The 144,179-nt window shown below is 34.8% G+C and overlaps 2 protein-coding genes across 2 annotated transcripts; one reads left to right on the top strand and one right to left on the bottom strand.

The window, feature by feature from the left end:
* Positions 1-45,164: 45,164 nt before the first annotated feature.
* Positions 45,165-97,988, bottom strand: LOC149538184 (uncharacterized). The gene is made up of 2 exons (XM_089799568.1): positions 97,548-97,988; positions 45,165-46,793 (listed from the first exon to the last, which is right to left on the bottom strand). The coding sequence occupies exons 1-2, from the start codon at positions 97,835-97,837 to the stop codon at positions 45,239-45,241; spliced, it is 1,845 nt and encodes a 614-aa protein (XP_089655694.1). The 5' UTR covers positions 97,838-97,988; the 3' UTR covers positions 45,165-45,238.
* LOC149538185 (uncharacterized) lies at positions 62,800-65,377 on the top strand. Its single transcript, XM_089800193.1, has 5 exons — positions 62,800-63,486; positions 63,602-63,999; positions 64,118-64,341; positions 64,467-64,654; positions 64,761-65,377. The coding sequence occupies exons 1-5, from the start codon at positions 63,402-63,404 to the stop codon at positions 65,375-65,377; spliced, it is 1,512 nt and encodes a 503-aa protein (XP_089656319.1). The 5' UTR covers positions 62,800-63,401.
* Positions 97,989-144,179: the final 46,191 nt, after the last annotated feature.

Here is a 144,179-nt window from a genome sequence, read left to right as displayed (position 1 = left end):
CTCTCCATAATCAATACCTTCTTCTTGAGCACAACCTTTGCTTACTAATCTTGTCTTGTTTCTTGAAACTTCTCCATTTTCATTCAACTTATTTCTGAGTACCCATTTTGTGCCAATTACATTTTTGTCCTTGGCTCTAGGAACACGAGTCCAAGTTTTGTTTTTTACAATTTAATAAATCTCTTCATTCATTGCCTCAATCCATCTTTCATTTTCTAATGCATCTTTAACAGTTCCAGGTTCAAACTCAGTAAGAAAACATGTACCTTTGAATTTGTTCCTTATCATTGTGCCTTTTGACTAATTTCTAATGATTTGCCGCAGGTGCATGATGCCTTCTGACATATCTAGCAAGTACAATACCTTCTCTTTGGATTTTGCTCTAAATCATGCTTAGGTCCCATTGTCTGTAACTTGTTCTGTTAGTCTGCGACTTAGTTTGAACTTGAAGAAAATTGAGTCCTTCTAATTGACACTCGGGTCCTTCATACTTTGACTCGAGTTGCACTGATTGCAACTCGAGTTGAACTAGAGATTTAGGGGACTCGGGTGGTGAAGACTGCTGATTTCCAATTGCATTTTCTTGAATCTCAAGTATAGAATCAAGTTCAAAGTAGACAAAGTTTCTATAGTTTTCAGGTTCTTTTATGCTTTGTTCTTCACTTTTTTCTACAAACTCATCAATTTTCACATGTGCACTTTCTATGACTTTGTGAATAGAAAGATTCAGACATTTATATGCTTTACTCTCATCGGAGTATACCAAGAATATTCCTTCATTACTTTTCACATCAAATTTTCTTTCCTAGATTCTTTCAAGATATAAAATTTCCTTCTAAATACTATAAAATAAAGGTTGATAGCCATACCATAATTCATAAGGCTTTTGATCTGAGTCCTTCTTTAACTGAACTCAGTTTAAGGTATGAACTATGTTGGAAAATGAAGATGGGATAACTGAGAGGGGAGGGGTGAATCAGTTACCCCAAAAACATTTTCAACAGTCCCAAAGATGCCTTAAACTTAGTTGTTGCTGCTACTTGGTAAACACATAAATTGCTGCTTAAAACTGGATAGATGTTTAGTTAATTTATTAAGCATTTACTGAAATAAGCAACCATGCAAAAGAAAGCAATTATGAACACAGTAGACACCAGATTTACGTGGAAACCCAATATGGGAAAAACCACCAGCAACTAGTCACCAATTTTCACTCTTCTGAAGTGAGCCCTGTTAGGAGCCAACCCTGTTAAAGGTTACAAAACACACTGTTAGGTGTGACCCTGTTAGAGGATTTAATCACCCTATTAGGAGTGGCCTTGTAAGAGGTCTTTAGAACAATTCAACTGAATTGCCACCCTGTTAAAGGATTTATGGAATGGCTGTTAAACCAACTCTGTTAGGAGATTTTGGAATCACTGTTACAATGGTTAGAAAGCAACAATGAATGATCTGAAAATACATGCAACTTATCTTGCTGAATACAGATCTCAGTTTAGCTCCACAAGATCCTTACTGATTAAATATATCTTTGCAGCTCCAAGATTTCTTTCTGCTCAACTCTGCTTAGGCACACACAAGTCTCTTCATTGCATTTCCTTGCACTATTCGTATCCACACTTTTCCACATCTTGAGCCTCTCTTTATATACTATACATGATACCAGGTCGACCCAACCAACTTGACAAAACATATTCCAAAAGTCGGCTTGAACTAATAATCAAAACAAAATTCTTCACTGGCCGACTCAAAAAAAATTGCTTCCTGTGTTAACCGGCAGAACTCGGTAAAAACTACAGTTACCGAGGAATTCGGTAAACCTGCCACTTCCTTTGAAAACCGACTGGACTCGGTAAAAGCTGTCTTCGATTACCGAGTGAGCTCGGTGAAAACTAAGCTTTCCTTAGCTTACCGTGCGAACTCGGTTAATAGTAACCGTTCGCTACAAAATCCTTTGATACCTGAGTGATCTCGGTAAGAACTAAACTTTTCTTAGCTTACCAAGTGTCGCTAGGGTTTTCATCAAATCTTCTGTTGTCTTTTCTTTTGTTTAAATGCCACCAATGGTGCCAAGCATAACTGAATGCTTTCGAGTGCCTTTCTGTCCAAGAGATTCCATTCAGCCTCTGACATAGTTCCCTGATTCTTGGCTTTGCCTTCCAATGGCTTCCATAAATCCTTCTGATATAGATAGTCTTCCATTTGCATCTTCCATAATTGGAAGTTCTTCCCATTAAACCTGTCAACCCTCAGCTTACCCTCATCTGCCATTGCTCCCACTCAACTGTGAGACTCCCACTTAACCGTGAGACTTTGCTGCAGAGGATAACGGAAAGACAACCTTGCTCTGATACCACTTGTTAGGATAAACCACGGACAAAAATAAAAACTACATGCAAATATAACCAATAACAGAAAATAATAGAACACACAGAAATGAACACAAGGCACCAAGATTTAACGTGGTTCACCCAATCCCTAGGCTACGTCCACCAAACAGCAAGTCTGATCTTATTACAATCCAGTGATTACAACCTGATTACAATCTGTAATCCCTTACAACTCAATACCGTCGCAAGAACCAATTTCGGATCACAACATAATGAAAAATACCCAAAAATACCCAACCCTAAGCCTTTTTATAAAAGTATTAAACCACTTTAGGGTTATAACATGTCGGCCATAATATGTCGGCTACTATTTATGAAGTATGTACAATACTTTCCTGATCAGTCACCACAATCTAACACTAGGTTATCAAAATTCACATGACACAACCTTTTATGCCATAACCAACTTTCCTCTACTTGAGCTAGGAAACATGAAATTTCAGTTAGATCTAGATAGAATAGATTACCTTTTGTTTGATTGCTAGTCCCAACTAGATTTCCTTCCCCATCCAATAACTTGGCCTTGCAATTCATGAATTCTACCTTGAATCCAATGTTGTTCAACTGTGCTGCACTAAGTAGATTGTGTTTCAATCCTTCAAACCAATAAGAATTATCACACCTGAGTTCATCAGTTAATGTAATGCAACCTTTTTCCTTTTACATAACAAGGTTCATCATTTCCAAATTTGACACTCCCACCATCATAGTGTTCCAAGAGCTCAAATTTAGATTTATCACCAGTAATTTGGTGAGAACAACCACTATCAATAATCCATGTGTCATTTTTGCTAATATGAGAAACGAGGGCCATCTTATCATTTTCATCATCTGATTCATCTTTTACAATAATGTAAACCATTTCATCTTCATCACTACTATCAGAGTCTTTAGCCACACAACAAGATTTCTTACCTATATCCTTGTAGTCTTTGTAGCTTTTGAAATCTTTCTTTCCTTTGCACTTGTCATTCTTCTTTTCTTATTTGCCTTCTTTGTTTGGACACCTTGTAGCAATGTGATCAACTTCTTCACAAGAAAAATAGATTAGAGATATTTTACCTTTGTACATTCCTTTTGCTTTAGGGAATCTTCTTGCAAGTAGGGCTTCAATGATTTCAAGGTTATCATCAAAATTGTCTTCATTTTCACTGCCAAACTTTTTGCTTTTAGATTTTTCACCTTTCTTCTTCATTGATAGTTTAGCTTGAAATGTAGACTCAATGCTACCAGAGTTAGGAACATAGTTATCAAAGTTATCTAACTCAAAGGTTGTCAACCTTCCCACTAGTGCATCCAAAGTTATATCATTTTTAGGATCACATCTCATCTCTTGAATAGTTGACACTATAATAGCATAAATAGGAAGAAGAGTTCTGAGTACCTTGCTAACTACTACCACATCATCTATATTCCCTCCTAAGGCTCTAATTGCACTTACACTTGCTTTGATTCTTTCACTTTATTGTGCAATGTTTTCATCTTCGCTCATCTTCATTTGATCAAACTAACCTCTTAGACTTTCTGCTTTAGCTCTCCTCACATTGTCATCTCCTCCATAGATATCTTTCAGCTTGTTCTACATTTTATGACCAATAGGACAATCTTTGACTTCATTAAATTCAACATAATTGAGAGTAGAGGCAATGTCAATCATCATTATGTTATGATTCTTCTTTTCCACAATTTTATCCACAGACAAAGGTTCAGTAGGTGCCACATACTTGTTCTCTAGGCATTTGAGGCATGTGTCTCCAATGGTTTCCAAAAGTGGCTTCGTGAGTTCTTGCCATGCTTGGAAGTTATCTCTATTGGACTTAGGAATTTCCCTTTTGTAAGACATCTTGATCTTTAGCTTAGGTCCTTGAAACCTTATCTGCAAGCACCAATAGCTATGATACCAATTGTTGGAAATCTGAAGGAGTAATTGAGAGGGGAGGGGTGAATTAGTTATCACAAAACAAATCCAAGTCCCTTAAGATATCAACACAACTTCAAAAAAAACCTTGCTGAAACTCAGTTGAGACATAATATATTGTTGTCACTTAATTAACATTTAACATGTAGATCTTAAGATATTTAAATATGATTAACCTTAATTAACTTAATTGCAAAAATATAAAGAAAATAACATGAAAACATGAGACACTAAGATTTAATGTGGAAACCCAATTTGGAGAAACCACCAATTGCAACTACTTACTATTTTTCACTCTTCTGAAGTGAGCCCTATTAGGAGTCAACCCTAGTAAAGATTACAAAATACACTGTTAGTTGTGACCCTATTAAAGGATTTAATTCATCTTGCTAGGAGTGGCCTTGTTAGAGCTCTTTAGACACTTTGATCTAGAAATGCTACCTTGTTAGAGGATTTACCAAATACTTGTTAGGCTAACTCTGTTAGGAGATTTGATTCACTACTACAATTATTAGAGAGTAACAATGACTTGATCTAATTATTGATGCAACTATCTTTGTTGATTTTAGATCTCTATTCTGGCTTGATTACTTGATCCTCTTTGATCATAATGTTCTTTGCAGCTTGGTCAACTTGGATACTCAGTCCTCTTGCAAATTTCCTTCTAATTCTCATCCTTAATTCATCTTCTTCAATCCTCAACTTGACTTTATAGTTATATGAATAATCTTTTCAAATTGGCTTGAATATACTTTTCATCAAACAATTTTCATCCCTTAAGTCGGCTAGCATTAGTCAATAAATCTATCAAAATCAATATGTTATCTGTTAGCTAATATAGAATTGAGTACTTGGTCAACTCAGAGAAACTCTTTGCTAACTGACCAAACTTTGTCAACAAAAGATCCATGCTAACTTTCCTTTGGTAATTGAGTTAACTTAGTCAATCAACATAGGATCCATATTGAGTTTCCTTTGGTAACTGAGTAAACTCGGTTAGCACAAAATTTGCCTTTGATGCCTGAGTGAGCTTGGCAAGAACTAACTTTGAACTTGGTTATAACTAGAACACTTGTCATATATAGGAAACTATCTTCAATTTTTGAGTGAGCTCAGTAATCAGTGACTTGCTCGATAAGGCTTGACATTTTGTGTAATATTAAAGACAATATACAATTGAATAATTATTTTCAACAGAATCCTAGAAGATGTTCTTCCAGCTATTGAGAACATCTTTTTCACACCTAGGGTATCTAATGCAAGAGCATCCTAGGGTAGTTTGCAATCCTGCATGTTGGAGTGTTTTGACCTTGGAGTTAGGGGACTCAGTCAAAGAAAGATGTGTGACTCAGCCATTGCTAAGTAGTTTGGATGCAGTGTTAACCAAGGTGCTCAGTTGGAGTAGCATTACTCGATTATTTTCTAGTGGCACTCGGTTGTTGATGATACTAGGAAGTATTTCTTCTGATGCTTGGTCATGTCTTGGTCCTATTTTAATTGAGTTATCTATGTTCGATTTCTAGTGTGAGTCAACCTTGGAATTTACTTTAGTTGTGTTATTTAATTTTTGTTGTGATCTGACTTGTGGCGTAAACATGTATTTAATGTAAGGGTTAATTTAATTTTTAACTTGTGGCTTAGTTGGGTATAAGTACAGGGTCTTCTAGAGTCTTTAGTCATAATCATCAAGCTTGGAGAAGAGGATGTGGCAGAGGAGCAAACTTTGAAGAGCTAGTAGCGCGGGCTTGGGAAACAAGGAGATTGCTTAGTGGGCTTGCAAGCACAAATTTACATCTTCCTTGGAGGTTTCTACTAGAGTGTGGATTAGGACTAGCTAGGATTTGGTATGGATTTTGAGGGATCTTGCAAAATTATTACTTGCTTGTATTTGGTTGTAGTCAAGAAGACCTTAAAACCTGACACATTGCATATAATCAGTTATTTCATGAATAAAGTTTTGTGAATTGGTATCAGATCTTGTATCTTGTGTTGTGTTTCCATTGTGTGGTTATTTTCTAGGGGCTAGGACGTCTCCTTTGGGGATACTCCTACTTTGTACTGAATCAATATGATAACAATTCCACATAAGTTGTTACACTTAAATATTGTTATATTGCTATGATATTTTTCAACTTTGTTGTAAGTCTATTGTAGAAAATAATATTTTTGTCCCCTTTAGCATATTGCTAGAAATTTGGGAATTAATGTTACTAGCAACTTAATATCTGAATTTCAACATTATTTCAAAGGTGTTGTCAATGTTGTGAAGAAGATTATTGTAGATAATTGGAGGTTGGCAATTTAATTCACAAAACAATTAATTCAATATTTCATCCAAACTCCTCTATATAATCTAAAGATTATATTCTTACTTATTTCTATTATGAATGTTGTTAATATGGAATTCAAGTCAAATCTTTGCTTCCCCATGGGTAACACCCCTCACAGTTAGGGCTCTCTAATGTGTTCTGGAAGAACTTGCCCTTGAGGATCTTGTTTTAAGCATATTGCCTTCTTATAGGGATTGAATGATAAATCCCCCTTTGGAAGTAGCAGAAAACTGTAAAGTTTTGGTTTAGATTGTGGTTTGCTTAAAGTTACATTGGATTTGATTGGATAGAAGACAACATTACTACTTTGTATGGATCGATGCAATGATAGTGCCTGCTACTTGAATCAACAAGTTTGGATGTTGCAGGAGGTAAGCTCAAACATGCTTTGAATTGTATCGATGCTTATTTTCCCTTTGTGTTGTTACACACTCGAAACATTATCAGCCTGGCTTTGAAATACAAGCCTCTGTTTGAGTAGAAATATAGTACATTTTGATGAATATCCATGTAGCTAAGAATTTTGAGAGTATAAAATTGTACCATTTAGGGGCCTTGGAATCAAGAGGAACCCGAGCATGATGCATTTCATTATTCTACATGCAAGTATAGGTATGTGAAATGCTACAATAAGGAAAAGTAATAGATCACCTCTATGATAAAGCATAGAGGTCCTGAGCCAATCAAATCTTCTTCTATTGAATTTATGAGGCATTGTGAATACCATGGCATGTACAAGGAGTATCCAAGATTAAGAAGATTAAAGGATCTTCCAGTGATGGGGCTCAATAGATGAAAAGAATAGTATATGTTCTATGTTCTTGGATGCACACAAAGTTATGCATTGTGGATTAAATACTATGAAGAGTTGAAAGGAAGCCACAAGCTTGAGGATAGAATCTCCTTATCGACTTCATGCAAACACTCTGGAATGTCAATTAGCTAGTTCGAGGATAACATATGTGATTCTAGTTTAAAATGAAACATAGAGACTTCAAAAAAAATCTTGATTCCTAAAACAAAATTATTTTCATTACAGGAGAATATTGGATGTAAAAGGAATAAATGCTTTATATTGTTTCAAGGAACCAAGTGCACTCAAAGTTTTTTTTAAGGTGCGTCATTTTTTGATGCTAAGTGAATGAATCAACAAGTTATCAGGGTATACTTAATATCTCAAATGATTGGGTGTGTAATAAAATTCCAACGTGCCTTCATGCACTTTATTACATTGTCCTAGGACACCTTGAAAGATATAAAGTTTATACACAAGCTTGGTAAGACAATATAAATAGTGTTTCCATGGTCTAACTAAGTGTTGGTGATTATAACACAGTAAAACATTAGTGAGATCAATCTGATGTAATGAGAGATGTCCCTTTAAATGTGAGTAATTCCAATGTTTCATATTCACCCTATATAATCAAGTTTTGGTTATGTTTTTTGCAACAAACATAACTTTGGATGGACACGATGCAACTTCAACAAGCATTGCCACCAATTAATCATGAGATAGAGTAAAAAATCCAAATGGAATTCTATCTGAATCTCTTAAGTTGTTATAGATAAGAAATGAAGACCATTGATAGGAATGTTAAAAGTTAGTTATCGTGTATCATCAACCATAGGAGAAAGACGACACTCAAAAAAATGAGCAGTTGATATGATAAGATAATAATTTGTAGAGATGATGATATTCAGATACGAACCAGCTTCACGCCACAATTGTAAAGCTATGTTTTGTTGAGAGTGTTGAGATTAAGTACTTGATTGTGCAGAATTGGTATAGATGAGCATGGAATAGTGGAATTTACAATCTTAAGAGGTATTTATGTGATGGAAAAAAATCCAAAATACTTGGATCCAAGTAAAGACAAGGAAAAGAAGAATATTGCTCCAAGTATATTACCGAGGCATTTATGCAAGACTCGATCTTATGGAACTAGCATCTTTAGCCACATGTGAATCATGTCACTCTCGAAGCAAGATGTCTTTGATGATTGGGACTGTGTGAGAATAGTATCCTTCTATGATAGAGGGAGCAACTAGAGGATTGTCTTAAATTAACTATCGAGGATCTTGATCATACTAGTTCAAATGAGGAAAACCATGTCGAGTTGGTTTCTTGAGTGATTGGGAAACTATAGTGATTAGAAGACCATGATTCACGGGATGAAGTTCCATGTATGTAGGTTGAAGGCCTTTTTTGTGAATATCCAGACCATAACATTCCAAATAGATGGATACTTGTTAAACCCAAAGGAGCATGACACAACTTTATTTAAGGAGGTCAAAAGTTTGATATCTGATTTAGAGGGAGTCTAACAATTCATCAGAAATAACCTTGTACTAAGATATCAAAAAAGTTGGTATTAGACTAAGAGGGAGTTTTGACACTTTATTAGTAACCTTGAGAAGGTCAAAAGGTTAGTGTTTCTTTGTGAAGGAGAATCTCCAAGTGCAATCCCTTGTAATACACTCTTGTCTATCAGAGATAAGATTGAGGTCAAAACCTTATTCTCGGATGGATGTCATGGTGACATCACATGACAATATCCATGATGACTTCATGTGTATGAGAAACCATCCTGTGTATATCATGAGGAAGTGATGACTTCCAAATGATTATCACTTGTACTTGAAAAAGTTATTGGGAGGTGACAATCTTACAATAACTTATATCATGATATTCATTTTGAGTAAATGTTGAAATAGATCGTGAAAGGATTTATCTTGTAAATCAACAACTAAGTGTTAGATGCCATTAAATTGATTGTCTATAAATTATTTGTATAGATATATGATAGGTATTTGGTGAATATCTTACCTTGATATTCTAATAGGCCATTACCACATTGAGTACTTGGTGAATATCATTTAGTTGATGTTCTAATAGGTCATTACTCAAAGTACTTGGTGAATATCATTTGATTGATGTTTCGATAGACCAATACTCATGTTACCTAATGTGATATTAAAAGAGTATTTGGTGAATATCTTGTGTTGATATTCTGATAGGCCAATACCCATCTGATATTATATAATGGAAGTCTTTTGATCAAATATTTCTTTAATGTGATTTCTTAATATTACCAATGGTGTAATATTTATCATATGTTTATCCTTACTAGCTAAGAGGGAGTGTTAATATATAGTTGCATAAACCTATGAATATATATATGTTATTATATTAATTATATAATTAATGAATCTAGATGTGTCCCTTGAAGGGACATGTCTCTTCATAGGTGTACTCTCTATATAAATGGAGAGAGATTGTTGTAGTTGAAATATATAGAAATCACAAACTTTGTTACTTCAATAGCAACAAACATTTAAACTTTATCAATTTGTTGTTATGTTTCCACATGTTCTTACTTTACATTACTCATCCTCACAATTATAATGATCTTGTAATAGTTCTCCATATTTTAAATATATTTTTGATAACATATAACTTTTTATTAAAGTTGTTGGTAGAGAAGTGTGTACTCTATCTAGAAGAATAACGTAGATGACCCATAAAATGATTTTAAGCTAATAAATTGGTTATTTCCATTTGAGGTTTGACATACTAGTCCTTGACAAAGGACTATAATGTGATAAACAAGTTAAAAAGAAATTTCTTGGTTTTCTATTCTCATAAATTTACATTCTTAAATATCTATTTTGTAGTAGGTATGAAACTTTCTAGCCTTGTATTTTTCTGCTCTACATATCTCCTAATTAAACAATTTTTGTCAAAACCAACTACACGACACTTGTATGCTTTCACTATTTCTAGTGGACTTCCATAAAAAAGAAAGGACAAATATTTCCTTTTTCTTGTTAGTTAAAAGATCATGACTTTGATTTTGGTTGATTACTTACATGTCTCCTTTTCTCTAAAGAGATTTAAGGCCCACATTTTAGCTATTGTACCATGATATATTTTCACAATTGGGATGATATCTATGACATATAAGAGAAATTGCATCACATGTCCAACAAGTTTGATTTCCCTCTTCTCCACCACTACTACAAATAACTTTTTCAACAATTATCCAAGTTTATCATTGTATAACTCAAATCAAACAAGAAATAGGTAGCCATGTTCAACACTAATGTTGCTTCCAAGACATTTTATCATTTCATCTCCTTTTATGATTTTGGATCTTATATTCACATGCACCTTGTGGACCACCAATCTATGTATTTAGAATTATGTATTACTTTACATTATTCTTAAGTTTTTCCCTAAGCAATCTTCAGAATAGGGAGGCTTTGTGCCTGGTAAAGAAACTTTGAAAGGGGCTATTGTGGCACATGAAACTCTTCATCATATCATTGAGAATCACATACCTTCTTTTGTAATCAAATTAGATATGAGAAAGGCTTTTGATAGGCTTAAGTGGTCTTTGCTTATCAAGGTTTTGAAGAAATTTGGCTTTAGTATTTCATGGTGTAATTGGATTAAAGCATGTGTTACAGGTGCTCAATTTTCAGTTCTAATTAATGGATCCCTGGAAGGCTACTTTAAATCTTTGCAAGGAATTAGATAGGGTGATTCATTATCACCAGCTTTATTCATTTTGATAGCCGAAGCTTTTATTAGGGCTATAATTCAATCCCAACAATTGGAGCTTTGGCAAGGTATTCATTTTGGGGGTAAGGACTTGGTAGTAACACATTTGTTGTTTGCAGATGATACCTTGTTGTTTGGAGTAGCTAGTGTGAAAGAAGCCAAGAATATTAAAACCATTCTTGATCAATATACAAGGTTATTAGGATAGAAGATTAGTATAGACAAATAAAAAAAATTCATGTTCTTCACTTCTACTGTTATTGTCAAAAAGATTTGTAAGATTTTGGAATTTGATCAGGACTACCTTCCTTCTACATAGTTGGGTGTCTCGTTCTTTATGGATAGTAATAAAGTTTCCTATTGGAAAAATATTATTGGTAGGATTAAAGCTTGAACTACATCCTGGAAGGTGAGATGGCTTTTATTGTCTCGTTGAGTTCTTCTAATCAAGTCTGTCCTTATTGCAATCCCCAACTATTATTTTTCCATGTTATCAACACCTAACAGTATTATTAAGTAGTTAGAAGCTATAATTTGAGGTTTCTTATGGACAGATAATATGTCTAGGGAACAAAAAATTCCATTAATATCATTAAAAGAAATGTCATATAAGAAATCTAAAGGTGGGATAAATTTGCCAATCTGACTTTAAGAAATAAAGCTTTTGGTGATAAGTTGATTTGGTTTATGTATGAAAAAGCTACAAAATGGTGTAAAACAATGAAAAGGAAGTATTTAGATACCTCAGAACCATCTAGAGTTTTTGCTCTGGAAAAGTTACCAACAAGTTCAACGATTTTTAAATTTATGGTTGCTTCATGAGACTTAGTTACTATATATTTATCTTGGAAAATCAATAATGGGGAAAGGGCACTTTTTTGGGAGGATTTGTGGAATGGCTATCCCGCATTAAGTGAGGCTGAATCTTTAGGGGCCTGGAGTCAAATCTTTTGTGATCAGTGGGGTAAGTGTGTTGCAGATTATATAGAGTTTGTAGACCCAGTTTAAGGTCTAGTTAGCTGGAAAAGCCCAGATATATTTCCTATTCTAGAGGAGATCAAGAGGGATTTCAGTAGTATGTAAGACAACAATTGTCTTGATGTCAAATCAGGACGATGAGGTGTTATGGGTTCCCCATCAGGAGGGGAGGTATTCTAAAAAGTTGGGATATATGGTTGCTAGAAGTTTAGAAGTAGGCAAAAGGATGTCAAGGGTTTATAAATTTTGTTGGAATCTAGTTGTCCTACCAAAGGTTGGATGTTTTTCTTGGTTAGCACTAAAGAAAAGGATTCTTACTGGTGATAAACAATAAAAATTGAATATTGTGCAGAAATTACACTGTGTGATGTGTTTGGAAGAAGTTGAGACAGTTGATCATCTTTTCATTCAATGCAAAGTGGCTCTGAAATGTTGGCTTTTCATATTGTAGAGATTAAGTTTCACAATGCCATTACCAAAAACATTATAAGATATGTTTCAGGATTGGCCATACCTAGAAAATCATTCTTTCTACTCTTGCATTTGGAAATGTATTCTGACATTAATAATTTGGGCAATATGGTGGGAAAGAAACAAGCAAATTTTTAGGAATCAACATTCAAAAATTGAAGGTGTGTTAACTACATTACAATCCTCAGTGGTAGAAGTAGTTTTGGCCTATGTCAGAAAAACTACAGAATATCTAGTTGTTACAAAGCAGGATATTGTGTTGGCAAATGGATGGAATAACTTACCTTCCCCAAATTATAATTTTATTACTTCAATCCCATTTGTAAAAGCAAATAGACGTGATGTGAGATGGATTCCTCCAAGTATGGGAGTCTTAAAGTTGAATTTTGATGGATGCTCCAGAGGTAATCCTGGGGCCTTAGGGGTTGAAGTGTGTATAAGAGATTACAACAGAAATGTGGTGGAAATGTTGGCTAATAAGATTATGTTAGGAAAAAATAATGTTGCAGAGGCTTTGGCACTTTTATTTGGGGTAAAATTGGCTAGAAGTTTACAGATTGAAAGTTTACATATTGAGGGAGATTCTACTTTGGTAATTAATGCATGTTTATAGAAAATTAGGGAATTAGAAGTTTGGATACATCTTGAAGAAAGCTTGGAATATAATAGATTTGTTTAAAGTTAAAATATTTTCTCAGACCTTAAGAGAAAGGAATAATGTAGCAGACATGTTATCTAATCTGGGTTGTTATTTATAGGGAGAAGAAACAAGTATACAAAGTTTTGATATGGGCAGATTTCCTAATTTATTTAGGAAAATTGAATAGGATAAACAGAGTATCCAACCTATTGAGGATACTTAGGAAAGGAAATGGTGATGTTAAGTAATGAGCCGAAGTTCGATTGGCAGTTGTAGATATATGATATGTGTATGATCTTGGGTGATCAATAATTTGGATTGTGATTTCATATTTCCATACACTAAATATGTACCAAAAATTTTGTGTGCTACACCAATTAGTCAATCTATTATTACAACATGCCAACATGTGGGTCACTTTATATTCAGGTTAGTTATTATTTTGAGAAAGTACACAAGTGGCATTTGTGAGAAATGATGTCTTGATTTGTTAGTAGAAATGGGATTAATGATGACTTAGTAAGGAAGCTACAGAAGTACAATATGTGTGATGAGATGGAGGTTTACAATATCTTTAGGGTAGATGAAAGGATTTCATACACTATGGTACTGGATCATGCCAGGGATAGGTGGTAGTATCATGTGAATTGGAATAAATTTCACATGTGTGTATGCATCATGTAAACTTGTGATTTTGGGTTTAAATAAAATTCTTAGCTAAGTGTTTAGGGTATTCAGAGTGTTGGGAGAGTGATAGAAATTAGGCTGAATATAAAGAGTGCGAATAGTGAATTCAAAGTTTATATTTCGGTAAAAGCTAGGGAAATTCTGGTGCAAGGATGGTTGACAGAGCAAGACCTACAAGAGATTTTTATAATGGATTGTGATACTTGTCAATGAAGTATTGTGTGTATTTTGGGGTCAGAGGTGCTTTTTCCATTTGTGTAGCGAGCCATCTTTCCTTATCAAGTTTTATCCTATTTTCTGATGATCATAGTGGACCTTCTTTAGGATATGGAAAAATTTGAGAGCATTGTAGATAAGGAAATTTGGGCAAGTATTACTTTGAAGATAGAAATTAAGACAACCATTCGCAAGTACGACCCTGCTATGGGTAATGTCCTAACTGGGGGAGTTTTTGTTAGTCAAGAGGAGTGGAGGGATGTGAACTTTGGTCAATTTCTATTGATGATTAGGAAAGTGTTGAGTGAGGGCAACGTAGGTTTGGTTGAAGAAATTTTATGGAGTCATAGAGCTATTATCCCTTCTCAAGTTGCAAGTACTTTGAGAGAGTGCAGACTATACTTGAGGTTTTTAATCATCTTCATGGGGACTTAGTGAGTAGGGTTGATGCTATTGAAGATAGAGAGTCTCCAAGTGTTTCAGAGAGAAGCTGTATCAGTATAATGCAAAATGATAACCTATTGGAGTGCTTGAAGCTATCGGAAGGAGGAGGTCCTTCACCAATGGAGTGGGAGAGAGTTTAAAGAGTGATCTAAGGAAATCAGATTTGTGTTTCGATAGGTTTTGGCAAGTGTAATGGTAGGTTGGCAACGAAGTTTTTTCAATCATATTTTTGAGTAGGGTGCTACATTCAATAATTTTTGAGGCTGGCTTCAGGTAATATTTTCCATCACAGGTCGTTATTTGCTAAGGTTTCTGTGTAGTGGATACAAGTTTGTGTGGGCAAGCAAGATAGGCCAATTTATAGTAACTGATGAATATGGTGGCTACTTGATTTTTGTGGGCGTTAGAGTCGGCAGAATGACTTTAATTTTTTAACAAAGGGCATTGGTCATAGAGAGTATGTTGTAATATTAGGCCTTTTATAGGGTTCTATATGTATTAGGAGTGGTTAGGAGTTTTTGAGCTGATTAAATTGTAAACCCATGTTTATAAGGGTTATTGGAGCTCTCTTGTTCGGTTATGCACATGTTAGCTATATCAATTGACTAATTTTCTCCTTTGTATTGGGTAATGACCGAAGGGTTTCTTGTTGTGTTCTTTCCTTTACAAGCCCTTGAACCAACTTTTTTTATAATATAAATATATCCAGTGGCTTGCCACTTTCAACAAAAAAATAAAAATGTCTAAAGGTTTTCTTAATCAACAAAGTAACCAAAATCTTCCTCTCCTTGAATGATCCTTATTTTTTTCAGTCAAGTTTCCAAAGATGGTATAGTGATCAATAGTTGAGTGCCTAAACTAAAACAACCCCACCTTTTTCTCTTTTTCCCTTATTATTACCAATTGGTAATTTTGCACTTTTTCATTATCAAGAAATTGTTTCCTAAATAGAAGGCTAACCATATCAAAGTGTGATATTTGGACCGACTATTAATATCTCTACTTTTATGAGGATAAATGACACTAGTCATATTCTCTATTTAGAAATCATATTGGGTAATGCCATTGAATGTTATTTTGATGTATGACACAAGGATCTCTATATCCACTTAAAAACTAGCTTACAACTCATCTATATATTATGCTTTACCACTTTCTAGACTTTGAATGTCTTGTTTATCCTCCACAACTTTGAATGTCTTGTTTATCCTCCACAAGGAAGAGTTTGGTTGTTGTGCTAATTAAAAGGCATTTGTCTTTTTCCCATATCCACTCCTAAAGAAATATTGCATGTTTTGACCATCATACATGGTTTATGTTATTTTATTTTTCCTTTTTATAATTCCCTCCCAAAGTCTTTGCAATTTTGTTCTCTAATATATAATATGTACTTCCTTCTTATATTCACATAGCCTCTTTCTTGGAACTATATAATTTTTATAAATAATAATTATTGCCTGCTTATATTTAGATCATCTTCTTTCTTAGAACTAGATCAATATATCATAAGCCTTCAAACTTAATTTATTCATACAAAATCTTTCAAAGATTCTTTTGTGTCCTTGTATTGTTTGTCATGCCTTGGATTTTCTAGGAAAGTACTTGCATTTCTTCTCCCAGGCCTAGATCTTTTGAAATCTCTTAAGCCTTTAAGAATTGATAAGTGTAGAAGTTTTTAAGTCAAATTTATGAATTCAAGGTCACTTGTATGCAAAAATAACCTATCACCATGAATAATGGAATAATAAAGCAAGGGTTTAGACTTTGAAAATGTGAAAGATTATATTATTAGATCAAATGAGTAATTGTTTTGTTATTCCATTCATTCCATTGGCAAGTTATCTTTGCATGCAGGCAATCTTTCTTCATGAAACTGGATTGAAACTTTGACATGGTATCAAAGCGTTGACTTACTACAACTTGTTCTAGTTTTTGAAGATTTTGGATAATGAGGGTTCTCTCAAATAGATCATACTTTTCATTGGTCTTTTATAAAATAGGGGGTCACTTTTTTTTTGGTGCACTTTGAGCCCAAGTGGACCTCATTGTTGGGTTTGTAGTGCCCAAAAACTCTTATTTTCATATAAAGATTGTCAAGTTTGGCTAACATTGACATCGAAGGCAAAAAAGTTATGCCCCAACGTCATACAACCTTGGATACAAAAATTGAGATGATGATAGTAAAATAAAAATAAATATAACGTCATATTTTTGAAAAATCACATGCTTTTTCATTTAAAAGGGGGCACAATTTTTTTGAAAAAAGTTGGCATTTCTTAAGAAAAGGCTGATTTAATTGGGTCCCGCAAGACCCTAGTGACGCCTATGAGTCCTCTATCACCATCAACCTTCCATGGACAAGTGACCCAGCCCGTTGACTCACTTGATAGCACCTCAGGATAAGGTACATGTCATCCAACCATAGAAACCTTTTCTCTACCATGTGCGACTCTTCCTTTGCCACCCTCAGCGCCATATGGTGCCAACTCAATTGCACCCACCATGCCAAGTGGCACTAGTGAACCCTTACAACCCCACCTTTCATGTCATTTTCCTTTTCCAATGAGCCCTTTTTTGGCCATTTCTAGTTTTCTGACAACCAAGTTTAAAGTTTTATAGTATTTTTTTGGTTTTTTGATCGATTATTTTTTCCCACCAACTGATTTATTTTTTCTGGCAAGTGATTTTTTTCTAACAAACTGCTAAGTTTTCTCGACAACTTTTTCCTATAAGGGTGTTTTTTTAGTGATGACCATATGGCCATCAAATTTAACCCAATGACTTATTAGTTCATCATCACTTGCATTAGCAACTTTGAAATCCCTTATAGCCCTTAAGGAGCACATTGTCATTTTTTGGCCATATCTTGCTCATATGAACTCTTTTTTTCACAAATGAGATATCGTTTGAAAGATGGTTCCAAGTTCATCACAATAGTGTAGGTATTTTTTTTACTTTTGTTGTTGTTTGTTTTCCTTTTGACACTATTAAAGCCATAAGTTCTATTTTGTACTCTAGGAGACATATCTTGACATTCAGACTCCATTTTTCTAAAACTTTATAACATTTGAAAGATTGATTTGTGCCTTTTTCAATAATTTGGGTATTTTTCCAAATTCTACCGCAGCTATGTTTTATTCATTTTTTGCACTCTGATGAGTATCTTAGATATTTCAGGTTTGGGGATTATTTTTGTTACATGGGATGACTCGTCTTGGGTTGTTCTTGGTTCCTTGACATGCAATTCTTGTTGGCCATCCTTTTCATTTTTCTATCACCTCTCCCCTATCAGCATTATGGGAGGGTTTCTCTTGTTAGTTATAATGCTTCCTTAGTTTGTTGGAGTGAGCTATACATACAGTACGTATTCATATGTACTAAGCAGATGGAGTGGTTAGATACCTATGCATTTTAGTGAGATGGATCATTTACCATATGGAAACTCTTTCATTCCTATTTTGGAGTCAGTAACCTTTCATGTTTGATTGATAATCTCTTTAGGATTTGGTGTTTCATGTCATTTGTATCTTCAAGTTCATTTGTTTTCCTTTATTTACCTCTTGATTCAAGTAGTTTCATTTGATGACGCTCATGTAGATTATAATCTTCTCTACCTAGCCATGCTCAATTTCAATGGAGGTTCTTCAGATCTATAGTTATTTTTTGATAGTGTTTGCAACTTCTTCATGCTTCAATGGCATTCTTCATGATCATTATTTTATTCCTATTTTCTGGTGCATTCTCTAGTTTGGAGGCTTCTTTACTCCTTCACCAACTTTTCTTAACATTCTTTCCATCTCTTTTTGGAGTAGAGTTTTTCCAATGTGATTTTCTCTATCTCTTTTCTTTAGAGAGATTTGGTTGTGATTAGGTGCCTTATTAAACCATGTTGTTGGGACCCAAGTTTTCTTTCGTCATTGTAGTTCCCTTTCTTTTTATGCATTGTTTGTAGCTACATTATTGCCCATCTTAAGGGCCTAGTGTTAGAATAAAGCAATAACTTAATTATTAAGTTACCTTTACTGTTCTCTTAAGATTTCACTTTATGCTAGTGAAATTTAATAATTATATTAAATATTAAAAGTCTTTCTTTTTTAGAGTTTTTTATTTAGACTCTTGATCTCCTCTATAATTTTTTTATCATTGTATACTTTAAAGATTCATTTGATTTGATGGTACAATATTTCATATTTTTAGAGGTTGAATCCTTTCTTTTTTATTCCATTATTCTTGGTGACAACTTATCTTTGCATGTAGGTGACCTTGACTTCATGAAGTTGGATTGACAACTTCTACAATAATTCAATAAAAAAATTCTTAATCAATGATATTTCTTATTGATTGACTATATCTTATATGACTCTTTTCTTCTTGAAGGTGTTAGACATGAGTTATTTTTAAGAGTTAGTAATTATCTTGATTCATGGTGATTTACCTTGAGGATTTTTAGAACCTGTCATTATCCAAAGTCTACCTAGGGCATAATACCTATAAATTAAACATAGAAATAGGAATATTAAAAAAAAAAGTCTTTATTAAAAAAATAGAAAACTTTCAAACAATAAAGCTAGCAAGAGAGAGAGTGTGTAGATGAAAATTATGTGTGTATGGTGTAGGAGCACCTAAGGGTTATGTGTTTTCAACCCTCAATTTTTTTGTGTAAGATCCAATAAGGATCAATGTGAGAATAAGGACTATCAAAGAGTGTAATAGGTGATTTTGTGAAGGTTTTAAAGTGGTTGTGTGGCATTTCCAAAGTTGGGGCAAAGTTTGTCAATGTATTGGCCAAGAGTTTCTATGTTAGGCAAAAGCATAGTATGGAAATGACTCCAAATTACACAGTAGGCTAGATTTTGCATGTAGATATGTTTCATGGGCGCTAGGAAACCATTATGCACCATTGGAATGTCAATATGTGGAAAGAAATAAAAAGTCGCACTATGTGCAAAAAGTTGTCAATGATAACTTTGTAACTTGTTATGTGTGTATGGTGCAAGAGCACCTAAGGGTTATGTGTTTTCAACCCTCAATTTTTTTTTTGTTTAAGATCCAATAAGGATCAAAGTGAGAATAAGGACTATCAAAGAGTCTAATAGGTGATTTTTTGAAGGTTTTAAAGTGTTTGTGTGGCATTTCCAAAGTTGGGGCAAAGTTTGTCAATGTATTGGCCAATAGTTTCCATGTTAGCCAAAGGCATAATATGGAAATGACTCCAAATTACATAGTAGGTCATATTTTGCATGTAGATATGTTTCATAGGTGATAGAACACCATTATGCACCATTGGCATGTCAATATGTGGAAAGAAATGAAAAGTCACACTATGTGCAAAAAGTTGCCAGTGATAACTTTGTAACTTGTCAGTGCTTTGTTAAAAACTAGGAGTAATAAGATAGGAGATTTCCCCAACACACAAAGGCATGAAACAAGGTGATCTTAAGAGAAACAAGGCTAGGGACTATTGTTTACCTTCAACATCATCTAGGAAAGGTATCAAAGCTGGAGATGTTGGTCTATCTCCTACTTCTACAGGAAGACCCTCCAATGCGCAGAGAAGAATAGTGGAGACTAATAGGAGTATAGCAGATGGTAGTCAGAGGACTATCTTAGATTCAAAATATTTTTATAAGAAATGAAATTTATATCATGGAATATCAGAGGATTAAATAATCCTCATAGGCAAGATATAGTGAAAAATATGATTAGGGATAATAAACTAGAGATTGTTCTTATTCAAGAAACAAAAATGTTAAAGGATAAAGTTGAAGGTCTTTTGATTTTTAGGTGAGGTGAGATTATTGGGAGTGATTCTAATGGGGCCTTAGGTGGTATGGCGGTTTACTGGAATGAAAAATGTATTAATGGGGAACTTATCTCTTAGAATAGAGATATGATGATCATTAGATTTACCAATGCTAAGGATGGCTCTGCATGGATGCTCACTAATGTGTACGCTCCCAATTCCAAATGGGGTAGAAAGGCACTTTGGCAAGCCCTTACAAATTAGAGAAAAAAATTTGCAGATGAAAACTGGGTCATTATGGGGGATTTTAATACTCCATTGAAAGAAAATGAGAAGATGGGAGGAAGTCAGACTAACTTGGATAACAGATTGGAGTTGATGGATTTTATTGATAATCATTTCTTGCGTGATATGGATTTGCATGGGGTGGATTATACTTGGACCAATAGAAGATCTAGGAAGGACCTCATCCAAGTCAGATTGGATAGAGCCCTTATTAGTACTGACTAGTTTTTGAAATATAAATGTTCTCTTTCTGCTCAGGTTCAAGTTGGATCAAATCACTACCCCATTTTCCTTGTGGTTGTTCCTTTAACTTTAAAGAAGAATTATGCCTTTAGGTTTGGAAAAATGTGGACCCTTCATCTAGGATTGGAAAACCTTGTTAAGGAATGGTGGAGCATTCAAGTGGAGGGTACTACCATATTCAAAGTTGCTAATAAGTTGAAAAAACTTAAAAGGAATATCAAAAGATGGAATACGTTTATCTTTGGGAACATTTTTGACAATAAAAGGAAGGTTATTGAGGAACTTAAAGATATTTAGGATAGTATTCAGGTAGAAGGGTATGGGATAGTCTCCGGGGAAGAGGAGAGCTTGAAATTGACCGAATTGCATGATATTATCACTAAGAAGGAGATGTATTGGAGACAACGGTCTAGAAAACTTTTTTTGAAGGAAGGAGATCAGAATATTAAGTACTTTCACACGACTACCATGAAGCATAGAATAGCTAATAGAATGTCCAGACTTACTGCTAATGGGGTTCTTACTAAGTATGAGGAGATTATAAAAGGGAAGCCATTGATTTTTTTAGTAATTTACTGAAAGGTGATCCCAATCTGGATAAGGATAAGCAAAAAATGTTTCTTGATTGTATCCCAAAATGTATTTTAGAGGATTAGAATAAATTCTTCACTGCTATTCTATCTAATGATGGAATTACCAAGGTTGTCTTATTCTTTGATGGAGACAAGGCACTAGGGCCAGATCGGTTCCTTTTCCTTTTTTCCCACAAGTATTGGTGTATCATCTAAGAAGATTTTTGTAATGGGGTTAAGGAGTTCTTTGGATCGAGGAAAATTCCCAATGAGCTGAATGGTACTTTCCTTGCTTTGATTCCTAAAAAACTTGGTGCTAATTGCATGGATTAGTTTAGACCAATCAGTCTTTGTAACTCTTTTTGTAAAGTTATATGTAAAGTGCTAATGCTCAGAATTTTATTTATTATTCCTAATCTAATTTCTAGACCACAAAATGGGTTTGTTCTTGGCAGACAGATTTTGGATTCTATCATCTCGGTGCATGAGAATATTCATTCCCTTACCATGTCCAAGAGAGAGGGTTTCCTTCTTAAACTTGATTTATCTAAAGCTTATGATAGGGAGGATTGAGTTTTTTTACAAAGAGGGCTGGAAGCTTTTGGTTTTACTAAGAGATTTAGGGAGTTGGTCCTTATGCTAGTTTCTTTTGCCACCTTCTTTGTTCTTGTTAATGGCTCTCCAACTCCTATTTTCTGAGCTTCTTGTCGTTTGAGGCAAGGGGATCTGCTTTCACCTATCCTCTTCATTCTCATGGCTAAATGCCTAGGTAGATTTGTGGAGAAAATGGTGTTTGTGGGAGATTTTGTTGGGCTCAAACCCTCATCTAAAGATCTGACTTGTTCTCATCAGCAATTTGTGGATGACTCTATTGTGATGGGAGAAGCTTATGTTAGGAATGCAAGAAATATCAAGAAAGCTCTTGAGGATTATGGGAAAGCTTCTGGAAAATTTATTAATTGGAGCAAACGTGTGATATATTTCATCAATGTTAATGATAATAGGCAAAATAAAATTAAAAGAATTATTGGTTGTGAGATTGGTATCTTACTAGGTTCTTATCTTGGTTTACCCCTTTGTCTAGACCCACTTGAGATTTTTTGGAGTTCATTGATTGATAAAATTCATTCAAAGTTAGCTGGGTGGAAAGGGTCCCTCCTTAGCCAAGCTGGTAAGGTTATTCTTCTCAAGTCCACCTTACAAAATGTATGCTTTAAGTTTTTTCAGGATCCCTAGAAAGTTTTCTTTGGCTATTGAGAAAATACAGAAACCTTTCTTATGGACAAGTATGGACAAAAAGAAAAGATTGATTTTGATTGCATGGGAGAAATTTTACATGCCCTTCAATAAAGGTGGCCTTGGTCTTAGAAGAGTTGCTTCTATGAATGATTCTTTTCTTGTCAAGCTGATATGGAGATGGCATAAAGAGGAAGGAGAATGGTGAGAAATTTGGAATGATAAATATAATAGGGAGAATCAAGATCTTAAACTCTTCCTTAACAATAAGACTTTACAAGGGGGTTCAATGATTTGGAAACATGCACAAAAAAAAAAGTAGATTATAAATAAAGGGGTTAGATGGAAGGTGGGAAATGGGAGGACTGTTCTTTTTAGGGATTATACATGGATTCTTGATCACTCCCTCAGTTTTGGTCAAAGATGGAATGGCTTTATGGAGTAGTGTAAGAATCTTTTTGGGATTTTTGTTGAAGACTATTGGGAGGAGAATAATTGGGTTAACCTCAATAGAGTGGATAAAAATCTTAATAATCTCAACAAGATTATGAATGTTGCCTTTTTAAGCCAAGAGGAGGATGCTCTGATATGGAAATATAACCCTAATGGGTTATTTTTTGTGTCTTCGGTGTATGTTAATGCTTTTGAAGAGCATCAAGAGCCTTGTTGGGCCAAAGCTTGGTTTAAAAGTATGACTCCCAAAGTTAACATATTTTTTTGGATTCTTTTGCAAGATAAATTTTTGACAATGAACAATTTGTTGAAGAGATGGTTTAAAATTGTCAACAGACATTATCTTTGTAAGGAAGTTGATGAATCGGTTAACCATATGACTATTCATTGTTCTTATACTAGAAGATTACGAGAAAAGGTTTTTGGTTTGTTGAATATTACTTGGGTTTTCCCCCTTACTATTCAAGATATTTTCAATGGTTGGAAGTCTCCCTCTACTAATACTTTGGGTATGAGGTTGTGGGATTTTATCCTCTTGTTCCTTTGTTGGGGCATTTGGAAGGAACAAAATGATAGGGTGTTTATGGGTAATGAAACTAATCTAGGTTAGTTGTTCTACAAGATCAAGAATATGTGTTTGAGAATATTAGATCTTGTGGAAAAGGGCACCAACCTCAGAATGCTTGGGAAGAATTAGTGTTTCAAAATTGGAATTTGGATGGTCTTTGTCTAGTGCAAAATGGTCCTAACCTCAGGGATTTGGCCAGATGGGATTGTCCTCCGAAGGATTGGTACAAGATTAACCTTGATGGGGCTTCAAAGGGAAACCCAGGAACAACAGGCTATGGTATCATCATTAGGAATATGAATGGGGATAGATTGGGTGGAAAAGTCATTCCTATTGGGGTTCAAACTAACCATGTGGCAGAAGCAAGTGCGACTCTCTATGGTCTTAGCTATGCTAAAAGCTTGAATTTGAATAAGATCTGGCTTGAGGGGGAATCCCTTAATATAGTTAATTGTCTTAATAAAGTTAATAATCCTTCTTAGACTATTAATAATATTATAGGCAAGGCCATTGATCTTATCAATTCCTTTAAAAATTGTGTTGTCACTCACAACTATAGAGAAACTAATCAAGTTGCTGATTGGACGGCTAATGTGGCATGCAAGAGTGATGAAAAGACAATTTGGAATCAAAGTGATACTATTCTTATCAAGGGACTTTTATTGATTAAGCATGACAAAGCTAGAAGTAAACAAAAATGTTTCATTAATGATGAATATTCCATTAATGATTAATAATGATATGGACAAGATTAAGAAGCAGTGGGTTATTATGAGAAGGATAGTGTATTGTCATTCAATACCACATGGATTGTGGATCTTTTTTCCCATTAAAATCCTTGGCTGTGATTTCAGCTTTGGTATTTTTTTGCAGTAGGTTTTTTTTGAGAAGTGAGAGCCATCATTTTAGTGTGAAGAAGATGGGAGGAAGGAGAAAGAGAGTTGAGCCAACGAGCTACATAGAGTGGAAGAAGAGTGAGATTTGGGACATACTGAAGAAAGGGATTTTACAACATATATGGAGAAATTGAAAGGCAATAACCCTGCCATTACTCGACAATTCGTCAAAACATGGAAAGATGGAAGCATATTGGTGGGTAATTAGAGGATGGAGGTTTATGAAGATATTATTGCTGAAGCAACGAGATTTGACACGAAGGATATTAACTTCTATCGAGACATGAAGCTTTCAGATCGAGTACTTAAAGAGTTTGTGGATTTGGCTAAGGAACACAACAACCTGGTAAAAATTGATAATTCATACTTTAGCCTAGGCTCCATTTCTCGCCCTTGGAGATTTGTTATGTTTGTGGTGATTGAGTATCTTACTTTAGATGGCCATTTTACTAAGATTTATGGTCACCATTTCATGTTGGTTAACCATTTTAGGCATAGGGTCAAAATAAATTTACCCTTTTACCTTAGACAATCTTTGAGTAATTTATTTTAGCCATTCAAAATGATCCTGACAGTGATCATGCTTGTCATGAAGGGTTAATGGTTTTAGTAATGAACCTCCTGAAATCCAAAAAAGTTGATAGGCCCCGACAGAGTAGGAAATCTTTAGATTGTGAGACAGAGGGAAGTGAACTAGAGGAGGAATTTGATGAGGATATAGAGGATGAAATTGTTGAGGTTGAAATGAAGAAGAGTAAGAAAGGTGATACTGGGAGCTCATCTAGTAAGAAAAGGAAGGAAAAGGAGATTGAATCAGAACAAGATAGTGATTCTGATGAGGAGTAGGAAGAGGGTATTGAGAAGAGAGGAACATCAAGTAAAGTTTTGAGAAATAAGGGAAAGAATGTTAAAAGATATTTTGTCCCCTCTGATGATGAATTCATAACTAAGAGGGTGGAAAGAAAAAGGAAAAAAGTGCTTGCTTAGGATGTGGATGTTGAGAAAGATCTTAAGGAGATGGAGCTGGATAGGAACAAACAGGGGGAGCATGAGGACTTCTTTAAGCAATACAGGGATGAGGATGACCAGGGTTTTCTGAAGGGAATCTTTGGTAACCCAGGTATAATGATGAAGGAAATTGGCATCCTAAAGTAGAAAATGTAGGACATCTCAAGGGATTTTGATAAGCTCAGCAAGACAGCAAGTGGGGAGAGAACACTGGGTCAACACATTAACAAATTATCAGAGGTTATAGGCAATGCAGAAGAGGTAAAGAATTTGATGAAATGTGTGCTACCACTTGAAGCCAAGAATAAAAATTTAGATCAGCTGAGCAGAGATCTTCAAAATAGGATGGATGGTTTGGATACTAGAGCGGATAACTTGGAGAAAACTTTTAAGAAATTGGCAGATCAGAATTGCACTATATTGAAGATCGTGGTTGACAACTTTAACACCCTATTGAACAAGCTTGAATAGGGTAAAGGCCAAGACTCTAATGCTATGAAAGAGGAACAGGGCCTAAGCAAGCACACAAGGGGAAATTCCAAGAAAAATGAGGGTGTGAAAGCAAAAAAGTTGGATAACATGAAAGCATCTGTAGAAAATATGAACATCCTGGCAGACCAAGCAGTAGACCTTCTGAAGACTCTTTAGTTGTCCTGGGGCTGTCTTTTTGCTTTCCTTTTGTTGTCTTTTCATGCATAGTTGTATTTTGGCCTCTTGTATGTTCCTTTTTGGCCATGAGGCCTTCTATTGTTTGAGCTTCTCTACTCTTATTTCTTTGATACTTTGTACAAGGTTTTGGATCCTTTAAAACCTATTTTTACGTAATCAAAACTTGTCAATGTTGCATGAAAACATTTTGGGTATAATTATCCAAATCACCCAAAATCAATTATGGGTTAGAAATAATTGGTGAAACATGATAGGATGAAATATTTAATGCCTTCCTTAACATTATAAAGAGGTTGATGAACATTTGGCATGATTTTCAATAGAAAATGTATGATAATTTAATGGTAAACTCACTATAAACCAGTTGCAACTGGTACAACTCATCCTTAATGGATTGAACTTGTAAATTTTCCACTATAGATTGTTAGGAGAGCCTATTTCCTTACATTGTGTTCTTTGGTCTTTTCTTTTGTTTAGTTTTTTTTGGTGTAACTAAAATTTCAATCTCTGGTTACTATTCACTAGACTAGACATATTTGGGTAAAATAAAATGGCTTTACAGTGAATCTCCAAAATGGGGATTTCATGGCCCTTGGAGGTTAACAAGTAGAGTCTATGAGCTTTCTTTTTCCTTTTTTTGGAAGCCAAGAGATGAATGGTTTTTTTTTAACCTATTGCCCTAGGTGATCTCTATTGTAGCCCGACTAGGAGTAAAGAGTAATAGTGGATTAAAACTTGCAGGAGAATATTTGTTTGATCAATCCAATGACTTAAAGATGTGTAAGAGGTTCATATAGAACCTTGGTAAAGAAATGAGGAGCGATTGAATCCATTTGAGTGGATTTCCAATTGAAATATTGCAAACAAGTTTGTTTCCTTTGTAAAATAACTTAGGCTTGTGTATTGTACGTGTAGACTAGACTTTGAAAAATCCAAAATATCAAAGTACAAACAAATGGGTATTTACAATGGTGATTTATTTGTAGGGTTATTCAACACTTTTTCAAACTAGAACAAAAAAACCTAACATGGAGGCTCAATTGTGATCTATTAGGGCTAGTCAGCCGAAAGATAAGAATCTTGGAATTGGTAGGAAGAAGGCACTACAACATTTGGGGTCAAATTACAATGAAAATTTGCGACGATGGTGTAATTTGTGGTGATTTTAATGTTTTATTTTTGCAATTGTCCTTGACATCGTCGCAATATCGATGTTGGCGTCATGATTATGACACCCGTGTGAGTATAAACCAAAAACAAAAAAAACATGACATAAATCATTCCCCATTTGTTTTGATTGTGGAGAGCTTCATGAAAAAGAGGGTGGAGAGCTTTGAACATTGTCATACCCGTGTGATCTCTTCATTTCGTTGTCATGCCCTTACTGATTTTGTTATTATGCCCTTGTGATCTCTGCATTTCATTGTCATGCCCTTGCTCTATGATTTCATTGTCATGCCCTTGCTTTGTGATTTCATTGTCATGTCATGCCCTTGTGATCTTCATTCCCTTTCTTTGTGATTTTGTCTCTGTGTTGTGCCCTTGCTCTACGATTTTTTTGTGGTGCCCTAACCTTGCTTTGTGATTTTGTTGTTGTTCCCTTGCACTACGATTTTCTTCAAGGGCTATGTAAATTTTCTTTTCTTTTCCTTCTAAAAAGGTATCTCTGTATATTTCCTTCTAAACATGTATATCTTAGAGATATTTTTAAAGGTGCTTATTACATCTTAGCACAATAGAAAAATTGATCCAGGTGCATACATATTCCAGAATCCAAATAATAAAACTATAAAACCCACTCAACCTGTGCTAAGTGACTTACCTCAAGATCTTACATAAAAATAATGCAGACCAAGAAAAATGGGTAGAGTTGGCAAGAAATTTTACAAAAACATATCATAGCAAATATTTTTAGAAAGAAACTAGTCATAACCTAGTTAAATGAGTCTAGTTGTTGATTAACTGGGTTGATTACAAATTCCTGTAGAACTGTCATCAAATTAGGTACAATAAAATGAACAATCAGTTGTTCTCAACTAGCAAGATAAAATATAGTTTTCCAAGGTGATAAAATTGCATATGTAGATGCATCGCGTGCATGCTAGGCATGAAGCACATTCCCTAATTTATAACAAATGGTTGGATATAAAGGCTCCATATGCTAGCCCAACAATGGAAGCCAAGGATGTAATCATGCATGTATTGGCACACTCTCCCTGCGAGGATCCCAAGTATCTACTACTGCTGTTAATTTGGGCATCACAATATGATCCAAAATGTTATGAAGTATTGAATCTAATAGTAACTTATCCCATGTCTCTAGAAAACATAGCATAAGTTTAGGGTCCCTTGGCTGCAACGAATTTGTAGTAGCTATTTTCACTGCTAGAAGAATAACTTCAGTGAAGAGTTGAGTGTAAGGAGTTGAAAAAGTAAGTTCTACTTTTGTGTAAATGCCATAATCATGAGGCTCATTCCCTTGCAGAAGCCTCTGCCACAATGACATTACCTATAAACCATGCAAAGGATGTTGAAGTCGTTCGCAACCTTGAAACACTCTTATAAGCAATTGATACTTGGGATCATTGCTGGGAGACTATGCCAATACTTGAAACACTCTTATAAGAAAATTCAAATGTAATACATGAAAAATTGCAAAAATTGTAGTCCTTTAGATATTTGGACTATAAATTCTCAAAGACACTTGCATGTGATTCCAATGTCATAGTAACTACTGCAACACTTTCTTGGATTCTATCCAGTGGCTCCCATAATATCCTCTCTGTTTCTAGTTGTTGTTTATGTCGTGCAATCTCTTTCTAAAGTTGCTCCTTTTCTTTCTAAAGTCACTCCTTCTCCTTCTCTCTTACGTCTTAAATTTTGATTATCAAACTTCTGAATATCTACATCTACCATATCTAAAATCAACTTCACATAGTGTTGTAACTCTGGCATAGTGTTTGATCATCAATAGCTTTCATTTCAACATTCAAGTTTTCAAGATTGGTCAACACCCTCACTTTCAAATCTCTCATGTCAAACACTTTTTGTACTGTTTCAACACTGTGTTCTTGCTTCTAAGCTAACAATTCTTCAGGTGCATTTTCTTGTAAAACATTAATTTTGTTGAACAATTGTAAACTCTTAGAAAGTGCATTGTTGTTTTCATGTATGTATGTATGTATATATATATATATATATGTATATGTATATGTATATGTATATGTATATGTATATGTATATGTATATGTATATGTATATGTATATGTATATGTATATGTATATGTATATGTATGTATGTATGTATGTATGTATGTATGTATGTATGTATATACATATGTGTGTGTGTGTGTGTGTATACATACATAGACACACATATCTTAGTGTCTATATATGTATGCATGTATGTATATATATAGAGAGAGATCTTGTGGATTGTGGACTATGGATTATAAACTAAACAAAAAACACAACATTAATCATTCCCCATTTTTTTTGATCGATTGTGGAGAGTTGTGTGCGAAAGAGGGTGGAGAACTCCAAAAAAGGGTGGATGGCTCTAAACATTGGTGGAGATCAATAGAGAGCTAGGATTTTGTTGTCATTCCCTTGTGATCATTGCATTTCGTTGTCATATCATGCCCTTGTGATCTTCGTGGCCTTGATCTAAAATTTTCTTCAAGGGGAGAAGAGGTATCTACGTAAATGTTCTTTTTTTTTTCCTTCTAAACATGTATCTCTTGTTGATATATAATAGCTTTGGTCATATTTAAGGATACTTGATTATGATGATTGTATGCATATAATCATGTATGTATGTATATCAGTTCACTATGCAAATTTCTTTACATGCATACTTACACACTTGCATAGTACTTGTGCTAAATCAAATTAATCATTCATGTCTTGAATTCATACAAGCAATTATCCTTGGATACAATCGAAACTATTCATACCAAACTAAGTATGTAGAAATCTGTACTTACAACTTATATTATCTCTTGGTGATTGAGTAAAGATCTCATGCATAATATCATCCATGTAATGATTGGATGCATTCACATTAAGTCATAATAGGATCGATCAGGTGATCCATTTATGTTTATACAGATCAATGAATTAATATAAATCATGTTTGGTTAAGCATTATCTAAACTAATTAGTATAAGGTTAATAATTGTTTATATCAATAGTCATGTCATGAGTTGTGGTGCACTAATCAAGCTAGGATAAATATGTCTTTGATGAAAAATCCATGGTTGTAATGAAAAGAAACCTTCATGTATGCCTAGGTCACTTTGGGCAAGTTTTAAGCCGAAGATGCTAGTTGGGAAAAATTGGGTCTTTTTGAGTTTTTGGTTAAGATAGAATAGAACTAGGTGTTTTTAGTTATTTTTGAATAAGTTGGAACCTTTTCCAAGTCTTAGAATTGAAAATTTGTGAAAATTGCAAAAGTTGCACTTTTTGTGCAAAATCACTAATTTGCAAAATTGTAAAAGTTGCTCAAAAATGCAACTTAGTTGAAAAGGAGTTGTAACTATTCAAAAAATAGTGGTTTTTGGTTTGGATGGATGTAGGAAGGATATATACCTCATTTGTGAGGTCACAGAGGGTAGATTGTACAGATTGGGAGAAGTTGCAATAAGAGATTTTTTAGTTTTGAAGTAATTTTAATGGTTTCTTGTAGTTTGTCCATACTGTACGGATTGGAAGGCAAGATTAGATGATGTTTTGAAGAATATTTTTGTCTTAACTTTCCATTTCTTTTGGTTTCATCATTTTGCGTGGATTTTTTTTCAAGTTATTCCATTTTTTTGTGCAGGAGAGCTTGTAGGACAACAATTTTGTGCAAGCTTCAAAGATGGGCCCATAGTTGTGACTCCCACAGTTGGTTTTTAATGGCCTCTTGGGTAATGACTATTAGATGGGTCCTCTCAATTATTCAAGGGTTTCAAGTTTGGGCAATGTGTTTTGCTATTTTTCCTAACTAGCCCTAAGTCAAGTGCCTATGAGGATTTGACCTTATGAGCGTGTTGTTTGGAGTATAACAAGAGAAGGAGACCTGTTTGAGGGCTGAGTGTTTGGAAGGAAGTTGGAGGAAGGTGAATATGCATTCCTGAGTGTTGGATGTGTTTCCATGACCCCACTTTCCCATAGTTTCTTTGTAAACCAATCCTAATTGGGCCAATTAGGATTGTGTTGCTTAGTGAAGGAAAGGGAGTGTTGAAGTGGAACTGAGTCCTAGAGCTTTGGGGTTGGATATAACTCTAGAAAGAGTATCTAGAACCCTAATTTTTTTAAGGCTTGTTTGGGGCTTTTGGAAGTTAGACACCAAAAACCTCTTAAGGAGGCCTAATAGGGCTATTAGGTGAATTTGGGTTTGATACATTGTGAAAGTGTGGGGATCAAACCAATGATGTATTTTTGTGTCATGTGGATGCCCTAAGTCCATTTCACACCTTGGAACCATTGGAGCAAACCATTTTTGTGTTTTCCTCATGTTGGCCTAGTTGTGGGGATTAGGTCCTAAAGCCATAATTTGGGTGAATTTCATCCTTAGACGATGGGTGCTTGAAGAAGTTGGTAGTCTTGTTTTCTTTAGCATTTGGAGGATTTGAACTAGTTATGACCTTGTGAGAAGGTTTGGGATTTTGTAGCTTGTTGATTTGGTGTTAGAGTGGGAAAACTTATTTACACCTTTCTAGTTGTGCACTCTGCATCAAGTGGACACGAGACATGTCCTCTTGTGACATGCTTTTTGGCTTTGTGTCTTTTGAAATAATACTTATACCCAAATCAAAAACCAAACGAGGTATCCAAATCAATAAATGCCTTGCCCTTTGGTGTTTAGTAACTTCAAATATGAAGACCAGAGATTACTAATAATTATGTTATGAAAATAGAAAAGACATTCATAGTCAAATCTAATCAATTTCAACACGTCTTTATATTTCCCTCAACAGGAAAATAGAGAATCTTCTCTTTATGTATATGTATGTGTCTATATGCATGCATACACACACATATAAAACAATAAAACTCACTCAACCTGTGCTAAGTGACTTACCTCAAAATCTTGCATACAAATAATGTAGAGCGAGAAAAATGGACAGAGTTCACAAGAAATTCTACAAAAACATATCATAGCAGATATTTTTAGAAAGAAACAAGCCATGACCCAGTTAAGTGGGTCTAGTTGTTGATTAGCTGGGTTGATTACAAATTCCTGTAGAACTGTCATCAAATTAGGTACAATAAAATGAACAATCAGTTGTTCCTAGCCAGCAGGATCAAATATAGTTTTGCAAGGTGATAAAATTGCATATGCATATGCAAATGTATGTATGTATGCATGCATGTGTATATGTATGTATGTATGTATGTATGTATGTATGTATGTATATGTATGTATGTAGGTATATATGTATGTATGTATCTATGTATACATATGTATATGTGTCTATACACACGCACACATATACATATGTATAGATATATACATACACACATATAGTTGTGTGCCTATGTGTCATGCCCAGTTTTTAAGGCAAAAACACATGATTTTTTAAAAATAAAGACTATATTTAATCCACTGTGTTAATACATGCTACATTGAATAGGTTATGGAAACTTGACCAAGGATTAAAATTGAGTTTCGGTTACATTTCATTGAGATGAAGAGTTGTCATTTCAACCATACTGCACGGATTTAGAGCACTTAAGTCAAGGTGCTATAGTAACACCGAGTTTGGGTTGACTAAAGGTTGGTCGATTAAATCATAATAAAGGTATGACAAACAAGTTTGAGAATCATTTATGGTTTTCAAAATCTTAAGTTGAATTCGAGTTAAATAGATTTAGTTTCAATATAGTTGGGATCACAAGTTTCACCTTTCGTTATGAAGGTGGAAACACACCTGATCACTGTTGCATTCGAGTGTTATCCACAATTAATGTTTGATAGCCCTTACTTAACCATACAAAATTGCACATCATTTGATTGGATCACTCACATGAGTTACAACAGTTTTTATTCAATACCTTACCCTCATTACATTATACTAGTTCAATCTAGTAGAGGAACTAATTCTACACTTAAAAGGTTACTCTATCTCTTGATAATACTCAATTCCAATTATGAGTATAACCTATTAGAACTAACTAGACAATTAGATGTTTACCATTAAATTAAGTATGAAAACAAATTTATCTTCTAATAAAACCCAAACCATTCGATCAAGCTATCTATACAACTTTAAATCCATCACACCTTCAAACCTTGATATAGTCATTCAAACTAATTAATACCTATAATTAAATACATAATATTACTTATAAAGAATTTATAGAATACTCAAAAATAGAACAATAGATATTTCAAACAATAATATTCTACCGTAAAAAGATATTTTAACTATACACCTACTAATCTAACCACTAAACATTGTCAACAAATACAATTTATTTCAAATGTGAAATCTCAATCTTATAATAAATAATTTAATTAAACACTAACATTCTTTCTTTATTCAAAGAAAACTATCTACTAACTATAATGCTAACTACTAACTATAATACTAACTTGATTAATGATAACTAAACTTACTTATTAGTAAACTAACTTTAATTACTAATAACTATACATGATTTTCTACTTTTATTAAACTACTATCAATGAACTAAATACTATCAGCAATAACCTATTTTACTACTTCTTATCCTGATTAACCAACCTAATTATCCTAACTTAGCTATCCCTATTCACAATCTCCACTTGGCAAGTGAGCCTCCCATCCCTCAAAACACCACCCAAGGTGGATAGTGTGTGCCCCTATGTTTGCAACACATCGTACTATGCATTGGATCATGCAGGGAACCTACAAATATGCAAGGTGGGTGGAAAGGAGTTGGGAAAGGGAATTGGTGGCCCCACCAACTAAATGAACCTTCTAAGTTTAATAACATAAAACAAACCATGCCAAGTCAAGCCGCCAACATGGTCAGCATGACAATTCATAAGGGCTACTCTAGGGGAAATGGAGGGGAGTTGCATTGAGTGGACCCACATGCCCAGACTTCCATGTCAAAGTTTCCCATTACAATTTTTTTTGCAATAATTTTTTTTGTTGCAGGTCGTGTTAGACATGGGGATGCATAAAGAGATGTGGTGAAGGCCAAATAAAGGCCAAGTTAGCCTGATAGGATATGGTGATAAGGAGAGTAGTTAGGTGGGGCAGGGGCACCCAAACCAATGGGTGTCCCTGAACATTACATGGCTCCAATTTAATTTAAATTTGAGCATAAGTAGACATAGGCCCAAACTTGGGTGAGACTAAATTTGAGGTGGGGGTGGGGTCCACGGGGTGTCCCATCGTCCTTCTCCAATTTGCTCAGAAGATATTTAATCAAAGATGAGTGATAGGTCAATAAATACAACAAGACTTTTGTGTTTACTTTTGTTTTATTTATTAATAGATTTCTATTTAAATTTGAAAGAGGATATTCTTTGTGATTTTACTTTTGAAGCCAATAATTGTTTGCCCATACATTTTCCAAAGAGCTTTTTGGCTCTTTCAATTTCAACTTTCATCTCTTTTTTTTTTTAATATATACATTTTTCTTTTCTTCGCACTTGAGTTTTCTCATGGATTTATTTACATTGTATATGTTTATTTTCTTATAATTGAGGGGTGATTTAATGTAGTTTTACAAATGTTTTCAATTAGGGCTATAGTCCGTCATTTTAAGCATTGAATTTTCTAGGTAAGTAAAGTGCAATATAGTTGGACATGTCAATTTGAAAATTGAATATTTAATAAGAACTTATAGGGAAGTCTATATATACATTTCACTTTGATTCCTTTATCCAATACCACGACTTATCAATATCAATTCTATTTGCATTCATGATTGAATCCAAGAATTGCAATAGGTTGAATTATGAAACAATTTAGCATTTTGACACTATACCATTCCAATACATCTAAAGCATAAATAGAAGTGTATTGAAATCTTATCACCATTTTATACAATTGCTCATAAATAATCACCTTCTTCTCATTCAAAATGAGATCAACATCATAGAATAAATTTTGATAGATTAAAATGAAGATATGAATTTTTTCTCTCAACACATCAATACAATGATACAACAAGAAAGATGAGGCAAGGGAGGAGCCTCCAACACATGACATCAAGAGCACCATTCATCCAATCCAAGATTGCTCCCCTATTCAAATCCATCAAAAAATTTCAAACACCCACACACAAGGTACCATGGAGAGCTCACCTCCCAACCAAGGCCTCAATGTGAGGCCACACCCTGAGCTAGAGGAGAATCAGTAATTGATCAGGTGACATTCAGAAAATAGTCATAATAACACACTCAACATATAGTTCACATCCAAGATATGCACAATAGGTTTCGTAATGAACCTATGACTAGGGAGAAGGTGGATTTTTCCAGGCAAGAGATGTCAATCATGAACACAAATCATATGCCTCTTCCCAAGGCTATCATATCACATAACTTTCATTTCTTTCTCTCCTTATTTCCCCAAAACAAAATCAGTTTTTATTGACAAGAAAGAGCCCATAACACCTTACTTTCTCCCTCTCCTCATCATGAGAAGAGACTTTGCACTGACCTGGAGTCCAACTAAAGCCCTTCTACTGTACATGGTCACTTCTGCCATATCCAAAGGTGAGTAATGCCAACACACCCTTCATAGTTTTCTCAACAAAACCAAAAGGAAAACATGAAAGAAAAGAAAATAGAAAACCCACAAATACCCATCTCTCACATGTTACAATACAAAAATGAAATACACACATACAAGAGATTTACATAAGCAAGCAATGAACAATGAATGAAGAACATGACAACCTTTTAGGAGAAGTGTAAACTTGACTAGCCACATGGAAATAGTTCATTTTCGTACAAAGGGAAAATTGAGATATTTTAGGGGTCATAAATGCTATTAGGAAGTTCTAGAATGGTGAAAAAGGTTCGCAACCCATATACATACCACTTGGGCACTTGGATTACATTAAATTTGGCCTCTAGGATCATTTTAGGACTCATACAAGTGGCTTGAAATGTTTGATCTTTAAAAAAATCCTAAAGATGTAACCTTTCCACTTAACCCTAATTGAGGAAATGAATCTAGGTTACTAACTAATCAGTCTCATATTAATGAGTTACTCTACTAACCCTAAATTGACATGTCGGCACACATATGCATAACATGAGTGTCAAGTGACATCATAAGATTTACTTTTACATAACGTTTGACATGTCACAAAATATAGAATGATATGCACACATTCAAATTATGATACAAATTAAACACTTGAGAATGAGGCTCAAATCACTTTATTGGATTCAACCTTAGTCTTATAGTTTGCACATAGGGTCAATTATCGATTCTCTGATAAATTTCATGGTTAATTATCCTACACACTCAATTCGAATATCAATAGTTTGATAACATCACATCCATATATTTAAACCAAATTTGCATAATCACGTTGATCAAAATATTAAAACTTTCATTTAAATAATCTTTCTCATTGCTGCACACATATATAATCATCACTAATCTCATAATTAAATCATCATAACATATTCATCAATTTGAATTAAAATACTGAAATAATCATCGTAATGCATACGTATACCCAAAACATCATAAACCTCATCAATAAAGCATATTGAACTATCTAAATGTATATATCCTAATCATCAAGGTACCATAATTAACATTGTCATCATAAGATGAAACACCTCATATCATCCTTAGTACAAATCGATGTTTAAATAGTCAAACAATGTAGTAAGTCTCGAATCACGGAGTATCAAAACATGAACATATAAACTAATCTCAATTTCCATTAGGACACCTAAACCATAAAACGTTAATTCATATCCATCATCATAATTATTATATATAAGATAGTCATAATTTATCATGATGTCCTCTACATGGTTTCTAGCAAGAACAACAAGATTTACCCATACCATTGCCTTGCCGTACATATGAGGAGGGGTCTTACACTATGTATGTATGTTTCTGTGTGTGTGTGTACACACACACACACACACACAGATCTTGTGGATTGTGGAGATCAATAGAGATCTAGGATTTTCTTGCCGTACCCTTGTGATCGCTGCATTTCATTATCGTGTCCTTGTGATCTCTGCATCTCCTTGATGTGCCCGTATGATCTCTGTATATGCATGCATGTATGTCTGTATACACACACACACACACACACACACACACACACACACACACACACATATATATACATGTGTATATGTAAATATGTGTATATATAAATACACACACACATGTGTGTGTCTATGTATGTACATGTATGTATGTATGTATGTATAGACACACAAATGTGTGAGTGTGTATATACACATACATATACATTAAGAGAAGCTTCTATAATCACTTGTTGGGGGGAATATAAAGTGATACATGTTTAGAAGGAAAAGAAAAGAACATTTACATAGGTACCTCTTCTCCCCTTGAAGAAATTTCAAAAGTAGGGCACAAAGATCACAAGGGCACGACATGGAAACAAAATCATAGAGCAAGTGCAAGGAGATCACAAGGGCATGACAACGAAATGTAGAGATCACAAGGGCACATCAATGAAATGCAATGATCACAAGGGCACGACAATGAAATCCTAAATCTCCACTGATCTCCACCAAGGGCACGACAATGAAATGCAAAGATCATAAGGGCACACCAATGAAATGTAGCAATCACAAGGGCATGACAATGAAATCTCCACCAACATTCAGACCTCTCCACCCTCTTTCACGTGCAGCTCTCCACAATCCATCAAAACAAATGGGGAATGATTTATGTTGTGTTTTATTTATTTATTTTGTTTACACTCACGCAACTGTCACAATTGCGATGCAAATGTCAATATTGTGAAGACATCGAGGGTAATTGCAAAAAAAAAACATGAAAATCCAAAAATTACCCTGTCATCACAATTTGACCCCAAATGTTGTAGTGTTAAGTGTTTTTAAGACATCCAATTTGAAGATAGAAAAACATGTGGTTGAGGTTCCCACTATTAAAAGGCAGTTATCTGATCTTGTGATTAAATGTAGAGGAAGAAGAAAGAAATTTTCTAATAAGATGAAGGCTTGCAACAAGCTAGTATGATTCATTTGATCCTGGTAGATGCAATAACAAGAGAATAGATGAAATTTTTGATGATATAGTTGGTTGTAGCAATAAGTATCTACTACTGTTGTTAATTTGTGCATCACTATATGATCCAGAATGTTATGAAGTATTGAAGCCGGTAGTAACTTCTCTCATGTTTCTAGAAAATGTAGCATAGGTTCAAGGTCCCTCGACTACTAGGAATTTGTAGCATCTATTCTCACTGCTAGAAGAATAACTTTAGTGAAGAGTTGAGTGTAAGGAGTTGAAGAAGCAAGTGTTGCTTCTGTGCAAATGCCATAATCATGAGGCTCATTCCCTTGTAGAAGTCTTTGCCACAATGACATTACCTCTACACCACGCAAAGGATGCAGATGTGTGTATGTATGTATATATACAAACCAAAAAAAATGGATAGAGTTAATGTCATTGTTAATAGGCATTATATTTCCCCTATATATGTATATGTATATGTGTGTGTGTGTGTGTGTGTGTGTGTATATATATATATTGCCCATTAACTCTACATTATATGTGCGCAGGATTTTGAAGTAAGTCATTTAGCAAGGCTTCTGTGAGTTTTATTGTTTTATTATTTAGATTTTGGAATATGTATGCAGCTGGATCAACTGTATTTGATCCTACTAGCTGGGAACAACTAATTATTCATTTTATTGTATCTAACCTAATGACAGTTCTACAGGAATTTGTAATCAACCCAGCTAATTAGCAACTAGACCCATTTAACTAGGTTATGGCTTGTTTCTTTCTAAAAATATCTACTATGATATGTCTCTGTAAAATTTCTTGCGAACTCTACCTATTTTTCCTTATCTACATTATTTGTGTGTAGGATTTTGAGGTAAGTCACTTAGCACCTTAAAAAAGATCTCTATGTATATATACATACATACATACATACATGTATGTATGTATATATGTATGTATGTATATATATGTATATGTATATGTATGTATGTATATACATACATACATACACACACGTGTGTGGCTATGTATGTATGTATGTATATAAACAGAGAGATCTTGGCACAACAGAAAAATAATAAAACTCACTAAACAAATAGCAATGGCCACATATGCGATGGCAACACCTATTAGTAAGTAGATTCCTCTTTTTCTCTCTCATTTTTCATGTGTTTATTTCACTTGAACTATTCATTCATTTTATGCAGGATGTGATGAGGACATTCTTGGATGTACTTGTGTTAGATGTACGAGAATCACTAAAGAATTGTGATGAATTGCTCATGAGCAATGAAGATAGACTTCCCCTAAGAGTATCAAGAGGCGACAAGGACATTGTAGGTATTTTAAAGATTGAACCTTTCTTAAAGATTTTAGATGAATTGTGATGAATTTCTTGTGAGCAATGAAGACAGACTTACCCTGAGAGTAGCAGGAGGTGACAAGGACATTCTAGATACTTAAAAGATTTTAGATGTTAGCGGGGTGGGGTGGGGCCAAATGAGATTCCACCTTCATGTGGTTGGCCCTAATTAGTAGAGAATATTAAACTATTCTCAACACCAAGTGAAGCTCAACATTATCCTATGATTGCATGACAACTAAATGTGTGAATCTCTTGGTTTCGGGCAATGCAAACGGACACCATAGTTCAATATGCAATCTCAAATCATATGCATACAACATGAAGTGGACCTGAAAAAACCCAACGGGTTTGCATTTTTCTTAGAGGTTTGCATAGATGTATTAAATAAATGTAAACATGGTGGGTTTTTTCAGCTTCGCCTATTGTCCATGCATATAGAACGCAGTTGCATGTGCATTCTCGATTCAGAGTGGCATTCACAAGTTTATCAAATCAATGGTATGATGTTAAAAGGGAATTTATTTATGGAATGAATGATTTTTATTAATGAATGCATGAATTTTAGATGTTAACGGGGAATTTAGATGTTAGGGGGTAGGTGGGGCCAAATGAGCTTCCACCTTCACGTGGTTGGCCCTAATTGGTAGATAATATTAAACTATTCTCGAAACCAAGTGAAGGTCAATATTAACCTATGATTACATGACAACTAACCGTGTGAATCTCTTAGTTTTAGGCAATGCAAAAGGATGCCATAAATCAATATGCAATCTCAATTCATATGCATACGACATCAGGTGGAGCTGAAAAACCCAACAGGTTTGTACTTTTGTTAGAGGTTTGCATTGACCTATTAAATAAATGTAAACGTGGTGGGTTTTTTTAGCTTCACCTATTGTCCATGCATATATAACGTAGTTGCACATGCATTCTCGACTTAGAGTGGCATCCACAAGTTTATCAAATCAATAGTATGATGTTAATGCAGAATCTATTAATGGATTGAATGAATTCTATTAATGAGTGAATGAATTTTAGATGTTAACGGGGGGTGGGGCAAATGAGCTCCCACCTTCATGTGGTTGGTCTTGATTAGTAGAGAATATTAAACTATTCTCGAAACCAAGTGAAGCTCAACATTAACCTATGATTGCATGACAATTAACTGTGTGAATCTATTGTTATTCCTCAGATGTGTATTGCTTCCTAAATTATCAAATTAAAAATAAGAAATATTTTAGAGTTCATTATAACTGGAGAAGTTGGGTGCCCTATCCATGATTATTAAAGCCATATAAAGGAGGCATTGACTTCAAAAGTTGAGGAAGAATATCTCGAGAGATATAAGAAGGCATTGACTTCACCTCAATAACCTACTTTGGAGACCAAAGGCGATATGGCGGATGTCCATTTGCAATGTCCCTTATGTGATCATGCATTTTTATCCAAACATCTTCATCCTCCTCAACAAGACATCTGTTGAAAAGAGTTCCCCAACCAAGTGTTCCATAAAACTCAGCATCCCATGGTGCAATGGCCGCACTTCTTCTTTCTCCAATGAAGAAACATGCTACATCCAAGAACATCTCCTTCTCTTTCTTCCCTAGAGCATCATAGTTGACTTTGAGCCTCTTTGTGATGTCCTCGTGGGGAATCTGGGAATACTTATTCAACGTTTGTCGCCAATTTTTTTTAATAATAATTCAGCATGTTGTCGCAATTGCGATGGCTTATTCCAATGGATAGTCGTTGCTCCTACAACATTATTGTCACAAATCCGTCGCAATTTGGATGAACTGTTTCGATGGATAGTCGGTGTGGCACTCCCACAACACTGTTGTTGCACAAACGTCACAATTGGGATAACATACTGAAAGCCTAAGCCAACGTATTTGCGACAATTTATTGTTGCAATTGTGTTGGCGTAAAGATGAACTCTCACAATTGTGACGGACGCTCTTAACAAAAGTTCAACAGGAGCCTATTGGTGGTACTATCGCTTGGGCGATGGCCAATCATCGCAATTTGAGCCCAAATGTAGTAGTGAGGGTATAGATAAAACAAAATGGGGTTTTTAATGATTGAACTAGTTGGTTTTGAAGTCATGGGCTTGTGCAAGGTGATTTTGGAAGGGCTAAGGAGTTGGTAGTGAACTTGCCTTTATGAGTTCAAGGTAGAAAAGTGTGCACATTAACTTGATAGAGAAACTCTAAGTGAGTAGGAGGGAAAGTGAGTTGAATCCTCCTAAGGTGCTAGGGTTTGTAGATAAAAGAAGCCCTAAGAGGTACTAAAGTTGACCTAGAGAAGAGCTTAGAGTAGTTCTTTGGAGAGTCCCCTATCAGTGTATGCTCTCAAAAATGTAGGTTGTGACTCGCATGAACAAATAAGAAGGTTAGAACTAATATAGCATATTTTAATGAAGTGAGATAGAATAAAGGTACATAAATTAAAATATGAACAGATAACCACTCATCGCATTTATTTAATAGTCAAAATTAACCCTCATTTACTGTACTAAAATAACATCAATATCTTAGTACATTTTTATCTCTTATTTATATCCTTCTTAAATACAATCTGGCTCACTTATTTTTATTTCTTTGGCATCTCTTGTTTGTACATATTTGTTTTTCTCTCTTAATTATTCATGTTTATTCATCTTCTCTCTCTCATATATATATATATATATATATAAGTTGTAGGGACATTTCCCTTTCTTTCATATGGCTCTTAGGTTTTCGAACAACTTAGCTTGATTGTATGTATGCAATGTCCCCATTTTCATGAGCGTCAAATTTTAGAAAATCAACTTATTTCCTAACCCTTATAAGCGAATATAATTGTTCAAAGGGTCTAGTTGGCAAAGCTAGAGACCAATTCCCACTCCAGGGGTTCGAGATACTCAAGTATGTTCTTCATTTGGATTACTTTGGTACAATTACTATTTGTATGGCATGCCTATTTTGGGAAAGTCAAGGTTTCTATGCTTAGTAGAGCACCTGAACAACTTGGAGGTAATGTTGAGATTTAGTATAGTTGGCCTAAGTAATTATTTAGAGTAACTCATTGTTGACGGGTTGTTATATCTAGAAGGGATAACTGGACTCATGGTACATAGACAATGATTTAAATCATTTGTTAATTGGCTCAATTCAAAGGTTTGCTATTTATGGTAAGTTGGTGGATGTTAGAAAGGGAACCTTTCCATTTTTAGTTAGGTAGTTGGATGCATAATGGATACAATGGTTAACTCCCAAGTTTAGTTGGAATCAAGAAATAATGAGTATCATGGAGTTATGAGTGTTTAATTATTATTAATAAAGTAATACTTTATTGCTAATTAATTAAAAGTGTGCATCATTAACAATTGTTTGACTTTATTTTTAAAATTAAATATTTAATGATTATAAAGTGCATATGAAGAATAAACCAAGTTACCAATTTGAAGGGAGATGTAAGTGATTATTAAAATAGATTTTATATTATTTTGGTGTGCATCTAATGTAGGCAAATAAAACAAAGTATTATATTTTAAACTTGCAATAAAAGCCCATATGAGAAGTTATATGGAGTGTAACCTTAAAGTTTTACACTCAATTTGTATTTGGGATTTATAAATACCTTCCAAGACTAGATTTATTCATGACTTGTGTGCTTTCTTTTGTTGGTATGGAGAAGGAATTGAAATAAGGGTAGATTATCTACTTGGGGAATTGTAAATTCTACAATGTTATAGCACATTAAATTGGTTGCAAGAAACCTACTAATTGAGTAAATGCTTTGGCTTGGTTCAAAGGTCAAGATCACTTTAATTGATTCTTGAAAAATGATTATTAATGAGCCTAAATAACCTCAAAATAGTTTAAAGGGTAGAGGATTTGATATTATTGTGGATTGTAGCTATTATATAGGTTGTGTTTGGTATTTTCAAATAGTTGCAAGCCCTTTAGAAGCAACAACATTCATTTAGAGGGTATTAGTTTAATGTATCGTATAGATCACATTTTTTTACTAGGTAGTGCCCTAATCTATGTTAGCAAACATTGGCGTCGTTTTTAGAATTGACATATTCATTTTGGGATATCTAGTAATACATGCATTTTGATTTGTTTACTTTGTATAGTTGTCTTGGATCTCATGCATTGGTGCATGTTTGAAATTAAGAGATTATTTAAATACAAACAAAGAAAACTATACACATTAAAAAAATCTAAAATTAGTCATAGAATTATAATTGTTTGATGAAAGGTCAAAAGGCCAGAACTAAGTCATCAAAGTTAGAACTCACTAGGGTTTTTAGAAAGTAGAACATTTTATGTTGTGGTGGCTTTATTTGTACGAAAAGTTGTATTAGTGTACACCTTACATAAGGTCATAATATAATTCAATATTATTTTTGGTGCAGCTAAGTGATCTACATGTGTACACAACCCATTGGGTTAACATTCTTTAGAAATCTTTGTGTTGTATGCAACATTAGGTTATATATCTAATGTGGGGTTGCACATAGGGAAAATATTTAATATTGGAAAATTTGAGTGCCAAAAATTAAATAATGGGGAAAGATTTTGTAAGCTCATGATATTGGTCACATGATTTTGTGTACTATCACTTAGTGGTTTCATGAAAGCTTACATTTATAAAGATAAAGCACATGGGAAATTGTCGAAGGTTGGCTAGGTTATCTATTTATGTACTCAACTTACAAGGCACATAAGAAAAATGGCCCATTTCACAATGTCAACTTCTTATAGCTGATCATATATATTCCTAGACTCTAAGAAGCTATTGGTGAATGTAATAGCTACATATAATTTGAGGCTTCTAAGGGAGAAGAGATTGCTTCTCTAACGTGAAGCCTTCTAGTTGTATTTCTAAGAACTTTTTCCTTCGATTTTTGGCGTTGAAGGAGAATTTTCTTGAAACTACAGATTCATATAATATGATTCGATACTACTAGCTTTTTTCAAACCATGGTGTTGGTTGAGCTCTTACAACGTTAAGCAAAAGTAGAATAGTGTAATGGTTAAGCTGAATCCTTGTCTAGTAAATGCTACTGTATGGTACCATAAAATTAGAGAAGCCTTCTAGTTGTATTTCTAAGAACTTTTTCCTTCGATTTTTGGCGTTGAAGGAGAATTTTCTTGAAACTACAGATTCATATAATATGATTCGATAATACTAGCTTTTTTCAAACCATGGTGTTGGTTGAGCTCTTGCAACGTTAAGCAAAAGTAGAATAGTGTAATGGTTAAGCTGAATCCTTGTCTAGTAAATGCTACTGTATGGTACCATAAAATTTTATGTAACAGAAATATGCAAAAGGCTGCTGCATATAAATTATATTCAAGCAACAGAAAAGAGCAACAAATTCTATGGAGCGCCTTTTACTCCATCTCTTTCAATCACGAAATCACATGAAATGCTAGGTAGATGAGGAGCAAAAACTACATGCATTTTCCGCCTTAGTTTTGTGTTTCCAAAGATGCTGTATGCATCCATTGCAGTGTCAGAACTGTTGTCTATCACAGTCCTATTAAAACTATTACAAGAGGAATCCAGAGAATATGTGGACTCTTCCATGCGAGATAAAAAAAGTCTAGTATTAATACAATGTGCCCAAGATAAACCCAGAGCTGGAAGTACCCTGCGAGCTGAAGAAACAAAGCAATCAAAATTCCCAAGCTGGAGATTATTCATCCAACCTTTGGACCCCTCAGAATCAATGAAGTCCACAACTTGATTAGTAACAACCACTGCAATGTTAAATTTCCGCGCATAATATTTTAATTTGCTTGAAAGCTGAAAGAAAAGGCTCGCTCTCCTTACCATGTCATTTGCAGAGTTGTCAAAGTCTGATCTAAAGAGAGCTGCAACTGAATCTATGATAAGCAATCTGACAGGCATGCCAAGGGGTCTTGATAGCAGGACTTCAATCTGGTCTAAGAAATGCAACAACTCTTCTATTGTATGAACACTCTGAACAAATATGTTATCACAAGGGTCTGACTTTAGCATGACAGTATCACTGTTGTTTCTGTTTAAGGTTGTATCAGTAGGTTTAGGAACATGCGATTTTGAAATAGAATCCAGTGCCTGCCATTCGGTGCTATTGATTGCTCCCCAGAATTCAATATCTTGATCGCCTTCCAAGTTGCTGTAACAACGGATTCTCTTCTCATTGGCCCCTGCATTGTGTGATTGATCATCTTTTCGTTTTCCCAAACTCTGTTGGCTTGAACATTTAACTTCATAATTAACTGAATCCTTGGTAGTTGTGATGCTTCTCTCCAATCTGCAATTTGGGGGAAGCTGATCTAACTCGAATTCAGCCTCCACATTATGCACCTCAGACTGCGATCCAAAAACCTTATTGTTTGGAAACTGATCACCTATGTGAATTCCAGAATAGTCATTCATCCGAGATCGATCTGACCCTGTCGTATGAGCTCCACAGAACTGACCAATTGAAGAATTATCCAACCTGGGCTGACCTCCATTAATAGGAAGTTGAGCCCTGTCATTATTCAAACTGGCATAAGCTGGAACCAAGTGCCTGATTAGGCAATCATCCAACTTAGACTGTAATCCATTAGGCTGAGGATCACTATGATGATTGGTTAGAACATGAGATTGAATTCCATTATAGCAATCGGCCTGAAGCTGAACCAATTCAGACTGACTACCAAAAGGCCCTACAATGAGCCCATCTCCAGATGACTGATCAGCTGCAATCAATCCATTAATAGGATTGATTCCAAATTCATTTTGAACCCCATTGTAGTCTAAGTGGGGTTCAGCACCAATGAATTGATTGCACATATACTGACTTCTATTCAAATAATTTTTATGTGGAGAATCAATCTCAGGTTGAGCTACATCAAATTGATGATAGTGATACAACTCAGACTGAATTCCTTTTGATTGGCTGCACCAGAAGCAAAGAAAATTAAGAGGGATTTTCTTTTGAAAACATAGAATTGTAATTGGACACATATTTTCATCATAAAAGCACAAAAATATGTATAATACAAGGTATCTAAAGATAAATAGTAATCTACAAATCCATTTTATTATTAAAAAGCATTGCTAATGTGTTTCTGAAATATTTATAAAACAGATTAACCAATTTATTGAAGAGCACTCAATTATATTGAGAGGAGGTGGGGAAGTAAATCAGTATAGCAACAACCCTTTCCTTCACAAAACTTTAGTTCATCACAATAAAAATAGTTCCAAAAAAACTTAAACATCAACAGTAGAAACACAAACGCAACATCTAGCAATTAGAAACACAAAACACACAAGAACATATGTGGGAGAATAGTGAATACCATGGCAAAAGATTGCTTACATTGGAAACTTCTTACAATCTTCCTAGGCACCATGCCACAGGAGCCACCAATCTCCATGACATGATTCATAGGCACCAACAAATAAGAGACACCAATCCCAAAAGTGAGCACTAGCCCAGCCCAGGACATCAATCACTTTGAATATGAGCTACCAACCTCAACAAGACTGATGTGATGAGTATGTGATTTACTTCTTGAATCAAACCTAACTCTTCTTTGTAACTGCTATAATCTTCAAAAATTTCTGCTCACGGTTCTGCAATAATCCACTTTAAAAGCTGCCCATATATGGACCTCAAATATGCTCTAAGATCTGCTTAAAATTTGTTCTTAAAAAAAATCAACAAATTCTTATTCAAATAAACTCCAAGTGGTCTTCCTTTTATACATGCAAATCCACCCCTTCACCCAACAGTTGCCTCTCTTCATGCTGGTCAGCCAAGGCAGCAAACATATTTTTTATTTGATTTTTATTTGCCTCCCAATGTGGGCACTCATCTCCATGTGATTGGCCAAGAATTTTTTTTATTTTTATTTTGTTGTCTGCTAAGTTAGGACGCACCTCTCCAAGGGGTTGTCCCTCTTGAAATAATATTGAAATACATTTTTTAATTCCCATAAATTGGTAGCTTTAAGAGAGGGGGTAGCTGCATAAATAAAAATCATTTTGCAGTTTTGAACTCAGAATAAAATATGTTATTTATCTTCTCCTTGCTTTATGACATCTGGATATAGTGCCATTAATTTGGCACAAGCTAACCTCCATCAAATATGTCACAAAACGCTATTGAAATCATTGATCAATGACCATAATCTAACAATCTCCCCCTCTGTCATTGATGACAACCATATAAAGAATAAACTTGGAACGCCAGAGAACTTCTCATCCTAACCAAATGCTCCCCCGTACTCTACTCCTTCCCCTTTGACACCAATGGCAAAGTCCAAGGTCAAAAGATAAGACAATCCCACCAAAACACAAAGATCCTTCTGAAGAACTTAGTGACTGGATGAAAGTGATATCACTCCCAAATTCTCCCTTAGATACTCAAAAGTCTCTTTGAGAGAGGTTTTATGAAGATGTCTGCGATCTATTCCCTCGTAGCAATATGGTTCAACTTTATTTGATTGGCCCCTTGCTCCCTTAAGAAGTGATACATAATGGGAATATGCTTTGATTTGGCATGCACGACTGGATTCTTTGAGATGTTGATTGCACTTGTGTTGTCGCAGAATATAGATATAGGATGATCATATCCTAATTTGATATCTTTCAACGTTTGCTTGATCCACAAAACCTGAGTGCAAAAAGTTGTTGCTGTAAGATATATCACCTTTGTTGTATATTAAGAAACTAATGCTTGTCTCTTACTAACCCAAGAAGCAGGATTATCTCCTAGAAAGAATGCACCGACTCTTTCTATCATCAACACTACTGGTCCAATCTGCATCTATACATGGTGAAGGTGAAATTTTCACCTTGCAGATACCATATGCCAAATCCAATGTGCCTTTTAAATATTTAAATATTCTTATTACTGCTTGCACCCAAATTTCTTCAAGTGCAGCTCAAAACCTTGCTACCATACCAACTACTTGCATAATGTCAGACCTTGAAATTGTCATATGCAATAGGCTTCCAATCATCAACCTATAGAGTATTTGACTTGCCTCGGGTGATTCATCATCCTTAATTTACATCCTATTACCATGGGTGTCCTAACAGGATTACAGCCCTCCATTCTAAACTTCTTCAACGTCTCCTTAATATACTTGGTTTGAGAAATGAGAATCCGTTTATCTGATTGAAAATTTTATAGCCCAAGGAAGAATGATAACTCATTAAGCATATGCATTATGAATCCATTTTGCATCTACTTAGTGAAGTCTCGACACATATTGTCACTACTTCCCCTAAATATGATATATTCCACACACACACAAAACTACTAATTGATCTTCAACAACAATCTTGACATAAAGGTTTCTATCTACATCTCCTTTCTTGAATCCTTGAAGTATTTAAGCAACCTTGAATAAATATGCTGTACGAGTTTGTTTAGTCCATTGAGTGCTTTCTTCAATTTGCACAAAAAGTCCTTATTTTCTAATGGCAAGAAACCTTTTGGCTGTTCCATACAAGCCTCTTCCTTTATATCATTAAAGAAAGTGGACTTTCACATCCATTGGTAGACCTCGAAATTCTTGAAGTTGGCTACAGCTAAAATTATCCTTATCACCTCTATATGAGCAAAAGGGAAAAAGTTTTCGAAATCAATTCCTTCAACTTGAGTATACCCCTTGCAAATAATTTTGCTTTCTTCTTACAATTGTCCATCCTCATTTAGCTTGTAGTTAAATACCGAATTGGTGCCAATTACATTCATATCCTTAGGTCTTGGGACCTCAAAATTTCTATCTTCTCAATTTGATCCAGTTCCTCTTCCATAGCCTTTATCCAATGCTTGTCCTCACTTGCTTCCATAAAGTCCTATGGTTCTATTTTGAACAAGAAGCACAAATCTGCATGTTCTGATGTGCTAGTAAATCTACTGCATGTCTAACTCTTTGTATCTATCCCCAATGATCAAGTCTTTTTATTGTTCTTATGGACAACTCTGATCGATTTTTAAATGGTGCTATTAATGATGTTGTTGGATCCCTTTGCTCAATTGTCTCTTGCTCAGTTTCTTCCTTTGTTTCCTCTTCTTTAAAACTTCCTCATTTTGAGGATTATCATGAACTTCCTCTTCATGATGTCTTCATCTACTTTCACATTTGCAATTTTAACAACCTTGTGCAACCACTTATTAAAGCACTTGTCTTCTTTCCTTCTTATGGGCTATCCTATGAATATTCCTTCATCAGCTCTACAGTCAAGCATTACTAGATCTCCATCACTCCTTATGAAACATGTGCTTCCTAATATTTTGAAATACTTTAGTGTGGTGGGCCTTCCTTTCCATTACTCATATGCTATTCATCTATTATTTACTCTAATTTGTGCACAATTCAGATTATACATTGTCATCTAAAATGCATCTCTCCAAAAAGTGTTAGATAATTTTATTGTGGAGCTTTTGCAGCTAAAAATTGGCTTTTTATCCCATGTTGGGTAATGTTCCTAAGTTGGCAAGCTGACTCCCCTCTAGAAGAAAGATGTTTCCAGCTATGACACGTTATTTATTGTATGGCAATTTGGTCATACGGTCTACAGATCCCCTCCCCCACAAAGACGCATACCTACTACAACCTACAAGCCGGTATAAATACCCCTTCAAATAAACTTTGGAGGGTTTACCAAAAGGTGTTGACACGACTCACTCCTACAAGCAATAAAAATAAAAAATGGTCCCGAGAGATAATTAAATTGTCGGGGCCAAACATACAAAACAATAATTTATTTAATGATATTGGGGACATCACAATCCTCCCCGCTAGAAAATTGGTTGTCCTCAAGCAATTGTAGACTTGGATGCTCCACAATTTGCTTGCCCTCTCAGGTGGGCATCCTCGACCAGAAGATTCGTCCATCACACAAGAAAATCCTTGACAATGCGTGACCTAAGCTTCTTCTTCTAGATGTTGATGATCTCTATCAGCTCCAAAATTAGTTTCACCTCTTCATTAACAAGAGGCAGTTTTTTTGACACTGTGACATGCTATCCTACGGTCTTCATCAAACACGACACATGAAAGACATTGTGAACCCTCCCTTTAGGAAGCTCGTATTTGTAAGCAACTTCACCTACCCTCCAAACCACTTTGTTCAAATCCCTACGTACCAAGAAATATCTCAGGTTGTTGTGTTTGGTCTGCACGACAAACTTTTCTCTGAAGAGGTACAGTCAAAACTTCGTCAATATGTGCATGATGGTGAGGATCTCTTTGTCGTAGGAGTTCAGTCACTCCGCACCCAACAGCTTCCGCCTCTCGACCACAATGGGGTGACAGTATTGCATCAACATTTCCTTGATGCTTTCTCCCAATGCATTGCACTCCATGATGAAGAGCCGAGCGAAGTCAACTAGTGCCAAAGGCCCAAAACCAAATAGGAACTCATGACTTCCTTCAGCTTGTCAAAGGTGTGTTGCACTTGCTCATTCCAATGGAAAGATCCCTTCTTCATCAGGTTTGTCATTGGTGCATTGAGCTGCGAGAATCCCTTCAAAAATCCTCTATAATAATTGCACAACCCAAAGAATCCACACAGATCTGAGAGAGTCTTGGGAGTCGATCAATCCAAGATGGCTTGAATTTTCTCCTGATGTACCTGAACCCCTCAACCATTGACAATATGTCCCATGTATAATATCTTCGTCATTCCAAATTCACATTTGGACCTCTTGGCAAATAAAAATTGTATCACCGTAATTCCCAGCACTTCATCCAAATGCCTCAAATGTTCCTCCCATGCTTTACTGTAAATGAGTATATCATCAAAGAATACCAGCAAAAACTTGTGCAATTGCTTGTTGAAGATGCGGTTCATAAAAGACTAAAAAGTGGTCGGAGCATTGGTCGACCCAAACGACATAACTAATAACTCATAACATCTATAATGGCAGCAAAATGTTGCCTTCTCCATGTCTTGTTTTCTCATGCAAATTCAATGGTAGGCAAAGAGGAGATCTATTTTGGAAAAATAATTTGTGCCGTATAACTAATCCAACAACTTTTCAATCCTAAGGATGGGGTACTTGTTTTTTATAGTTTTCTTTTGCAACAAATGGTAGTGCGCAAACATCCAGAAGGATCCATCCTTCTTTACAAGCACCACCAACAACACGAAGGGGCTAGAATTGGGTTTGACCCATCCTTTATTGAGCAGTTCTTGAATTGTCTTGTCTATCTCACCCTTGAACTTCGAAGGATGGTGGTAGGGTGTGGTGATGACAGGCTTGGTTGCTTTCTCCTACTCTATGGTGTGCTCAAAGCCATGGTTTGGAAGTATGTCAGGTGGGATGTCAGTGAAGACCATGTTGTGCTTATCCAACACAGTATGAAGCTCATCATCCTAGTATAAATTTTGCTGCCTTTGTATAGGTTTTGTGGAGACCAAGCAATGTATTGCATAGACTACGTCGTGTCTAAAGATTGCCTTCATTTGTCGTGTCATTATTTTCTTTGGGCCGTCATTCGTCATTCCCCTCAAAACTATTGTTTTGTCATCCAACTCGAAGGAGAAGTCCATTCTTTTGAAACTTTGTGCACTTGTCTAGAGTCTTCATCCACTAAATGCCTAGTATGACCTCCATGTCATCCAGATCTACCAAAAAGAAGTCATTTGTTACGGTTTGGTTCCCCATGGTAATAGTCAATTGTAGAACTAGATGGGTACAAGACAAAAGATTTCCTTCTGCCACCTTGACTTCAAACCCTTGTTTTGTGCCTTTGTCTGCAAATCCCTTTGGTTCACAAGCAATGAGTTGATGAAACTGAGTGTGGAAACACTGTCGAGCATGACTACAATTTGTTACCTTGGAGAGTACCTTGTACTCGTAATGTCATGCATCTTGACAGACCAACAAGTGCAACAATGGCGCCTCCTCGTTGTACCAGCATAGCAATCCTCTCTGCATGGTTTAAGATAATTTCCTTGGAGCCTCGATGATCCTCACCTTTGGCCTCAATTTCCCTCATGTTCATCCATGTTGTCGAGCATTACCTCAATGTAATGGAGTTTCCCTTTGCCCAAGCATCGATGCCTTGGTTCATACTGTTCTTTATAGTTGAAACAAAACTTCTTTCTCCTAAGCTCTTATCTAGTGGCTTAACTAATGATGGCTTCTTCCGAGCGGGCATCTTGCCTTTCTGCTTTGGAACAAGGAGCAGCTTGGGATGCATATGATTCTGGGAGGAAGAGAATGATGTCTTCATGTCCCATTCCTTCTTAATTTCTTTGGTGAATGTGGCAAGGTTGAATCCTTTCACCCAACCTTTTAGAGATTCCATCATTCTATCCATAAATGCTACAATCAATTGCCTCTTCAAGGTATCAATTGCTAGTACGAACAACCTTCATAATTCTATAATGTAATTTTTGAATGATCCGGATTGCTTCAATTGTACCAACTCCTTGAAATTAAGTTTTGGATCCTTCCTGCCAAAATAGTCGATCAACCTATTTGTGAACTCGTCGTATAAAGTCACTTGTTTGTGGCCAAGAGTGACTATTCCATGATGCCACCATTCATGAGAGATCCCTTCTTGGTGACGTGCCGCAAATTTGATTGCCTCATCCTCTGTCGTTGAGTTAAGTTGGATGTGTCTGCATCCTAAACCCATGCCTACGTGGATGTTGATCCCAATCCATCAAAGGAGGACAAGTTCACCTTGCCTATGTTTTGTTTGAGGTCATCATTATAATATTCACAACTGTTGCTTCCTGAATCTCATACATAGATCAGTATAATCGCTAAAGAATGTCTCCTTTGAGATTCGCATTCCTCCAATCTTGTATTAGTTGCTCTTGTGTTTCTTGTAAAGGGGGCTCTCGCTCCCTTTGAAATGATTTGGCTCTTATTGAGAATGTTGGCATTGATGGTCAAGCATGTGAATAAGGATTTGCTCTCCCTATTACTAAGTTATCGTTGTTCCCATTTTGTTCTTCATTTGACTTTCCTTTGGCTAATTTATGCAACGTTGTTGTGAGGTTTTCACATCATCGACCCAATTTTTTGGTTGCCTTCGCAAATGTGGAGTGGTCTAGAGGTTTTCGATTGCAAATTTTACACCTTGGACACCTTCGGGCCAAAGGGGGATTTGATTTTGTTTTTCACCCAGTGCGAAACTTGATTTTCCAAAAAATGTGATTTTATCCTTAGGCCAAACAAATTCAACAACATATTTTTTTTATGGTTAAAATAATATTTGGTAGGATAAATTTGCAAATTTTGGACTTAGATGGATTTTGAAAATTTGATGTAATTGTATGAGCTTGAGCATTTTCAAAATGGATTTGTCAAATTTAGTAGTTTTGGAAAATTTTGAATTTTTGGTGAAGAAGGAAATTTTTGATAGTGAAATTGAAATTGGAGTTTGAATTTTGATTGCCAAGAAAAGGATTTATATTGTTAAAAAAATTGAAAATGTATTGCAAAATTTGAAATTGGATTAAATTGTAAAATCTCATTAATTTGGTTGAAATTTTGCCTAGAAGATTTTATAAATGTTAAAGGAAGTTGGTAATTTGGAATTGCAAATTGATTTTGGCTTGTTAAATTCGATTTTAATGATATTTGAATTGCCAAAACATTATTAAATGAAAATTTTGACATCTCCTAGGCTTACCTTGTTTCTATTTCACAATTTTTTATCAAAACTAGCAACTAAATAGGCCAATTTCACTATAGGGCTATGTAATTTTAATATTGAATTTAAATTTGGGCCATTAATTAAGGGACTAATTTAATTTTGTTTTCCCTCTAGGCAAGTTGGCCCACTTGGAGAGGCAAAAAGTTTGGTATAAGAGGGGCTTCCCCCCCTCTTTTTTCCTCATTCCTTTTTCCTCCTCCTTGGATGTGCGCTTTTTTTCTAAGGGAAGCGTTTCAGACTTGGTCGATTTTTGGGACAGATTTTTCCATTTTTTGGTGGCATTTTCCTCCTCCTTGCTTGAGCAAATTTCTGCCCTAGGGCGATTTTTTGAGATCTGATTTTTTCCAGCTTGGGTGATTTTTTTTGGAGTCTGATTTCTCTATCTTTGGCAGCGGTTTCTCTTTCCAAAATTTAGTGATTTTTGTTAAGAATGTTAGCCTATGTGAAATTGAATTTATAACTTATTATGATTATTCTATAATAAATTGTAACTAATTACGAAATTATATATTTATATATATATATATATATATATAGAGTTGTGATTAGTGTATATAACGTAATCAATTCAGAATTATATATAATGCGATAGCACACTTATTTTTATACTACCGGCGGCACATATTATTATAATCTGCTGATAAACTAAATTCATATGCATACCTTAGAATACCAACAGAAATATATATTACACTCACGTATTATAAGGCAGATTATATTACGTGGTCAGCGTGAGCGGAAGCTTTGACTAATACTGCTTTCGTTTGTTAACGTTGTGACCCATCTTACAAGTTATAACAGACGTGATGTTAGTACATGATCTTTCATCACATCTTCTCATCTTATCGCTGTGTATATATATATATATTATGATCTGCAGGGTGAAGTTGATCAATAATAGTGGCAATCATACTTTCACACCTGCAGATCATAATACATAATCAGGATATAAATTTGTTCAATAAATTATCATCAATGAGACTCAAAATTTTAATATCAGTATCATCTTTAATTTCAAGATTATTAAAATTGAGATTTACACCAATAAAATTCACAGCACAATATAAAACTTTTCAATTTTATTTGGTGAAAGAACCATGTGATTTAAGGTTTGGTTTTTGGCAAGTATGGGCAATTTTAAGGAAGCCAAAATTCTGATTTTTGCTAGGGCATCATTATTTGCAAGGAGGATTAAAATTTCTAAGATCTGATCCGAACTTGAAGAGGGCCCAATTATTGGTAAAGGCAGATTTAAGATAAAATTCTATTCATTTTTTGGGGTGAAAATTGGTTTTAAAGGCGGGGATTCTATTCCTTGTTCTTGCTTGGTTCGTTTCCCTTATTTTCTTATTGCACTCATCATCCACCACTTCATCATTCTATTGATAGGCTGAAGTTGGGAGATATAAGTGTAGATTTCATGATAGGACACTTGGAGAGGCAAAAATAAGCTAGACCACCCTAGTCTGAAGTTGGGAGATATAAGTGTAGTCCATCCTAAGGTAACAAAGAGGCAGAAATAAGCAGTAGTCCCACCCCTGGAAAAGAAATTTGGAAATTGATAAGTGTAGAGATAAGACTTGGAGAGGCAGAAATAAACTAGATTCCATCAATAGAAAGAAGACTGGAGATTGATAAGTGTAGTCCATATCATTTAGAACAAAGGGACAGAAATAAGTGTTTAGGATGGTAGATGTTAGCACAAGCAAGAACCGAAAAAAAACGAATACCAAAAAAGAAAAGGAAGACATGATGCCTAAGACCACCTTCTTTTTGAAAGTGAGACGAATAAGTGATACCAATATCAGTACAGTGAACATGCTATAGTTGAAGGACAAATTGAAGGAAGGACGATCCCCCATGGCGAAGAAGATCTACAAGAGCGGAATTGTACACATGGCGGGTTTCCCTCCCACTTTCCCTTGTCCGCAATTGGTAATGGAATGTGCATCCCAATTTGATATTGTGACCAAGTCCATCATTTTTGATGAAGGGAATAGAGTGTTGGCTAACATCAATGGACAAGTGGTCGAAGAAGTATTCAATATTCCCCAACATAGAGGCATGACAGTGTTAAAGATGGATCAAACAACCAAGTGCTTTTAGGGTAACCATGAGGCCTACTTTAGTCATCTAAAGCAGAATTGGTTACACAAAGGCAAGCAGGGAGTTACCAGGTCATCAAAGCTCACCAAGTCAAATTTCAAGCCGAAGTATGGTGACCTTATCTTGCTTCTCATTCGGATCATGAGTGTGGCTCAAGGTATGCAATTTGAGAACTGGATGTACTACTTTGTTGATGAAACTGAAAATGGAAAAAGAAAAATTGATTGGGCTAGAATTATAAGCGAAAATTTAGAGTTGCAACTTAGAACAGTGCAAATCAAAAGCAATTCTATATGGGATCCTATCTTTTCTATCTGATTGCGAGACTATATAAAAATCCTGGACTTAAGGCCTTAGGAGTGATTGGCAATGGGTCGGAGCAATGTTTGGTGCATGAGTGCTATCCACAATTTCATTTGCACAACACCAAAGATTATAAGATGTTTTATGATGCCTTTGCCATGAAGATGGTAAGGATATTACAAGGGACACCCACTAGAAGGCTCTCAACGGAAGCGGAAATAAAAGTTAAGAAGTATGGGAGTTGGTTCATCCAATTTCCGCAATTTAAATACATTAGAGTGGCAAGAAGTACAGTTTGTCCCAAGAGACTTCCAAGGTACCCAACCGACAAGATAGTTTTGATGGAGTTGGCTAGTCAAATTGGGCATTATGACAAAATGATGAAACTTAAAGGTGAGATAGGGATTACCTTCTCATTTGAAATAAGCAATGATACTTACCCCAATCCTGTCACCTTTGCAGCTACGAAGGAGTTAGGGCAATATCATCTAGAATGGTATAGAGCAAGACAAGGATTTGATCCTAATGGTCTTATCAAGGCACCTCACGAAAACACATTCAAACATATTATTAATGTAAAAGATTCTTGGGCCAATGCACAAGATGATTTTCATGTGAGGAAGCTAGCTTTCTCAAGATTGTCAATGAGCATGATGAGGGCAATCAAATGGAGAGGCCCTGACATTCTCGATCAATTGGAAGATGATGACAATGTACTAAGAAAAGATTATGATACAGTGGATGGAACGAAATTGGATCTAGTGGATTAGGATGATCATCAGGATCCTTCCTTAGAGGCAATTACAAGGATAGTTGATCTACACACTGAGTCATGGTACAATGAGAAGTTAAGGCAATAACAAAGTTGGAAAGTACGCTTTACTTATGAGAAGATGAAACCAGAGGAAGGTCTAGCGGAGTCAGTCGGACAGAAAGGTGAAGGCAATAGCCAGCAACAAAGAGTTGTTAAGAGCAAGAAGAGAGGTTTGGAGGTTGAGAAAAGTAAAGAACATCAAGAACCTCCAACAAAGAGACGGAATGCAACACCGTCAAGGAAGAGCATAACTGAGGCTAGAGGCCAAGAGGATAATACAAGTGGACAAGGGGCTGCGATAGAGGTGAGTTCTGATTCGGAATCAAGCGGTTATAACAACAGTACCGAGTACTATACTCTCTCAGAGAACCAACATGGAGATGTTGTGACAACACTAGTGAAGAAGAGGATAAGCCAATTGATATTGAGGAAATAAGCCAAGCGCCCGAGGCCGTTGGTGATGCTTTGCTAGTCGAACCAAATCCAGATTTGGGGAGATGCACTGCACCACTATGGTTAAGGCAAATGCTTATGCCAAGAGGCGAGGTGGTTATTGTCTGAATAGTCGAAGATATTCAAGGGTTAATGGAAAAGGAAGATAGTGAGAAACAAAAACAAATTGCGAAAACAGTGACAAAGGTGATCAAGAGCAATGCTGAGGTTCATCGAAAAGTTCAGATTGCTATACCAAAGGTTAGCAAGGCAATGGACAAGATTGTAGCTCAAGAGTATGAGATAGTAGAGCATAACTTGGGAAGAGTCACGGATGACATGGAATGTGAGGAGATCCAAGAAGACATGGTTTCAATTAGAGAAAGGTTAAGGAAGGCAAATGAGAGGATTATAAAGTTGGAGGCCGAACACAAGTATTGGAGAGATTGCCAACCTATCCATTGATAAGGTGGCGTCTTCTCATTGGCCGATGGGGTGGCAACCCTAATTAGGGTTCTTGGGATTCGATCTGGATCGTTGGTTGCAATTTGGGCCCCTATATAAGGCCACTTGCTCTCATTTGTAAAGGGTTGAAGAAAATTGTTTCTTAAGATTATACCAAAATTGCTTCTCTTATCATTGTTGTGACTTGCGTGGTGATTAGGGACACTTGGTGTTATTGCATGGTTTCTACTTCCAATAGTTAAAGTTAAATAGGGTTGAAGAAAATTGTTGTTTAAGATAATACCAAAATTGTTTCCCTTATCATTGTTGTGACTTGCATGGTGATAAGAACACTTGGTGTTATTGCATGGTTTCTACTTCCAATAGTTAAAGTTAAAGAGGGTTGACGAAAATTGTTGCTTAAGATAATACCAAAATTGCTTCTCTTATCATTATTGTGACTTGCATGGTGATTAGAGACACTTGGTGTTATTGCATGGTTTCTACTTCCAATAGTTAGAGTTGATAAATTTCATTGAAGTTGTTAAAGTAGATTTTATTTCAAGAAAGTTGTTAAGCAAGAGTAAGAATAGATGGATAGTTGTACGGTGATATTAGTGGATGTTTGATAAGGCTCTATAAACTAGGCCACTAGCATCCTAGTGACTAGTTAGGAAGCCTTGCATGATACTCTAGTCTTTTTTTCCTTGAATCATTGCATCTATGGAGGTAGATGCCATTGGTAAGCTTTCATCAAATTTGATCCCTATCCATTTGCTAATGTCTTCATTCATAGGAGTAGTGTAAAGCAGCAAGTAGTTGAGTAATTGGAGTTCATTCTTAGAAAGCTAGAAAGGAGAAGCATCAATGGCAAACACACCCTCCATCACCATCACCATCACCATCAACATAATTTGGCGCTCATATACTCCACAAAGCCAGACATCACCATCATCACAACGAGAGTTCGACAATCCTTGAATGAACAACGTAAGGCCGCCTACGTGATTAACCAGCAAATCACATTAATATAACTGAGTTAGTATCCACAAGTGTAACGAACATTGGAGTTTTTCTCATGTCTTCATGAGTATTTACTTTTCAAGAGACGGATTGAGTGTTTGATATTCCATATCAAGTAGTCAATCGCTATATGTTATGTAGTGGTACAAAACTGACATTAACAAATGCCTCCTCCATGAGTCATTGACATTCTCCTCTAATTAGGTTGTTGTTGAGTTGGGCTTCACTTCTCGTGACCTCTCTTAACAATGACAGGGCTGCCTTGGCAAGATCTTGTGGTTCCCCAATCCTATCAATAGAATGATGTTCCCTTGTCCTTCTGGTGTATACTTCCATAAATCACCTGACAAGCTCGCATAATCACTTGCTCTAATGCCATTGTAATGTTCCTAAGTTGGCAAGTGGACTCCCCTCCAAAGAAAGATATTTCCAGCTATGACCGTTTACATAAAGGACATTCTCAATTCTTGTTTTTTTTCATTCTCTAGACTTGAAGTGCCTTCTCCTTTTATATTTGCTTTAGTATTGCCTCCAAGTTTTACTACTCCGTCTGTTTGTTCAAAGTAAGAAATTTATTCTTATTGCCTATCTTGTGTCTTGAATAAATGCTATCAACAAACCATTGTCCTTTGTTTTGTACATGCAAAGCTGTTTGAACAAACATGAATTCCTCTTTAATTTCTTGCTCCTACTTCTTCCAAACCATAGTTGACTCGTCCTTGTCATAAACGTCCTCCTTGTTTTGTTTTGGAGGCTCAACAAAAACAACTCTACACAACTATGTTGTGTGCCCTGAATTGTTGTGCTTGTAGCATATCATATTACAATTCATTAGAAAAGCAAATGAATTATACTCCCTTTAAAAGAAACTAGCATACAAATTCTACAATCTATTGCTTTATGACCAAAATAATTAAATGAAAACAATATCCATGAAACAAAAATGGAACCTACAAATACATGGTTGTAGGGTGTTTTTTAGTGGTGAATATTCGTAATTTTGTGAATTTTAGAAAAAAATTGCTAGTAATTTGGCTAATAATTTAAGATTTAATGCAACCTAAATCGCCACGTTTTTATTAAATTTAGTTCTAAAATATTTTAAATCGCTCAATAATTTATTTTATTAAAAAATTTAAACTCAAAGATTTGCCACAATATTCGATACATGATTAGATTTGATTCACCTAAATATTATATATTATCGAAGAAATTAAAATTAATTCACCAATAATTATCATAATTATTAGTTACTTTAGGGATATATTACCAATATTTAGTTTTCACTATTGATTTAAAATATAATGTACTTATCCTCATAATTTCCATGAGATAAAACATGTTCAATTTTGATTTGTAAAATTCCATGACAATTAGCAAACTTCTTATTATTATTGAGACTTGCCAATATTTTCTACTAAAAAATTATGATTCCAAAATAATTGCCAATGTAAATAATATTTAAAATTAAAAAATTGAAAGATTCGCTAATAAAAATAATTTGGTTTTTCAAAATAATGAAAGATTCGCCAATAATTTATATCTATTTTTGGAGGGGGGTTTCTTAAAGTTTACCCTGCGTGGTTGTCTTTGACAAACAGGCTTTTAGATGTTTGTATTTGTCTTTGGGGTGGATTGTTCTTTCGTGGGACTTCAAATTCCACTTTGTTGCCTTCCTTTTTTGTGGAACTCTTGAGAGCCTTGTTGTAGCTTTTTGGCTTTTCTTCACTTGTCTTTTGTGGCAGATCTTTAGTATTGGAACTTTTACATAAATTGTCTTTCATTTGATATCATCTAATGTTTTGGTATTTTTGTCAAACTCCAGCTTTGCTGCGATTAGTCAATAGATTTCTCCAACTCTTTTCTTAAAGAAACAATTTCAAACCACAATTTTTCACATTTAGATTCCTTTGCCTTTAAGTTGATCATTGAAACCATAGATGTGAGTATCGCCGATTAATCGGCGATACGAGATAAAATCGCGATTTTTTGGGGCCGGCGATTTAGTCGCCCCAAAAATCGCGATTTTTTTTTGCAGATTTTTTCCAAAAAATCGCAGATTAATCGCCTAAAAAATCGCCTAAAAATCGCGATTTTTTGCAAAAAAATCGCCCGCGCTCGGCAGTCACATAAAGTGACGAAAAAACACGTTTTTTTCATTATGTTTTTACATTGCTTAGGGTGTTTTGGAGAGGAGAGGATAGAGAAGGAGTTCTTGGCAAGAAATAGGCAGAATCCAGTGCATTTGGAGGCCTTTTGATTTGATTTCTTCGTTACTAGGTAAGTGATTTGAATCTTTGTTTTTGGTTTTTGCAAGAGAAATGGATAAAAATACATTCCTAATTAGTTAGGAATGCATTTGATGAATGTAAGCAAAATTAAATGCATTCATTTGCATTTTTTTCCATTCTAGATCGAATTTATGCTAAAAATTTGCCCTTTTAAAAAAAATTTGAAACCCTAGCAGCTAGTTTGTTTGAATGTTATTTGGATTTCAATTTATTGGTGCTGTTATTGGAATGTTGCTTGAATTCTTTGTTTAACTGTTAACTTTGATCTTGTTATAATTTATTTATAGTTTTTTTTTTAAATTTGTATGTGTAGGCAGCCCGCAGCAGTTTTAAATGGCAGACAAATGGCCATTGACTCCATGCCCCTCAGGCTACATTGGCACCAGGCCAAAGAATGCGAGAGATCAAGCATGGAAATATGCCTATGAAGCACCTGATGAACCAACCAAAGTGATTTGCATTCGATGTGAAAAAGTAATATCCGGGGGCATTTACCGGTTCAAATATCACATCGCAGGGATCTCAAAACATGATACGAATCCTTGTGAGAATACAACAAAAGAAATAAAAAGGTTTGCAAATGCCTTGCTTGCAGCTGGAGAGCAAAAAAAATTGCAAAGAGAGCGGAATAAATTGCATGTCAGGGCAGCCATAGCAGAGACCCAGGGCAGTTTCGTTGATGTTCAGGAGGAGGAGGCAGCCATTGAGAGCATGGCTGGCTCTTATCGTGGGCCGCGTGTCCACAAACAGGGTGTTTTTTCTTTCACGAGTTCCACTCCCACTCCCACCCTACACCTCCTAGCACTTCCGCACCATCAGGATCAGCAGGTGCTTTTGGGATAGGGAGCTATTTTGTGCCGAGGCACACACCTGGTGCACAACCTTCATTAGAGGCCACTAGATGGAATAAGGAGGTCCATGACCAGTTGGACAATGCACTAGCAGATTTCTGGGTTTTCAACAACCTTCCTATTAGTGTTGTTGACAGTCCCTATTGGGAGGCTTTGGCCACAGGGTTGACAGTTGCAGGAAAGGGGTACAAGTCCCCTTCTCGTTTTGTGTTGGGTGGCAGGTAAGCGAATAATTTTATTACACTCGATTTCCTTTTAATTTTTAACTTTTTACTTAGTTCTAAATTTTAATTAATTTATCTAGAAATTAGAATGTTGATTACTAAAGTCTAAATCAATTTTAAATTACTAAGAATCTAAGACATAACTAAATTTTGTTTTTGTAAGCTTATTGGAAATGTTGTTGAGAGGGCCAAAGCATTTGTTGAGGAACAAAAACAAGAATGGACAAAATTTGGTTGCACCATTCTTTTTTACGGGTGGACGGATGGGAAGAGCAGGACCATAATTAATTTTTTGGCCTGTTGTAATGATAATGTGGTGTTCCTGAAATCAATCAATGCCTCCAACAAGGTAAAAAATGCTCAGACATTAGCATTGATGTTGGAGAACATGGTCTTAGAGATTGGCATTGAAAATGTGGTGCAAATCATCACAGACAATGCTGCTGCATATGTATCAGCAGGTAAACTGTAATTTTATGTTGCATGTGCATTGTGAATTTCACAACAAGAATTTTTAATAGTTTGATATATTTGAAAAGTTGGAAACTAATTAGTATTTGCTTTTACAATTGGCAGGAAAACTCCTACAGCAGAGGCACCCCACTCTCTCTTGGACCCCGTGTGCAGCACATGTCCTTGACCTTCTTTTGGAGGACATGGGCAAACTTGAGTGGGTCACTCCAATTGTGGAGGATGCAAGGCGGGTGACAAAATACATATACAATCACCCATGGGTCCTTAGCCTGATGAGAGAGCACACTGATGGCAAAGAAATTGTCAGGCCTGCCGTCACAAGGTTTGCAACGATTTTTTTGACATTGCAAAGCATTCTCGATAATTTGGCTTCTTTGAAGCAAATGTTTGTTTCCGAAAAATGGCTTGCTTCCACATTTTCAAAGAAGAGTGAAGGAGAGAATGTTGTGCGGATTGTGTTTGATAAATATTTTGAAGATAAGGCTGATGAAATAGTAAAGGTAACTACAAAACTTTAAGTTTTAGTTTACACTTTACAACTTTATAACATACTAAGTTTGTAACTCAAGTAAATAATAATTTTGTAACTTGTCAACTAATTTCAAATTTATATTGCAGGTGTCTGAGCCTTTAGTCGAAGTTTTGCGTTTGGTTGATGGAGACCAAACGCCAATGGGTGAACTATATGAGGCCATGGACAAGGCCAAAGAATCTATCAAAAATTACTACAAGGGGGAAAGCATCAAATATGAACCCATTTGGCAGATCATTGATAGAAGGTGGAATAATCAGCTTCACCAACCCATTCATGCAGCAGGATATTTCCTCAACCCACGTTTTAGGTATACTGTAAGCTCATTCTTACTCAAATTTAAGTTAACGAAGACTTGAGTTCATTTTGCTTTCGTAGGGTGTTGGGTGTGTACTAAAATTGGAAGACTTATTTGTTTTTGGTTTTTGGTTTTAGGGCTGATGGTACATATGCAGATCCTGATGGAGAGGTCATCAGAGGCCTAAGTGAGTGCGTCGAAAAGATGGTAACCAGCGAGGAAACAAGAGATAAAATCATCGCCGAGCAGGAGATCTTCACTTCAGCAGGAGGCAAGGTGTTCTCCACTTCTCTCTGCAAGAGAGCAAGGCTTACACAAACCCCAGGTAATACATTTGCAAACTACTGAATCTCAAATGCTAAATTAATATTTATGTTTCATTTTTTGTTGTCTATTAGTATTTTCTAACTTGTACAATTTTTGTGATGCAGTGGCTTGGTGGACCACTTGGGGTGCAAGCACTCCAAATCTTGCAAAATTTGCTCTCAGAATCCTATCACAGCCTTGTAGCGCATCACATTGTGAGCGCAACTGGAGTTTGTTTGAGGTCATCCACACAAAAAAGAGAAACAAGTTGTCCCAAAAGAGGATGAATGACATGGTCTATGTGCAATATAATCTTAAATTGCGCATGAAAAAGGCGCAACAAGATCCTCCTGGGCCAATCGATTTGGATGAGATAGATCCTTATTATGATTGGACGGCACAGGAGCAGGCTCCCTTATTTACACAGGAGGACATCTCCAATTTGGAGAGGGAGGCCGCGGAGGAGGCTGCGGAGGAGGAAGGCGATGGAACTGGATATGACATTGATTTGGATGACATCGAGGAGGGCGATGATGAGGATGATGACATTGAGCTTACTGCAGAGGACCTTGACATCTTGCGCGTAGCGAATGTGGAGATACCGACATCTAGTTCTATAGCTACACCATCTCCTGCATTGGCACAGACACAGACACGGGCACAAACCCTGCGGGGTTCTAGTTCTAGAGCTTTACCCTCTCCCGCACTCGTTAGTAAAGTGATTGGGAAGAGGAAGATGTAGTCCTGTATTTGACATTTGTACTTATTTGTAGTCATGTTGATGTGCTTATTTGAACTCTTTACATTTGACACTTTATTTATGAGAATACTTCTCATGTGTTGTGAACTTGTTAGTTGTTAGTAATTTACAACTTGTCACTACTTACTTGTTAGTAATTTACCGATTAATAACTCTTTTTGCATTGATATATATCTAAACATGATTGTTTCTTATGTATTGTTAGTAATTAAGTCATTAGATGCAAAAAAACATTGAATTCTGTAAAAAAATCGCATTTTTTTATTAAAATTTAGTGGTTTTTTAGTTCCCGATTTTTTCCCGATTTTTTCCGATTTTTCCCGATTAAACTTTTTCAGGCCTAGGCGATTAATCTCCTCAGGCGATTTTTACATCAATGATTGAAACATCCATCCATTTTTTCTTTTCTAATTGCGAATTCAAATCTACAATCATCTTACCTAATCTTTCATGACTTTGTTTTAGTTTTACTCGGGCTTCACAATTCTCTTCAATTCATAACTTTTGTTTTGAAATTCTTTTCTTAAACCTCTTGTTTCTCTATAAGTGTAATGAAGCTCTCCTCAAGATCTAGTTTGTCTTCATCTTTATTCCACACTTTTTTTTTCTTTCTTTTCTCTATCTCCATCATCCTTTACTTTCATTTCCATGAAGAGTATTTCTTCTCCACATTTTGTGTGAGGTGGAGTTCAAGACACATTTTGTCTTTCGTTGTGTAAGGACCCTCCTCGTATGTAATTATTAAATATGAATTTTCTTGTTAAATCTATTCTAGGAGATTTGAATGGATCTGAAGTAATGTTTTATGTTGTGAAGGTCCTAATGAAATTAAGAGTAGTTGATACATCGATGTTTTAAATACTTAGTGATTCGAGAACTTCTACATTAGCTCAATTGTTTAAACATTGAAATTTCACTAACGATGCTATGAGGCATTTTCACCTAATGATAAGGGTGTTGATTTCAGTATTCTGATGATTAAGTTTTATGCTTCAAATAGTTCAATATTCTTTAATTGGTGTTGTTATGATGATTAGGTGTATGCATGCCTAATGATGATTATTTGGTACTTTAATATGAATTAACGAATAAGTTATGTTATATTGATTATGCGATTCGGATGATTAAATGTGGGTAGAAATGAATTAAATAGTTGATTTTATGAAAGATTTATGTTCTAATTTATGTAACTATCCAGATAGGTTTTTAATATATATGCATGTGATTTTCTTGAGCTACTGATGTGTGCAATGAGTGTGCAGGATATTTTAGCCAAAAAATTTAACAGAGAAACGAAACTGAACCCTATGTATCAATTGTGGAAACCAATGTTAAATTTGATGAAAGATGCAAACCCTGTTGTTCGTATTTTATTTGTGTTGTGGTTTGAATGAATGTATCATTCTATATTCAGTAAATGTTAATGTTTTGTAATAGTGTTTTTTTTATTGTGTCGCTTGACACTTGTGAATTGTGTATGCATTCCAACATGATAGTTAGGGTTAACCGAGTAACCTAAAGCTCTAAGTCGGACTAGGTTAGTTACCTTTTTGCTAATCAGTTTATAATAGAAATTAATTACCCCTAATCCGGTTTAGTGTTTATTTTGCATTTTAAGGGTTGTTAAAAAGTCCTAAATTCCTTTTTAGCATTTGTTAGGCCCCTGATTAATCATAAAAGTCTAAAATCATTAAATCTAAGTACCCTAGGGGTAAGGGTATGGGTTGGGAGTATTTTCCACTCCCCTAACCTCTTTGGTTGACTTTGATGGTCACTCAAAAAGTCCATTTTTGCTTGAGTGCGAAAATTGATTGCTTCCTTCTTGAGTTGGTAACCTTGACTCCACCTAGAGGTTCACCCAATGTCTAGTTGAGTTAGGATGATATTTAGAGGCATCTTTGAGAAGTTTTGGTTGTTACCCAGTCTCTAATTTTAGAGAGAAGTTTGAAGATTGAAGGAAAGGAAGGAAAAGCTCTTCTCAACTTGTCATTTTACCATAACTTTTTGTAAAAGTAGGGTTGTTCACTCTTTTGATCATGTTCTTCATATTGTTCATGCTTTGATTCATGCATAAGGCATTGTGTTGTTCTTGTATTGCTTGAATGTGTGTTGAGGTTGTTTGAGAGAGATCTTAACTTGTTCTTGGATGTCATTCTTATGCTTGGCTTTGAAATTTTGAGGGAATTTGATGGGGATTGTTTTGGCATTACTCACCCTTGAATAAGGAAGAAGTGGCCATGTACGGAGGAAAGGCCTTAGTTGGACCTCAATAGTGTAGAGTCTCCTCTCATGGTGAAAAGAGAGAAAGAGGGTAGGGTGTTATGGGCCCCTACTTGTTATCACATACCATGTTTGAAATTTTGAATTCTTGAGAAAAGGGAAGGAATGAAAATCCTTGTTGTATTGGCCTTGAAAGGGCATTTGTAGAAGAACAGAAGTTCTTGAGTTTTAGCCCCGAAAGGGCTATGTTATGGTATGGTGATTGACATCTCCTATTGAAAAAATCCACCTCCCCCCTTAGTCGGGTTCAATGTTGAACCTATTGTGCAAAACCGGGTTGGGGATGCATGCTTGATTTGTTCTTCATATTATATTTGTTTTACCTCCGGGTCAGCGCTCGTCTTCTCTATGATTCCCTTGATGCATTGAAGATATTGGAAATGATCCCTTGTGAAGGACCTAGAAGAGAATTCAAATTTGTATTGTAACATTATGTAAAAATGTATTTAAATTTTGATGTAGCGGCAAGGATGTCGGGTTTTCTTACTGGCTCTTTCCTGATGGAGCCTTGAACTAGGTTGATTAATAGAAGAGGAAAAAAATAAGATTGAGTAATGTTCTTGCATATGAGTTTTATAGCTTTTTCTTCAGTTTTGCATATGCTATTTAAAAATCAGATGTGATGATGCTCACTCTTCCTTAGGCATTCTTATGTTTTGAAATCATATTCATAAGATTAATATTAATTAGGTGAAATGAAGAAAGGATGGAACGATCGATCTTAAGTATATATTGTGTGAATGTTCAATAAGAGAATATGTGCAAATGAAATCAAAATCTTAGTGTTTGGATAACCTACTTTGGATGCGATTAATTGTTTTTAGACTTGTCGAAAAATCATTAGTTTTGTATATGAGTTGAGATATATGTTTCTTACCTCTCAAGTTGTCCTTTAAATTGTTGAAATTTTATTTAAATATTATCACTAGAAAGTTGAAAACTAAAATCTTGTAACTTTGGTTATTTAGAACTTTCAAAAAAAAAAATTCAAAAACATCCACCTATAGGATGCTAGAATATGTATTGGGAAATATACTCTTTTTTTTGACAGAGTATATTCCTTTTGGATACTCTTATTATCTTTGATTTATCTTTAAAATTAAATATTAATTGCAAGAGAAATTTAAAAAAAGAAAAGAAAATACATAGCAAATATCACAAACAAGCCTATGTCCTAGCAATCTACCTACTTAACTTTTAATCATAACTTTTACCAAGAAAACTGATTCACATTATATCCTATCAAATCTTTTTTTTCTAGGCGAATTTCCAAGTGGTCTGTCATAGGACAGCTAGTGGTACCTACGAATGAAAAAGTGGGGCAAGGCTTCTAATCAGCATTGAAGTTAGTAGCTTTGACCAAGTTTTAAAAAAAAAAATACTTTATCCCTTTACCTATTAAGCCCCTGTTTCTTTTGTGGGAAGTATTAAAGTCTGTTTTAAAGCAACTTTTACTCATTCCTTTCCTGGCAGTCGAGTTCAGCCCTGTGTCAAGCATGGGGCCATGTGGTTGGCAGCTTGTACTTCCTTTTTCAGCGCCATGTTTAATTTGTTAAGGGTTATGGGGAGGTTGATGTTAAGTTTGGAGTAATGTTGAAGTTAGAATATGGTTGGATGGGGACTAGGAGAAGGTAGTTAGCTTAGGGTAGTTATTAATATTTTTTTCTTGCTAGTATGTTTTCTTTGTTTTGAAAAAACAGGGTGTTTAAATTAGTTTTAAATTATTAAATAATTCTAGTGTTAGTTATTATTATGATTTTTATTATATTAGTACTAATAAGGTTGCCGTTAGTATGTTAGTTAGGATTTTAGTATTTGTAAAATTGTTATTTTATATTTTAGTTTTGGATTAAGTTAGTAAGTATTTTATGTTCCAATATTAATTAGTATGTTTTGTTTATTTAATAGTATATGTTAAGAATTAGAATTTCTTTTTAGTGTTAGTAAAATTGTAGTTAGGATTTGGTAATTTTAGATTTAGTATTAAATAAGAGTTTTAGAATTTGATAGTTTTTATGTTAAGTCGATAAAATTATATGTTTTAAAATATCTATTAATTGGTGTTTTTTTTTTAACTTTAAGTGTTTAAAAAGTTTAGTTATTATAAGTTAAATTTTAATCAAAGCAAGTTTTAGTCAGTATGTTATTTTGATTGAATGTTTAAGTAAAACTTGAAGTGAAAATTTGTTAGTCTAATGTTAAGTTAGTATGTTCAAAGGTAAATTAAATTGAGTAGTTGGTTAAAGAATGGTTATTAGAATAAAGTTTAAATAAAGTTATTTAATTGTATATTAGACGTTATTTTAGTTATTGGGTTGTTTTGTTCAACATCTTGAATAATTAGATGTATATTATTTAAATAGTCATTCGTAACAACTAATTATATTGTTAATTGAAAATTTTACTTAATAGATATTTTATTGATTAATGTTAATAGGATTTAAATTAATTGTAAATTATGTTATAAATTTGATATTTCAAGTCTTTTGAAATTACTATTGTAGTATCTTTACGTTAGTTAATAATTAGTAGATTGCTTGGGTTAGTGAATAACAATGTGATTAAGCACCTTATGTTTTAATTAAGATCATGTATTATTATTATTATTGAGATATTGGAACAACACTTGTGTATTTGAATTTCAATGATTTTATACTATATTCGGTCTCAGCACTAACTAGTGGTTAAGTATAGGATCTAATGTATCTTGTTATAAGTTAAAGTGTAGCTTTTAATTAGCCTTTTAGTGAACATCTTAGTGTTTTAATTTGATCCAAATGAGTTATGATACCATCCGGTTTAAGTTTTAGTCTGATATGGTGGGTCAACCTCTAAATGCAAAAAAAAAAAAAAAATATTGGTGTGTTTTTGCCCCGAATTTTTTTTGGCATGACACGTTGCCTAATTTATTAGGAGATCAGGGGGAGAATTTACTACTTCTTTAAAGGGTGTGGGAACCTATCCTACATTTTTAGATACACCAACTAGCAATGCCTTGCACTTTATCTACAGGAAGCCATGCAGCTCTAGCCCCACATTCTCGAATCTCAATGCCCTCTGAGATGGGACTCCCACCAGCTCATCACCTCCTTCTTCACTCTTGTGCCTCCTGCCAAGGGGACAAAGAGGTTGCTCAGGTCATCCCTCTGTTTCTCAGAGTCACATCAGTTTTGTGAGACCTTGCAGTGGTTACACTCGACAACTCCACCCTACTTTCAACAATTCTTTGAGGCAGCCCAAGACCTATACACGTTTTCGCCTTAGGTCTTATCCTTCGATTCTTAGTTATTTCTAACCCGTGCGAAGTACTTGGGCTCTCCTTGCCTCTTGTTCTGTCTCCTTGCTTATTTCCTTCTTGTTTTGTTCTTTCCATGGATACCATTTGGTGTTCTTGTTGCTAGTTGCAGCCTTGTTATACTCTCTGCAGTCAGTCCCTCAGATTTGTCTGTGATCTCCTATTGGACATTAACAAATTGATCTTATCTATCTTATCTCCATCTTATCTTGAATTCCCTTTGTCGTTTCTCTTCAATGAGTTTTCTTCTTTTCTTGAATAAAGACTCTATTTTGTATTTGCAAGAGTCCTATTCATATTGACCTGACTTGGGGCGTTTCTTTTGATGACAATTTCTTCCCTTCTTTATGTAGTGATTTTCTTCATCCTTGCTACTTTAATACTTATCCTACAAACATTTGGAAGAAAAAGTCCTATTCTACCATAACTAAAGCATTTGATTTGTAACTTATCTCAAGAGCTTAAGATCTTGCATCCCTTTTTGTTGGCTTGTCTTCAATCCTCATTTTATTGGCTGTAAGAATTCTAGGCAATTCATCCTTTGTCAATATGCCTAGATCTTTCATTTCTATAACCGCTGAAACTTTGGAATCAAATCTTAAAGCAAGGGCCATGGTTACTCGAGCAATCAAAATTTTATCAAATTCTTCACCATGACCTCTTATTTTATTTATGATCTCATTGACAAGAAGTAGATAGGATTCTATGTTCTTTTTTATCTTGAGGCTTCCAAATTGTCTTTGATGGATTTGAAGATTTGCCTTTTGCATTTTTGCAATTCCCCCTATCTAATTTGTCCTAAAACCACAATTGCAACAAATTAGGGTTATGCTTACATCTGACCAATTAAATATCCTTGAGCTAATGCACCTCAAGCGATGAATCCTACAACCAAAGCAGTATATGCATATATTCGTATGCACACAAAAATATATACAATTAGGGTTAGGCGTCATATTATATACACAGATTAATAATAATATTTACAAACATATTAGAATTTGGAAGAAGAGACATGATGGGCCCACCAAAGCTATTTCTATACAAAGTCCAAGAGGGATCTCTACCACAACCCTCTCACTTGGAAAGTTGTAAATAATTCCACATCCTATCTCATCATTTGGCAAAAAAAGCACAATCTTATGGAATTGGAAGGAGATCATATGTGGGTTCCACGGCACTCTAGTGTAAAGAACCTCTACTACATTCTAGGATGGCCTATTATGTACTGTTGGCAACCCCTTTTGCTTACACTTCAGGCCCTTCCATTCACGATGGGATTCAAACAGTTGCAAGCATTCCATTAGGAAACTTAATCATTATCCATCCATAGTAATAATTACATGGTTATATCATTGATCTTTGTGTGTGTGTGCATATAGATATATTGCATGTTATATAATAAACAAGATGAGTGATTGAAATAGAAATACCAAACATTTTATAAGCTCTGCTATATATTCTCTCGCTGAAATGTATCGATCTGCAAGTGTTTCTGAGTGTCAGAATACTGAAAGTTTAAGTCACCTATCATTTTGATGCTGCTGTTTACTCTCGGTTTTTTATAGACACCACTCTGTTTTGTATTTTCTTTTTATCTTACTTTTTTCGATGCCTTCCGACCAATGAATGACTGTCAATATATCCATTCAAAGGGATGAAGGGGCACAACCTTTGCAACTATCATTAACCTTGCTGAAGAGAGGTGCCTTTTCTTATAATTTAACTCCTTAATTATTTTGCTTCAGCGATAAATATCTGTAGTAGAGAGATGCATATTCTAGATTCGATTATGTGCCATATTTTTGCACCAACGTTTCAAATCACACTCAATGATCAATCATTAGGATGAGAAGAGCTAGAGGAGATAAGTGATTTGATGTAGAGCAATCAAAGTATATATATATATATATATATATATATATATATATATATATATGCCAAGATATGAGAAAAAGGTCACAAAGATCAAGACAAAACAAAGTCAACCAAGAGAAAGAAAAGAGGTCAACATAAAAATAAAATAAAATAAAAAGCCAAGAGTTGATAGGACCACAAAAGATAATAAGGAAATAGCAAAAAAGTTAAAAATGATAACAATAAAGATGATAGTAATAATGATAATAACATAGTAACACGAGGACGCGTCTGCCCCCCTTTTGCCCCACATCCCGAGGACTTGGACTCATCAAGGACTTGGGGACTCTGTCCCCTAGTCCCCAATGATGTGACCAAATTCCTCCACCTCTGTCGAGGATGGGGAATGTCCTGGTGTTGTCTATTTGCTGATCGACTATTTATGTTCAATGTTCGATGTACCAATTCAATGCAATGTTCAAATATTTACTCTTTTACATCTTTATATCTTATATTGAAATACATATTTTCATAACTAGTATTTAAGTACCATATGTGTATGTGTGTGTGTGTGCGTGTATATATACACCCCCCTCCTGTCCCCTGCCACCCTCCCCCCGCCATCCCCCCATCGTCCCCAAATTAAGGCCCCCTCTATCCTCCTATCCCGAAAACTTGTCCCCCCGTTCTGTTGTCCCCCGTCCCCCAAGGCGATTTAACTATGGATGATAATAATAATAATAACGATAATGATAACAATAATAATAATAGGCAAGAGCCTACAACACAATGGTAAATTGTGAGCCTCTTATTTGGGAGGTCTTGGGTTCAGTCTACTCAAGCTTAATAAATAATAATAAAAATAAATCACGAAAGATAATAAAAATTGATCTTGGCTTCGGCCTCTTACCTATCAAAATAATAATAATAATAATAATAATGAAAAAGAAGAAGAGGAAGATAACATAGAAAATAAAAGAACAAAGGAAGTAATAATAATAAATATAGGAAAAAACCAAGAATAATAAAAATAAAAGATCAAGAGACGAAAAAAATGAAAAATTAAGAAAAAATGACGAAAGCTAACATGAAAACAAATAAAGATGAGGGAAAAAGGACAAAAGAGAGAAAAAATTAAAAAGATAATAAAAAGAAAGAAAGAAAGGTGAAAGAACCAAAATAAAAAGAAAATGAAATACCAAAGAACCTAATGGGAACTATGAGAAAGAAAGTGAAAATAAAACTAAGAAAACAGTGAACCAAAATGCAAATATATAAAGAACTAATATGCGAACCAAAATGCAAATATATAAAGAACTAATATGTGAATATATATATATGTGTGTGTGTGTGTGTGTGTGTGTATTCACAGTATTATATAAAAAGGAAAGAGAAAAAAAAAAGCCAAGAAAATAGTGTATGAAAACATAAATAGATATGTAGAGTATTAATCAGTTAGATAATACGAAAGAAATAAACAAGAAAACTACAAAGACACTGCACCCTATATATGTGTGTATGTATGTATTCATATACATATATCACTATATATGTCTATGTAAATATATATATGAATGTATACATATATATATATACACATATCTGTGTGTATACCTACACGCATACATATACCATTTGTGATGAGGATAACCTTAACCATAAGTTGGCCCATCTTCGCCAAGTCTTCATTTAGAATGGGTACACCAACAAGCAAATTTCTAAAGCTTTCAACCAAGCCAGATCTCGCTTTCTATTCCAATCTAAACCCTCCAAAGTCATTTTATCACCGGTGCTTCCATTTCTTACAATGAAAGCATCTCCCACAAAATTTCTAGCATTCTTCTTAGGAAAGGCCTCTGATGCTTGTTTAAGCCTTTTTCAGTTTTGAGAAATCGCATCCCCCCCACCTCAAGGACCAAAGGGACAACTTGCTAGACTCGAGGGTTTATAAGATTGCTTGCTCATGTAGCACTCCCTACATAGGAGACTAGTCGTTCATTTAGTAACTATAAATGGATTCTCAAATCTGCCCTTGCAGAGCACTCCCTCACTACTAAGCATCACCTTTGTCTTGAAAACGCGAAGGTGCTCTCCAAGGAAAACAACTTTTTCAAAAGGAAGCACAAAGAGGCAATTGAAATTCACAACCACCCATCCAACCTGAACCGTGATGACGGTTGGAGCATTAATGCGTTGTAGCATCCTCTGTTAGCTAAGCTAAGCTAGTACCTCTTTGGCTTTCCTCCCTTTTCCTCGTCCCTCTATCTGAGCCCTCTGCTCCTCCCCGCCTCTTTCTGTCCCTCCTTTCATTCTTTGTGGCTCCTTTGTTTGTCTTTCTTGTCTCGCTTTTCTTTCCAATTTTCTGCTTTCTTCCTTGTGAATTTCTCGCTTCTTCTTTGTAGCCTATTATTCTCTTTTTTTAGTTTTTGCTTGTATGTTTGTTCCTATTTTTATATTTTTGGTCCTCTTATATGTGTGTGTGTGTGTGGGTGTGTGTGTGTGTGTGTATATATATGTACACACACATATACTTGCATACATACATACATACATATATATAGGGTACAGTGTCTTCGTAGTTTTCTTGTTTATTTTTTTCATACTATCTAGTTGATTAATATTCTATATATCTATTTATATTTTGGTATACTATTTTCTTAGCTTTTATTTTTTTTATTTCTTCTTCTTTTTGTTAAATATTATGAATATATATATATACACAGACACACACACACATATACATACATATACATATATTTACATATATAGATATAGATATATATATATACATATATATATATTCACATTTTAGTTCTGTCTTCTTTGTTTCTCTTTCCTTTATCATAATATACATATATTTTTATTCACATCTTGGTTCATTGTCTTCTTAGTATATATATATATATATATATCGTATGTCTATTTGCTTTCATCTTTCTTCTTTATCTAGTTTTATTGTTCACTTTCTTTATTGTAGTTCCCATTAGGTTCTTTGGTGGTAATTCACTTTCTCTTTGTCTTTTCTTTTATTTTGGTTTTTGCACCTTTCTTTCTTCTCTTTATTATCTTTTTAATATTTTCTCTCTCTCTCGTCTTTTTTCCCTCCTCTTTATTTTCTCTCTTTTGTGTGTTTTCATGTTAGCTTTCATCATTTTTTCTTCATTTTTCATTTTTTCCGTCTCTTGTTCTTTTATTTTTATTATTCTTGGTTTCTTCTTTATTTTTTATTATTACTTCTTTTGTTCTTTTATTTTCTATATTATCTTCCTGTTCTTCTTTTTATTATTATTATCATCATCATTATTATCATTATTATTATTAATAATATTATTACTATTATTGTTATCCTTGTCACTATTATTATTACTATGATTATTATTATTATCTTTATCGTTATCATTTGTATCTTTTTTGCTATTTCCTTGTTATTTTTTGTGGTCCTATCAACCTTTGGCTTTCTTTTTCTTTTTCTTTATGTTGACCTCTTTTCTTTCTCTTGGTTGATTCTGTGTTGTCTTGACCTTTGTGACCTTCTTCTCATTGGTCTGCGACAAATCACTTGTCTCCTCTAGCTCTTCTCGCCTTGATGATGGATCACTGAGTGTGATTTGAAACGTTGATGCAAAAATATGGCACACAATCGAATCCAGAATATGTATCTCTCTAAAACGACTGATTCTGAAAATCTGTTCATGTTTATATCTGTAGTGACAACATTACTGCATCAACGTAACTAGTGATTTAACTCTTAATAGGAATAATGATTGTAAAATAGATCACAAGTACAGTCCAGATCATCAAAGAGAGTGTGAAGGCATGTTCCTTATTGTCGTAGGGACATGACAATCTGCCCTACCTAAGATTGCTTGTCCTCAAGCAATTTCAAGTCAAGATGATTAAAGATCTCCTCTCCTCCGTGTAGCATCTTCCTCCAGTGGGCCCTTCCATTTGATTAAGAATTCAAGTATAGTTTTATTCCTCAATTGCTTCTCTCGTGTTGTAAACAACTTTCGGTTGCAAGATTAGTTTACTCTTGTCATCAAATAGGCGTAATTGTACACATGGATTACTTGTTTCCCTAGCACTTTCTTTAGTCAAGATATGTTAAAGATGTTGTGGATACAACTATTCCCAAGTAACTCCAATTTGTAGACTACCTTGCCTACCTTCCTCAAGATTTTAAATGGTCCAAAGGAATCAAGCCTTTAGTTTTTAGCCCCGCTTATCTTGATGGAGGATTGCTTATATGGATGTAACCACAAGAATATTGATCCTCCAACTTCACATGACCTTTTGGTGCAGTTTTGGTCCATATAGACTTTTTGTTGATTTTGGGTTTGATTTAATCTTTGAGGATATCCATTCGTCCATACTCTATTTTACAAAATCGTTTGCCCCTAGTACTTAGCTTTCTCATGAATTCAAACTTCCAAAAGAAATTGGTTTATATCTAAAATATGCTTTGAATGGATTCATCTTGATTGAGACGTGTTGAGTGGTATTGTACTTTTACTTAATCCATGAATTTTGCTAGCCAATAACCTAATTCCTCAAATACCCTTGCATCCACTTCTTGACAATTTGAGTTTTCCCATCTATTTGCGGGTGATAACTTGTGCTAGACATGAGTTCAATTCCTACCTATTGGAATAGCTTTTGCCAAAATATACTAAGGGGTTAATTGTGCCAATCATTGACAATATTCCTTGAACGACCATGTAATCAATAGTCCCTTTGAAGAATATCTTTGTTATCTGTGGAGCTTGATGCTCAGTAGATATTGCCATAAAATGGTCATACCTAGTGAGCCGGTTTACCATCACAAAGATGCAATCTTTCCCTTCGACTTCTAGTAACCTATTTATTAAGTCCATGGAAATACTCTCCCATTTTTTATCTAGTATGGAGAAGGATGGTAAAAGAACAATTGGACGGCATTGCTCTGTCTTGTTTTCATGGCAAGTCATGCATTCTTGTATGCTCTTCGAGACATCTTTTTGGTTGCCTTTCCAAGGATATTTATTGTGTAATTTCTTGTAGGTTTTATAATACCCTTGCTGGCCTGCTAAAGGATTGTCATGGTATTCCCTAATGATTTTATCCTTCATTTTTGAGTTGGGCAACAGGAATGTCCTACCCTTACATAGGATAATATCTTCTACTACTTTGTACTCTTCATTTATCAAATTCACTTCTAGTATCTCGTTGGCCTATAGGTCCTTGAAATATTTTGCAATGATGTCATTATCCCAATCCCTAGAACTGCTTGTTATGGTGTTCGAGTGGGGTATCAAGACAAGGCGTTTGCTACCACATTAAGCATACCTTTGACACACTCAATATCAAAATTGGAAGTTCTTATTTTGCTTACCAACTTTTGCTAGCAATCATTTAGATCTTTCTAGTTCAAGAAGAACCTCAAGCTATTCATAATCAGATCTGAAAAGCATTACAGCTAGGGTTGCTTGATTGTTCAAACCGAGATTCTTGTGAGAAGTCAAACCTAAAGGTTTCAAGTTATAGGTATCTGTTAAAATTTGTAAAATCTGATGCTGATCTGGCTTTTAGGAGGTCAAAATATTTCAGATATTTTTGTTGCAATCAACTCAAGTACAGATGAAACGAAGGTCTTGGAGTGCATTTTGGAAATTGGAAACCAAATTTGATAAATCCTATGATTAATTCAAGCCATCAGTCAGCCCACAAACAAGTAGATGTTATCAGATTTTGATCATAGCTTTTAACTTCTTGATATTAACTCTCTTGAATCGCTATGAAGAATGTGTAATGCAAAAATCTAACAAATGATGTTGTTTTGCAAGGTGGCTATGGGGAGAGGATGTTCATGGATGAGGGAAAGCTGTTATAACAGCTAAGACACACAAAGGAAGGATCTCAGGAAAAATGGGAGGTGGATAACAAAGTACGAAGGTTTGGGACTTCTGCAATGCATGTACGAACATTTGTGCAGCAAAAAGAACATGGGGGGTATTATCAATGCAATCACTAGTGATTCATTATCGAAGTTAAGAAGAAGTTCTAGCAAGAGAAAATCAAAGCAAGACCGAAGTGAAGGACAATGAAACACTAAGTTCAAGATGATCAGAATGAAACAAAGAGGGTTGCTCATGATTTCAAGTGACCAGATAAAGGCAAAGACTCCAAGCACATGGTTGAATAGATCAACAAGATAAAGGTGATGAGGTGGCATTGAGCTGTCTTCTCCAATCAAAAATTCCCATTTCAAGCACAAAAAATCACATCATGCCATGGTTGGAAAGAGTTTTGTAATTTTCTTATTGGCCCACAATGTGGTGCCCTCCTGTAATTGGCTGCAAATTTGGCAACCTTGATGAGCGTTTGTGTGGATGAATCTCAGCCCTTGATCTCCAATCGATCTTGTCCCTCCATTGTAATTGGACATCTATAAAAGGCCAAGGCCTTTTGATCTATAGGGGGTTAGAAGGTTAGATTCATTAGAAAGTAGTGGAGGAAGTAGAAGCTAGAAGAGCTAGTTGTAGAAGTAGAGTATGCTAGCCAAGGGAGAAACTTGATCAAATTGTTGCTATGATGCTTTTAAAGTAATGGGCAATTTGTTGATTATTCTTCAATTACTTATATTGCTCGAAGTGTTCTACAATTTCCTATATCTTTCACTTGGATCTGATTTTGTTCATGTTGAAGTACTTTAGTTAAATAGAAGATTGTGGATGTTTACTTGCTTGACTCAAACAAATCTAGGCCACTAGCCTCTTGCTGATGGTAAGAGTTCCTTGCATGTTAAGTCGATGATTGGAAGCACTTAAATTAATTAATATTCAACCTTTAATTTGCATCCATTGATGGGATCGGAGAGGCGATATTAATTTGAAAACCATTCGAATGTTCTTTAAAAGCTTGTGCTAGGTGGGTGGGGTCGCTGATCAAGCTACATCTAATAGGGTCCAAATCATCCATGATTTCTTACAGTCATAGGTAGGAGTAGTAGAAGCAGCATTAGGTAAGATTAAGTTGAAGTAGAAGTTCAAAGTCAAAAGTTATATTTACTTTGAGCATTGTGAAGCCAAATCTTTAGCAGTGCAACTAGTTGATAACGATTGAATGAATAGTGCAAGTCCCCTAAGAGATTACCAGCAAATCACATTATTTCACTAAGCAAGTATCCACAATTAATGGAATCTTGAAGTCATTTTATGATCTTACATTGCAAACTTAGCATGAAAGATGACCTTATATCAAGAGAGGATTGAGTATTTAGCATTTCATCTTGAAACATTTGAGCATTTGATCCTGCATCTTGTAGTGGAACAAAACTCACATCAACACTTTCCTATTACATGTTCAATTGAATGATGGAGAAAATCTTCTTATATCTTGCTATTAGAAAGGATTGCAACCCTTCACAATAGATGAGACACAACTCTTGCTAACTGGTCCTCTTTATAACAACAATTAGATTTTATTAGTCACTAGTCACACAATCTTATGTATATATGTATGTATGTATGTATGTATGTATCTATCTATCTATCTATATAATACATATATGTGTGTGTATTAGAAAGGATTGCAACCATTCACAAGAGACAGGACACAACTTTTGTTAACTAATCCTCTTCATAACAACAATTAGATTTGATTAGTCACTAATCACACCATCTTATATATATATATATATATATATATATATATATATATATATATATATATTAGTATTTTTTAACAAAATTATTCTTCTTATTATTATTTATTATTATATATTATTGAATTATATTTCTCAGGGGGGACAGCACAATTTTTCTCTCCCCAAAATTCTTTTCCCTCAAGCAATTATATGTCTCTCATTATAATTTGACAGTAATATTTTGTGACTTAAGACAAGTTTTCTCTCATTTTTCAAAGAGATGATCTTAGACCATCTTATATTGGTGTCATTTGAATTTTGGCCAAAATCTTATTTGCATGATAAAAAGCCTCATATTCATCCCCCTCTAATTATTCTATTACACTAGATAAACCAAAGTAGAATCACACATGGGATATGCACTTGAAAATATGAAATAAATGAAAACATGAAGCATACACAGTGTATACACATTAATGCATGAGGACACGAAGCATACACAAAGTATACACATAATACACTCATCGCTAGATTTTCTTTTTTTTCTTTGCTAGAATAATTCATTTATTCATGTTTACCCAACAAGATAGGAGAATCATAGCTCCAATACCATTTTAATGTCCCTTGTTAGGACTTTACTTTATCTTAAATTTCTCAATTAGGCTTTCAATCAAGTGTTCCCTGCTAGGATTTGTTATTTATCTTATTAGATTTAAGCTTTCTTTAACACCCATTCCCAACCTTAGTCCTATTTCAACTCAAGGATGGAAGGCGTAGGTGTTATCCAAGTTGCCTAGAATTACCTCAAAGTTTACAGATCCAACTCCGTATCACGAAGGCTTATGAAGCGATGACCCCTACCCTCTCTTGGGATAAGATCCATTTGCTTGGATTTATACTAGCCCCTCCTTGGTAACGTCACAGACTTCCCTTCTATTAATCAAATAGTAACAAGATTGAAATATAATTTTTGTATAAAATTATTAATGTTTAATTTATAAATATTGAATATATATATATATATATATATATATATATATATATATATATATATATATATATATATATATATATATATATATATATATATATATATATATATATATATATATATATATATATATATTGTTATTAATAGATATATAGATATATTTAATATATATCATGATAAGGATCTTTGATCCCAATAGAATGCAAATATGATATTCTATGATTAATCATTGATTTATAGATAGATTACAGCATACCACTTTGCTTTTATATGATACTTCCTAACCATTTAATAAAATGAATCCTCTTTTAAAAGGCATGGTTAATAAGTATTCTAAATATCAAATACAAATAATTATTTTCCTTTCCTAATCCGTGATGAATTGAATGATGGAGAACATCTTCTTATATCTTGCTATTACAAAGAATTAAGACCGTTCATAATAGATGGGGCACAACTCTTGCTAATTGAACCTCTTCATTACAACAATTAGATTTTATTAGTCACTAATCAAACCATCTTATATATATTATTTTATTAGTTTTAAATTATTATTTTTTATAAAATTATTCTTCTTATATTATCATTTAATTATATATTATTGAATTCTATTTTTGAGGGGGGACATCTCACTGCGCACAAACTCAACTAGGACATTGAGTCCTTTAACGCAAACCACTTAGCCTATCATGACTTACAAACAGGCTAATGGATAAACCATCTGATCAAGTGCAAAGAAGGGACATTAAGTAGAGTTTGTAACCTATCGATACATGTTGCAACGCATGGTTAGTTTGAACCCCATTCAAGAGATCTAGGTTTAATTGTTGAATTGTCTATCATTATTTCATGTTTTATGGGTTTGATGGATGATTGGCGATCTGAAAATCATCTGTGTTACCACTAAAGATCACCAATTGTGTCTAGTTGTGTCAACTTGGTAAACCATAATTTGGTCAAGGAGAAAAGTTGTTCATTAGTTTAAGTAGAATTACCACGTTAAGTTAGCACTCTTTAAACCCCTTTTCCTTTTTACAGTTTATTTCAAAAGGAATTTATTAGACTAGTAAAAGCCTATAGTGAGAAAGAATTGCATTATTATCAAGGAACAATTGCGCAAATCACTTTGCAAAACAACAAATCACATTGTACAATCAAGTCTATCTTAGTTAAGTAAAGACCTTGTTGGTTCCCAAAACCACAGATTGGAAATCCAAGAGCTTGCCAATTCTCCAACAGGATTCCATAATCAGTCCTGGCCAACGAATGAAAATCACCTTGATTCCCCTGCACTTCAAGCTCCGCTACACCTAGGCGGGTAGACCTTCACCTCAAACCTAATCACCTGGTTCAAAGCTTTTATATAGCGAATTTAAGCTTTGTAAGTTCTCTAGTTGGCAAAATCCATGAACTCAATCAAAATAAAATTGAATGTTGAATGTTTGAATTGAATGAATGTTTTGTAAAAGATTTGTTAATAATGGATTTGATGCTTGTAAGAAGAAAAATATAGATTTTCTGACTTCAAATATAAATCCAATAATACTTTAATAAGTCAAGGAACCAATGCCTTTGCTTATTCGGGCAACAAAATCAACTACAATGAAGATTTTCACGTACAACTTTATAAAATTCAACACAGATATACTAGAAACAATTTAATAACCCAAACGTGACAAATCAAGTATATATACACAATTTTAAACTAGTCCAGATTGCACTTTAACTCCTAAGGTAGGGAGACAAATTGGATATAGACACACAAAAAATTCAATATTTCACTATATCTATAATGATCGAGTTTAAATTGCCATAAATGACCTTGTTCACTTATCTAACATTTAAATTGTTTATGGAATTTTAAAGATGATTATAAAGGATGAATCAACTACAATTTAAATCTCCATGCCTATAACAAAAATAAACAAAAGGACTTGTATTTTATTATTAAAATAAAATATTTGAATTCATATTACAAAGCCATGCTTTAAGCTCCTTATTCCTCCTTACAAATATTATTCTTTTGTTTTTTTGGTTTTGAATATGTGTTGTTGTTCTTATATCAATGTCTTTCCACTACTTATATCCCTTTTTATTTAAAGTTGTGACTTATCAAAATGAAAAGACATACATAAACCGCACCTCTTGGTATTTAATTTTAATTAATTTCTATAACCAAATACTATGACAGCATTTAGCAATTACTTGGTTGCAAACGATAATCTATTTTTTGTTATTGAGTCTAGCAACGGTGAACCCAAGTATTGGAATGGAATAGATAATCAAAATAAGCAATGAAGACTTCAGTGGGTTCCTGATTTCATATCAGCCCTGGTATATGGATTGGAATTTTCTGGACTTGTACCAAACAGAACATCATATCTCCTAAAGACATTACTCTGTCTATCATGCAAGTGTATATAGCTGCTGTAAGAGGAGATAAAAATATTTAGTAATTAGACCAAAGCCCCTGTCAAAATTGTCAGCGTAGGGTGCGGTCCCATGGAGGGGGGCTTCCTAAAAACATTCAGTGGGTGCTACTGAGACTTTTTAGGATAATATTGAAGTGGGAGGTCCCATGAATCTTGAAATGGAGTTTATGCTTAAAAGTTTAACCTCCACAATTTATGGAAGCTGGTGGTCTCATGAATTGCATTGTTAATTTACATGACTAAATCATTTAGAAATAATATTGATAAAAATTTAAAAACATAATCGATTGACAAGTGGTAGACAAAAAGCCTAAGCTGGTGGGGCAATTTCGAGCCCCCCACCTTTTCCACCCGCTCAAATTTGCACCCTAAAATGTAGGGGCAACTATTTTTTAGGAGAAGATTCTTTTTAATTCTGTAACATTTTTTGTTTCACTTCATGGGACCTTCCACTCCATAAAAATAGATCCCAAAGCCCCCCTCATGGGACCGCACCCTTAGTGATCCATTTAAATATATGTTGGGTATCCCGTAGAGTCAAAATGGTAAACTGTCAATTATTGAAATCAACAATGGAGTCTCTTCTCTATACGTTGTCCTTCGTCTCGTCTTATATGTAATGACGAAGATAAAATAATAAGTTTTTGCTGCTTTTTCATTTCAATATACTTGTAATTGCCTTAAATCTCCATTGCATATCGCTGTTAAAAGGCTCAAGATTTGCATATTAATTAACTCTATTGCCATCGGGATTTTGAATATGTTCCTCAGTTGTAATGTCTGCAACTTCCTTTTGCGCTACATCAAATTGCCCGGTTTTGCATGCTTGGAACAGTGACTGGACCAACCTGATTTGATATCATCCCTGAAACACTAATGATGTTGTTGCTGGAATCAAAAGATCACTCTGCTGTAGACTTCCATCTCTGTATTTGCAGGCACAAGAGTCTCTGATGACTTCTTGCTTTAAAAGTCTGGTAATGGGGAAAGCGTTGGTCTCTCTCACATTGTTGCATCTTCTTAGAGCGCACTTTGTGATTTACATCCTTCCAAACTTATCATCGATGCCTTCTTGCAATTATTCACTTCCAATTCATAACTCTCAATGGCATATGACCTGAATCCCAACAGCTCGTACTGCACCAAACATTTGGAAATGTTATTTATATAAATGGCTTCATGGTGACTAGACAAAGGTGCCCTTGCTGTGTTATATCCATCTCCTAACAAATTTCTGATTTGCATCGAGCTTTACAACCAATACGATTTAAGACCTGCACCATTTCCTGAACTCCAATGTACAATATGAATAACTTTCTATGATTCCCATGTCAGTTCGGAGGCTTAAGAACAGGCTCGGTAATGATGTGGCTACCTCTTGAAAGAAATATTAACAGGCACCCAGAAACCATTCACAACAATGAATATTCCAAATCTTATAACTCCCCAATGGAAGCATTTAAGTTGTCAGAGTATTCTGTATTTGAACAAATCATGCTATAAGCTACTAACTTTGTATTTGCTGTTGCATATTTGCTGGTGTATGTACTTTAAATCTTCTTGTATCCCTTTCCTTAAAGAACTTGATCATAAAAATGTGTCTCTGCTTTGATTCTATAACAGAATAGTTGTAAGAGAATTTAACTATTGCCATCTTCATTTTCAAATCATAATTGCTGTATATAGTTTCATTGAATCAAACAGAGTCATTCATGTTTGACCTTTGAGAACTTCCGAGCATAAACTTCCATGTGTCACCTGCTGTCATTGCTTGCAGAGTTCCGATTGAATCCTCATACACCATTGATCTTGTACATGAAATATGTTCATATTTTCTTATCCAATTGGCTATCACCGTGATAGTAACCATATCACAACAATGACCATAGTCTTTTTATAAATAGCTTACAAGGTCTTCATGTATCTGTCCAAGATTATCATAACATTCATATCTTACATTGAATTCACTGACAACAATGATCAAACTTCATCAGGTCTCTAATATTATTTCTTAAATGGAAGCCCTGATTTTTTCCAAAAATTAAGGCTCCATCAGACCTAACATTAGGAACCTTGGGGTTGTCTCATCTGATCATATCCAATAGCATTTGAGAGTTCCTTGTTCAAGAGAAAGAATCTACTTAGTATATTTTATTTTGTGTTGATGGCATGCAAAATCCTTATCCACCCAAGTCTCAAATTGAAGCCAAAGGTTACACAAGGATGATTCTCACATGAAGTTAAAGGAGTGTTTGACTTTGAAAAGGAAATCTGTGGCTTCTTCAAACTATGCACAAGTCTAAAATGTAAAAAATTTGCTCATTTCTCATTTTAATTATGATAAGCTATTTTACAACTCATTGTAAAAATAAATAAATTTACTTTGACATCTATAATAGTTGTGTGAGTTGTTATATATAACTCACTTTTCTTTCAACATAACACGTAATATATGTGAATGCTAACGTAATTTCTAACAACAGCATCAATGGGAAATAGTGGCAATAATCAATAGTACACCTTCTGTTTTCAGAGGTCCTAGGTATGGAAAGATGCACAACACCTTATTGGCAAAGGATTTTTTTATTTACAGATATCACTCAAACTAATTAGGGATTCTTGGATTGAAATAAGAACGTCTATCTTTTTTATTGATGGAAATATTGCAAAAACTGATTTTTAATTATATAATTGCAATGTCCACAAAAGGGACAATGTTTTTGAAGAAGATTGATTCTAAGGGGCAAATTATGGATTTAGAATTCATTTATAAAATCCTTGTTGGATCCATGGAGATGCTAAGTCCTTAAAATGTTGTACAATTCATTACAAACAATGCAAAAAATTGCATGGTTGTAGGTGATTTGGTTCAAGAAAGTAATTAGCACATTTTTGCATACCATGCAAAATATACTCTCTTAACTTGGAGATCAAAGCAGCTAGCACTAAAATAGAGTGGGTGAAAGCTATATACCTTGAGGGTGAGGAGATCCAAATGTTTGTGACCAAATACCATATGTCAAAAGACATTTTCAAGATTTCCTCGTATTTGGAATTGGTGAAGGTAAATTTAATTCAATTGTTAAATTTTATCTATTTAATTTCATTTATGTCATGTTTACTTTTATTTTAATGTGTTATTAGCTTTTTTTTTTAGTGATCCTAGTCTGTTGAAATTTGATTTGCATCACACAATTGTTTTGAGATTAATTATGAAGATTCGAGAGACATTGGATGACATGGTTATTGGCTACCAATAAAGTTTTGAAAAGCTACTAAATTCAAAAAGAGCCCAAAAAGTCAATTCAGCAATCTTAGATTACAATTGGTGGGCTCATGTGGATTGTGTCTTGAGATTCATCGAACCTACCATGGGTATAGTTATGTTTGCTAATACAAATCGACCATATTTGGGGAGATTTTATGATAGCATTGACTCCATAATAGAAAAGAACAAAGGTCATAATAAGACAAAAAGAGAATGACTGGGACAAAACATTATTCTCAAGTGTGGAAAAAATCATTCATCACTACTAGAACAAGATTAACACACCATTGCATCTCCTTGCATAAGCGTTATCTCCAAATACAACAATGCACACAAATACTTGCTTTGACAAGAAATATTGCACCATATATAGATAATATAGTTGTTAATGGTTACACGTCGGCATTTCAAAGACTCTTCTCAAAACCGCAAGTGGTTTTCTCAAAACTGCAAGTGGTTGATAATATAAAAAAAGAGTTTGGCAAGGTCAACTCAAGACAAGATCATAGTATTTGTGCTCTTCAAGACCAAAACAAAGCAGATGCTCATACATGGTGGTATATCCATGGGCAAGATTATTTCATTACTCTAGCCTCTTGCAATCAACATTTAATCACAACTACTTTTATTTTACTTTTTAACATTTGTATTTTAGACTTCAATACCTACCATTTTTTAATTTATTTTGGATTTTTTATTTCTAAGTTGTATTGGTTTTCTCTCCAATTTCAATAGGTTGCATGTTATTAATTGGATGAATGGAATGTGAATATATACTTATTTATTAGTGTCCACTTAGTGAATCATAACAAATTGACTGCAAAAAAAGCACGAGACCTGATTTATGTTGATTCCAACTTTCACTTTCTATCACATAAGAAATGTCATTACAAGGAGGGGCAACAAAGCCTTGAGACATTGCCCTTGAGTATAGAAAGTTAAATGCATCTATTGCACAGCTTGCTAGAGACAATGATGATGACGATGATGATGATGATGATGAGACTCTTAATAATGCAACTAGTGGGAGCGGCATTGCATTTACTTGAGGTTCAAATAATGTTGAACCAAACAATGGCCTTGACCTAGACTCTTTTGATGATTAATGAAGATTGAAAACAATTATACAAAAAGGTTATCATATTTATTTCAATTTTCAATTTTCTAATCGTAATGATTTTCATTTGAACTACCCTAGACATGTAGGATATATGACATAAATTATAATTTTGAAATTTTGAACTATCAATTGTCATTTATAATTCTCTTAAACACCATTGATCAATAATGAAGTATCATACTATCAAATATAATTTTTTTTTTACACACATGTAAGCATATATAAATGTACATGCATGTGCATTATCTAGTTATACCCTAGATTATTTTTTTGTCATATTGATGTACCAAAACCTTAGATCTATAACTAATCTTGTACCCAAATCGACAACTTAGATCATAAGCATACATATACTTTCTTATGCTTATTTATTGTTACTTAAAGTGTTTTTCATTTTCCCTATTTTTATATTTCTTATTTGAGCCTCCCTTTGTGTTTTAAGTTGTTTGCAACCTATCTTCCCCTTCTTTCTTTAGTCTATCTTGATCTGCAACTAACCAATCCTATGTCTCCTGTAACTCCCTATCACCTTGAATATGGACTAAAGTATCCCTAACCAGATATTTACTAAATTTCCTTTCAACAATATATTCAAAAATAAAACATTGTAGATAGTTTCCTGCACAATCAAAAACTAGTAGAAATCCCAATAGAGATTTAGTCAACTTCTTCTTAGATATAACATTCAAACTTAGATATAGGCAAATGGAATACACTGCTATAACAAAACCAGAAGATTCTCCACAAGAATATAACCCGTTATCTCACCATAACATCCAAGATGTTGAGCATATATACATGTATTACAAACCAGTAAAATAAAACCAGCAAACTCTTATAACTCCTTAAAATACATCATTGCATTATACAACAGCAATACAGTAACTAGTACAAACACCCAATCTTAAATATAGATTAACAGTCAGATTGGAATGCTAGAATAAGGACCTATAAGCGCGAATGAAACAACTGAACTGATGTTTCTCGAGACAATGGGTTTGCGTCCATTGTCTGCCAGCAAGATGGGCTACGTCCTCAAATTAGCTAAAAGCTGAAGCTTTTTGAAAACTCTCACAAAACAGAAAACTGAACTAAATCATAAATCAAGCATGCCCAACGATGATCCTCGTTCCCTTTTTAATACACAAATTAAGACTCTTCACCTTCCCTCTGGCTTTTCGTCCTATTCCCTTGTGACTCCTCAACTTCCCTCTAATTATTTGTCTTATTTCTCCTTGACCTTTTGCCCTCTTTATAGCATTAAATTGACCTTTTAATATTTTGAGTCTATTTCTCTGAGTCAATTTTAACATTATATTAAATAAGGCTCCAATATTTCTAATGTTCCAAAAAGTGGACATTACAAATCTCCCCTCCTTAAAAATTGTTTGTCCTCAAGCAATCAGTACCAAGTTCCCATACGAGTCTACAGGTAGCCCGATAGTCCAAACTAAAAACAATTCCAACCACACTACGACGCAAGATGTCACTCTGAAATCTATCTATCAAGCAAATCCCTGGATCCCATATAACTCTCTGAAAAAACTCTGCACCTGTAAATTGAATAACCCTAATCATCACTGATACCACTGAATCCAACCCCAAACTAAATAGAATCACAACAAGGTCCTCAACAAGCCAAAAATACATATGATCAACACCTGGATCCCAAACCTTGTTGTCATAACCAGTCGCTATGATAAGATAGAAATGTATTAGTGAACTATGCATAACCCAGTAGATGGTGACAACTCAACCAAAATAGATGATGAAATACACAAGCCGTTCAAAAACAAAAAGTAACACCCTGGGCACATCAAATACCGTACTATCATCATCAATCTGGATAACCTCCGGGTATATAGGTACTATGAATAAGAATAAAGCTGAAAGAGCATTCCCTATGATCAACACATAACTCTCCTCAAATCTACACCAAAATCTATCCAAAGGCTGATGTAAATAATCCAACCAATTCCTTTATGGTGTGAAATCAAGAACCCAATGTGGACTGGTCCTATGATGCATAACCGTAGTCAATTCACCACTTCCAGCCTGTGACCCATATTCATTGCTAGGAATCGTACCAAAATTCCATATCTTGAAATCAAAATCATCTTCATCATGATAATCAAAAGGAGAGTCTTCATTTATCTCAAAAAGAGGATTATTGGAAATCCAATCAGCATCTACTTCAAACAATAGGTTATCGATAAGCTGAATGTGAACATTGCTGTGAAATACCAATCGAAGACTAACTATTAAAATGGAGTTTTCAATGCTCAAGTATCTATGCAGGGATTCCCATCGGAGATGGACTCCTCACAATTTTCACTACCAAAAATAGTTCCTCCTCGACATTGGTAGCACTCCTGTTAGTGGCACTTTGTGTCAACTCCCTGTACTGTCTTGTTCTAAATGAATAACTTTTGTTAGGAGCTAAGGCATCACAAGATCATTGATTGGTCAATGATATCAATTAATTTAGCTAGCATGGGCAAACCCGATGACACACCCCATACTATCTTGTTTTGAATGAATAACTTCTGTTAGGAGCTAAGGCATCACAAGATCATTGATTGGTCAATGATATCAATTAATTCAGCTAGCCTGGGCAAACCCGATCACGCCAAGTTGTAGCATTAACAATCAGTATCAACCATGGTCAATACTCTCAAGAAAAACTCTAGAGTTGAGGATAGTATGAAGCCTATGATCGGCAACTACAATATGGTAATCTTCAACTTTCCATTGAGCAAGAACAACACTGGGCATAGTGATTGTGCATAATTGATAAAGTAGGAATGAAGCTTGTTGAGATTAACCATCAGTCAAGGAGAACTTGGTAATACATGCTGGAAAAAGGTTTCGTTGTCTGCTGTGGAGGGTATATTTGTGGGTGAAGACTGCCGATCCTTGGTAGTAAGCTAGACTACCAACCAATCTCTGTGTTCTTCCACCATTCCCGAAAACTATAATGACCACCTGATTACTACTGTTGCATCCACAATACGTTGTAGCTGCCCTTGGTCGGAAATGTTACTGGGTCGATGTTCTCCAACCAAACTGTGCCATGGCTAGGACTAATCTAATGGTGCTCATCTTTGCAGTAGGAGCAAAGGTCTCCTCATAATCAATGCCCTGACGCTAGGAAAAGCCCTTCGACACTAAACGAGCTTTGTACTTATCCAAAGTACCATCTGATTTGTATTTGATTTTGTAAACCCATTTGCAGCCAATGGGTTTCTTCCCTGGTGGAAGATCAAAAAGGACCCAAGTGTTGTTCTTCAACAGGCTCTAGTGTTCAGATGTCATGGCTTGTTCCCACTCTAGAATTCCTTTAGCCTCGGAATATGTTTGAGGTTTAAACACGCTGTGAATGTTGGCCATGAGAGCAAAGTTAACAGAATATGTAGTTTTGCTATTTTTCCAAGCAATTCTCACATCAATGAGCTCATCATCACAAAGATCAGCAAGTGCCTTAGTCCACCACTTAGGCTGGATAGAAGAATGACCAACATTAATACCAAGAGATGCTTGATCAATAGGATCCTCATCAGAAGAATCTGAATCAAACTCAAGTGAAGTATCTACAAAGTGAGGTGATCCTGCAAGAGAAGCCGGAGGTGTCTGTACAGATATCACTAGTATAACTAGAGCTGCAGGAGCTATTGGAGCCCTCCCATCAGGTGGACCTAATGGAAGCCGAACTCCCAAATCATGAGCCATCATAGGCTAGTCTGTTGGATCAGGAACAGGAGAAACAGACATGAATGGTCCTCATTGCTCATCAAAGACTATATCTCGACTATAGATGAAACTAGATGTCTCAACATCGATCAAGCGGTAGGCTTTGTGAAGACTGCTATATCCAGCAAGCATGAGTTTCTAACTCTTGCCATCCAACTTGGTGTGTGATGCATCAAGGATCCAAACAAAAGAAAGGGAGCCAAAAACCTTAGGTGATTGATTCTAAGCTTGCGCCCTAACCAGACCTCTTCCAAAGTTTTACCTTTGACCGTCATTGTGGGTGACCGGTTTAACAGATAAATTGTAGTATTAACTATTTCTGCCCAAAACTGCTTTGGAACATGTATGTGTTCGAGCATGGATCGAGCCATCTTGGTGATTGTCCTATTCCAACGTTCAACTATACTATTCTGTTGTGGCGTGTGGGGTGTGGTTAATTAGCGTTTGATGCCATGTGTATCCAAGAAGCTGGAGAAAACATCAGAACAAAATTGCCCCCCATTGTCTGATCTAAGAGTAATAATAGATTTCCCAGACTCTTTTTCAACTAAAGGTTTAAACTTCTGAAATACAAGAAATGCATCTAATTTCTTTTTAAGGAAATATACCCACATTTTTCTACTGAAATCATCAACAAACAACAGAAAATACCTGGACCCAAGAACAGAAGGAGTGGCCATAGGGCCGCAGATATCGACATGTACAAGCTGAAGTACCTGAGAAGCTCACCATGAGTCACCACTAGTAAAAGGTGTGCAATGTTGCTTCCCAACCTAGCATGCGTCACAAACTCCAAGTTGTTGAGTCTGAATCTCTGGCAAACCAAGAACAAGCTCATCCCGAGCAAGCTGTGAGAGATAATGCACATTTAAGTGTCCATATCACTGATGCCAAAGTGTGCTAACAGAAGACCACCATGCAGCCATAGCTATGTCCTGAGAATCAACAGAATCAATAAGTCTAAAAAGACCATGATCCTCAAGACCCACTGCAACAGTAGATTTAGTCACTCGATCAGTGCTAGTGCACTGATGTGAACTGAAGGTGACTGCCAAGTGTGGAGAATGTCGTAGCAACTAACTGACTAAGAGTAGATTTAGTTCCATCCTTGGAATGTAGTACACATCAAGGAATATGAGATTCCTCCCAGCAGATTGAAGTTGAATGTTGCCTTTACCGAAAATCGTATACTCTTCTTTGCCACCAAAAATAACAGAGTCTAAATAAGATTGGTAGTCAATAAACCAGTCTCTATGGTGAATGAAATGATGAGAGGCACCTGAATCAATGTACCAAGCAGACAACTTCACATGATCTGCAAGTCTTTTAGCCATGAAGGCATAAAAGGCAGATTTCACCTGCTCAGCGTGCTTTGCATTGTTCGCTTTGGGCTGCGAACCTGATTGCTTAGACTGTGCAGCTAAGCGTTTTCGATATTCAACCTTCATGTGTCCAAACTTGTGGCAGTAGTTGCATTGAATGTTCTTCTTTCTAAAACCATCTAATGTTGGAGCAGAAGACTTCTGTTGACATGGCTACTGAAACTTGCCTTTATCCTTCTGAAAGGATTTCGCAACAAAGGCTTGCTTTGTGGAGGTGGAACTGGAGCTGCTATCGAACTGTTGTTTCCACCGATCTTGCTGAAGCAACAAGGTGCAGAGATGAGTGAACTTCAAATCAACACCAAAAGATGTGATGTTGAGAGTCTCGATAAAATGCTCATAGGATTTTGGTAAACTCCGAAAAGTGATAACCACAATATCCTCTTCCTCCATCTTGCGACCGATGGCAAGTAACTGATCACGGGTTTCCTAAATTCGATTCAGGCGTGCCTGGAGCGAGGTGCACTCATCCATGACAATAGAAAACAGAGCGTTTTTCAAAAAGAAGGCTTTGCTTTCATCAGAAGTCTCATGAAGACCTTTGAGATGTGTCCAGATCTCGACAACTATCTTGCCAAATGGAATCTGCGAAAGTTGATCATCAACCATGGATAATTTGAGAAGCATCACCGCCTTTCGATTATTCAGATCCCATGTATCTTGATTAGGACCCGGAGAAGTCGGACACTTCATAACACCCAGAACAAGTTGATCGGTGTTCCGATATGCAAAAAATTACGATGATCCACTGTTTCCAGGTGCCATAATTTCAACCATTGAATTTGGAGTTATGCTCAAACAGAATGTTTGTCAGAGATGCCATGGCACATTTTTTAATGAAAAACTATGAAAACAGAAGACCCAAAAAAACCGCAAAGTGACCCAAAAGAGAGCTCGAAAAACCCAGAAGGAATATGTTGTCGATTTCTGGATCTATTGACCCGAAATTCAAGGCACAAAATTGAGGCATCCAGAAAAATGGACAACCCAGTTGAGCTCTCAAAGACCCCTCCAAGAATCTACAAGCAAAAAGAATTTCCAAGCTCAAAATTTAGGGTTTCGAGCAAAACCCTAGCCGGCAGCTTTGAAGGTTGAATTTGCAAAAAAGAATGGTGGTTTTCTGGAAAAAATGGTCAATTTGGAAGTGGCAAGTGTTTGTTTGGAAAAACCCAGAGCCGTCTGAAAACGTCAAACAAGAACGATTATGTTTGACCTCCAAAAAATGGCAGATTTGGCAATTGCAGGTGTTTGTTTTAAAAAAAAGCAGAGCCGTCTGAAAACGGCAACCAAGAATGACCAGGTCGTAAGAATTTTAGCCATGAGTGAATGACCAAGTCGTGAGCCATCTGAGTGCAACGGAAGAAACCAGACATGAAGGGAATCCGCGATTTTTTCAAGGGAAAAAAATGCCAAGAAATATCAGCTCCTTTAAGATTCCAGACGTGATTTGCAGAGGAGTTCGACCAAAGAAATAGATACTGGGATAAAGAAAATCCCTAGCCGAACTTTTTAGTTTGATTCGAATTTCTCCAAGCAGAAAACCCTAGGCAAGTTTTAGAGAAATTGACAGAAATAATTTTGAAAAAATTTGAACAAATAATTTCAAGAAGAAATTATAAAAAAATTCGAAAAAAATTTAAGTATTAGCTCTGATACCATATTACGGAAGTAATTGGTAAAATACTTGTTTGTTATTAACAGAGACCAGATGGTCAATTTATACAAAAGAATGAGACGATGTTTCCTTAGAAAACGATCATAAAGAATAGAAACATTCTATTATGGAAAAAGCAAAAAATGAAAGCAAACTAAAGCAAATTAGATATTTACAATAGATAACCATTAACTAATAATAGACGACTTATCTATTATTCTAATATTTAACTCCTCATGGCAATAAATCTGGGCACCATCTGATAGTGGATACTTATTGCCTATACTACTCCCAATCCACTCATTCCCTCTATTATCTTTGCATTTGCTTCCACTCTATTGTGCTTGCTGTAAGGTTTTAGAATGATAGGCTGTAATACTCCCAATCCACTTGTTCCCTCTATTATCTTTGCATTTGCTTCCACTCTATTATGCTTGCTATAAGGTTTTAGAATGATAGGTTGTGATGGACGTTATTGTAGGTAGACGTTTCACCTTCCTCAAATATTGTATTCAACTCCCACAGACCTCCGGTTATCTCTGTCAATGCGTAGTTGAATGCTACTATTGCTGTAATTGTTTATGAACCTCCCAGGCAACACAAAAATTTGTTTTGATAAGTTGTTCTAAAAATCTGCCTCCACTAAACTCTGGTATGCAATATTATATTGTACCAATCTGACCCTTCAAGGTGGCAAGATAAACTACTCTGTTATAAATTCACAGGCTGGCAGGAAGACCAGCTCTGATACCACTGAAGTATCCCTAACCAAATATTTAGTAAATTTCCTTTCAACAATATATTCAGAAATAAAACATTGTAGATAGCTTCCAACACAATCGAAAACCGGTAGAAATCCCAATAGAGACATAGTCAACTTCTTAGATATAACATTCAAACTTAGATATAGGCAAATGGAATACAATGCTATAACAAAACTAGAAGATTCTCCACAAGAATATAACCTGTTATCTCACCATAACATCCAAGATGTCGAGCATATAACCATGTATTACAAACCAGTAAAATAAAACCAGCAAACTCTTATAACTCCTTAAAATACGTTATTGCATTATACAATAGCAATACAATAAACAATACAAAAACCCAATCTTAAATACAGATTAACAGTCAGATTGGAGCACTAGAATAAGGACCTGTAAGCGCGAATGAAACACCTGAACTGATGTTTCCCGAGACAATGGGTTTGCATCCACTGTCTGCCAGCACGAGGAGCTACGTCCTCAAACTAGCTGAAAGCTAAAGCTTTCTGAAAACTCTCACAAGAGAGAAAATTGAACTGAATCATAAATCAAGCATGCCCAACGATGATCCTCTTTCTCTTTTTAATACACAAATTAAGACTCTTCGCCTTCCCTCTAACTTTTCGTCCTATTCCCTTGTGAATCCTCAACTTCCCTATAATTATTCATTTTATTCCTCCTTGACCTTTTGCCCTCTTTATAACATTAAATTGACCTTTTAATATTTTGAGTCTACGTCTTAGAGTCAATTTTAACATTATATTAAATAAGGCTCCAATATTTCTAATGTCCCCTAAAGGGGACATTACATGGACCATGACGTGCGATCCAAAATGTTGATTGGAAAAACTCTTACACAATCTGATTCAAAACCAGCATTTATCACCATTAAATATTTTGTGCATGAACTTTGTAGCAAGCTTTATTATAGTCCAGATGAAGGATTTATGTTTTAAAACAATCTATATTTTACTAGCTCACAAATCCAGTTTTTATATGTATGAAATTGTAAATCATAATGCCCCAAGATAAGATTCCGTGCATCCTAACTAGGTCGAAGATTTAAAAGACTTCTAGTTTGCTAAATGGTGAATCCAATTTTATAAAACTTATTGAAATCAGCCAAGATGACAAAAAGAGGAAAATAAAAATCCTCTAAAAAGAATGACAATTTATAACTTGGAGCAATTGAAATTTGTTAAATGGCGAATGCATTTTTTGAGAAATTAATGAATAGAAAGATGAGAACAGAAGTTTCCCTGAAGCTCCACACAGAAGCTGATCCAATTCAGATTCAGCATTTTGGGTATAGGATTTAGCGCAGTTGAAATTTCTGTTAGTTGACAAATACAATTTTTCGTTCCAATTGGCAAAAGACTAGCAATAACATCTCCTTGCACAAAATCTGACCTAAATCAAACTCAAGGCCTAGGTTTTCGGAAGCGTAGCTTTTCAACCTTGCAGAAATTGGCAATATTAGACTGGCCCAGGCACTTAGGATTAAGAACATAGAGTTGTTCAGAATTTTCTGATTGGCCAAACCAATGTTTTCAAACATTTATAAAAAAATTAACCAATCAATGAAAACATTCCAATATAATATTTCTGCATAATTCTGCACCGACTCGAAATCAGGGTTTAGGTCGCTTGAATTTATATTAGATGATGAAGATAGCTTGATTATATTTATCTTATAGATAGTTCAATTCAGCGCATCAAAGCCAAGCGTCCATACCTGAAAAATGTTTCTGAAAGCTGGCGAAGGCGGCGAGAGGCAAAATAACCCTCTGAATGAATATACATAGAGCTGGCTTCTAAACCCCCCTGTGAAATGGGTAATTGGGCACATAGAAGAAGCTGCAAAGCCAACTGGGTCTTACCCGTTCCGCATTCTCCGACGAGCTCTGTGATCGAACCGCAAGGGATCCCTCCATTGAGAGCACGATCCAGAATGGGGCAACCCATTGTACATTTCTCATTGCACAGGGATTTTACAGGGATTGGGGGAGGAGGAGGAGTTTGCATTCCTCCTCTTTATCTTGTTAATCGGATGCCCTGTTGTGCTTTTCCGGATCGGCCAAGTGATGTATGTTATCATGCCTACTGTTCGCTGTTTCAAATTCTTGCTTTACAACATTCTATGCTGTTTTGAATTAATTTTACCGCTTTCAATTTTTAAATCTTTCTAGCCAAAGCCAAGCTTCAAAGTTTGTTTAATAAACAAGAGCTATGTTACAGTTAAAGTCCCGCCTTACGTAAAAACAGTTCAAATTTGCAAAGGTTGAAAGTATGCTCACTAAGTTGGAGGAAAAGAATTAGATAGGAAGTATTTACATAAAGTTATCACCATAATTAAGTGCAGGTTCTGTTTTTTTTTGTCAAATTAAAATGTAAACAAAAGTGTGGTAATAATTATGGTTAACAAGGCTAAATAAGAAACTAGGACCTCTAGATAAATAAGAAAAAAAATAAAACCATTGAAGTACAAATATAATTGTAATGTTAGGGTGAACCATAAAGAGATGTTAAATATTATCACATCTACAATTAAATAAATTATTCAAGGTGGACCATGTTGTCTAAAATTTAAGATATTGGTTGTATTATTTTAATATCGAAGTTAGTGAGAGCACCAGTGGGTCAAGATGGAGAAGATGACAGATAATTGGTGAATTATACAAAATATTTCAATTTTTGCCCTAAACAATGGAAGCCTTTTCAGATGCGTTGAGGTTTCCAATGATTTTTATCTTAAACCAATTGCATGTTGATTGTTAACAGAAATATTTATATTGTACAAATGATTATCATATGCTTGATAATAGGGGTTTTCAAGGGGTTGAGTATATGTATATTTATAATAGATACTAAAGTCACACTATACTCCAATAAATACTAGGTGTTTGGGAAAGATGCTTGAGATATTAGATTAATGAATAGAAGAGTAATAGAAACTGTGCAAATTAGAAGATGCCTAAAAGGAATAGTTGTACATCGAGCCATTGAATTTCATGACATTGAATTATTCCATTGTTTTCTCTATAAAATCTAGATTCATAAGAGGCCCCACAAGAAGGAATATTTTTGTTTAAAAGCAATCCTAGGTTTTCCAAATTGTTCACCATTTCCATTATTGCATTAGTACACACAACTTCTATTTGCTCAACCAAGGTGAGAACTAAAGTGTTAGAAAAATATTAAAAAATTATAACCAATACTTCTATTTGCTCTACCAAGGCAAGAACTAAAGTGTTAGAAAAATATTTAAAAATTATAACCAATACTTGTATTGGAAGGAGATCTAAGGGTCATATTGATAGAAAATAGTATAAAAATTAACATGTAATAGGGTACAATTTATGTATACAAAAGATGCTTTGTTTAATTTATAAATGAATTTAATGAATGTGGTCATTATTCAACACATGGAAGTAGCCTTGGAGGCATATGTTGCCAAGCGTTCACAATTTAATTTATTCTAATTCTCAACTTAGAATTAGATGCAACAAAAAGAGAAAACAAATAATGAAAACAAGATGATTTTAGTTTATCTCGCAAACCTTGGCATACACTTTACAAGGCCTTCTTTTGAATGGTTCAAAGTTATTGTCACATACACAATATTGTATGGATTGTAACTATTGTAGTGTTGAGAAACATTTTCTATTGATACTATGAAACCTATAGCTCAAAAAACAAGAATCAAAACTAAAAAATGATAGGATTTATTAGCTTCAAGTTGTATAAAATTGATGTTAACTAGTTATCTTATTATTATTATTTTTATTACCTTTTTTGACACATGATGGTGAATTTTTATTTATTTTTTAAATCTTTCACGTGCATGGATAAACATAATTATTTTAATTTATATTAAAATCAAAACACAACTTTTTAAAAAATTTGCTATCACACCAAACCCTGAGCACTATCAATGTCAAAATAAAATCACCATAAAAATCAAGTTACCAACTAATTTACGTTGATAAAAATGTAATATTAATTTTAATTTTGCTAATAGTAAAATAGATATTTTAATATTCTTAAAACAAAAAATAAAAGACTTAAAGTTTAGAAACTAATATTTGATTAAACATAGCTTTCCAAGAAAATAGGTGATGCAAAAGTAAAAATCTCGTATAAATAGGTCTAAGTGATAATTACTTATTTAAATAAACTTAAATTACTCTTGAAAAATATATTTATTATTTACTCTTTCGAACAATAGAATACCTATGCACGATCAAATTAATTATAGTGTGACACATATTTTCAACTAAAACAATACTTACAATATAGTCTTTCCATTGGATATTTTGTTTGCTCAATTTCATTGACTAGAAAAAAAAATAGAAAATTTTAAATAGAAAAAATAAAATACTGCCGGCAAAAATGGCAAGGATCAATCATAAAAAGCAAATATTCAAAATAATAATAATAATTTGATATGTCACAGACTTTAGAAACATTAGAGATTTTATTTAATATTTGTTTGAGCACAGCTATCAAGACAAACTAATACTAGAATCAGTTATTCGAAAACATAAGTCTCGCCTATAGATAGGCAAGACAAAAAATTATTTCTATGTTATTGATTGAGATGGAAACGAGAGGGTCCTTAATCTAGAACTGAAAGATTATATTATAGCATTATTTTGTAGCACAGTATCAAGTTATTACAGTTAAATATGAATGCAACAAAATATCAAAAAAAAATTGCAAGAGTTTTAAGAATAATTCAATTCATACTAAAGTTACTTTCTAGATTAACCATAATATTGTTCATCCACCTAAGAAAACCATTAAAGCTAAAGTCTAGAGTCCTTTGTCTCTTGAGAGAATGAGTAAAGCCATTAAAAGTCTTAACCTCATCGATACCAAACATAGATAAAGATATATATATATATATATATATATATAGATTGATTGATTGACATGGAAAGGAAAGGGTCCTCAATCTAGAACGAAAATATTATATTATAGCACAATATCAAGTTATTACAGTTAAATATGCATGCAACAAAATATTTTAAAAAAATTGCAAGAGTTTTAAAAATAATAGAATTCATACTAAAGTTGCTTTCTAGATTAACCATAATATTGTTCATCCACTTGTGTGTGTGTGTGTGTGTGTGTGTGTGTGTGTGTGTGTGTGTGTGTGTGTGTGTGTGTGTGTGTGTGTGTGTGTAGTTAAGAGTAGCATAACCAAAAATCATTTGAGACTATTAATAACCTCCTAGTTTTGAGTAAGGCGATTGAGCTCCTCCCCCCAATTGTCCTCATCTTCCAACTTCCTTATTTGCCTTGTCCTAGTGTTCATGGCCTCTCTTTCTCATTTTTTTCTTCAGCCTGTTATTGCTCGTGACCACACTAAGAGTTGCCTTGTTCATCAGCATGCATGTCTTGCACCTTGTAGAGAGAAGTAACAAGAGAATTGAACTCCTTCATTGTAATTTAATCAACTTGTCCTCCTCTAATGCTTCTAAAAATGATTTTTTTACATGGTGTTGCCTTTGATTAGGAATCCACCATAGCTCTAACCATTTGGTCATATATTGCTCACATTACCATCGAGAATATCTCTTCTACCTTTTTCACCATCATCGCTAGTTATTCCTATTGAATCAACTCATAACACAATCACAACAAACCTAAACAATCTCTCATTCATCACAAAATTTGTTGTGAATGACATGAAAATAAACATTCCCCCTTTGCTTGCAAGACATACTTAAATAATAAAAATGCCTAATTGCATTGTTTTACTTTTTGGAAAAAGTGAGAATATTAACATGTCTTGACACTTGTCATGTACTACAAATAAGTACTACTCAGTAATTACCTTCTCCAAAACAAATATCATGTTTTGAAGAGTGTGAATACAACCCATAATGTTTCTTTCATTAATTTTAACATTTATTTCATTAATGTTACATGCATAGTTTTTTTCTAGTTTTGTGGAACTTTTGTATGTTTTTACTCTAGTAATGTTCTATGTGGGTCTTTGTTGGTAATGTGTTGGTCACCATCATTTTGGTTGTAAGGGTCGACCCCCTTGTTTTTTGTCACTTTTTATTTCAAAAACATTTTTTTGTAATGGAATTAAAGTTCTTTGTCATCTCTTTCTCAGCAAGGGAGGTACAATTTGGGTTTTTCATTTCTTGTGCATTGCCCATATTAATCATTAACTTTGCATATTTTTCCTCCTCTATGTCTTCAACTTCCTCCTCCTTTTCATGATCTTTATCTTTTGATATTTGTTTCTTCAAATTCCTTGGGTGCAAATTGTTCCAGTTTGTTTCAAGCACAACTTTCTCCTCGGTGTCTTTCTCCTTAATATCTCTTTTTATTTATTAGCCTTGTTTACCTTCCCTCGCCTGAGCTAAAATTTGTTAGCATGAATGTTGATGATACTACATTGGGGGAGTATCCTAAGCATTAGAGAGTATTGATGTGTTGCATCCATGATTGTGTTTGTCATTGATGTCAACATAGCATTGTTTCTGTAAAGATTGGCATAGTAGTAGACAGAGATCTTGATGGTATGGACAATGGTTTGATTGTCTAGTCATGTGCAATTATGGACATGTACAACATAGTGTCCTAATGATGTGGTTAACTGCATAGATTCTAAGTCGATGTCGTATGAAAGTTGTATGTAATTTACAAAGAGCAGTTCAGAGACAGAGTATTGGGAAAGTAGTTCCTGATGATTGTTGTTTATCTTACATCTAACATGTAATGAAGAGATGTGTAGTCAGGCAGTGATAGAGGACAGTCAGATGATGATGTCAGTAATTTTGTAAGCCTTAGTATCGCACATGTGATTTTTTGTGTAGATTGTGATCCATTAGTACTATTGTAATTATAATTAATTAATTATCTTATTTTAATTGATTGGGAAAGCCTCAAGGCTGACTCAAGAAATTATTATGAAGATATGGTATAAAGGAAAGATGTTTTCCTTGTTTGTAATGTGTGATCGAGTGTATGATGTGTGTATCTATTGTTGGAAGAAGTGTGAAGTGCAAAAAGAAGAAGAGTGCTTACTGAATGTGTATAAGTAATTCAAAGAATTATTGGATGCGAGATTCAAGATCTGGTTACAAGATCTAAAGGAGTAGAGGTCTAGTTGATAGGATAGAGATAGAGGAAGGAAATACATTTCAATTCTATTACTCTACAAGGAATAATACAGAGATCATTTGGATAGTGGGTTCATTGGTATTGCCCTTGAAGTTGTTTGGGTGGTGGGTCCAACTGTCTTCCACAACTCCTAACAGGGTTGGAATCTCCTAACAGGGATTCAAAGTCTTCTAACAAGGACTCATATGTATTGAATGTTGTAACAGACTCCTAACAAGTTCTATCCTCTAACAAAGAGTATTTATATAAGTACATCATCTTGTGGGTATCATTCCCACTAGGGTTTTCCTTCTGATCAAGGGTTTCCCTAGTTAACATATGTGGTGTTATTGTGTATGAGTATCTTGTTGTGGTTTCAGTTTACATTACTCGTATGGTTAAGATTGTATAGTCTAACAATTGGTATTAGAGCTCTAGGTCCTTGAAGAATAAGCTTAATAGCTTTGGGAGATCAATGATGAATATGTCCAAGAAGGATAGTCCAAGATTTGATGGGGCTAACTATGATAGTTGGAAGGAGAAGATAAAGACTCATATTTTGTGCATGGGTCCAAGATATTGGATCTTAACAAAAAATCAGAAGTCAATCGTCGAAGAAGAAAAGCTTGAAGGATGTAGTGAAGAAGAGAGAGATTTATTCATGTTCAACATGAGAGCAAAGGAATCCCTACTAACAACACTTCCAAAAAATTAGTACAGCCAGATAAAGTCATTTGTAACATCTCATAAAATTTGGAAAGCTTTAGAATCTACTTTTGAAGGTGGTGATCATACAAAAAGAATGAGAATATAGAATTAGATATGTGCATTTCAAGATGTTAGAATGATGGAAGATGAATCTATGAGAAGTTATATTAGCATAATATCATAAATGGTTGCAGTTATTCAATCTTGTGGTGGAACCAAGGAAGATGATGAAGTCATATGGAAGATCTTGAAAATTTGCCACCACCATTCAAGCCAATAGCACAGATGATTCAGCTAGTGATGCCCTGCACTGAGGATTTCACTAAGGAAACATTACTTGGAAGATTAGAATCAACAAAAGTAGATCTAAGACAGGTTGGAGAACTTGCAAGAGTTGAAATAGCCTTTAGTGTCCTAAACATTCAACCTAATTTGACAAGGAGTGCAAGCACTCGTTGAGATTTTGTTGGCAGCAATAAAGTTGATGAAGACAAGAAGATTGAGGAAGGAATAACCCTTCTGGTGAGAAGAGAAAAAAGATGGTAAGAAAATCTTTAAATGTTGGACTTGTAATGAATTTGGTCATTATGCATACATGTCTAAAAAGAGAGAAAAGGTATAAAGGGAAGTTTAACCCTAGAAGAGATAGAGATAGAAATTGTTTGTATGCAAATGAAGATGAAAAGTTTGATGAGAAAGGTCAAAGTGAAAGTGATGATGAATTAGGATGTGTGGCTATCAAGGAAGATGATCTTGATAGAGAAATTAGAGAAGAAAGAGCTCTAGTTACCCAAGTGGAAAATAAGTCTAATTGGATAATTGATAGTGGTTGTTCACATCACATGACTAGTGATATGAATAAGTTTGTTAAGTTCAAGAAACATGATAGAGGTATTGTTAGAGTTGGTAACAATGTAGTTTGTCATATAATAGGAATTGGATCCATTACTCTTGATGGTAAAACTAACACTTATGATATCTATTTTGTTGATGGATTGAAGCATAACTTGTTGAGTGTTGGACAGTTGGTGGACAAGGGTTATCTGTTGTACTTCACTAAGAAGACTTGCACTATCAAAGAAAAACATGGTAAGATGATTGGAACTAGCACTAGATCTAGAGAGAATGTATTTCAGTTTAATCTCACTAAGATGACATGTTTGGTAGCTAAAGTGGATAACAGTTGGTTTTGTCATAGAAGATTCTATCACATAAACTTTGATAACATTGTAAAGGTTAGTAGCACTTTTGCAGTCAGAGACTTTCTTAAGATTGTCAAGCCTACTAATGTTGTGTATAAGGAATGTATTTTGGCTAAGCAGAAGAAAGTATCATTCCAGGCTAGCAAGAAGTTCACTACCACAGAGAAGCTGGAGATCATTCACATAGATTTGAGTGGTCCTTCTAGAGCAAGAGGATTCTATGGTGAAAGGTATTTTATGATTTTTGTTGATGATTTCACTAAAATGACATGGGTAGCATTTCTTGAAGAGAAATCTAAAGCTTTTGAGAATTTTAAGATATTTAAGAATAGAGTTGAGAATGAGTCTGGTGCTAAGATTAAGTGTTTGAGATTTGATAGAGGATGAGAATTCACCTCTAGAGAATTTAACATATATTGTGAAGAAAATGGAATCAAAAGACAACTATCTGCACCTAGAACACCTGAGCAAAATGGGGATTTCTGAGAGAAGAAATAGGTCTATAGCAGAAGTGCCTAGAGAGATGTTATTTGAGAATGATGTTTCGAAGACATTCTGGAGAGAAGAAGTTAATACTATAGTATATACTCTAAACAAAATATAGATCAAAAAAGGCATGGACAAGACACCTTATGAATTATGGTTTGGACATTCACCATTAGTCAAATATTTTTGGATATTTGGGAGCAAAATTTTTATTAAGAGAGACGATGACATTGGTAAGTTTGATCCAAGAAGCGATAAAGGTATGTTTCTTGGCTATTCATTGAAAAGCAAGGCTTATAGATGTTTCAACTATACAACTGAGATAATAGTTGAATGTGCAAATGTAAGGATTGATGAGAAGTTTGGAATTGGAGAAAGGATGGTACATCATAATTCAGACAAAGAAGAGAATAAATTTAGAATTGTTAGATAGAATGTTGAAGTTTTTCTTAAGACTAACAATGACTTGCAAAAATGATGTACTAACTTTTGAGCATAGAGGAGAACAAAGTTCTAAACCTAGAGAAGAGAAGAGTTGAGATGTCAACTCCTACCCCTAATAGAAATCTGACAAGGAACCACCCTCCTAAGCAGATAATTGAAAGTAAAGAAAAAGGCATTATGACAAGGAACAGAGTAAATGAGGAGATATGCCTGATATCTCAAGTTGAACCCAAGTGCACAGATGAAGAAGTCAAAGATAATCATTTGATCCAAGCAATAAAGGAAGAATTGGATTAGATAGTAAAGAATTATACATGGGAGTTAGTTCCTAGACCAAAAAATAAGAATGCAATTGGAACAAAATGGGTTTTCAGGAATAAGCAAGAAGTTGTGAGAAACAAGGTCAAACTTGTTTGTAAAGGTTATTCACAACAAGAAGGCATTGATTATGAGGAAACATATGCACATGTAGCAAGAATGAAAGTTGTAAGGATGCTTCTGACTTATGCAATGAACAAGAAATTCAAGGTTTATCAGATGGATGTTAAATCTGCCTTTCTAAATAGAGAACTAGAAGAAGAGGTTTGCGTTGAGCAACCTAAAGGTTTTCCTTTATCAGAAGACAAAGACATGGTATGCAAATTGAAGAAAGCTCTTTATGGTTTGAAGCAAGCACTAAGAAATTGGTATGCAACGTTGGACAGTTACTTGGCAAAGCTTGGATTTGCTAAAGGTACGACAAACAATAACTTGTATATGAAAGAAATTGAAGATGGTTTGTTGACCATTGTAATAGTTATTGATGACATCATTTTTGGAGGTAATGATGAAGCCAGTAATAAATTTTTTGAGGAGATGAAGTATGAATTTGAAATGAGCATGATAGGAGAAATTATGTTTTTCCTAGGTTTGCAGATTGTGCAGAATAATGATGGTATATTCATTTCACAAGCTAAGTATCTAAAAGATTTGTTGAAAAGGTTTGGTTTAGAAAGTTGTAAACCTATTGGCACACCTATGATAACTGGTCGCAAGTTATCAAGCAAAGATGAGACACTTGTAGTGGGGTAGAAGAAGTATAGATCAATGATTGGAGGTTTGCAATATCTAACTCACGCTAGACTAGATATAGCAAATGCAGTTGGGATTGTAGCTAGATTTCAAATTAATCCTAAGGAATATCATTTTACAATAGTTAAGAGAATATTCAGATATCTAAAAGGGACATTTGATTGTGAAATTGTTGGAAATCTGATTGAAAAGATCATTGATGAAGAAGGTTTACTGTCAAAGAGGGAGATTGTTTTCAACCATTGTTTTGTCATTGATGTCAAACTTGCTATTTTTAGGAATGAAAATTGCTTACAAGATCCAAGTACTATCATTTAGTTGATTGATGAAGAGGATTTGATCAACAAGATGTAACGAGAACGCCTAAGAGAAAGGTTGAGTTGTGATATTGTAATGAAGTGCAAGGATCAATTAAGTCAATGGTTAAATGTTGTATTGATAACATACTTGAAGATATAGAGGTTGGCCACACTGAGAAACACTAGAAGTATAAGTTAGAACAAGGTTGATTGTAAAGCTTAAACTAAGTTCATCAGTGGGTGCGGAGCAAGCTAGTTGAAGCCGAGGAAATAAAAAATCTAGTGTGTGTGTTGAGTGAACTTTAGGCGTCGAGTGAAGTTCAGGTGCTGAGAAAAGTAACAAGTGTTGAGCATCAAAAAATCTTAGTAGGTGCCGAGCATTAGTAAAAATGTAGTTGGTGCCGAGTAACACAATATGTGCCGAGCATCATAATTTCAATAGTGCCGAGTTGTTGCATTATTTTAAAAGTTGAAGATTCACCAAATCTGAGATGGCAAAGTTGTTACCTTAAATTTTGTGAACCAGTTGGGGGATAAGGGTGATGAGCTAGTGGCACAAAATCTTATGTAAACAATTTTTGAGCAAATTCCAGAGGATTCTTCATAATGTTTCTAGAAGAAACATAATATGGATTAGATTCAATGAATCCTACCTAATCAATACTAATTAAAATCAAAGGAGGGAAGAATTGAGTGGGAAAGGAACTCCAAGACTTCTATTTAAGGAGTCACAGACCAGGAAGCAAAAGCTGTTGGAATGCCAAATTACAAAGTGGTTAAAAGGGTGTTAAGGAGAAGACATCTAGGAGAAGGAAGAATAGAGTATAGAGACTCTACTTCGAAGTGGTTAGAGAGAGACGATTGCACTAGTACAATGAGCATGGAGACTCAAGGAGACAAAACTTGAAAGGAGGACAAGCTCTTAAGAGTTGTAGAGACTGAAAGCCAAGCAAAGCTATGAGCTGAGAAATGATCTAAGATCTACAAGTTGAGTTGTATTTTGTAATCAGGTCTAAACCCCTTATTGTTACTCTCTAGAAATTGTATTAGTCAGGGTAGAAGGAAAATCTTATGGACTTAGGTTGGCCTAATAGCCATTTGTAAATCCTTTAACAGGGTGGCATTCCAAGTGAATGTTCTAAAGTCCTCTAACCAGGCCCAATTCTAATAGGGTGGTTAAATCCTTTAACCAGGTCACATTTAACAATGTGTTGTAGCCTTTAATAGGGCAAGCCTTTCATAGGGCATCACTTCAGAAGAGTGAGAATTGAGTAGCATGTTACTAGTGGTTTTTCCCAAATTGGGTTTCCATGTAAATCATTGTGTTATGTGTTGATATTTTTATGTGTTATGCTTGCATGTTGATTTATAATAACTTGCTGAATGGGAAAGTTAAAGCTTAGATGAATGAATGGTTGAATGGGCCCACTACACTTAGTTAAAAGTTTTAATTGGACATGTTGGACCTTGAATAACTGATTCACACCCCCTCTCAATTATTCTAAAGCATTTCTAACAATTGGTATTAGAGGCATCTACTGATTTAGTTTCAAGGTACTAGAAGCAAGAAGATCAAGATGTCCAAGAGAGAAGTTCCCAAGCTCAATAGAGATAACTTCAATGCATGGAAAAGTCTAATGAAATTGCACCTTGGATAGGTGACTATGCACAAACCTCAATTGGAATAGAACATGTAGACCCAACTGGACCTCTTACTGCAAATGATTTGAGCAAAAGGAAGGAGCATAATCAGGCAATGTTGGAGATTGCCTCTACACTCAGTTATGTTGAATTTGATGACATTAAAGGATGTGACACTGCATTCAAAATGTGGAAAGCCCTAACAGATATCTATGGAGGAGATCAAAATGTTTAGGGAGCAAAGAGAGAAAGCCTAAGAGGAAAGTTTGATGACATGAAAATGGAGGAAGGTGAAAATGCTGCTCAATATGCTGCTAGAATGAAAGAAGTGGTAAGTGCAATAAGAAGTCTAGGTGGTCAATTGGAAGAAGAGACTGTCAACAAAAAATACTTGAGAACCCTACTCCCCATGTATGCTATTAGAGTTTCAGCCATCCAAGAGCTAAGGTGTGTACAAGGAAACACACTAACCTTTGAAGGAATTGTGGGAAGACTCACTGCATTTGAACTGTCTAACTTTGACAACTATAGATGTGAGAACCTTGAATCTACTTTCAAGGACAGGCTAACATTGAAAGACACTGAGGAGGAGACGTCAAACAAGAAGAGGAGAAAAGGAAAACATGCATCTAGTGATAGCAGAACAGATGAAGAAGATGTGGAACAGTTGGAAGCACTACTGGGTAGAAGATTCCATAGAGGCAAAGGTAAATTCAAAGGTAAGCTCCCTATCATATGTTTCAATTGTAATGAAGTAGGTCATATTGTTGCAAGGTGTACACAGAAGAAGAGTTACAAAGAAGGAAACAAGTACAAGAACAGAGAGAAGATGATAGCAGAGATTATAAGGACAGAGACAAGAGATGCTACATTGTTGAAGAAGATTCTGATGAGAATGATGATGAAGTAGTCTATGTGGCCATGAAGGATGAATCAAATAAAGATGAAGATGAAGCAACAACACTGGTGACTTGTGTGAACAAGAATGACAAGTGGATCATAGACAATGGATGCTCACATCACATGACAAGAGACAAAAGTAAGTTTATTACCTTTACTCAGTATGATGGAAATAGTGTTAGATTTAGTAATGATGCTCTATGTCAAATCAAAGGAAAAGGCTCAATTAAACTTATAGAGAAGATTTCATGTGATAATGCATACTATGTTGAAGGATTGAACTACAATCTGTTGAGTGTATCATAGTTAGGCAATGTAGGTTGCAAAGTAGAATCTGGAAACAAATCTATCAAGATCTATGACACTAATGGAAATCTGATAGGAAAAGGTGAACAAACTAGGAGTAACTTGTTCTACCTAGATATGGAAGATGCAACTTGTTTTGTTGTTAGACTTGATGATGCGTGGTTATGGCATAAATGGTTGTGTCATGTTAACTTTGACAATCTGATTAGCATCAACAAAAAGAAGAAAGTCAAAGGTTTACCTAAACTAAAAAAGCCTGAAAACACAATGTGCAAACAATGTCAACTAGGGAAGATGACTAAATCTAGTTTCAAAAGTAAAACCTACGCTTCCAAAGAAGTACTAGAGTTGGTCCATACAAGCTTATGTGGTCCAATAGAAGTGCAAAGCTACCTAGGAGACAGATACATAATGTTATTTGTAGATGATTATTCTAGGATGATGACTGTTATGTTTTTGAAGCAAAAATTTGATGCATTTCAAATGTTCAAGTGGTATTTGGCCATAGTTGAGAAGGAAACATGAAAGAGTCTAAAATGCCTAAGATCAAACAAAGGAGGAGAGTTTACATCAAAAGAATTTGAAATATTATGCAATGAAAAAGGTATCAAAAGGAAAGCATCAGCACCAAGAACTCCACCTCAGAATGGCATTGTTGAAAGAAGACATAGATTAGTGATAAACTGTGCAAGAACCTTGATGATGGAGAAAAATGTTGCTCTAAAGTACAAGAGAGAAGCTGTAAATAATGTTGTTTACACTCTGAATAGAGTCCAAGTCAAGAAAGGTACAAATGCAACACCTTTTGAATTGTGGTATAGTCACTCACCTAATGTAAAACATTTCAAAGTATTTGGTTGTAAATGCTATATTCTTAAAGATACTAGAAATGACAAGTTTGATGCAAAGAGTGATGAAGGCATATTCCTTGGGTATTCCACTAGAAGCAAAGCATATAAGTGTTTGAATAATAACACTAACAAGATAGTGGAAAGTGCAAATATAAATTTTGATGAGCATGCAAAAGTCCAAGTTGATGATTCCAAGAAATCATAACACTATAGATCCTTTGTATACTTCTATGAAGGAATGACTGTTGAAGATAATGTTGCCAATCAAGTTGGGAATTAGCAAAAAAATTTAATACCAACCGAGTCACAACCAGTGAATGCCAAGCTACATTTAGAAGCTGAGTTGCAGAATGAATAAAATACACATTCTGATTCTAAAAATAGTATACATGAAAGAGATGATGAAATACCAGATGGAGAAGAACAACATGACTCTGAAGCTAAAGGATCAAACATGGAAAGAAGGATAGAACTAATGTTAGCCAAGTATGTAAGAAGACATTACCATGCAAATCAAATCTTTGGTAATAAGGATGCAAGACCAATTACAAGGAATAGACTAAGAAATGAATCATGCTTACTAAGCAAGGTTGAGCCCAAAACAGTGAAGAATGCACTAAAAAATGATGACTGGTATAAAGCTATGGAAGAAGAGATAGATCATATTCAAAAAAACAAAACTTGGACCCTAGTTCCTAGACCAGCTGACAAGAATGTAATTGGTACTAAATGGGTGTTTAGGAAAAAACTTGATGAGAATGGTGAGATAACTAGAAACAAAGCCAAACTAGTTTGCAAAGGCTATGCACAAGAAGAAGGACTGGATTATTGAGAAACATTTGCCCTTTGTTGCAAGAATGGAAGGAGTAAGAACATAGTTGCATATGCTACTTACAAAGGTTTCAAAGTCTACCAAATGGATGTAAAGTCTACTTTTCTAAATGGTATACTGGAAGAGGAAATCTACATAGAACAACCTGAGGGATTTGTTGATGACAACAACAAGGATATGGTTTGTAAACTGCATAAGGCACTTTATGGTTTGAAGCAAGCACCTAGAGCATGGTATGAGAGACTGCACAAATATCTTGTAAAGATAGGATTTGAGAGAATAGATGAGAAAAACAACCTGTATATCAAGACTGAAAAAGGTAAAGACATTTTGATATCTAAAATCTTTGTTGATGATATAATATTTGGAGGAAAAAGTGTTCTATACAAAGATTTTGCTGATCAAATGAAGCATGAGTTTGAAATGTCAATGTTTGCAGAAATCAAATTCTTTGTTGGATTAAAAGTACATCAATTGAAGCATGGCATATTTGTGTCCCAATCAAAATACATCAAGGAGATACTCAAAACATTTGGATTGGAAGACTCAAAACTAGTTAGTACACCAATGGTGACAGGACACAAGTTATAAAAAAATGATGAGCCAGCTGAAGTGAATCAGACATTGTATAGATCAATGATTGGAAGTTGTAATATGTTGTACATAGTAGAATAGACATTGCATTAGTTGTTGGAATAGTGGCAAGATTTTTTGAAAATCCAAGAGAAAATCATCTGATGGCAGTGAAGAGAATAATGAGGTACCTAAAAGGAATTGATGACTTCAGTTTATACTACAAGAGAAGTGAAAAGTTTGAACTAAGAGCCTACACTGATGTAGATTGGGGAGGTAATATTGATGACAAGAAAAGCACCGGTAGAGGAGCACTTTTCTTGGGAAAAATATTGATTACATGGACTAGCAAAAGTAAAGTTGTACCTCATAGTCTACTTTAGAAGCTGAATATGTTGCAGCTGCTATCAATTGCACCAATATTGTATGGATCAAAATTTTTTTGCAAGGTATGAAGGAAGAGGTAAATGAGACTGTGATACTTTATTGTGATAATACAAGTGCTATCAACATATCAAAGAACCCTGTAATGCATGCCAAAACCAAGCACATTGCAATTAAGTATCACTATGTAAGAGAATTGGTGGAAGACACACAAGTGAAGATGGAGTATGTTAGCTCAAAGGAATAGATTGCTGACATCTTCACAAAAGCACTACCTAAAGATGCTTTTGAGTATCTTAGAGGTAAATTAGGGGTGATAACCCTAGCCAAGGCTACTTGAAGCAAAAGCAAGACTGCCCTGCATCAGAAGAATTGATTGTTGAAATATTACACATTGATGCAGAGGATATTTACTTTAGGACTCATGCCTAAAGTAATTGAAGTGATGAAGTCCCAAATCAGTCACAAGCAAGGTGAAAAAGGGAGAAAATTGAGAGAATCTGCAAATACTATACTTGCATGATAAGATGTTGAATGATATTTCTTTGGCATTGTTGTCAAAAGAGGGAGAAGTAAAGCAGCAACTGATCAACAGCATGAGGGAGAAAGTGTAGAAACTGATAAAATCTAGAGGAAGAAGGAGATTGTCAAATCCAAAGGAAGAAAAAGAGAAGATGAAGAAGCTAATCAGAACAAAGAATAGTAGAAGATGAGCAATGCATACAAAGGAAAAAATGTAAGAAGGGCAGAAAGGAAAGAAAGAGGATACATCAGCTAAGAGGGAGAAGTAAAAATGAAGCAATCATGATAGTAGATCAAAATAGGGAGATGTGAAAATTGATGGTAACACAATTACTTTTTGGCATTTGACTTACTATTCTAACCTAGTTAGCACTTGGTTAAATAGTTTATTCAGATGGTTGATCAGTTTGGTTTGCCATCAATGCCAAAGAGGGAGATTGTTGGCAATCTAATTGAAAAGATCATTAATGAAGAAGGTTTACTGTCAAAGAGGGAGATTGTTTTCAATCATTGTTTTCTTATTAATGTCAAACCTAATCTTTGTAGGAATGAAAATTGCTTACAAGATCCAAGTACTATCACTTAGTTGATTGATGACAAGGATTTGATCAACAAGATGTAACATGAACACCTAAGAGAAAGGTTGAGTTACGATATTGTAATGAAGTGTAAGGATCAGTTAAGAAAATGGTTAAATGTTGTATTGATAACATACTTGAAGATACAGAGGTTGGCCACACTAAGAAACACTAGAAGTATAAGTTAGAACAAGGTTGACTGCAAAGTTTAAACTAAGTTCATCAATGGGTGTCGAGCAAGCTAGTTGAAGCTGAGAAAAATCTTAGTTGGAGCTGAGCAAATGAAAAATCTAGTGTGTGCCAAGTGAAATTCAGGTGTTAAGTGAAGTTCAAGTGCCGAGCAAAGTAATAGGTGTTGAGCATCAGAAAATCTTAGTAGGTGCTAAGTGAACTTCAGGTGTCGAGCATCAATAAAAATGTAGTTGGTGCCGAGTAACACAGTATGTGCTGAGCATCAGAATTTCAATAGTGTTGAGTTGCTTCATTATTTTAAAAGTCAAAGATTCACAAAATCTAAGTTGACAAAGTTGTTACCTTGAATTTTGTGAACCAATTAGAGGATAAGGATGATGAGCTGGTGGCACAGAATCCTATGTAAACCATTTTTGAGCGAATTCCATAGGATTCTTCATGATGTTTCTAGAAGAAACATAATATGGGTTAGATTTAATGAATCTTACCTAATCCATACAAATTGAAATTAAAGGAGGGAAGAATCAAGCAGGAAAGGAACTCCAAGACTTCTATTTAAGAAGTCACAGACCAAGAAGCAAGAGCTACTGGAGTGCCAAATTGCAAAGTGGTTAAAAGGGTGTCAAGGAGAAGACATTTAGGAGAAGAAAGAACAAATAACAGGGACTCTGCTTCAACAAGTGGTTAGAGAGAGATGATTGCACTGGTTCAGTGAGCATGGAAACTCAAGGAGACAAAGCTTGAAAAGAGGACAAGCTGTCAAGAGTTGCAAAGACTGAAAGCCAAGCAAAGATATGAGCTGAGAAATTATCTAAGATCTACAAGTTGAGTTGTATTTTGTAATCAGGTCTAAATCCCTTATTGTTACTCTCTAGCAATTATATCAGTTAGGGTAGAAGGAAAATCTTATGGACTTGGGTTGACCTAACAACCATTTGTAAATCCTTTAACAGGGTGGCATTCCAAGTGAATGTTCTAAAGTTCTCTAACCAGGCCCACTTCTAATAGGGTGGTTAAATCCTTTAACTAGGTCACATTTAATAGTGTGTTGTAGCCTTTAACAGTGTAGCCCTTTCATAGGGCATCACTTCAGAAGAGTGAGAATTGAGTAGCATGTTACTGGTGGTTTTTCCCAAATTGGGTTTCCACATAAATCACTGTGTTATGTGTTGATCTTTTTATGTGTTATGCTTGCATGTTGATTTACAGTAACTTGTTGAATAGGAAAGTTAAAGCTTGGATGAATGAATGGTTGAATAGGCTCACTACACTTAGTAAAAAGTTTGAATTGGACATGTTGGACCTTGAATAACTGGTTCACCCCCCTCTCAGTTATTTTAAAGCATTTCTAATAGAAATTTGGTATGACAGATCAAGTGATTTCACACTTTGCGCATATATTGATGTTGATTGGGTAGGTAGTATGGACGGCAAAGAGAGCACAGTAGTGGAGCATTCTTTCTTGGAGGAAGATTAGTTTCTTGGTTAAGCAAAAAGAAAGATTGTATTTCGTAGAGCACTGCTGAGTCAAAGTATGTTTTAGTAGCAAATAATTGTAATCAAGTTATGTGGATGAAGTAGATGCTAAAGGATATCATAATTGAGATTAAAGAACATGTTATCATTTACTGTGATAACACAAGTACAGTGAGCATGCCTAAGAATCTTGTATTGCATTCTAAGACAAAGCATATATCTATTAAGTATCACGTGATAAGAGAGAAAGTAGTAGAAAAGGAGATTAGATTGGATTATGTAAGTACTAAGGATCAAATTGTAGACATATTTATGAAGCCTTTTCCTAAAGATACATTTGAGTACTTGAGAGGTATGCTTGGGGTTATGCACCTACCTACTTCTGAGTAGTTGATGCAGAGAAAGCATCAGTCTAGTGATACAAGACACTATTATTTGACTGGACTGAATGATGATGCTTCCTGTATGGGGGAGTATTTGGTATGTATTGAGTCATTGAGGACTCTTGGTATTTGGTATTTAGTATTTGGCATTGAACAATGCCTTTGGACACTCGAGCTGGTTGATGACTTGAAGTAATTGATTAACAATTGATATTTAACAATTGGTACGTTGAGATTGAGACCTTTGACATTGATGTCAATGGAAGAGAGAATATGCATGAAAAACACTTCCTAAAGCATGGGGGAAAGTATGCATAAGATAAGGACAGAAGCAACATCAGAGTTCTACTTGGTATTCCTAGAACTTAGATGTTTTTCATCGATGTTGCCATCAATGCTAAAGGGGGAGATTATTAGCATGAATTCTAATGCTACTATGTTGGGGGAGTATCCTAAGCATTGGAGAGTATTGATATGTTGCATTGATGGTTGTGCTTGTCATTGATGTCAACATAGCATTGTTTCTGTAAAGACTAGCAGAGTAGCAAATAAAGATCTTGATGGTATGAATAATGGTTTGATTATCTAGTCTTGTGTAGTTATGGACATGTACAATACAGTGCCCTAATGATGTGGTTAAGTGCACAGAGTCTAAGTTGATGGTGTACAGAATTTGTACCTAATTTACAGAGAGTAGTTTAGAGCCAGAATATTGGGAAAGTAGTTCCTGATGATTGTTGTCTATCTTACATTTGAGATGTAACAAAGAGATGCATAGTTAGACAGTGATAGAGGATAGTCAGATGATGATGTCAATAAGTGTGCAAGCCTTAGTATTGCACGTGTGAATTTTTGTATAGACTATGAGCCGACAACAATATTGTAATTATAATTTATTAATTATCTTATTTTAATTAATTAGGAAAGCCTCAAGGTAGACTCAAGGAATTATTATGAAGATATGGTATAAAGGCAATGCATTTTCCTTATTTGTAATGTGTGATCAAGTGTATGATGTGTGTATCTATTATTGCAAGAAGTGTGAAGTACAAAAAGAAGTGGAGTGGTTACTAAATGCATTTAGGCGATCCAAGGAATTATATTGGATGCAAGATTCGAGATTTGGTTACAAGATCTGAAGGAGTAGAGGTATAGTTGACAGGACAAAGATAGAGGAAGGAAGTACATTTTAGTTCTATTTTTCTACAAGGAATAATAAAAAGATCATTTGGACAGTGGGTTCATTGGTCTTGCCCTTGAAGTTGTTTGGGTAGTGGGCAGTTGTCTTCCATAACTCCTAATAAGGTTGGCACAACTACTAACAGAGTTGGAATCTCCTAACAGGGACTCATATGTGTTGAATATTGTAACAGACTCCTAATAGGGTCTGTCCTCTAACAAGGAATATATATTAGTACATCATCTTGTGGGTACCATCCCCACTAGGATTTTCCCTCTGATCAAGGGTTTCCCTAGTTAACGTATCTAGTGTTATTGTGTATGAGTATCTTGTTGTGGTTTCAATTTACATTATTCATATGGTTAAGATTGTTTAAAATTGTTAATTATGATATTAATTGGATAATTGATTCACCCCACCCCCCTCTCAGTTATATCAGAGGACTATATATTCTAACATAATCTTGTTTTTTATCGCTAGTAATTTTTTCTTTCCTTGGAATTAGTTTTATCCCCATAAAAGCCTTAGATAATTTTCTCTCGGGGGTTAAGTTTCCTTGTCTTCATAGAATTTCCCTTATTAGTGGGGCTTTCCTTTTAGTAGGAGTAGTATCCACCAATGTTTCTTCAAAAAAAAAATGACAACTTTTTCTCTTTTTCTAGGGTTTGGTAGAATTGGGCTCTTTTTTTACCTTCAGGTTTAGGTTTGGGATTCTCCTAGAGAGGTTTACTGCTCAATAATTCAACTTTCACAAAGCTTTTTGGAGGGTTAATCGATTGCACAAAGGTAAGGCATCTACCAATCGAAGGGGAGTGGTTGAAAACATGTTTGTATAAGACATTTATAAGATCTTAATGTAGAGAAGGGTTCTCTCTTATACTTATACTATTTCTTAGGGACAAAAAATAGAAAGATAGGGACATTAATTATTTGACCATGTTGGATATGGTTAAAGATATGAAAATAATAGACATGGGAAGTAGTAAAAAGACCCTTTAAGGTGTCATACTTCATAAAATCAAGGGAAACTAAAGCAAGAGGGTGAGAAGAGACAAAATGTCATACCCATTACTAGATAGGATAACTACTGGCTTCTCACCTTTCTTGTAAAACTTTTGTAGGTACTTTTTGCAGTCTCCAAAACTTTTCCTTTCCAAAGAAGTGTCATTATAATCAATCCCAATCACCTCTACAATCAATCTTGGCATAACAACAAATTTAACACTACTGATAGTGACATACCCTTGTTACCAAGAAATGATAAATTTTAAGAAAAGTGTATTGTTAAAATCCCTCATCACTTGGATGTATTAGATAACCCAACCTTCTCAAAAACTTTCTAAAGATTTGCATTTTGGATCAATTCCTTGCACTCTCTAGGCTCAAATTTGTTTAGAGCGCTCCCCCCCGACAACTCTAACATTCTTAAAATTGACTTGTAAAGCATTGTGCATCTTAACCACCACCACTCCCCAAACTCAAAATCATAGCCTTTGAAGAAGATTTTCATGAAAAGAAGCTTCATGAAGGGAAATTTATGAGAAATATGCACAAATTTGTGAATACGGGAAAGGTAAATCATTATCATGACACTCCAATGCTCCTTAATGAAAATTTTACTCTTTAAAAGACCTTTGTCATAGTTTGCAAGATTTAACAACATGTGGGAAACCTCAAAATTCCTCTTTATCATTAAAAAAGTACTTAATATCATAAATATATATTTTATTTATCTCCTCATTACTACTGTCCTTCAAAAAAGTATGTTACTTTCTATGTAGAATACTTTGTTCAATGATTATTTCCAAAACAACCTTTCTAGAAAATTTTTCTCCACTTCTATCCTTAGCTAATAAATTTAACCTAAATGGAGATCAGCTAATTCTAATATCTCCTACCTTTTAAAAAATATATGAAATTTTGTCCTACCTTGAATGTCATGGAAGACAGAAATGCCCTTCGTCCTTCTCCTTTCTTGAAAATAGTGTAACACATCTTGAACAATTTTGGTATGTAATTTTGTCTCCATGTTCAAAATCCCACACATAATAAACCAAGCACCATAGGATAAAAATATGATCTGACCTTTTCTAGTAGGTTGAACTTTGAGACTCCAAATTTTAGTAGTATAATAACAATGCATAACCATATGATACATGGATTCATTATCCTTTGACATAACAAACATCTATTAACAAAGTGAAAGCCCTTTTTAATAAGGTTATCCATGGTAAAGATCCTCCTACTTGCCACCATCCACCAAAAGCAATTAATTTTAGGTATCAGTTAGGAATCTAGATATTACTCCAAAAATGATCCACCTCCTCCCCATCCTCTGAGTAATATTAGTATACTTGATCGAGAATGACCTCAAGTTGTTATGCCTCTAGATCTATCTACCATTCTCATCCTAAGCAAAGATATCACGGTCTAAGAGAAAACTAACCAATTCTCTAACCTCCTCCCTCCTAATATTAAAGTTCCTTTGTGAGCTCCTCATCAGTTCCCACACACCTTCCATGTTCTTCCTATAATTTCCTAAGAATGGTCTAGAAAACCAACAACCCCTAATTTTAATTAATTAACCTAGATACTAGACTTGACCTAATTATGCTTTCATTAAATTGAAAAATTAATCAAACATCAATTCATCAAATCCTAAATCCTAAAGGTTATTTGTTGATGATTAACTAAATTACTTTCTTAAAAGTCATCACACCTTTTTAATAAAGTGAATCCATTCACATATGCACACATGATTACAAAAAAGGAATAAAAGGCAAAAAGACAAAAAAGGTGAAAAACATTATACAAAACAAAAGAAACCTTTTTGACCTATAAAGTACACACACATGGATTATGTGAGGGAGAATCTTGGCCCTTCATACCATTTTCATATTAGGAAATAATTTCCTTTTAAAATCTATAAAAGAGAGTCATACCCTTGCTCAAGGGATCCATAATCTTGCATTGTAGAGTACTTTGGTAGATAGAAATAACTCATTTAGCTTAACTTCATTTACTTGTATGTATCTACTTTCATAGTTTGTAATTACATTGCTTATCATTTCTAGATTAATTACATTTAACAACCAAGATCCTGAGTAGTGTATACAATCAATACATCGAAGCTCTTTGAATCTTCCATTTGCATATCTATTAGAGAAAAAATCTATTAAGATCATTATTCTCTCTAAATAGGAAGCAATAAATTGATTTCAAATGGGTTTTAATTTATTTGATTTGTTTCATTATTGCTATTAACCCCCACTAGAAGTAAGAATTTATTGAAGTGCATGTGATTAACATTGGAGTGCATATTCACACACACATTTTTAATGCTCACTATGGGGCCGGAACAAGTTTTTAGCTCCATTTTTCACTTTTGTACCCATAATTCTAGAAATATTGTGTCCATCATACGATAAAACTTTCCATATCATACAATGTACAATTTGGAGTGTTTTATCACGTTGTATTACAACATCTTGTCATGTGATACAAGAAACTGTGCATTTCATTGCACCACATACAAAATTTCATCACAAGATAAGATTTCCTTCATTATATGACATGAAGTAAAAGCATTTCATTATACGATAATATGGTGAAATTTGTTGTTTATTTCTTTACACCAAAAATAGGGAGCATTATATGAGGTCTAAATGCTTAATTTTTTCAATTTTAATGCTTAATTTAATCTTACATGATCTCAAACATTTTTTTTTGACAATCTAACACACTCTATATAGGGTATTTTGTAATTTATCTTATTAGCATTGTGCATGTAGGTTACCTCAAACAAAGATTTGAAGCTTCATTATTAATGGTTTATGTTGCAAGTTGCCTTGGCCAAAGAACAAGATGCTTAGACTACTAATGCATTGTATTGCATATTTCCATATCATTATCAACTAAACTTCATGTCTTATTAGTTTATTTCATAGGAACATTAAGTAATTAAGCTATATTGTAAGTGTTTCTGTCAATAGCTAGGGAGTATGCTCTTTTCTCCAAGTGAGAAAATCATAAACCTATAAGGCATTGGCTTGGAATTTGTGAGAAGCCCTTGGATTAATGTGTATCTCACATTCTTGGGAGAGAGAAATGGGTAGGAAAGTATTCTCTTCTCCCTTTTGGAGAATCATAAATCTAGATCTTGAATGCATATCCATCTATCCTTTGAACTTTAGAGGGCCTTTTGGTTAAGGTAAAAAGCTCACAGGAATGACCCAAGTGAGGATATGTATACACCAACCCTTCCATATTACTATAATCAAAAATCTCCATTGAGATAAAAATCTTAGGTGACTTTCTCATTTTTTCCTTGGAATCTTGACTTGATCTTTTCCTTGGACACACTTGGATGTTGTATAGAATGGGGTCGCTTGAATCTTGCTTGCAAGACTTTTAAGTGCTCATAAGGTTTAAAGGCCTTAATTTTACTTGTAGGCCTATGGGGGATAGGTATGAATGGATACCTTCATTGAAAAATATATAGGTAATTTTCTCACCTGATTCACCTCAGAAAGGAGTCATTATCTTTGTGCAAGGAGGGGAAGGTTACTCCTGAAGATATTCACCATAAGTATCCACTTGAGCATTTGAAGGTAGAATATGATATTGACATTAATTTTGAGCTAACCTTTGAACATATTCCATTGATTTGTCATAGACGACAAAAACATGGGCTCCCTTTAGGGGTGACATGACAATGTGAGATAAAAAATGGGTTTTTATTTCCTCTACCAAATTTATTTATAGGGATAAGAAATTGTGTATATTGAGTCATTAAATTCCCTTACAAAATGAATCCTACAAGGTTTATTTTTCCCTTGTAGGATAAGACCAATCATAATCAATCAATCAATCATTAAAAGCAAAATGAGAGAAACTGGCATAGTTTAGGCTCGGATAATATCGCTCCATACTTGCTTGTCTTTTGGGAATTGTCAAATTTTGTCATTTACGTCCATGATTATCATCTTGGAACATGACCATTTGAGAAAGTAAATAAATTTTTGATTGATTGTGTTTGCTATCCAAATGTTAAACTCTACCTGCACAGTCACAAATAGACCTAAAACAATAAATTTGGCAAAAGCAAACAAATTTTCAAATCACGACATATAAACCTTAAACCTTCAATGACAATAAAAGAGGGGTTAAAATTTATTCAAACCAAAATAAATATGGAGAAAGGGCATCAAAAAACACTATCAAGATCCACCAAGTGGCCAAAATGATGAGCCAAACCCAAAGGTAAATGACTTTTTATCCACAATATTCTAATTTTGCATATGATTGACATCTCATTCAACAAGAAATTTTTCTACACCATTCCACTCCCTAAGAATGCATGAATGAAAGTAATAGTGTAATGCCCCTCCCGGAGATCCTTGGAACAAGGATAAATAACAACCAATACATTTTTTTATATAGAAACAAGCATGGATTCAACATAATCAACATGGAATTGATCAAAATATCACAATAGAAGACTTAAACAAGCAATCCAAGCAACCAACGATCTCCAACCTCACTACTTAATGACACGGTCAAAACCAATTCTATGAACGTTAAACAAATAAGAAACCCCATAATCTCCAAGATGTCAAGACCTAGGAAGGGGTACAACCCAATAGGGTATCCAAAACAACCTTTGAATCTCAACCGATAGGTTTGGAGATACCTATTGTTTGCACGAGCAATTTTTTGCACAGAAATCAGATGATACTTTCTAGTATCATCTGATACTATACAATACTACTAGGTGATACTTTTCTAGTATCATGTGATACTTCTTACAACTGCCATGTAAAACTTTCCAATATCACATGATATACTTTACTATTATCATGCAATACTTTACTAGTGTCATACAATACAACTTACTACTGTTGTGTGATACTTTCTAGTATCACACAATATTTCTATTTATAGTCGTGCGATACTTTTCTAGTATCGACCAATGCTAAACTTTCGTCGCCCAGGTTTGCAAAGAAACATTCTAACAAACAAATAGAAGGGGTATAGAGTTAGAACCTCCACACTTGGGAATACTAGATCCATAATAGTTGAGGAGTAAACACTTGAAAGCATAAGGAGATCAATTAATTCTAACATCTAATGTAATTAGATGGAAAGCAAAATCACAGTGAACATACATGTGCATAAATAAACTATCTCAATAAAGTGAAATAACATAAACCACATGGAAACATACTCTGACAGATACAAAGAACCATGTGAGCATCCAGCTCTGAAACCAAACATGGAGGAAGGCCAACTTTGTATGTCGGTCCCTAGCAGTGGTAAAGGTAGCTACACCACCCAACCACGTGGAACCCATAGGCCCACTCTCGTCATGCTGATGGAGACAATGATTTAACCTCAAACACATATGGAATAGTCATCCATGGCTAACACTCACACCAAATAGTACAAAGGACTGAAACCAAGATCACGAGACAAGGAAACACAACAGGTCTTGGTTAGACACTCTATGGGTCTACTATGTAGGGACTCTAGTGGACAGTAGATCGCTTAGCATGAAAGAGCCCAAGCTAAACACCGTATGGAAACTCTCCCTCAGGATGCCGTAGTGCTATGTCCCTAGATGAATCGTGTAGACACTTGGCCCTCGGATAAATTGACAAGCACATACCTTTGGATGAGCCGCATAGGTGCATAATATTTTCTTATCTTAGTTAATTACCCATGAATTCATTTAGTTATCTCTTATTAGAGACTTCTTCATGTATACCTTGTTGGGAACATGATCCAGGGTTACGAGAGAATCCCATCCACTTGTCTACCCTACATACCCATGCTCATCATATAATGAGTGCCCATAGGCAATATAGTTTCCCAACCCAACCCTAATGAACATAACTCAATCAAAAGAAACCAAGAGTTTGGGTCTCGCAATGACCTGACAAGTGCATGCTCACATCCTCATGTGTGGGCACATTAACAACATGATGATCATAAACAACAAGGGCTAGATGAGAAATAAATAAAATATCAAGTATCAAATCACTCAACCGAGCACACAACTGGGAGTACGAATTCAATACGAATCCCAATGCAATAATATACATCTAGGGTCAGATAGATATCCCTATGGATAATCTAGATCCATGACCAACTTCAATGCTAAGAAAACTTGAGAAAGCTAGGCAACATGCAAATCGAGGCAAAAACCAAAAATGCCCAAAAACCACAAAATTAAAACCCATTATGTCTTTGGGTACAAAAGTCAGAAATATCAAATAAAATTTTGGTTCAGAGTTCGTATGCAAAAATGACCAGCATAACTACCTGAAACCCAAAACCCCAAGCCCAAAAGGCTTCAAATGCTCATACCTATCCAATCGGGTAGAGTTAGCATACATAAATGGAGGTGAGGGGAACACTAGTTCTTTGCCTCCAAACAGTTTACTACCAGAAACAGACTCCAAAATAGAGTGAAAACAATAAAATGGGAGAGCCCTACCTTGTAGCCAAAAGGGCTAAAACAAAAAAGAACATGGTAAAATAATTGCTCGATGACCATTTCCAAAAGTCTTAGCAAACAAAGGTCTCCCTGAGTTGGATCCAATGAGCTCAACCTCGCGACGATCCCATGCCTATAGCTCTTACAATGAATAAAATAGTAAATCATTCTTAGAGGATTTTGGAATTTGCTCTCCAAATTTCTATTCCACAAGTGGGAAGTAAGTGAAAATAATTCCCTTTTGGAATTTATAAGTCCATCAAATCACAGTATCCATAATCTAATAAGTCCATCAGATAATCATAAACAGAGTATATGTCTGAATACAAAATAATCAGATATCATCATAAAGCATCATGTCACATCAATAAGCATCATCATGCAAATATGATCAAACTGAACAACGTAGCATCTAACATTTATGATACTGACAATAAAAATATAGTATCTAACCTTTAGGTCATCTCAAATATCATCCAACATGAGTATCAAAATATCTCTCAAATCCAAAATATAACAAGGTATAGAATGCAAACACGAGAGGCACTACAAATAGAATCCAAAGAAGCACTCAAATCAAGAATTTGATTTATAACTGTTACTAAAATTTTGTACATGTCTAAAATTTAAGTACAAAGACAAATAAAGTGTAAGAATGTCATTCATTTCACAATAAAATGTCCTTTTATTATTCATTAAAAGATATAGAACTAATATTTCCAAAGTTGTAATGAAATGAAAAGTTGAATGTACATGTTTTCTCACACAAGCTGTCAGATTAGCTTTCACCGCAAAGAATGATCCTATCCTATTCTAGTACAATTACATAAAGAAATGAAATGAAAGAGCACAAGGGTCATAAGGAGCCAATCATTGCCTAGTTATGACTGGCTATTGCATGCTTGTGTTTTAGTTTAGTCATTGCTCCAGGTCTACAAAGTCCAAAATTTTGCATTAAATAGAGAAGAATGACTTAGATCATTTCAATCTAAGCAATGCTAGCTCACCTCCCCTCAAATGCAAAGCATTTCATTCATGTTGTACTTGCATAGAACTAGAAAAGGTATTAGTAATGAAGTGTTAAGTGAAAAAAACAAAAGGAATGTAGTGAATAGAGAAACTTCATGCAATTGAGCAAGTAAAGTAAGAGCAACAATAAAGCCACAATTTCATTTGTAGTATCATAAAGAGAAAAATAGAATATAGTGCTACAGGACAAGTTATATAACAGCCTCATGAATGACAGAGAAAGAGCAGATTTTGTTATGGGGTTTTTGTAAGAGCATTTTTTATAAGCTTCATCAACAAAGTGGTCACTTAATGCTAAAGACATGCTAATTTTTTTTTCAGCAATCAATGACATTGTATCCTACCTAATCTACCTGAAACCCTAAAATTGGAGAGGAAAAATCGAGCGGGAAAGGGACTCCAAATTTCTATTTAAGGAGTCATAAGGTGACAAAAAAAGAGAGGAGGTCAAGCATGAAAGCATAAAGTGCTGAAAGAGGTACTAAGGAGTAAGAGAGCACAGTTACTCTGCTTCGATAGATGACCATAGATATGGTTGCATTGGTATGATGAGTAAGAAGACTCAAGGAGACAAAGCTTGAGATGACAAGCTACCAGAGCTGAAATGATTAAAAGCCAAGCAAAAGATTGAACTGAAGTGTGATCTGTAATCTACAAAATATGTTGTAAGTTGTATCAGATCAAAAAGCCATTATTGTTACTCTCTAGCAATTGTAGCAGATAGTTTAAATCCTATGGACTCAGGTTGGTTCAATAGCCATGTTGTAAATCTTTTAATAGAGTGACATTCCAAGTGAATGTTCTAAAGTCCTTTGACCAGGCCCATTCCTAACAGTATGGTAAAATCCTCTAACAAGGTCACATTTAACAGTGTGTTGTAAGCTTTAACAGGGCATCACTTTAGAAGAGTGAGAATTAAGTAGCATGTTACTAGTGGTTTTTCCCAAATTGGGTTTCCACATAAATCACTGTGTCATGTGTTGATCTTGCATGTTTTATTACTGCATGTTGATTTGTTGTAACTTGCTAAGATGATTGATTTAAGCTTGGATGGATGAAAAGTTTATGGGCTCACTATGATTTGAGAAAAAATATTATTAGGGCATTTAGACCTTGGATAACTGATTCACTCCCCCCTCTCAGCTATTCTAAAGAATTCTAACAATTGGTATCAGAGACTTACTGCTGATTTAGTTTAAAGGGACTAGAAGCAGAAAATATCAAAATGCTTAAGAGAGAGGTCCCCAAGCTCAACAAAGCCAATTTTGTTGCATGGCAAAGTTTGATGAAGCTACATCTTGGATCTATAAGAGATTATGACCAAAATTCAATTGTTGTTGAACATGTTGATCCAACTGGTACTCTTACTGTAGAAGATTTGAAAAACAAACAGGAACACAATCAGACAATGCTGGAGATTGCTTCTACACTCAACTATGCTGAATTCGATGATATCAAAGGATGTGACACTACATTTAAGATGTGGAAAGCCCTATTAGACATTTATGGAGGAGATCTGAATGTTCAAAGAACAAAAAGAGAAAGCCTCAGAGGAAAGTTTGATGATATGAAAATGGAGGAAAGTGAGAATGTTGCTCAGTATGGTGCTAGAATAAAGGAAGTGGTAAGTGCAATAAGATGTTTGAGTGGTCAATTGGATGAAGATACTGTTAATAGTGAGTTCTTAAGAACCTTGCTCCCTATCTATGTTATTAGAGTATCAACAATACAAGAACTAAGATGTGTACCAGGAAACAATCTAAGTTTTGAAGGTATGGTAGGTAGACTCACTGCATTTGAGTTATCTAACTTTGACAACTACAAACTTGAGAATGTTGAATCTACTTTCAAGGCCAAGCTATCACTAAAAGATGCTGAACAGGTGAAATCAAAGAAAGGAAGAAAAATGAAATATGTATCCAGTGACAGTAGCACTGATGAGGAAGATGTGGAACAATTGGAAGCATTGCTAGCTAGAAGATTTCACAGAGGCAAAGGAAAATTCAAAGGTAAGATGCCTATCATTTGTTTTAATTGCAATGAAGTAGGACATATTGCTGCAAGGTGTACACAGAAAAAGGATTACAAGGAAGGAAACAAGTACAAATACATAAGAGAAGATGATAAGAGAGATTACAAAGACAAAGGAAAGAAGTGTTATATTGTTGAAGAGAATTCTGATGATAATGATGATGAAGTTGTTTATGTGGCCATGAAGGACTAGTCTGATGAAGAAGAGCCTACAACACTGGTAACATGTATGAACAAGAATGACAGAAGGATCATAGACAGTGGATGCTCACATCACATGATAGGAGACAAAAGTAAGTTTGTTAACTTTACACAGTATGATGGAAATAGTGTTAGATTTGGTAATGATGCTTCGTGTCAAATAAAAGGAAAAGGCTCCATTAAGCTTATAGAACAAATTTCATGTGATAATGCATACTATGTTGAAGGACTAAACTACAATTTGCCGAGTGTCTCACAATTAGGCAATGTAGGATGCAAAGTAGAATTTGGAAACAAAACTGCAAAAATCTATGATACCGATGGTAAACTGATAGGAAAAGGAGATCAAACAAGAAGTAATATGTTTTACCTTGATATGGATGATGTTTCTTGTTTTGTTGCAAAATTTGATGATGAATGGTTATGGCATAGAAGGCTATGTCATGTCAACTTTGACAATCTGGTCAATATCACTAAAATGAAGAAAGTCAGAGGTTTACCTAAACTAAAGAAGCCTAAAAATATCATGTGTAAACAATGTCAACTAAGAAAGATGACAAAGTCAAGTTTCAAAAGTAAAAACTATACATCTAAAGAAGTACTTGAGTTAGTCCATACTGACTTATGTGGTCCAATGGAAGTACAAAGCTACAAAGGAGATAAATATATAATGTTGTTTATTGATGACTATTCTAGGATGATGACTATTATGTTCTTAAAGCAAAAATATGATGCTTTTCAAATGTTTATGTGGTATGTGGCTAGAGTTGAAAAGGAAACATGAAAGAGTTTGAAATGCTTGAGATCAGACAGAGGTGGTGAATTCACATCAAATAAATTTGAGATATTTTGTAATGACAAAGGAATCAAGAGACAAACGTCAGCTCCTAGAACTCCCCCACAGAATGAAATTGCTGAAAGAAGAAATAGATCTGTGATTGACTGTGCCAGAACATTAATAATGGAAAAGACTATTGCTCTAAAATACTAGAGAGAAGTTGTAAGTGTAGCTCTTCATACACTGAATCGAGTACAAGTCAAGAAAGGTACTAGTGCAACACCTTTTGAATTATGGTATGGTCACTCACCAAATGTAAAACATTTCAAAGTATTTGGTTGCAAATGCTTTATCCTTAAAGATGCTAGAAATAGAAAATTTGATGCAAAAAGTGATGAAGGCATATTCCTTGGTTACTCCACTAGAAGTAAAGCATATAAGTGTTTGAATATTAACACTAACAAAATTGTAGAAAGTGAAAATGTAAACTTTGATGAGCATACAAAAGTCCAAGTTGAAGAACCAAAGAGAATGGATGAATATAGAACCTTTGTGTATTCCTATGAAGGAATGCCTATTGACAAGGATGTTGTCAATCAAATTCAAATTCAACAACAAATTTTAGTTTTAGCCGAGTCACAACCAGTGAATGTCGAGTTACATTTAGAAGCTGAGTTACATTCAAAAGTCGAGTCACAAAATAAAAGAAATGCATAATCTGATCCTGAAGTCAATACACATAAAAGAGATGAAGAACAACTTGACAACTCAGTGCATAGTGACCCTGAATCTGAAAGATCAAATATGGAAACAAGGACAGAACCAAGATTATCCCAATATGTAAAAAGACATCACCCTGCTGAGCAGATAATTGGTGACAAAGATGCAAGACCAATGACAAGGAATAGACTAAGACATGAATCATGTTTGATCAAAAAATTTGAACCTAAGACAGTATATGGTGCTTTACAAGATGATAATTGGTATAAAGCTATGGAAGAAGAGATTGATCAAATAAAGAAGAACACAACTTGGAGTTTGGTTCCCAGACCAGTTGACAAGAATGTGATTGACACCAAGTGGGTATTCAGAAACAAGTTAGATGAGAATGGCAAGATTACTAGAAACAAAGCTAGACTAGTATGCAAGGATTATGCTCAAGAAGAAGGATTAGACTATGGGGAAACATTTGCTCCTATTGCTAGAATGGAAGGAGTAAGAACTTTACATATGCTGCATATAAAGGCTTTAAAGTCTATTAGATGGATGTAAAGTCTACTTTTAAAAATGGTATATTGGAAGAGGAAGTCTATATTGAACAACCAGAGGGATTTGTTGATGAAAACAATAGAGATATGGTTCGTAAATTACATAAAGCACTCTATGGTCTGAAACAAGCACCCAAAGCATGGTATGAGAGACTTCACAAATATCTAGTGCAGATAGGATTTGAAAAAACTGATGATAATAGCAACATGTACATCAAATTAGAAGAAGGTATGGATATTATTGTATCTGAAATCTTTGTGGATGACATAGTTTTTGAAGGAAAGGAAGTGCTTTGCAAAGGTTTTGCTGACAAAATGAAACATGAGTTTGAGATGTCTATGTTTGGAGAGATCAAATTTTTTGTTGGTTTGCAAGTACATCAACTAAAACATGGTATATTTGTGACACAATCAAAGTACATCAAAGAGATACTTAAAATGTTTGGATTGGAGGAATCCAAACCAATTAGCACACCAATGGAAATAGGAAATAAGCTATCCAAAAATGATGTATCAGCTGAAGTCAATCAAACAATGTTCAGATCCATGATTGGAAAACTACAATATGTTGTACATAGCAGACCAGACATAACATTAGCAGTTGGAATAGTGGCTAGATTCTCTGCTAATCCCAAAGAAAATCATCTCATAGCAGTAAAAAGAATAATGAGGTATCTTAAAGGAACTGATAACTTTGGTCTATATTAAAAAAAGAATGAGAAGTTTGAGCTCAATGCATATATAGATGCAGATTGGGGAGGCAACATTGATGATAGAAAAAGCACAAGTGGAGGTGCATTATTTTTAGGTAAAAGGCTAGTTACTTGGACTAGCAAGAAACAAACATGCACATTCCAGTCCACTGCAGAATTAGAATATGTGGCAGCAGCAGCCAATTGCACAAACATTGTGTGGCTCACACATCTATTGAAAGGAATGAAAGAAGAGGTAACCAAACCTATGATATTATATTGCGATAATACAAGTGCTATAAACATATCCAAGAATCCAGTTATGCATGCAAAAACCAAGCATATTGCAATCAAGTATCACTATGTCAGAGAATTGGTAGAAGACAAACAAGTGAAGTTGGAGTACATTCACACAAAGGAACAAACTGTAGATATCTTCACCAAACCATTGCCCAAGGATGCTTATTAATATATTAGAGGCAAGTTGGGGGTAATGCCCCTAACTCAAGCAGTTTAAAGCAACAAGGAAGCTACCCTGCATCAACAAGAACAAATCATTGACATATCAGAAGAGTGATGCAGAGGATGACAGTAGGAGTAGAAAACTCCAAATTAGTCACAAGCATGGTGACAAAGGGAGAAAACATGAGATGCAAAGCTTATATTTCACATGTTAAAGATGCTACATCTTTGGCATTTATGTCAAAGAGGGAGATATATGCAGAAACTCATCAATACAAAGCAAGAGGGAGATATATATGAAAGAGGGAGATATATGAGATCAGTAGTAAGAATGCAACAGTCAAGAAAGAAGCAGAAAACATATATAATTTGGTAGTAACTAAGTTGATCAATTGCTCAGTTTTGGTTTGCCATCAATGTCAAAGAGGGAGATTGTTGGAAATGATTGGAAAGATCATGAGGGAGATTGTTGGAAATGATTGAAGAGATCATACATAAAAAGTAATGGAACTGGTAAAGAATGTTCTCAATCATTATTTTGTCATTGATGTCAAACTTTCTACTTGCAGGAATAACAATTGCTTTAGTGATCCAAATACTATCAATTGGTTGATTGACAAGGAGGAGGCAATCAATAAGATGTAACTAGAACACCTAGAGAAAGGTTGAAGTTATGATGTTGGAATGAAGTACAAGAATCATCTGAGCCATTGATGAAATAGTGTATTGATGACATACTCTAAGACACAGAGAATGGGCACACTGAAACATATCAAAGATGTAAGGTTTAGCTAAGACATTTGTAAAGCCTAACTAAGTTTATTAGAGAGAGAGCCGAGTAAGCTAGTTAGTGCCAAACAGATTCTTAGTTGAAGTTGAGCAAGTTCAACCTCAGTATGTGTCGAGTGAATATCAAAGTACCAAGTGATCTTTAGATGTCGAGCGATCTTCAAGTGCCGAGTCAAGATAACAAGTGCCAAGTGACTATCAAGTGTTGAGCGAAGATCAGGTGCCGAGCAGATACAAGTGTCAATTAACACAGAAGGTGTCGAGCATCAGTAAACCAATAATGCTGAGTTGTTGCATTATTTCAAAGATCAAAGATTTGCTAGATTTGAGCCGACAAGGTTGTTATCTAGAATTCTATGAATCAAATAGAAGATAAGAGTAATGAGTTGGTGGCACAGAACACCATGTAAAACATTTTTGGAGAATACAACTGGACTCTAGACAAAGTTTCTAGATAAGAGCAAGATATGGGTAGATACATTGTATCCTACCTAATCTACCTGAAACCCTAAAATTGGAGAGGAAGAATCGAGCAGGAAAGGTACTCCAGATTTCTATTTAAGGAGTCATAAGGTGACAAAAAAAGAGAGGAGGTCAAGAATGAAAGCATAAAGTACTGAAAGAGGTGCTAAGGAGTAAGAGAGCACAGTTACTCTGCTTCAATAGATGACCACAGATATGGTTGCATTGGTATGATGAGTAAGAAGACTCAAGGAGACGAAGCTTGAGATGACAAGCTGTCAGAGCTGAAATGATTAAAAGCCAAGCAAAGGATTGAACTGAAGTGTGATATGTAATCTACAAAATATGTTGTAAGTTGTATCAGATCAAAAAGCCATTATTGTTACTCTCTAGCAATTGTAACAGGTAGTTTAAATCCTATGGAATTAGGTTGGTTCAATAGCCATGTTGTAAATCCTTTAACAGGGTGACATTCCAAGTGAATGTTCTAAAGTCCTTTGACCAGGCCCATTCCTAATAGTATGGTGAAATCCTCTAACAAGGTCACATTTAACAGTGTGTTGTAAGCCTTTAACAGGGCAGGCTTTTAACAGGGCATCACTTTAGAAGAGTGAGAATTAAGTAGCATGATACTGGTGGTTTTTTCCAAATTGGGTTTCCACATAAATCATTGTGTCATGTGTTGATCTTGCATGTTTTATTACTGCATGTTGATTTGCTGTAACTTGCTATGATGATTGATTTAAGCTTGGATGGATGAAAAGTTTATGGGCTCACTATGATTTGAGAAAAAGTATTATTAGGGCATTTAGACCTTGGATAACTGATTCACTCCCCTCTCTCAGTTATTCTAAAGAATTCCAACAACAATAAGAGTGTAGAACTAGATTTAAAAGTCACAAATATTTGATGCAAAGTTAGCTTTAGAAATGATTGAATTGCTATAGAAAGAAGACTTCAATGTGCCATTTAAATGCCCAAAAAATTAGGTTCAAAATGCTTTAGGAAATCACCAAATAAACACTACTTCGACGTGAAAGCAAGAAGACTCAATCATGACGCTCCAAAGTGGCAGTAAAGGTGCACACAAATAGCCACGTCTTACTCCAACTGATAGACCAGATAATTTTTGCAATAAACGGTTTCAAATGATGGTGGAAAGAGCCAAGTTTTGCACAAACTTCAACATCTCCACGTTAGAGACCAAGCTATGGAAAAATTGCAGGTAAAATGGTAGGATTATGCTCATGATTTCAATCATAGAATTCCAAATTTCCTCACAAATTGCAGCTAGGGTTTTCTAACCCTTGAAAACCATTTTCATTAATCAACCAAATAGAAATGAGCAATATATTTTAGCTTCTTCTTTTGGCTTTTACATATTGTTTTCAATTTGATAAAGATTTCGGGTCCATCACGCCCATTTTGTAAAATTTTACAAGTATATACTATGGTTACTTGGGAATAAAATTTATAATAATAATGTCTTAAAATATTTTATAAGTATATTTTTATTTTATTAAATACTATTGATATATTTACCTAATAAGACATTATTTAAAATTATGTCTATTAAGTGAATTATCAATATCATTTAATAAGATAAATATAATATAAAAAGCTTATTTTAAAACAATAATGTTATTATAACTTTTATTATGACCATATATATTTGTAAAATTTAAAGCTCAATAATTGGAACTTATAAAATAATTGTCAAAGTCTTAATTGGAAGAGTTGGTGTTTCTAGTTGCCAAGTCTTGAAGGGATGAAGTCAATTTCAAAATTGTAAAGGGAGAGCTTTTATTGTTGCCATGTGTTGTAGAAGTGGTGTTGCACTTTGAGTCTTGACCGAGGACTTTTTGAGTCATTTTTGGAGAAATTTGTGGAGGTTCTGGAGTTCCATTTGACTTGTCATCATATGACTATTATGGAGTAATAGTTTGGCATTGATTGGAGGTCTGTTGAAGTGGTTAGAAGGCTTATTTTTAGGGGTTTCTGATTCTATCTGACCTACACTTCCTAATTTTATGGGTATGTTGTTGTGTTTGAAAGTTGAGATATACTTATCATCATTTAAATGAGGGGAGTTCTTAGTTATGTAGAAGTGGGCTCTTAGTGATTTTTCTTTATCCTTTGATCATTTTTCTACATTTCTTTTGTAACTCAGTTAATGATATATGCAGGGATCACCTTGGACACCATTTTTGATGAGTTTTATCACCTTCTTGCTAATTATGGAGTTGTGTATTAGTGTGATCGGATCAAGTTGTTAAGTGAAATTCTTCTTTTCCTTTAGGTTTGTCTAACTATTATGCCTATTCTATAAAGAGTGCAATGTGCAGATTGTAGATTATGTTACATGGATGTCATAGGTTCATTATTGTGAAAGTTATCTTTTCCTTTATTGGGCAAGTATGCATTTATACTTTTTTGCAAAACACTGATGTACATGCATCACAAAGGCAAGCTATGTGAATCTATTATTGATCTTTTGGGTTTCAAGTGTTAGAGTTTATCTGAACGTCATCAGTTCAAACTTTAGGTGCAATCACCATAGGTTTAGTTTTGCTTTTTTGTATCTTTCTATCTCTTTCCCTCATAAATTTTTAAGTTTTAAATGAAGCATTTGATAGGAACCGGCCTAGAAACTGGAGGTCTCACTTCATTGTATGTTCCACGTAGAAGTGATTCCCATGTTATACCAAGATTACTAAACTCATTCAGTTTAGTATTGGGTGCAAATTTTGGTACTTAACATTAACCAAAGTCAACTACCAACAAATATTCTTTGAATGTTGTCGAGTTAACAAATGCACCACCACTCACGAATTCACCTCACAAATGATCCTTTTCCATCCAAGATCACATGCACAGTCCATGACATACAAAATAGCAATAACCTCCATTAAACAATTAGTATGATGGCCTTTAAAAATAGAAAATATAATCTCGATAGGACTTGACTTTCCCTAAGAAGACCCATTTGTGTTGATTTTAGGAATACCCTATTGAGGTGGATATCGTCTCCCCACCCTATTAATTTTTAGAAGAGGGTGTCTGCATCTATTCCTCGAGAGAAATTTTTATTGAGGAGGACTATGAAGATGGGTATAATAAATAATATCACTAAGATCGACATCTTCAGACAAATTACATTTAAGCAAAATGGTTTCTCTCATAGAATGTATAATTTTCCACCACATGTTGTGAGCCTCCAAAAACACATCTTGTAACATCTAGTGATTCATCTTCAACCATACATATCAGATAATAAAAGAACAACCTGTTAGATTGTGGTGACTAATAAAAAAAGTATGTACATACTTCATTAATTCTTTTGGGCCAACATGTAATTATTAATTATAACCCTAAAGTAGTAAAAATACTTGTATAAAAGGGCTTAGGGTTAGGGATTGTTTCATAGTTGTGATGTGAAAATTGGTTCTTGTGGTGGTATTGAGCTATAAGGGATTACATATTGTAATTAGGTTGTAATCACTAGATCATAATAATATCAGACTTATTGTTTGGTGGATGTAGCCCAAGGATTGGGTGAACCACGTTAAATCTTGGTGTCTTGTGTTCTTTTTTGTGTGATCTATTATTTTTTGATATTGTTTATATTTGCATGTAATTGTTATTTATGTCCATGGTTTAATCCTAACAAGTGGTATTAGAGTGAGGTTGTTTTTCCGTTACCCTCTACAAGAAAGTTTCACGGTTGAGTGGGAGTCTCACGGTCAAGTGGGAACAATGGCAGACGAGGGTAAGTTGAGGGCCGATAGCTTTAATGGGCAGAACTTTTAGTTATGTAAGATACAAATGGAAGACTATCTTTATCAGAAAGATTTATGGAAGCTGTTGGAAGGCAAAGCCAAGAATCAGGGATCTATGTCAAATGACAAATGGGATCTTTTGGACAGAAACGCACTTGGAAGCATTCGATTATGCTTGGCACCATCGATGGCATTTAATATTACAAAAGCGAAGATAATAGAAGAATTGGTGTAAACCTTAGCGAAACTGTATGAAAAGCCCTCTGCTTCAAACAAGGTATTTCTCATGAAGCATTTATTTAATATGAAAATGGCAGAAGGTGGATCTGTTGCAGATCATTTAAATGAGTTTAATATTATTAATATTCAGTTATCTTTTGTGGGTATCAATTTTAATGAAGAAATTAGGGTTCTCTTGATTTTGTGTTCTTTGCCTAAGAGCTGGAATGGCTTGGTAATGGCTGTGAGTAATTTTGTTCCTACATCTAGTACCCTAAAATATGATGATGTGATTGGTATTATTTTTGAGTGTGGAAACTTGTAGGAAAACCTTAGGTGGACCTACATCAGGAAGTGCTTTGAATGCAGAAAGTCGAGGTAAAACAATTAAAAGAGGAAATAATTTTGGAAATCGTGGAAAATCAAGATGAAAGTAAATGGGGAGGAGGTCTCAATCGTGAGGATTGAACGAATATTGGTATTGTGGGAAACTAGGGCATAAAAATAAAGATTGTTGGAATCAAAAGAAAAATGAAAGAGATAAACCAAATGGAGACAAGGAGGCAAATGTGGTAAGTAACAAATTCGAAGAGGATGCTTTGCTTCTATCTTTAGAAAGTGTTGATGATTCATGGGTTTTAGATTCTAGTGCTTCATTTCATGCTACACCTCATGGAGATTATTTCATTTATTATGTCCAAGGGGATTTTGGGCTTGTTTATTTGGGGGATAATGAACCCTATCAAATTGTTGGAAAGGGAAAAGTTAAGATTAAGTTGTAGAATGAGAATCATTGGCTACTACATGAGGTAAGACATGTTTCAAGGCTGAGTAGGAATTTAATTTCAGCAGGGTAAATCGGTGATGAGGGTTGTGTAGTTACTTTTAATGATAAAAATTGGAAGGTTTCAAAAGGTTCCTTCATAATAGCAAAAGGTGTGAAAGTAGGAACCTTATATCTTTTTATAGGTCATATTGTTCCTTCTACATTAATTGTTTCAGAGAAAAATGAATATTTAGGAACAATTGTTGTAGTTGAGCAGGGAGAACAAATAACTGTTGTAGATTCTAATACAACATTGTGGCACAATAGACTTGGACACATGAGTGAGAAAGGTATGAAAATACTTCATTCAAAGAAAGTTTTACCAGGTCTGAAATGTGTTAATATAGATTTCTATGAAATTTGTACTAAAAAAAAAGGAAAAAAGAGTGAGTTTTGTGAAGACTGGGAAGGAAAATAAAAAGGAGAAATTAAGCTTGTGCATACAGATGTATGGGGACCAGCTCAGGTATCTTCCCTTGGTGGCTCTCATTATTATGTTATATTTATTGATGACACAACTAGAAAAGTATGGGTTTATTTCCTTAGACAGAAATTTGATGTATTTCAAACTTTCAAGAAATGAAAATACTTGGTTGAAAATGAGATAGGTAAGAAATTAAAATGTCGTAGATCTGATAATGGTGGTGAGTATTGCAGTCATGAATTTGAAGAATATTACTCCACTAATAGTATTTGTAGATAGAAAACTATTCCAAGGACTCCATAGGAAAATGGAGTGGCTGAACGCATGAGCATGACTATAATAGAGCATGCAAGGAGCATGAGGTTGCATGCTAGGTTGCCCTTACACATGTGGGTGAAGGCTATCAATACTGTTGCATATTTGATTAATAGAGGTCTCTCTAGTCCTTTGGGTTGTGGTATTCTAAAGGAAGCATGGACTGGTAAGAAGGTGAGTTATTCTTTTCTCAAAACCTTCAGTTGTGAAGCATTTGCTCACATAGATTCTGAAACTAGAACCAAGTTGGAAGCTAAGTCAAAAAAATGTGTATTTGTTGGATATGGCATTTATGAATTTGGTTATAGGTTTTGGGATTTTGAAAATCATAAAATTGTAAGAAGTAGAGATGTCATATTCAATGAGAAAGTGTTGTACAAAGATCTATTGCAACAACATGAGAAGAAAGAAGATGATTATGTAGTGCTGGATGATACTCCAAAAGATGACGTTCCAACCATTCCTCATGATGTGCAACAACTGCAACAACAAAGACCCACACACCACTGAATGTTAGATGGTCAACAAGGCAAATTAGACCTCTAGAAAGATTTTCTCCCTCTTTGTATTCTATTTTACTTACTGATGTTGGTGAACCTAAATGTTATGATGAAGCTGTGCAGGTGGATAGTAAGATTCAGTGGAAGTCTGCAATGAACGATGAAATGGACTCTTTGCTAAAGAATAAGACATGGGATTTATGAAAATTTCCTATAGGTAAGAGAGCTTTACAAAATAAATGGGTTTACAGATTAAAAGAAGAGGAAGGAGGTAAGAAAATATTTAAAGCCAGGTTAGTTGTGAAAGGATTTGCCCAAAAAAAAGGAATAGATTTTGATGAGATATTTTCTCCAATTGTTAAAATGACTTCTATCCGTATTGTTTTAAGTCTTATGGCTGCTAAAGATTTGCATTTGGAGAAGCTTGATATTAAAACAACCTTTCTTCTTGGTGATTTGGATAAAGGGATATCTATGGCTTAGCCATGGGGATTTGAGGTCAAAGGTAAGGAGAACTTAGTGTGCAAATTGAAGAAAAGTTTATATGGCTTGAAGCAACCACCTCGGCAATGGTATCTAAAATTTGACAGTTTTGCATAAGCATGGATACAATAGGTGTCATTCAAATCATCATGTTTATTTTAAGAGGTTGGATGATGATAGCTACATTATTTTATGTTTATATGTTGATGATATGCTTATAGCTGGGTCTAACATGGATCATATTAAGGGGCTAAAACACTAGTTAGCACATGCATTTGCTATGAAGGATTTGGGGGCAGCAAAAAAAATCCTTGATATGAAGATTTGCAAAGATAGGAAGAATAGAAAATTGATGCTATCTCAAGCTGATTATGTTGAGAAGTTGTTGCAACATTTCTCTATGGAGAATGCTAAAGCTGTCAGCACACCTTTACCTAGTCATTTGAAGTTGACAACGGAGATGTGTCCCACAACACCAGAAGAGGAGGATAAAATGTCCAAGGTACCCTATGCTTTAGCTGTAGGAAGCTTAATGTATGCTATGGTATGTACCAGGCCAGATATTGCACATGTAGTGGGAGTTTTGAGCAGGTATATGAGTCATCTAGGAATTGAGCATTGGAATACAGTTGAATGGATTCTCAGATATTTGAGAGGAACATCCAATAAGTGTTTACACTTTGGGGGCTCTACTACTAATTTACAGGGCTATGTTGACTCGTATTTGGTAGTGGATATTGATACCAAGAGGAGTACTATACGTTATGTCTTTACTATTGGTGGGGTAGCCGTGAGCTGGGTTTCTAGGTTACAGAAGGTTAATGTTTTATCCACTATAGAGGCAGAGTATGTTGCTGCTACAGAGACATCTGAGGAGATGATATGGCTTTAGTTCTTCTTGGAAGAATTGGGACATCCTTAGAAGGATAATTATTTTTTTATAGATAGTCAGAGTGTCATTCATCTTGAAAAGAATTCAGCTCTACATTCAAAGACCAAACACATATAGTTGCAGTACCATTTCATTCGGTCAGTTTTGGAGGATAGAGAATTAAAGTTGGAGAAGATACATACAAATGACAATCCAACATATATGTTTACAAAGGTAGTAACCAGGGAGAAGTTGAACTCCTCTTCATCTTTGGTTGGTCTTCTAGACTGAACATGAATAAAAGAACATCAAAGTCTAGGGTGGTTTGATCTAATGGGAGCCTCATGGAGTAGCAACATAGCTACAATATCAGTCTCCAAGTGGGATATTGTTGTTTAGAGTGGAGCCTGATCAGTCCCCAAGTGGGAGATTGTTGTGACTGATCAAAAAAGTATTGTACATATTTCATAAATTCTTTGGGGCTCAAGGCATCACCCAAAAAAAATTTTGGGCCCTATTTTATCGAGATTTTGGGCCGACATGTAATTATTCATTAAAACCCTAAAGTGGTAAAAATACTTGTATAAAAGGGCTTAGGGTTAGGGATTGTTTCATATTTGTGATGCATAAATTAGTTCTTGCGGTGGTATTGAGCCGTAAGGTATTACAGATTGTAATCAGGTTGTAATCACTGGATCATTATAATATCGAACTTGCTATTTGGTGGACGTAGCCCAAGGATTGGGTGAACCACATTAAATTTTGGTGTCTTGTATTCTTTTTTGTGTGATCTATTATTTTTTGATATTTTTTATATTTGCATGTAATTGTTATTTTTGTCCATGGTTTAATCCTAACACAACCAAGAGTTTAGACAACTTGAAGAAAACATTTTTTTATAGGAGCCTTACCCCATTGAATGAAGAGCTTGTGTAAAGAATGTACATGCCAACAAGCTCGGTTCCAAACATTCCACCAAAGGTACCAAATATGGTTAGTAAAGGAACACTAGATAAAGCGATGAAAGACCATATTTGAGCTATTATAACACAACACCCATCACAAAGGGCCCTAAAACCATGCCTACAAATATTATCCCAAGTAAAACATAATTTTGGACCACTAACCACATGACAAAAATGCACTTGGGATAAGACAACATGTACCAAATATGTTTCCCCCACAAAAAATGAATGTCCTCAAAAGTTTTTTGTACTAACTTATCATAACCTACAATAACATAAAAATTGTCTGATAGATTTGTTATCCAAAGCTCGAACATCATTTTCCTCCAAGGTAGGTCACTCCCTAGACATTATAATTTGGGCCAACTCTTGTCTATCAACCTCATATTCTACTAGAGGGCATTTGAAAGGGAGTTTCCAATGGTAATGAATTGTCAAGGCACTATTATAGGCAATCATATAATCTTTAATCAAATCACAACCAAAAATGGTAAAGACATCATAAAGGGCATGCATATATGGATGATTAGAAATAAAAGAAAGATGGAAAGCCAATAAATCTATCCAAAAATGAGCTTGAGATCCACAATGAAAACTCCAAAAGAGTCCTTGTTGAACCAATTAAGCCCCAAATTTCAAAGTATTCCAAACCATAGAACCTCTACCCAAGAGAGGAGAGCGGGGAACATCAAACTCAATAACTCCAAGAAGATACTTAGAGGTGAGTATACAAGCCCATAATTAATGTTGGCTAGTGGACTAGTTCCAGAATAAATTAGCAATAAGAACTTTCCCATTTAAAATTGATGCAGGGTGCTACCCTTAATACCATAAACTCATAATAGAAACAAAGAAACAACAAAAAATGTGAGAACAAAATACGGATTTCTCATTTGCGTCGCAAATGTGGAATTTACAAAATTCATAAGTACAATATGCTAAACCACATGGGTGCCTTTAGTACAATAATTTGCAAGACAGGTTGCGAACTATCACCCAAAGCTCCCCTAGACAATGTTTAGGCCTTTCTTAAACATGCAATTTTATGCCACCCGGGAAGGTTTGACTAGATGCTCAAACTTAATACCTAGGGCCGATAGACCCTAACAAAACATAGAGAGTCGACCAAATACATCTTTGACAATTGTTTTAGAAATTTTGGGCAGCCCAACTTTGGAAGGCTATAACTCACGAACTATTGCTCAGATTAGCTATTATAACCACTTTTTAGAAATGCCAATTCTTAATTTATAGGCTTGGAATGGTGCTAGTGCCTTTTTGTCAAGTTTTTGGACCTCATCTGGGCACTCTAAGGCCTCCAACGGTGAGCCTAAAGATTTTTCTGCAAATTTTTCCACCAAAAATCCGTAATAACTTCTCTGATACTTAAACTGGAGCAATACAATTTTTATGGTAGGCTTATATCTCTAAAATGAACCTTCTTATAGAAAATGAGAACATTCTGAGTTCATATGACAAACTTACTAAAAATAACAAGTTCCCATAAATAGTAACCACCTTGTCTACTAGCCCTTATTAAAATAGAAAAGATTGAAAATAAAATATTTTTTGGGTGATGCAAGATTGCCTTTACAGCTAGGATTCTCTTGCATAAAAAATAGTGGATCTTAAACTAAAGCCACCTTCCTTGGGTTTGCACATTGTTTATCACTTAACAAGGCTTTTTTTAGGTTGATAAGTTCCCATTCCAAAGAAATTGATGAGACAGGGTATCAAATTATCAAAGAAAATACATAGGATAAGCTTAAAAAAATATCTATAAATATGAAGAGCTTTAATAATTGACTTAAGTTAATCAAGCAACAAAAGATAACCAACAATGGGTCCAATGATAACTTTATATTGTAGCTTGTCAAGAAAAATCTACTAGGAGGACTAAGGATGTCAACTAATAGTAAGAGGAATTTCCAAATATATAAAGGAAAGAGACCCAATCTGAAATAATAACATTTTAGTAATACTGTTGAAGTTGATGAAAGATCAACCCTGTAGTTCCCAAGAATCATCTGCAGGCAAACACCTGTCACAGAAAGAGAGAAGCAAAAACTATGGAGGCTCGAATTCAGAGATCCACATAAGAGACATTCTTGATGTGGCAAAAATAAATTGAAATTATCAAAAGTGATTTGATTAATTAAAAATAAATCAATACTTATAAAAGGAGAACAAAACCTTAATAGGTAAAATCTAGGTTGCATGATAATAATTAATAAAATAATTAATTACTATATGCCCAAAGTTTAACTTAAGTAAACTAGAGATAATAACTAACTTAATAATTAAATCAATATGATTTAATTAATAAGAAAATACTTTATTACTCTAAACCCCCCCTTAAGATAAACTTAGGGAGTAGCCTAAAACCTAGGAACTGCTACTGAAAGTAAATTTGGGTCCCAACAACAAGGTCTAATGAGGTACCCAAGCACAACCAATTCTTTGAAAAGAGGAGAATGGAGAAAACCACATGGGAAAAAACCTATTCTAAAAAGAGATCGAAATAATGATAAAAAGAACCAGTGAAGGATTGAAGAAGCCTCCAAACTAGGGAATGTCATAGAAGATAGGAACAAGATACGATCATGAAGAACACCACTGAAGCATGAAGCTGTAAACACTACCAAACTATTGATCCGAAGAACCTCCACTATATAGAACATGACCAGGTAGAGAAGACTAAGTCTGAAGAGTTAATTAATCAAAGAAGGAAGGTATCTTCATGGCCTCCAAAAAAGTGAATGAAAGAATGTCTATATGGTAAATGATCCATCTCACTTAAATGCGTCGATATCCAACCATTGCAATCACCTAGTACATAGGATCAAATATTGAATACATAGCTCACTCCATCGAACCGAGAAAGAAATAGAACCAACATAAACCCCCTATAATATTGAGAGGTAAGACATGAACACTGAAATTGAATGCAATATCTCCTGCAGAAAGAAGAACCAAGAACATTGAGAGTGCAAAAGAAGTGCAAACACCTATAATGACACGTGTCATCGATACATCATGAGGCTAATGTCATGGAAGGAACACTCACTTGATAAAGGAAGATGGTGAATATGGCCAACATGAAACCCTCCAAGACACTTTATAATCTAGTGCAAGTACAACAAAGCATAAAGATGTGCAAGATCCCAAAATACAACAGAGTGGCACTTTATCTCAATGCATTTGCAAAAATACTACAAAAAGATGTCAAAAAAGATCAAAAGAGACATAAGGTTGATACAAGAGATAGTAAAACCCATGAAAAACCATCTGAAGCAAAAAAATCAATCTTTAGACCTAAAACAACAAGGTATCCACCAGAATGCAAAAAAGCAAAAAACTGAATGGGATGTGCTTGGACCAGAATCTCAAAAATAGAATGCCTCAAGATATATCTCCGAAGTGAAAAATAGAAAATTTTAATTTGACTACATATACTAGCAACCAAACAACATCAAAAGTCCAAATAAACTACACCATCATGACGGGCTCAAAACCAGCTTTCTACTGATATCTTGTTTGTGAAAAACGAAGTCCAGATGAGCAAGTTACGACCAAAAAAACCACATGTAGGTCAAAAAAGTGTTGGAAGGGAAAAATTTAA

This window comes from Cupressus sempervirens, chromosome 9, assembly GCF_028749045.1.
Source record: "Cupressus sempervirens isolate cs-2001-9-10 chromosome 9, ASM2874904v1, whole genome shotgun sequence".
Lineage (NCBI taxonomy): Eukaryota > Viridiplantae > Streptophyta > Pinopsida > Cupressales > Cupressaceae > Cupressus > Cupressus sempervirens.
This window is presented reverse-complemented; position numbering and strand designations above follow the sequence as displayed.

Coding starts and splice junctions, on each gene's coding strand:
- LOC149538185 (XM_089800193.1), top strand. CDS start 63,402: ATGTTGGAGAACATGGTCTTAGAGATTGGCATTGAAAATGTGGTGCAA. Junction 63,487..63,601: donor TGCTGCATATGTATCAGCAG/GTAAACTGTAAT, acceptor TACAATTGGCAG/GAAAACTCCTACAGCAGAGG. Junction 64,655..64,760: donor AAGGCTTACACAAACCCCAG/GTAATACATTTG, acceptor TTTGTGATGCAG/TGGCTTGGTGGACCACTTGG.
- LOC149538184 (XM_089799568.1), bottom strand. CDS start 97,837: ATGCAAACTCCTCCTCCTCCCCCAATCCCTGTAAAATCCCTGTGCAAT. Junction 46,794..97,547: donor CTTTCAGAAACATTTTTCAG/GTATGGACGCTT, acceptor CTTCTGGTGCAG/CCAATCAAAAGGAATTCAGT.